Here is a 144179-nt window from a genome sequence, read left to right on the forward strand (position 1 = left end):
TAGGGGCAAATTTCTAATTTTAAATTTTGAACATTCCTTTCACTGCTTTAAATCTTATTTCAACTAGCAAAATGCACCATAAATTTAGAAATCTCTAAATATAATCAAACCCACTTATTTCACTGGTGTGAGTTATCTTTCCATCCTCCTTCACACCTCCAAAAATTAACTTGCACACAGAAGAATCACCTGTTTTATGGCTAGAGCACTAAACAGATTTGAAGAAGCATTTTCTTTAGCACTTTAATCGCCAAACAGAATTCAGGATCAGAGAAATCTCATGAGTTTAAAGTTGGGAATCAGCTAACCATATATTAAAACTGAATCCAAGTTTAGGGGTAAATTTGAGTGTGTAACTTCTGACAGTGACTGAAAACTAAATGATCTGCTGTTGTCAGCAAAAAATGTTTCCTTGCTTTTTAAAAGTTTGAAGAGAAGATGTTTTTTAAAATTTTTGTCAGATTAAAAAGCCATAGTTGTTTCAGAAAAGTGAATGCACCTTTTATATTTCAATCTAGATGTTTAAATATGGTTTTAGCTGCTTTGATTAATTTCAAAGAGAAATGTGTTTTATTAAGGTTGCTGCTTTAACCTATTTTAACCTTCCATAAGAAAAAAAATGTACCCTTCAGATATCTATTACTCCTTATTGAATAGAACACCGTCCTGGAAAGGAAATAAGAAGTAGATGTCCACATTTAGAGATGTCCAGAGTACTATAGAATCATCCCAATCAGATTACCTGAGAGAAATTTGAGTTGCATTTCCATTCATTTCAGGCATCAGGACACATTGTCATTCTGACAGGTTTTTTGAATCACTTCAGAGTAACCTCAGAAACCCTTAGAGGCTGACTATCACCATTTTCCAAAAGGTGCAAAATGATGCAAAGTAATATTTAAGTCATTATGTCAAGGATCAGAAATTTTGTTTTTCTTTTGTTCCCCAGCCCTGTCGTTAGAAATTAATCTAATTATCTGTTTTAGTGAACAACTGATAGTATATGAATAATTCTTTTGTTTGGTATCAAGAACTCGTTTATTGATTACTATCTTCCTCAATTTTATTTTACAATAGCTGTTATTTAAAAAGCTATGTAATTAGACACTGATTAGTTTTAGCAGGCTTACATCAATTTTTTTGTTGTTGTACTCTTCCTACTTTTAGTAATTTTGAACAGGTTGTTCAATTACTTTATTATTTCCTGCATTTCTGTGCAGATTTAACATATTACAGATTATTTAAAAAACAGCAATCGACTTTATCAGACACTGTATATGTGTGAGACATATCTGAAATGAAAGAGTCCAATCCATTTTTTTTTTCCTGCTATTGTAAAAAGAAGTGAAATATGTTATTTGGACTGGTTTGGAGGTCATAGCAGCTGGATACATAACTGCTAGGTATTTCTCCACAACTTAAGGCTTTTGTTTTTTTTTTTTTTTTTTTTTTTTTTTTTTTTTATTTTTTTATTTTTTTTTTCCTAGCAACTTTCACTTTAAGGTAGAGGTGAATGAGTAAAGTGGGAAATTGAGCCAAATTTCCCTTGTCACAATGGTTTTGACTAGGCTGAACTGCATTCTTGAGATTCCCAGACCATGGGTACTCTCAAACCTCAAGAGCACTTGTTCTCCAACTCTGCTCAATGCTTTGCCATCCACCTGCACTTTTAGAGAGTCTGTAAGAATATGGAAGGACAGAAATACTTGAGGTATATTTCTCTGAAATGTTGCCTTTTTTTTTTTTTTTTTTTAACAGAGTATACCAGAAAAACACCAGCAGCAGTTAAAATCCCTAAAGATATGCTTTGTTAGAATTAGAATGATTCTCCTCAGTTAGAGAAAACAAAGTTATAATTAAATCTGGCTCTTAAATATTTTATTCTATTACATTTAAAGATATTTGAAATATTCATCCACTCCCATTAATCTAGATTTTGCCTCAAATGAATGGTAAAACTGCTTCAATATTTCCATAGGAACAGACACCACTTTTCATCTACCATTTAGGCTTCTACCTCTATTAGGGAACACTAACTGGGTTTTGTCAGAGGAAGTTAATTTCTTTAATGCTTCCATCGACTTTCCATTTATTTACAGTTCATACCCTACAGAAAACTAGAAATACAAAAACAAAGCTTAGAGCTGACCACAATTAGTTGAAACAGCTTTCTATAAGTTCTGTGAGATAGGAGTTTTTTTGTGTATGCATCTTTTGCAACAATATGAAAAGAAACTCCTACTTCATTCAGTACAATTAACTGTTTTCTCTTACTATAATGAACAATTTTTGGAAGACCTGTTGCCACAGGCATGGAGATGCCTTGCCAAAATAAATGCTAGAAACAGATCAGTTATTCTTTTAAAGGCTTGTAATTCAATTGATAGATTTGCTGTGCCCCAGAGGAAATTCATGGGAGTTCTGATGTGCTGAAGTTCATCTGCATCCGTAGCAGCAGCCTGATCACAAGAGTTTGTAAATTCAAGATGGATTAACTGAATAGATTATTTTCTTCATTATGTCATAGGAAAAAGAAACCAGTGTTATATTGGCAACCTGCTGATTAAGCAAAAGAACTGACCAGAACATCATAAGCTGTTTACAGAGGCAGTAATTAAAATTAATGAAATGTTGAATGGACATGACAGAATAAAGCAACCAGAATGGAGATTTCACTTCTTTTGGCACTCTGGTATAATGGGATTCAAAGAAAACCCATTCCCATTAGAGCTAAGAACAGTGACTATTTTGAAGTGGATTCAGGTTTAATTCATGTTTGTTTAGTTTCATAATGCTACAGTTTTTGCCTCATTCAAGTGAATGTAGATGAGATGCCAGCAACATCAGTATATCTGTTTCTGGAAACACTGAAAAAATGCACTGACTAGGTTGACTTTGGAAAATAACCAAAGTGGTTTTCATTGTCCTCTAATCCTTTATGTAGTTAGTTTTCTAGCACATGCAGAATTGCATGTAGGTTACAGCAGAAAAACAGTCTTTAAGTGTTTCTATTTTCCAGCACCAAGTCTTTCAAGAACAATAGAAATAATAAATTATAAAAAGAAATTATAAATGGCTTGATAACAAGAAACAAATTCACCTCACCATCTACAAGTATTCTTTGTAATAACATAAATTTTGTCAAATTGCTTACAATCAGCTATTTTCATTGTATGGTAGATAGAAAGCACAACTTAAAAGCAAGTCTGCAATAAAATCTGGACGTAAGAAAAAAGAATACTTTTGTGTTTTCTTTTAATTAAGGAAACTGATGTCACTTCATGTTCCAAGTTGTCTGACACATTTTATAGAGAAAAGGGTGGGGAAATTGACAGAACAATTTTTTTGTGTCCAGGTTCTTGCTGGTCTGGTGCTGAATAGTCACTGAAGTCAAAAGGAGCTGAAGGTAATCATCATTTTATAAGATCTACTTTTTATCTTCTTCTCAGCTATGTGCAGCAGAAATGTTCTTTTATCCTGTCTATCTTCCTGAATAGCTGCCACAACAGGATTAGGTGCATCTTAGGTTTATATGCCCAATAAATATTCAGCAACTGCTGAGTTGAGGTTACATTGATACATACACAAAGTTTATGTCTTTTCTCCTTGCATTTGATCTTTATAATGGAAGCAGGCTAATATTATACAATTAATCTTATGCAACATACTCAGCACACAGAAGGCTTAGTTTTAATTTACTAGGTCATAAGTAGCTGTAGTCTCTGCTATGTGTAGCATTTTGCAGCCATAAATTATTTGATAGTAATTATCTCTTAAAATGTAATGAATGCTTGTTTTCAGTGACATGAATTCAGAGCAATTGCAAAGCTGAGAACAAAGGTGCTTGAATAGTTTAGTGCCATGTAGGTCTTTTCTCGTAGGGAAATTACATTTCAGCATTTTGATTAAATAATCTCAACAATAAATATATATTTAATGTATGAAAGTGGTCTGGCTAAAATATATAAAAGCTGCATATTTTTCCTCCCTAGGCTGTCCACAGATCCTGGTGAAATTTATTTAAATAGACTAGAAGATTAGGATTGATATTGTTATTATTATGGTTATTAATAGTGATGCTATTATTTTAAATTGTGGGCTCGAATGATTCCAAATAAGACAGCAATGGTGAAAAATGAACCAGGCAATGACTTCTCTTTTGAAAACAGGATACCTGGCATGAAAATACATTGAGAAAACAGATTTGGGAATGAAAGCATTCATGTTTTGGATATAATTTGCTTTTCATAGTTTTTACCACTTTTGATATATCTCTGAGACACTAAAAAAAAAGCTGAATTATCCTGCTTGAGAAAAGAATTTTTCAGAACATGACTATCACAAATGAATCCCAGATAATAGTTTATCATATTCCTTGTAATTTCGGGCTGAATGGACATACTTCAGCTTTAAAATGTCTCAAAAATCCAAACAAGGACCTGCCCAGAATGTACAATAGTTCTTTCCTGACCCTTAGGTCATGTCTCCACCACTCAGCAGATGGAGCATAGAATATATGGGGGTGTCATTTTGTCAGAGAATTAGAAAGTTCAAAGGCACATATATGATTCCTAAAGAGTGGAAGAGCTCTCAAATCCTGTTGCATAGACAAAATCAGAAGTAACTCCTTGGGTATTAAATACACTGCTTGAGCATGCATAGCTACAAAAAATAGTGTCTTAATAATTGGGATGTTTCTATACTTAGAGAGTACAGATAAATATTACTTGAGAATTCTGGACACAAACCTGAAACAGTCATTATCAGATTTGCACACTACAATTCATATTATGGTCTGCCATTCCAGAAACAATTACGGATCATTAGTTTTAATAAGGAAAAATTAGCTGGCACTGTGCACAAATGGCATCACCTACACAAATGGCTTTGGGGAGCTGGAAAGCATTCTTTTTTTACATCTGTGTTTAGAGTAAAAACCTGGTCCTCCCTGAAATTAATTGTAGTATGCAATTTTCTTCACTTGGGCTAGGATTTCATGCTTGATTTCCTATACTTTGCATTTCCAGTGTTTTCTGTTGCCTTGCAGGTATCCATGCACTAGCTCCATGATTTTTCAATCTTCGATTTGCATATGTTGCTTTAGGTGTACCTCAATAACTCACATCATTTATAGCATTTGGGTATATTCATACCTTTTGGGTATACCTTGGAACACATTTGACAGCAATGTTGATAATGTGTATTTATTACTAATTATTCACAAAACACAATTTCTCAGCATGAGCTATTCAAGGCACATTTAACAGCAACATACCAAGGCAAATACCTTTCCTATAGAGAGAAGACTTAGACATAATTAGAGGACACTAAGAATGAAAACTGTGCATAAAGCTGTGAATTTAGAGAAGAATTTCTGCCCACAAAAATCATGCATGACAGCAGAGAATAAAGGTAATTTGCAACTTATGTTTCTTGGCAATGTTTATTTATTTATTTTTAAAGCTTTCAAAACAATGAATACAATTATTTTTTAATTAAAATGGATATAAAAATGATTAAAATTGATTTAAAATGGATTTTAAAGTGGCTGCAAATTTTTTTCAGGGAATGCGCTATACTTCAAATTTAAGTGACACAAAGGAGAAGATTATGTGCCATGACACATCAACATGTAGCAAACTCAGTGTTACAGAATTTACAACTTTGTGCCTATCATCAGGACTAATTTTTTGACACTTTGAGTGAGAAACTCATGCAAGTAATCAAACCAGGTGGAAAACTCAGAGCAAAGACTGCTAAAGTAGAATTCAGAGTCTGAATATCAGATAAGACATACGGGCACTTCCTCTAATAAGGACTAAGAAATTATGTACTGAAAGCAGATTACACATGGTATACTGAGCTCAAGAATTGGATCCAAGGTTCTAAATCATGCTGCTGAGTAGAATCATGTTTTCCCACTTTTGCTTCCCTACTTATAGTATGAAAGTAAAAACCTGTGGTAGAAAAAAAAAAAAAAAAAAAAAAAAAAAAAAAAAAAAAAAAAAAAAAAAGCTTATTACAATTAACATAAACACTGATTTTATTTATATAACAATTCATATTTCTCTTCCAGTATGCCTAAGGGCTTCCTAAGGAATATTAACCACAGTCAGAATAAAAGAGAAATTTAAAAAGGCCATTTCCATAATCACTGAAGATCAGTAAACTTCAAAAACTGAACCTGAGTACTTAAATTTTACCTAGGGCATATCAACATCTACTGAAACAAAAACAAACAAACAAACAAACAAAAAAAACCCCCAACTAACCAAACAAGAAACCAAGGAAAAAAAGAATAAGATGGGCTTACTTTAGATTTCTAACATCTCCCATACAGGTCAGGCTGGATAGTATATGAAAGTAAGTATAGAGAAATCTACTTTTTTGGTGTCTATTAGCACTTGTCATTATAATCCAACCCAAAATTTCCAGGGCAGAAGCAGAAATTAAAAATAAAAGGCAAAAACTATACAAGAAGAAAAAACCTGGCAATAATAACTGACATGTTTTTTGATGTCTACCCAAAGGCATTTGGTGGAGAAATTAGAATCTGTATCCATTTCCAAGGGGAACAAAATCTCAGTCCTGGGCTTTGGAAATGCCCTCTCATAGTTACATTTAAGCTATTCTAGGCAGCTATTTTTGTTAAAAGCCTCAAATGATGGAGATTTTTAGCCTCTTCCCTGGTATTTCTTACTCCATCCAAAGTGAACAAGAAAAATTTTGTTTACTTTTACAGCAAACTTTTAACTTTTTAACCCTTCTGCTGTATCTTACTTCAGTATTTTAGTTCTTTCTTTCTCATTCAGTTTGATCACTCTTTCTTCCTATGTCCTGTGTATTTTGTAATGAGAGGGAAAAGATCCAGTTGGTGTGATTTCATTTTTTTTCTAATTTCATAGACCCAAACTGACTTAGTATATTAGCTAAGCTCTTTAACAGAGTTGAATGCCAAAAGGTACAGAACAGTAGAGGTATTAATGTACTTCATGTGCAATAGTGCTGTGTACAGTCTGAGTGGGTTGGCTTTCTATCCTTTTCTATTTTTTATTACTTAAGTGTGATCTCATTGACCCGTGTTTAGTGTTTGATAAGCATAGTCCTCAGAAAACTTTTCTGTATAATTGCTTCCTTGCCATTTGTTTCCACCTTACACTGTGAAATAAACCATACCTAGTGAAAATGGAACTGCAGGTCATCTTAAACACATCCTTTTTTTTTTCTTCCCAGATAATTTTACAAGGTTGATTTGAATTCCAAATCACATTCTAGTGTGTACTTTCAAACACTCACAGCTACATATCCTCTGGAAGTTTAATAAATGCATGCTCAAATCTCAATCCAGTTATTAATAGAAATATCGAGGAGCTGTGGACCTGCTATATCTTGAAGACTGTGACCTTCAAAATCAAGATTTAAAGTCTGTTGGCATCTGTCCTATTTCCTTAGTGAGTTTCAACTCCTGATTTAAAAGTCTTTCGACACAATGGGATTATAGAGTGTGGTAGAGATGTATGCAATGCATGAGAGGATACATGTACATGATACATTGAATAGTCCTCATATAGAAAGTATGAGGTAATTCTTTCACATTTCCCTATTATATCACTGCATACAAACTAATCATTATGTTTTACAGCAAGCCTAAATCAGGATAATCAGAATTGCAGTTTCTGGGTCTGGGCTTAATATATAAGCATAGAATTTCCGGTGATTCCATTACATGATGAAGCATATCCTAAATTGTCTCAAGAAATAAAGAAAGAAACAAAAAACAAACAAACAAACAGGAGTGAATTCTAGGTTCCAGATTAAAGGAAGTAAATAAGAACATTACTTGATCTTGATTCAGTGAGTTGCTAGCAGCCTTCTCTGAAATAAGCCTTAGACAATTGAACAAGTAATGCTATTGAAAACCACTGGAAGCACAAAACACAGAATACTCTAAGTCTCAAACTATTACTTTTCTGAGATAATGAACCTCTGATAATACAAACAAATTCTAGATGGCAAATAATTCCCTTTCATGTTAATGATGTTTTAAAGAAATCAAATAATGTAACCATAAAACAGTCAGCAGCCTTAAGTTGCAGGATTCCAGGTGTGAATTATAGGCAAAATTGCAGGATGCACAATACATGTGGGCTTGGGGAAGTGTATTAAGTCACACGGTTTTCAAGTTTTTAAAAAAATAAATCTGTGGGCTACTGCCATTTACATCCTACTCAGCCTGGGAATTAGATCTTGATGATGTATGGTAGCTATTAAATTGTGGAAAGTAGGGTTATGCTCTGATCCCTACAGAGCCACTAATTGAGTTGTTCCTATATTAATGGATAAATGTTGCATATAGCTATGGAGTCTAAAGATCTACAGGTCTATGTATGATGGCATAAGCACAGACTCAGAGCAAATTCAGCATTCATTCAGTCTCCTACGGTCCCCATCCTCAGCTAAAATTTCAGCTACTTTAGTAAATAATGACAAATGCTTGAAGCCAAGATATGTGAAGAATGAAATTATTTCTTCAAAGTTAATTCCTCCAAAGAATCATCACCTTAAAGGTTGCTGTCAAAAGCAGCTGGATTGAATTTTACTGCATACTGAGGAAGTAGGAGAGATGTGTGTGAGAGAAATACAGGATATATTTGCAAAGAGATTTTTCTTAATTTTTGGTTTGACATATTTGGAGCAGACAGTTTCTTGTTTTTCTAAGTAGGACTATGACTATAGTAACTTTAATTGTCTTTGCTACCATTGTTACATTGTTCTTACATATGCAATTGTTTTATGTTTATGTTTTAAGGATCGGGATTCAAATTAATTGTTACAGAATTATGGAAAATAATATGTTGGGAGTAAAATTTAAGAGTTCATCTAATTAAACTTCCTGCTCAAATTCTCTGATTAGAACGCAAACACTCAAACCAAACTGAAAAATTCTGTAACAGCAAAATCACCAAAGAAGAAGAAAAATCCAAACCCAAACCATTCTGCTTCCTAGGAAATGTTTCAAAACAAGAAGAAAGGAAGCTTTCCTTTCATGCCAATAGCCAATACAGCAACATTGTGCGGACACACTTGCTACATTTTCATGAAAGAAAGTAAATTAGGAATATCAACTTTAAGAATGAGATCTTGACAAACTGTTCTGAGAATGATAAAAATTAATTTTTTGTATAATCTTTTTGTTAATTTGTTTCCAGACATGATTAAGAGTCTAGAGATTGCTAAGAAAAAATGTTAAAACTTATTTTTAGATAATCTGTTACTAATTTTTGTTATTCATCTAAATTGAGCATCCCATCATATTCTTGATTTCATTATCTTCAGAAAGATAATATTATTTTATCTACTCTACAAAAAAAAAATTTCTATCAGTTCAGAATCTCCTGATGGAAATCCATGATCTTCCGGTGTGAGAGGGTTTGCTTTGGAATCAAGGCAAAATATTTAAACTCCAAATCTATCCCTTTATTTGGATACCTTTGTGAAAAGCAAAAGACTTAAAAGGAGCAACTCGGCTTTTAGAACAACTAACAAGTGTGCTAATAGAATTTATTCCTTCCTCTCTTTTGTATTTCTTCTGCAGAAAGAAAAGCTGATGTTACATACTGCTTCTTATCAGAAATACTTTGCAGATATGTGTCTTCCAAGACAGTTTAAAGTTATATCTACAGACCCACCATCAATTCTAGTCCTGGAGTGATTCTACAGATGTAATTACCCCAATGCTACTTTTTAGATCTACTGATGAACAAATCTCTAAAGGGCTCTGAAAGTGAAAAGGCAGATAATTCTAGAACATCTACAACTTAGCACCTTTAACATGAGGAAAACACTGATGAAGTTCCTGGCTTTAGCTAGTGACAAAATAATTAGCTGTCACATTTCAAACTTTAGAAAAATCTGAAAATTTTAAAAACTTCCAATAACAGATAGAAAATAACACAGCTGTCTACTCAAGATATTTCAGTTCTGACTCAGTGAAATAGATTGGAAAAATTAAAGCAAAATTACTGACAAAAAAGCTTCTGGATGAGAATTAACAATGTTATAACCTTCAGTCTTATTGCACATATTCCAGCACTACCATTTCCAACCCTATGGGTTTGGACAATGACTCAGGATCAGGCATCTGTGTGCAAAGAAGTGTAGATAGCCAGAAAGCCCAGTGCTAGTATTCATGCACAGTCATTTGTAAGTCTAGAACACATTAAACTCCTGTGGACACAACATAGAGACGTTTCAGCTTCTCTGACAGATAGATCACATTGCATCTGCCACCACTCTGACATGTGCTAGACAGATACAGTTCAACTTTGCTTTCACAAGTTTATGAAGCAGACCAGACAGGTACAAAGAGAGAGAAGGGTTGCACAAATCGATTCCTTCGGTCCACTTTCCCCATTTCTAAATCAATTCTTCCAAAGCAATTGTCTCCCTGCTGTGGTCAGTTCTTTTCAAGAGGTGATGTGGTTCAGAATTAGCCTCTCTGTATGGAAATGGCAGGTTAACATTCTTAGATCAGAGAGGCCAGGCTGCTCATTCCATGCAACAGAAGTCAAATCACTAAAAAGTATTAGCAATTCTAGGATTCCAATGGTTGTTAAAGGCCTGTTTCTGTTACAGGTATGCTTTCAGAATTTAAATTAAGCCTGAATCTATAGACAAGAAAACTTTTTTTCTCTCTCTTTGTACTTATTATCAAAATGGGATTAATTGAGATTCCCATTTGATACTTGTTCTCTGACAGAATTTGTCCAAGAAGTGCCAATCCATACAGGCTGTGGGAATTGTGAGATAGAAATGGGTCCTCTTTTGGACTGCTAGGAGAAGTGGGTCAAAGTGTGTTAAGGAACATTGATAGTATCCTGGGCTTCATTAGAAGAAGCATTGCCAGCAGGTTGAGGTAAGTGATGCCTCTTTGCTCTATACTGGTGGCTGTATCTAGTTTCACACCTGGAACTTTGTGTATAGTTCTGGGTTTCCAAGTACAAGAGAGACATGAAACTACTGAAAAGGGTCCAGTTCAGGGCCACTAAATTGCTGAAGGCACTTGAGCACCTCTTCCATGAGGAAAGACTGTGACAGATGGGAGTGTTTGGCCTGGAAAAGAGAAGGCTCAGGTTTGGGACCTTATCAATGTGTACAATTATTACTTGAAAGGAAGATTCAAATAAGTGGGAGCCAGTCTCTTTTCAGTGGTGCCCAGTGACAGAAAAAGAGGCAATGCACTCTAGCTGGAACAGTGGAGGTTTCTCTAAATACTGGAAAATGGTTTTTTACTCTGAAGGTAATAGGACATGGGCAAGTTTCCCAGAGATGTTGTAAAGTCTCCATGCAGACATGATCCTGAGCAACCTGGTCTAGGTGGCCCTGCATGAACAGGAATTGTCGGGCCAGATGACATCCAGAGGCCCCTTCCAACCTAAATTATTCTTAGGTTCTGTGACATGAGACTGTAAGAAAGCTGTCAATTCAGATCAAATTTATACCATATTTTTCACTATTCATATGAAGATGAAACACTCAAATATTCCCCATGATTCAAACATAACTTTTGCATTGAACTTTCAGAGAGACTTTCAGACTTTCAGTCTTGGTCAATACTATTATTAAAGATAAATTTTGATTTGTTTGCTTTTTACTATGTTAGATCAATGCAAAATTGCGCATTCATTTAAACTGAAAAAAATCCAGCCAAAGCAAAAATTTCAGGATAGGTTCCAACACACTGAGTTAAGATCTGCAGCATGGAATATCACCAATAAGCACATTGTCTGGAGTTACTCAGTAAATTGCAAATAATCTAGCCTAGCCTTGCCAAATGTTTATACCAGATAATGGAGCTTTCAAATTCAGAGAGTAGGTACTTTCACCAGCACTCATTTGTATTTGCAATATTTCTTTGATATTTTGGAGACAAAACATCTGAGCTAAAGAAATTGTAAACTCCATATAGCTGTTGGAAAACCTAGGAGCTTTTTGATCCCCTTTCCTAGAGATCCCCTTCTAAATCATGTTTCTTTGAGAGTGCATGTGGAGAACTAAAGTTTCTCCTGTATGTCTGGCATTATGAACAACCAGCATTATCTCATCTCTTACCTTCTGCAAGTGTCTCTGCTTTACCTGCTTTGCTTTCATCCATGAGATTTGGCTGGACACTGAAGATATGTAACATAGAATAAAGAAGCATTAGTTTAAATTGCCAATTTAAAAGTGTTCATAGATAAGCAGTCTTGAGATATTATCAAAATTATTGCAGTCAATGACACACTTTAAAAAGGGTCCTGAAAATGCTTCTTTATTCAACTAGATAAGAGTGAAACAGTAATTGCAGGAATTTCACAGTGAATCTAATATTTCAACCAAGTGCTAGCCACAGGAAAAAAAATTATATGCTTATGTAAGTCATGAAAATTTCAAAAGAAAATGGTTTATAAAGAGCAGAAAGCATCGTGGGTAACAATTCAAATTATGATGTTGGTAACCCTAATTAAATGTAGCTGAACTTACTGAATGGGATAGTGGCTAAGGGAAAAAAAAATTAATATGTTTTGCACATCTCTTACAAAGTGTGTCACATTCATGTTTTTCCCTTTTCTTGGATTGATTATTGGAGATCTGAAGGTGCCTTCCATGCTAAAGGGAAATCAAAACTGAGTAAAGCCATAGAATTACAGATTTGCAGACAAAATGCCTAAATTAGCACTGAGTTTTTTCAGTTCTATGATCTCAGAATGGAAGTCTCAAAACTACTGTGTTAATTCAACATCTTTCTCTTTTTATATGTGAGTCCAGGGACAGGATTACTAATCTGTCCTTAGCTTTCTAAGGGGGATAAGAAGAATGAAAAATTGTAATATGATTGGACCGTGTGTTGACCAAAAAAAAAGTAAAAAATAAATATAATTCTAATGGATTAGGAGTTTTCATTTGTATTTTATCTCCTGGATGTATCAGATCAGGGACTCAATGCAGTATTTTCATGCATCTGGTATGGAACAAGTACATTATTAGGTAAGATAGGTTGAGGGTTTTTGTTTTTTTTTTTTTACGTGATGTCCAAAAATCTTTTTTAATTTCTTCTAGGTAAAGCTGAAAAAATGCAAAAAATTAAAAATCTTAAAACTCAGCCTCTGAAAAATAAACAAACCAATAAAGCCCCAAAACCAAAAGAATTTCCCCAAGCCCTCCCCAAAAAACCCCAAACCCCCAACCCTCCCCCAAGGATTCTAGAATAACAAAGGATCAGGAGTAATGAGTACAACAACCCACAGTACTCCAGAGTAAGAGAAAAATTTGAATTCGTATTCTACAATCTCCAAAGAAGGGATTTAATCTGTATTTTCTCCAGCAGTATTCTTAAACCAGGTTTAGGAAAGGTGTGCCATGGAAGCTGTTCTACTTCTTAAAGAGATTAAGCATTCACCAGGCCAAACTGTCTTTAACTGCTAAAGACTGTCACCTCATGTGACTGTTACCTATAATTAGGTAACTAATTATTAGTTCCTAGTAAAAATCAGGTAACAGAGATGCTTGAACTTGTGGTCATGTGAGACAATTGATTCAAAATAGACTGTTCTCTGTCAACCACAGAGAGAATCATTCCATGTCACATCTGAAGCCCCTTTCTGATAATTTTAAAACCAGTTTTCTGCTTGCAGAATGTTTCAGTTTCAAGGAATCAGCATTTTCCTATGGAGAAAAAGAGAATGTCCTATGAAACATTTTCCAATCACATTTATTTTGATGTATTTCAAGTTGATGAAAAGTATAGTACATCTCTGGGAATTGCTTAAATGGAAGAAAAAAAAATCTAGTGAAACTTATTATAAAGGATAGATATTAATTCATTCTCATGGCCCAGCACTCCCTTCTGGGGAAATAAATTCTAATATTAACACAGTGGTGAGCATATTGTTCAGCACATTTTTATTTGTTACTGACCAAATAATATCCAGGCACTATTTCATAGTGTCATTGGATCTAAATTATGAGACTCTATTGTGAATGATGGAGGATATACAGAAAACTTGTTGTAACTTTCTGGAAAATGTCCACATTTTCTCCATTATAAACGAATTGTAAGGTGGCAATGAACTGGAAAATACTGATTGCAATTAAAGGAGACCTAATCAGCTGAAAAACTGAATGGATTCAATAGCAGGATCTTCCATGGTCTGTACTTACTCAAATGTGCTTCTGTTACTGTATCACTATATCACTTTCTGAAGTATGTTTCTCAGCATCCATCTCCCAGATGAATTCCTCTATTCATATTTGACTGCCCAATCAGTCCTTTACAAATTATAGTGGTACAACTATCCCACTTCAGGTAAAGAGAACTCTGCACAGGCCTTGGCAACTAACCCAGGCACAAAGCGACAGAGCACACACAGTCGAGCTGTGTGTGGAATTGAAACATCTATTCTTTTGCTCTCCAAAGGTAGAATTTGACAGTGTAAGTTTGCTGCTGAAATGTGTAATTTGTTTATAAAGGTTGGGCCACTTCACTCTCCTGAAATGGGAGTTTTTGTTGTGAAGTCCTTGCAATAGGAAAATGTTAACTTTCTCCTTAGGCTACTTTCCAGAAATGGCATTAAAAAGACCTAACATGGACAACTTCTACTTTTATTAATGACACCTTGAAAAGGAATGGAAAGCTTGTAGAAAGGTCAGTGATGAAAGAAAAATGTGAAATATAATTACAACAGAAAAATTTCTCTTAACCAAATGTGGCCATCCATCATCAGCTCTTACTTTTATGCATTCAAACACGCTGTTTTCTGCACTCTTAATACTATTCTACATATGTAAAATTTCTTCCAGGCACCATATGACCATAAAAAGAACAGTTTTTAATTTCTAAGATTATATAATGAAAAATTTATATTGGCTCAAGATCTTCCAGAGCCCTGGCCAGTCAGATTATGTGTTGCAGATGTTTTTGGTGAGCAATGTCTCTCCACTCATAAGTTAAGAGTTAAAAGATTTAAAAATAATATTATTGAGGAAATACAGTAAAACACCAACTTTATAAACTGAATAAATATCAGTAGGAGGCACAATTAGTGCAGCCAATGTAGTTTGCCAAAATTCCCAGACCTGGTCATTCAGGTGATCTACTTGTGAGGCTGATGGGATGCTAAGTCCTGCCTTTCTCCACTGTTTTTGGTCGGTTCTGTTTTGATTTTTTCTTTCTTCACTGTGCAGTCAAGTTTATCAGCAGCTTGCAGGCATGTTTGGGGAGGAGCTAGTCTACTGTGGTAGCTAGTTATACAATTATAACAGCTATGCTAGTTAGAAATAGTGTCTTGACAGAGTGAAGCTGCATGGCAGGGTGACATTCAGGCCTCCATTTTTGTCATCTTTACCCCAAGAATCAGCCCCCAAACTCAATCACATACATGCCTCAGTTTACAGTTCCCTCCAAGCTCTGCTAATTTTCTTCAGGGAGACTTGTCTTCATATCATTTCCAGAGATAAATTGGCATAATTCACAAATCGGAATCTCAGTATGGAACTCCATTGAATGTGGCCATGGTTCCTTTCTACACTGCCCTGACCTGCACTAAACTCCAGAGGGCTGATAAACTTCAGGACACGTTACCTATGGCACAAGCTGTACCAGATGCTGGCCTCTCACCATACCAGACATGAAAAACAGCAGCCTCCAAACCACTGAACTCCTGTGACCTGAGAAATGATGGATTCACCAGCTTCTCCACTGTGTGAAGAGACAGTTGACCCCTGCTGACCTGTCTGAGCACAGCTAAGCTAATAGTGTGTGAACTGTCTGTAGAGATTCTGGCTATGCTTATGTCACAGTTATTTTGGCCATTCTTCACAGGGCGTGCACTATCCACATAGTCAAATACCTGCTCCAACACTGGAACTTAAAAGTGTTTTAACAAGTTGTCATATTTTGGTAAAGATCTGCCCCACACAGAAATGCATTAACCCATAGATTCTTGAGATACCTTGTCTTCAGCGGGGATACTATCTCAGAAAATTAGGTAACTCGTCCTACTAAGCAGTGCTGAGATAATCTATTCACTGTGCTAAATTGTGAAAGTACTGATTGAAATTCAGCAAAGCCCAGTGCAAGGTCCTGAGCCTGGGTGGTAGTAATCCCAAGCACAAGTATATGCCAGACAGAGAGTGGCTGGCAGAAGCCTTGGGAAGAAAGCCTTGGGAGTGTGGGTTGATGCTCATTGTGACCTGGCAATGTGCACTCAGGGCCCAGAAAGCCAAACATGTCCTGGGCTGCAGCCAGAGCAGTGAGGGCAGCAGGCAGAGGGAGAGGATTCTGCCTCGCTGCTCTGACCTGGTGAAACCCACCTGGAGTGCTGCATCCACCCCTGGGGTCCCCAACATCATACAGACATTTTCCTGTTTGAACAGCTCCAGAGGAGAGTCACTAATTTGATTACAGAGCAGGAATACCTCTCCTAGTTGGAGCTTTCCAGCCTGGAGAAGACTGCAGGGACCCACTGTGGCACCCTTCCAGTGCATGAAGGGAGACTACAAGAAAAGTAGAGTTGAGCTTTTTACAAGGATGAATAGTGACTGGACTATGGGGAATGGCTTCTAACTGGAATAGAGCAGCTTTAGATTGGATATTAGGGGCCCATAAACGACAATTTAGTAAAGAAACACTTCATTGCAGTCCTTTCTGTAGCTCCCAGCACTACAGCAGTAGTCTTTATTTTGTCTGGTATTTTCTTTTTCAACAATTTTATTTTTTCTGGTATTATCAGTTTCAACACACCCTGCTTCTATTGTGGTAGTTCATGATCCCAGAAAGACTCACAATATGAAGAGATTTATGTTTTCCCTGTGGTGATAGGAAAGATGTTGCAAATTCCTGCCATGTGGCTGATCTCTGAGTCCTAGTCTCCTAGTGAAATATTTTTCATGTTTGTTACTGTGTAATATGTTTGTGCTTACAAAGCTATACTTAACAACTTTTTTTTAATGGCAAACAGCCCCAAATGAAAAATTATTTGAAAAATAACAATTTGTGATACTCTGAGCAATTTAATTCTTTCACCTTTCACCTGGTTATTTTCTTGCTTTTCTCTGCTTTACAAAGCTCTTATTTTTTTTTTTCTTATACTTGATGAAGTGATAAGAAGACAGCTTAGCTCTTACATATAACAGAAAACACATACCAGAATAATTTTTATAATTGAAGCTACATTAAAGCTGGAATTACTGTGGTACCATTGGTCTGTACGCTCTACAAAACCTTATAATGTCCAGAAGAAACCAGCCAAACCACTGTGAAAGTTATTAACTCAAGTACTCTTGACTAGTGTTTTAAGCTCAGTGTTTTCTAGGCTTATCTGTTCATTAGTTCTGGATAAACTCCCTTCTTAAAAGTGTTCTTTTATCTTTGGCTAAACAAAATGGGATCACAGAGAGAAATAGCATTTATAGCAAAATTATTATGCTAATTTTAGCTCTTGATGTTCCTTAAATTTTTATGTCACTATATTGCTGGCCTTAAAAATTCAGACATTTGTAAACAGATAAATTAACAAAAATAGAAGCAAACAAAAAATATCATCTGTTTACAGAGTTGTCTGAAAAATGTTTAGAAAAATGCAAATAAAATGCAACCGTACCTAAAGAAGGGTGATTTTCAAGCAGACCCAGTAAGGTTCTTTTCTATTACCCCACAATTCACAAAAGGATCCTTTTTTTCAAAAGTATGTACAGTGGGAATAGAGGCAATCATCTAGTAAAAGTCAGAGAACAAATCATGTTCCATTATATTTACAAAATGGATGGTGTGATGGTTTTTAATCATTTCTACAGAACCATGATATCCTATTTTTCTACAGCAGCAACAGTGATTTTTAGTAATACTGAACTCTTCAAACTAACATGGATAAAATCTGAAAGGGGCAAGAGGCAAATATTTCAGTAAAGAATTTCTCCACTTTTATCCAGAATTGATTGCTCTTTACCAGATCATCTAAAGCACAAGTTCTCTAAGTAGTGCAGCTGTGATACTGACTTGGCAAAAGCAGAATGTAAGTACACTGTTCCTATAGGTCTTTCATGTATATATTTTCATTCCATAGACTAAATAAAATTATAAGTCAGTGGAAATTCTGAAGGTTATTTTTCATTCTTACTGAACTTCTGCACAGTTCCTCATCCACTGCTTTTAAATTACGTTCCAAGCATGAAAGTCATCTCCACCTTTTGCAGAAGAAGATGCTAGTGCACAGAGAGGAACAATTAATCCCAAACTCTCCCAAAGGATCATCAGGACAGACCTTGTACAGCTTCCCCATGGGGGGATGTGGTCAGGTTCTGGTCTCTTCTCTCTGGTGATCAGTGACAGGATCTGAGAGAACAGCATGGAGCTGCATCAGAATAGGCTTAGACTGAACACTAGGAGAAGATTCTTCACCCAAAGGCTGGATGGGCACTGGAACAGCACCAAGCCTGTCAGAGTTCAAGTGTTTGGACAATGATCTCAGGCATGTGATGCAATTTGGGGGTTCAGTGCTTGAGGATCCTTGGGAGTCCTTTTCTATTCAGGAGATTCTATGAATTTATGGTTCTAGATGCCAGTGATGTTGCTGTTTGAAAAAAGATGGATAAACTCAGCTTTAAGGACAATTTATTTTTCATTGATACTTAAACTACACACACAAAATATGGAAGCTTACCTGAGTAAACTGACTTGCATGTCCAAAATTATCATCATTATCTTTAAGCACCTGTTAAGATACTCAATTCCACATACAATATTTTGAAAAGATAATTAGGAATGTAATGGTGAGCAATAAATGTTTCATGTGTCAGCATGAAAAAAATTATGAACCATGTTTACAAGTCTGAGAGGTAGGACACACACTGGTTATAAGTGTGGATATATTACTATTGCTAAACAGGTATTGCTCAGACATCTATTTCTTATACATGGTATTCTTCTAAACTATTGCCACAGAAATCACTTTTCATATGAGAAACAGACATATGCAATGTTCACTTTATGGCTGCATCATCAATCAAAACATCTCATTCCATATATAACTACCTTTGGAAATCACTATTATGCTTCATAGTTGGTCTAAATTGATAACCTTTAATTTCCCCGTATGGCTCAGGATACTCTTATTAATTTATACCATTCTTTGTTAGTGTTTTTCATAAATGCCTTGGAATTGCTTGATTAATGGAAAATGTAAGCCTTGAAATGTGACTTGAATAAGTTTCTTTTCTCTCTAGGTGTAGGTCGCTCACCTTTTGTTATTTTTTTCTCAATTGCATAAACACATGGGTGAACTTGGAAACAGTTAATACACTAGAAAAATTAATGCAAAATATTACTAGGCCTTCCCGTTACCCTCAAAATTGCATTTAGATTACATATAAATCAGCCAAAATTTGGATTTGCTATGACAGCCTCCTTCAAGGCTTTTTAAAATTTCAGATATTCAAGTCTGTAAGTTGCTCTAATGTTTTTGGAATGCAAATGAATTCTAATTTAAGGACAATGGTAGATTCAAATGTAAGAAAATGTCCACATATTTTTGATGATAGCTTACATTACATATCAGACTGCCAAAGATTTGAAGCCCTATGTTCCAGGGAGAAGAAAAACAAACAAAAAAAACAACAACAACAACAACAAAATGCAAACCAAAAATCACAACAAAAACATCCCCTCAGATATTGGCAGATTTTTGTAAGAAGGAAGAACAGAGGGTTCTAGGAAGGTGAGTGTTAAAAAAGCAAAAATGCTCTTTGATTGAGCCACTTTGCACTAACTGAAAGGATGTTGATGACCACGGATAGTGAAGGGCAATGAAACAATTGAACACTTCTATTTAAATAATTCATTTGCATTCTGAAAAATGATCAGTCATCAACTTTGCAAGCTGCATCTCAATCACTTCTGACACTGCTGCACTGTATTTTTCCATTTTCCCTTTTAGCTCAAGATGAAAGTCATGAGACAATTGTGATTTTATTCTGTGCTTTGCAAAATACTTTAGTGGTTACTGACGTGAGTACTGGGAGCTTTGTGTGGAGAGAGAGAGAAAAAAAAGATAAGTGATAGGAAAGAAGAGAAGTTCTGCCCAGGGAAGGGGAATAGAAGTAGTGCATTTTTTTCTGTGAGAGTAAATAGTTCTTTCTTTTTCAGGACAGAAGGAGAAGGATTAATTATTCAGTCAAAAATCAAGAATATCTGCTGGTTCACTATTTTGGAAACATCTAGCTACACTGAAAATTTTAATGGTTGGGTTTGGAGGTGTTTTCAAAGCTATTGCAATTACCAATAAATAAAGAGATAGGTAAAGCATATGGTTTGGAAATATTTATTACAGAACTTCCAAATCCTTGACCCTGATCTGAAAAGCACCAATGTGAAAAACAAATGGGGATACCCTTTACCCTCTGTGAGGAAAATGAGGTGTAGGAGTGAAGTGTGACATGCTTCAACAAGCACCCTCCAACCTAATGGCTCCTAGGAAAAGGAGTACATTAGGATAGAAACAGGGACCAAGTGGAGACCAGGAAATGGAAGGGGATTATAAAAACAGCTTAGACATAGTCTGAATCTGGATCATACAAAACTGTTGTCTTCTGCTTTTTTTTTTTTTTTTTTTTTTGCCTGTCTTTTGTTGCTATTTAAAGGGGGGTACTCCATGCACTGGCAAGTAGCTAAAATTCTAGGCTTACATAATCTGGGTTTCTTTTATTTACAGCTTGATGTGTCTGAATATTTGATAGTCCTGATCCTTTGGATCCTCAGCACAGCCACAGATCAGCTGGTGACTGATGACTGTGGCTGTAACTTCGGTAATTCTGAGAGGTCCGAAAAAAACTTATTGGGACATACATACAACTCCTTGTTCTTGCACTGCTGTTTGCTATTTTTACATAGGATAAATCAAGGATTAAATTGTATATTTTAGGGCATGCCAGCATAGTGTATTGATTGGGTTAATTATTCTTTATGTTCAACAAACTGAACCGATTGCATTTTTTTTATTTGATTTTTTCTCTGTAGTGAAATGTACAAGGGTAGCTTGTGAGTTTTTCCTATTTTTATTATTCAGGAGGATAATTGGTTTAAGCACCTGGAATGAACTACAATGAGTTCTTTGGAAACAGTGTTTTCTTGAACCATAGCAAATTTGAGGCAGTGGAAATGTAAGGACTTCATTCAAAAAAATCTGAACATTATCTTCTGACAGAAAATCCTGATGAAACTCAAAGAAGTTGCAGAAGGTCACCCTTTCCCAAAGTTGGAGTCTCTTGACGTAATCTCTTGACGTAATGCAGGAATGAGACTCCTGAAAATATTTAGAGGAAAACAATAGTTTACTTATTTACTTAGGATTTTATTTATTTTACTTTTTCTTTAATAGTTTTCAGTTTTCTCTTGAATCAGTCACTTATTAAGCAGGTGTAGATGTTGTGTAGAAGAATGATGAAACATGGCAGAATATTATGGTGCATGAAAAAAGGACATAAAACAGTTAAATATCGGTGAAGCCAGAAATACAATGCTGCAAATGATCTTGGGAAAAGGTGAACAAAGGAAAACTTCATAAGCTTGTATCAGACACAGTGCTAGCTAAAGAGTTTAACCTCTATTTTGGATCAGAGGTGTAAATAAAATAAGATGATGAAGGGACTGGAGCATCTCTCTCATGAGGAAAGGCTGAGGGACCTGAGCCTGTTAAGCCTTGAGAAGAGACAACTGAGAGGGGACTTCATCAATGTCTGTCAGTATCTGAAGGGAGAGTGCCAGAGGATAGATCCAGTCTCTTCACAGTGGTGCCAAGTAGTAAGACAAGAGACAGAAATTGATGTGCAGGAACTTCCATCTGAACTTCTTAATAGGTTGCCCAGAGAGGGTGTGAAGTCCCCTTCACTGGAGATTGTTGAGAACTGTCTGGATGCGCTCTGTGCAAGTGCTCTAGGATGATGCTGATTTGGGAGGTTGGACAGATGACCCCATTATGGTCCCTTCCAACCTTACCCATTCTGTGATTCTGTCTAATCTAATGCATTTTCTTAAATTTCCAAATTTTTCATATATGTAACCAGGAGCAGATATTTGGATCTACGTCACTTTTCTTTGACTACACTGATTACAATGATGGAAATGTGATAGCATTTACTCATATAGCTACTTCTGCTTTGGTTATTCTCTACAAACAGTATTACTATGAAGAGTAGCAAAATCCATATTTACTACTACACAGGGTGTTTTGTTTGTTCGTTCATTTGCTTGTTTTTTGTTGGTATCCTTTGAATGTTATTCAAGGTCTGAATATTTTTGTCTCTAAGTTACCTCAGAAAAGATATAAGTACACATGACTTTGGATACATTATTTCCAAAGTTCTGTCATATTTTATCATATACTTACTTTATTAGTGCTTTCTGAATTAGAGAGAATCTTGAATCATGAGTGTGAACATTCTGAAATATGATGGTCTGGAATTTGGCCAAATTTCTGCCCATTGCTTAATGCCAAGAGTCGATCTGTTTTTAATTTGCTGTGCTGAAATTTCTGGTCACAAAATCTTTCCCTGTTTGTCTGTCTAGAGTCTTCCCAGCATAATCTGAGTTCTGCAGAGGGATACAAGTGAAGGAAACAAACACAGGCCAACTAGGTCCAAAGAAGTTTTCTATTGCACTTAAAAATTAAGGCACTTAAATTGGGCTTTAATTTACATGTTAGATTTAATATCATGCTCATTGCATATTAATTAAATAGCAGTGGATCATTACCAGTCCATTTAATGGGGTGTAACAATGGCTGCATATGAAATATGCAGACACTACTATTACACTGTCCTTAAACCTCAGTAAATATGCTTGAATAATTGCTGGTGCTTCAGCAATACCCATTGCAAATGCACCTCTATATCAATTCATTGGCATAATTGATGAAAACAGGTACCAAGCAGCTCCAAGAGCCTGTGTTCCTGTCCTACATAACCATTGAAAGCATTATAAGGTTGCTTCTCTTACTATGTTTAAGTCTCTTTAAATAGCATGAACACTGGAAAATTACTAGGTTGTATTATTTCATGACTAGAGGTACCAGTCAAATGACTTCTCCCTTCCTTTGATTTCAACCAACTTATGTCTGGGCAGATGACTGACACACAGAAAATGACTTGTTGATTGCTGGCTGTTTCTCTCTGTTAGGCCAAGTGAATTTCATGTGGCAGTACTGGAAATGCTACTTCTGCCAAGTGAAGTTTGGTTTTAAATAGTCAGTCTTTTAACTGATGTTTTTGGCTTGATTTTGGGAGCTCTTACCTTGACACCATTTAGCAGGTTGAAATCTCGCTTACATAAACCTCCATCTACCATTACTGTTCCTGGTGATGCAGTATTTAAGCAATATCACCTTAGCCAAGTTACTTTTAGTCAAGAAACTCTAGTCAAGACTTTTCTTCATATATAGGCTGGAGCTCTAGAGATAAAGTAAGATGGAATGGATTTAAATAATAAATTGACCTTTCTTTTGTGAGTTTAGGTGCTGATATTTTTTTCTGCTCTTTTCAAATTGAACTAATTTATTTCTAGTAAATGGACATCTTTGCCTGCCTTACCTAGCTGGATGTGCTCCAGCTCATAATCTTTTTATTATTCAATGTTTCTAATACTTATGATCTTAATTATTTGTAAATTATTTCTTAATAATTCGAAAGAGGAAGCAATTTTCCTACCTCTGTTCTTACTTTGTGTGATCCCAAATAAAACCCCCCAAAAAAACCCCGAATAAAAAAAACAAAAACAAAAACAAAACAACAAACCAAAAAAAAACCAAACCCTCACATTTAGTTGGAAAGAAAATAAAACCAAAAAACCCTCACATTTACTTGGAAAGAAAATACAACTTGCCCCTATATCAGAAGCTTTGGAATGTTTTAACATTATTGATATTTAAGTATAATCCTTCTCTTTAATAGAGAAAGATATTTTTTGTATTTTGTAGAAGAGAAATGGGGAGTGGAGTGAAAAATTTTGGGGGAGGTTTGATGTGTTACAAAAGTCAATCAGTTACTTATGGCCAAACTTCTAAATATTTATTTGTATGTTACTTATTTTCATGCTCATAGTTGTATATCTGAATATAGTTTTCTGTGCAATACAATTACTATCAACCCAGTTGACTAAAACTTTGAGGCAAAATAAAAGAAGGGATTTCCTGCCAGGAACAAACCAAGGAAAAAAATGGCCAGGAGGCCAAATCCTTGCCTAATTTATATCCTGCACAACATCACAGAGTTCAGTGTTGCTGTATGATTAATGATTTCTATAGTTAATGGGGCTGTACTAGTGTAATGAAGAGAAAAAATATGGTTCATTGACTTTCATGGAGTGACACTGACCATATATTAGTGCAAGTCTGCAGCCTTATCTTGAGCAAACTGATCAGGGTTTTCAAGACTATTTGTTGATTTGTTATATTTCAGTATGAAATATGTCAAAACAAAGCTATATAAACCAATGTCTTACCTTCAATAGTAGCTAGTGCTAGACTTCCAGATAAAGAAGCAAAACAGAAAAACTAGCAAACTGTTCCAAACTATTACAGGTGAGAATGGTATTTCCCTCTAGTCTCAATTTTTATTCCCACATCTACATCTAAGTCCATGTCTCACACATTTTTAGCCAATCTAATGTAGCAGTTTTCACTCATACTGTTCCTCAGAGATTAATTACATGCTAGGTTGTTTTTTTTTTTTTTCACTGAGTCAAAACAAGATCTTCACATTGAAACGCATAAATGCTGAATAATTTGGAAGTAACAAGGAATTTTTATTAAGGATGGCTGACCTTCTCTCAGTCCTTGTGCCTCACCAGAAACGACCTTTCAGTTTACAACTTTCTGTTGGCCTTTTCAGTTTGACAAGATCTGCTCTCTCTCAGCTTCTCATGTAAACACTGTTTATATAAATTGTCTGTGGGAAGGTGGTATTTTGTCATTTTCTGATGGACTTTGACTCCCTAACCATGACATGGCATAGAAAACAGGCTGGTCAACACAAAATTACAGTCCCAAAGCCAAGTCTTAGTATGATAACATTGGAGGTCGCCTCTCAGTTATGTCCAAAAATCTGATAGCTGTTAGGCTGCAGGTAAATTTTAAGAGTTGCTGAGGAGGCTGATCAGCCTGGACTCACCTTTGAACTCTGTTGCCTGCCCAGACTTCTTACTTGTTTTGTAGGTTAATGGAAAACACTTGAGAGCAGGGACTGTCTAGATGCAGTATGCAGAATGATGGGTTTTAGCTCATGAGATGTACTCCCTAACCATATAAAAATGGAATATATTATTTATATATATTCATGTGTGGCTGACAGGGGTTTTGATGAAAAAAAATCCCCAAAAACATCAATCAGCCAAGCCAATCTAAGAGGGACTTTATTATTTAAAAGTTTTCCCAACTTTTTAAGGCTAACTTTTGAATCTTAACCTTGGGTCAGATGGTTGTAGAACAACTCCATTCAAAACATCCAGAGATCCATTCTCAGAGGAACTTGGTCATGAACTGAGTTTTAATCCCAACAGCAGCCTTTGGCTATTCTTGATTGCTCTTGGACAGTAGAACCATTACATATATGCAGGATAACTGAAAATATTAAATAAAACTGTATGAAGGAAATTTCCTGATTTTTAATTTACAGCAGCAAGTTTTTATTTTGCATTTTGATACTAAAGTTTGGGTAGTTTGCTGAGTCTCTATTGTATAGTTTCCAGGAGTATTATGTTTCATTCATTTTGTATAGGTAAGGAATGATTTGTGGTAATATTGTGTTGATGACTGTCATATATTGACATTTATAATTTAACATAATCTAATATAAATATGATCAAAATATAACCTAACATATATACGATGTGAATATGAGCTAATAATCTATATTCATACACACTTCAATAGTATATGAATCAGGATTTTCTCCAGCATTGTGATGGAAGAGATTCCATGTCCTGTTATCAGAATTGTTCTCCATTGAAGGAGGTGACTGGAACTTGAGTCATTACAACCCGAAATACAACAAGGTCTTGTATCATTCTGTGTTATCTCTTCAAAATATACTAACATCAGGTGTACTCTCAAAGTTTAAAAAAAATAATGGTAACTTTAAGTAATTGAACATGACCTGAAGATAAACTCAGTAAAGCCTGAGGGCTTTACTTTGTCTTCAATGTTTGGAGAAGAGTGAATGCCCTACATACTGTCTGTCCTGTGGAATATGAAAGTGATAGAAATATGAAGTAAAATTAGGGCTGGAACTTCCTTGGTACACAAAGGAGATGCTGTAAACGATGGCTCAGAATAAGTGCTTTTGTTAAAAATAGAGTCTAAAGTATATTTGCATAATCAAAGCAACAATAATTATTTTTGCACAACTATTTTGAAACTCCTTAGCTTCCAACATTTTCACATTGAGTCATAAGATGTATAGACTGGGCATAATGACACCTTACATTTACATGTAAATTTTCAAGATCTAGTATTGAAATTTTCAGGACATTCTCATGTTAAAGATGAGTGTTCTTTAAGCTGGTAGTTTTGTGTTCTAAAATGACTTGCTAAAAGGGAAGACACTTCTTGCATGCCAGCAATTCACCTGGTCTGCTACGAGGGCTCAGTTGTCAAGCATCAGCTGGGAAGGAGCAGGGCTGTCAGTGCATAAAATAGGTGTTGTACTGTATCTGGTAACCAGTTTTGTTGTATTCATGAAAAGTAACACTGTCTGGGGTCAGTCATTAACTGGGGAAAGGAGCTATTCCGGTCCCCCAAATTTTCTTTTGTGTTCCTATGCATCCTGAATTTTATCCTTTCATCTTTAAGGCATAGTTGTCACTGACTGTTGACATTTTTAATGATTATCTACCTCCAAAGCCTTGTGTTTTCCTGAATCTTAATACCTATTGTTTCTCTTCTTTTACTTGCATTTTCCCAATTATCTCTTTAGAACACAAAAACAAGAATTGCTTCAATTTTCTTTAAAAAATGAACCTGATCATATGAGTATTTGCATAGCTGAACAACCCAACACTTAAAAAAATTTAACGTACCACTTAAATAAACAAGGCAGCTCAAACTTAGACTTAAGCACATATTGAAATATATTGATAGAAAATTTTCAAATGTATACTGCAAGCCCCCTCATTCTTCTCTCATTTTGAATGTATATAATACTATTTGTAAAGAAAGAGGATAATTTTCAGGCAATATTTTCCAAATTCAATCAAATGCACTTGGACTTAAATAATACTGAAATTGCACCAAAATAAAAATTTCTACATATAATTGATCGAAGTTTTATTATTTTTTTAAATGAATGTTGGTAATTTGGAAGATATTACTTTTATTATTTTAGCTATGAAAAATTTTTTCTTATAAGTTCCTGGGTTTTCTTTCTTTTTTTTTTTTTTAACAGCTGTGACATCTGTATTCAACATATGCTTTAATGATGTGTATATCATAAAAGTTCAAATACACAATGAGTTAATTGGGACAGCTTTGACTTTTCCATATCCATATGTATGTGTAGAAATTTTATACATATTTCATAGTGGGAGAAACGTTTAAGTATTGTGATATGGGTACAGGAATCTCCAAAGGGTTTTTTTTTTTTTTTTTTTAAATAGATGTTGATTTGTCAGCATGAGTTTTTAAGTACAGGTGAATGAATAAAGGCAACTTTGTATACATGCATAAAGAAATGAGAAAAACCTGAAAAAGCCTCTTGCTTTCTTTATGCTCTTAAATGTGCTCTTGCAGCTAGCGGTGGCTGTGCAGGTGCTGAAAAAAATGAAATTGGTAGAAAATAAGAGAAGCAGAGGGAGGGAGAATGCAACTGAGAAAAGATTTCATAACAGAAATTCAGAAAATGGATGAAGTGTTAGTGAGGTAAGGAAACAGAGGAATGTAACTCCAGATGTTAGAAGTAGGAAGAGAGATGGTTCTTTCAATGACGGCAACCAGATCATGTCAGAGTTATGAGTGATGGAAGTCAGATTTGCTCTGGGGAAGAGCATACTAAACATAATTACTAAAATTTTTGCAAACTTGTTTCTTCTTTTTATGCAGTATCTGCATTACTTTGTCTGGAGGAGAACAGTACTGATGCAGTACTGGGGACATCAATTTGCAGAAGACTTCTAGATGCCTTTTTTTTACCTAATAAAATAGTGGTTGGATGCTTCACAGCTTAAACTCCTGTGATCTAGCCTTTCTGGGGGAATCTTGAATTATTCCTTAAGCCTAGATTCAATGGAAACTCTTTATAAGCTTTGAAGCCTAACTACAGAACTAGAATTTTCAAAACTCCTGGTCAGAGACTGTCTAACTGCAGTGCCACACAAGATTTGCACACTCATTGTCTGCTCCTGATGTAAAGAGTATGCACACTGGGTTTTCCTGTGATTTACAATGCAGAAGGAATGGAGGAAACTGGGTGGGTTTTCAGGTACTGAGAATTAGGTGATATTTTCTCAATTTCCATTAGACTTCTGCATCTTCACATATTTAATTTGCTGTTGTGACTCTCAGAGTGAGATTTTAAACTCTGGTTATTTATGCAGTTCTCATGCTGTTTAATGCACTCTACAAATGTCTATCATTCTATGGTGATGATTAAGCACCCAGATATTTCTGTGGATCTGGGTATTTGGCTTCCTGTGTCTCACTGCCAGTCTGTAGAATGGAGACAATTTTTTTACACTAGAAATAAATTAATTTCTGAAATAAATCAGATATTTTCCTAAAAGTATATTTATTCTTTTCTTGAGCTATTCAGACAATTGTAGAAAATTATTTTCTTTTCATTCTTAGATAATATGAAAGTATAAAATAATCAAGAAAATCAAACTTGGCAGACAAATAACCTGTGGAGTGCTACAGGCTGTCTTTTTTTACAATTATCACCACCACACTAAATAACTACTAGTATAAGTTTCAGCTGATGGATAAGTGGATTCCACTGGGGTATACTTATACAGAATAATAGGAATGATCAGAGGTGCTCTGGAAGGTCAATAGGGAATATCCACATTAGCAGAGAAACCTTTTTATTTAGGTTTTGAGACCATAATTGGAGTGGCATGCCTGAATTACTGTGGGACCCACTGCATTTGTTCTCTGTTTAAGCACAGTTCAACTTTCAGGCCTGGAAATTGGCAGGCTTTGCCAAAGTAAATGAGTTGATTAAGATCAAGGACATATAGTTATATATTTCAAAATAATTTCTCACTCTCTCTCTTGGTGTTCAGGGCCCTACAGTATGATTTACTGGGGGAGACAAGACCAGATGAATTAATACTAATGTCTCACAATGTTGTTCAGTTAGTTGTAAATTGAATCTGTGGCATTAAAACTGATGACAGTAAGCATGGCAAAAATTAATAGTAGTGCTAATTGCATTTCAATAAATTAACTTTATAGTCTTTCAAACAGCCTTTTACCAAGGCAAGTGAGCATCAGTCCCATTACCTGTTGGACAAGACCATTATAAATCAGAAAAGCAAAATGCCACATAGAAAGAAAGCTAGGGAGATTTCTCTAATGGTCTTTTCTCAAAACATATCATGACTCTAGATGAAGCTGCATTGGGTAGTCTTTAGTATCAGCAATGAGTGGGAGCACAAGAAATAAATTAGCCATAGATACAGACTGCCCATGGAAAACATAAAAATTACCTGCTGTTTTCAAAACTTTGCTTATCGTGCATCACAAATGCGCTGCTGGAACATTGAAGGAATGTTGTAAATATGTCAGGGGTTTTTATGTAAACTGTGCTGTGAGGATGACACAGTAAAAAGAGAAATGAGTAAGGATAGAATTCATAAAATATTGAGGTCATCTCTGATGCAAGCATGGACTGTAATTTTTAAGTTGGCCATATGCATTTCACCTTCAGTGAATTTTGGTCAACAGGATGTTTCTCAGGGGTGTAAACTTTATACATTTATTTCACAAACTTTTGGAAAGACTGAAATTCATAGCCTATGATTTGAATACAGCATATTAGCTGGAGTGTAACTTTATGCAATTAGACTGTAACTTTATTTAATTCATAAAAGTAACTTATGCCTCACTTATTCAGTCTAAGAATTATACAAAGACTGAAGCTTGTATATCAAAACAACAATGGACTGCATGACACAAAAGACACTTGAGAGGTAAAATACTAAGTAATCAGGAAAGCCATGAGTGCATCAATTGCCCTTAGTGCAATCAGTGCAATAGGAACAGTACAGGCCAGTCAATGTACCTCCACAAGCATCTAGATAAAGTGCCCACTGGCTGCATGAATATTTTACTCCATTGTGATTCCCCATCCCTTGCTAATTTACTACAAACAACTAAGCTGCTTGACACAGAGTTGTATTATTTTCCCTGCCTTTGTATTTCAAAATATCTTTAACATACGTGTTCCTGCTGGATTGAGCTGTAGGGTTCATATGAAGAACAGACAATTAAAGACCTTTTCACTTCCCCTTTATTGTATCATATGTATTTTGAGTTCAGCATATATTTAACCCTATTTATATTTGTTAAGGTAAGTACTTAGAGTTATTTTTCTTCATTTATCAAAATCTGTCAGCTGCTACACAGGCTGGAGTATTGATAAAATATGATGAGAGGAATATTTTCTAGTCTGTCTAGACTTTCTGATTCTAATACAACAGCCAAGTATAGGTGTGGGTAGCTTATTCCCTATTCTATTTTCAGTGTGCAGCCTTGAAAAAGTTTTCTATGCTGTTGAACAGATTTGCTGAAGCTGCAAGATCTGGTCAGAAAAGAGCATGCCGTGACTAAATCTCTGATTGCACTTTTGATGGGAGTCTGCAGACAGAACCCTAAGCAGACTCTCCTCACCAACCTGACTGCTTTCCTGCCTCGTATACTCTAATGTGCTATTTTGTAAAATTGCATAGTGACTCCTGCTTTCAACACACAACATAGAGAGATTTGATACGTGGTATCAAATGGTAAGGAGGGAATTCAGAAAGGATGAAGTTACTTTACTAGTCATCCTGGAATATTCTCCAGAGTAAATGGAGTCAATATTGTCCATAGCCAGCTATGTATGTAAGTTCAGGGGTGTTATAGACTTGATGATGCTAATGAGCTAAAAGAGACTTAAGTAACAAACATTGAATACTGAGACAATAGTACAATTTAAATAGGACTCCAGCTAATGTAACTCCAATATATAAACTGCATAAAAATAAGATTCAATGAAAACTAGATTATATTACATTCTTTCTAGAATAGGCTCTCTACATTTTCCAGATACATTTTAGTTCAAAAATTTATCTTAGTTGCCAACAGCACAAATAATGAATAATTGCACTAAAATGTACTTAGGAATCAGATACAGAAAAGAGATTGCATATATAAATATCATATAAATGCCAATATAAATATAAATAATAATTTATTTCCAAAAAGCTTAATTAAACAAACAGTATAATTTAAAATTACTGAATTATATATCTAAAAAGATAATTTGTGGATGTATACAATCATTGTTAATGTTGTCTTTGCTTGACAAAATAGCTTTATTTAAAATAAAACTGAAATAAGCCAGAGACGCAGGATTGCAAGGTTTCAGACACAAGTGGACAAGCAGAAGGGGAATTTTCCTGACTTTACTAATCTGAATTATTCATTCTGAGCTCTAGATTTCCTTTTCATTTAAATTCAAAATTTCCTTAACATAGTTCATTTTGATGTCTCATTTTTGATGACCTATTGATCTCTGGTGGAAGAAGTCCCTTTTTGTCTGTCAGCCTTTTTCATCCATTTGATCAGAGTAATTGTCACCCTCGCCAAGGTCAAGGGCCTGCTGCTAGATAAAATCAGCATTTATATAGAATCCTTGGGAGGTCAACCATCTTCATCTCCCAGCAAAGAGGAAATAAGTGGCAGAATTTATTTATAGTCCTTTTCTTTTTTCTTTTGTTAAACACTAAATGGGCCAGATTCTTTAAAGAATTTGGTAATGAAAAAGTAGAGCAGATGTCAAACACATGGTCTTGTAAGAGTTTGCAGATTTGCTATGCTGTTTCAGATTACCACAAAGATAGGAGCTGCTCATAGGAAAGGATTAGATGAGTTGTTTCTGTACAGTACTAAGGCTTTGGTGGGTTTGACAGATTTTAGCATCTGACATTCTCTTTGGTATATAAGGCATAATTGGGTAATCTGGACCTGGAAATGAATTTTTGCTTTGGATTTAGCCTAGCATTAGCACAGCAATTTTAAGGTTCTTAAGTGAAAAATGCTCTATAACTGTGAATTGCCTTATTTTAGCTCAGAAACATTTCTGCCTTATCTAGTGCATCTGTTCACCTTTGCTGCACAGAAGGAAGAAAAATTTAAATAACTCTGTATCAGCCTTGCTACAGGCCTATCTAGTCTTAGCCTTCAGTGTCTTGGATAGCCTTGTATTAGTGGAGACAAAAATAAAACTGAAAAGTTGCGCTAGGCTGGCAGCAAAGTGCTGACTGATATGTTCTTGGGAAGGTTCCTCAAACTCTGAGCAAATTGCTAGTTGGGCAGACATTTCACTTTCTTGGCATACCCCCTCTGATCTGCAGCACTGAACTTCTGTGTATTTAGGGAACAATTCCGTCTAAAGCAGGTATAGGTTACAGAAGGAGAAGATAGTTTTTATCTCAGTGAATTGCTGAACTATACAGAGATCCACTGATGAAATTTTTATCTGTTTATGTTCCAGGTAGTTTTCCAACATTTTTCCAGAGAGACAGCAGAACAGAGACAGAGCATATAATTAAATACTATTTGTTAAGTTCCAAACACACAACCCAGATTTCAAAAGTGGGGATTGAATATTTAAGAGGGTAAAGACAGTATCAATTTTTTATTTCCACTTAACATCGTCACATTAGTTTCACGTGTATGCCCATGTGTTTACAGACAGGTAGAGTATTCGATTAATCTTTTTATTAAAGATCTACAGTGAAATCTCACACAGTGTGAAGCTATTACATTAATTCTGATATATTTTTTTTCCCCCACAATAGATCTCCCCCTCTTGAGAATGACAACCTGCCTCCTTTTCCCTCTTAATAAAGTCTCTGCCTATATTTAGACAAATATTGCTAATTTTTGACTGTTTAAACATTCATACATTTGAGATAATCTAAAAGTCTTGGACAATCAAAAAACCTTAAAGAATTTTTTTTAAGTGCAACAATGCATGAAAGTACATGTAATTTGCATCAGTAGAACTAGGCTTTAAACATTGGATTACATTCAAGATACTCTATATCACTCAGAATAGTCCATATTTACAGTAGATTTTATCAGTCATGTCTTAGGTAACACACTTAAACATTAACTGTCATTGGTTAAAGACTTATCAGCAAGGGTCCTTTGTTACATTATAAAATATTTATTGGTTAAGAAAATGCAGTATTTTCAAGGTTTCACATTAACCCATTGCTGACATTAAAAAGCAAATTTGGACACTAATTTTGCATATAATATATATTTGTACAGCTACAATTAGGAAGAAGGAGTTTAGCTTATACTAGCTAGCAAGGGAGATATTTCAGTCACTGCAGATTTTGGAGCAGCAAAAGAAGTGGCAGATGTAATGAAAAATATCAATCAGAAAATTATTTTGAAGTATCCATTGGTGACTTCTCAGATGTTATTTATTTATTTCTGAGCATCTCTGTCCAGTAAATTTCATTTACCACTTTTTACGTTTTCACTTCTCTCTAATGATAACTGCCTGCTATTGATAATTAATCCAGATAACGACACTCCTGGATATGATGCCACATCACTGGACACTGAAGTGTGTCCAATAGGCCATTAAAATCCCATTAAATCTTTATTCACCAGTCCCAAATTAAAAATAAACACTGATGGTACATTGGAGAGAATACTGGTTTCACTGACCTTGCAATGCACCTTCCAAAAACTGTAGCAGAAAGGACTTTCATGTCACAAACTGAGATAATATTTTATTTATTTCTGTTCCAGTGCAAATAGGAGTTCTCTTTTAGTTATTGGACCTTGAGAGTCCAGTTTCTAATCTGCTGCCCAACAAAAGCTCAACATACTCTCATGCAGCATGGGGGACATCTGTTTTCCCGTGGAATTTTTTACATACTCCTTTGCATTTGTCCAGAAAACCAGTCCCTCCTTAGTGATCAGACTTCAATCTTCATAATTACAGTTTGCCTACATATATCTTAGTTCAGAATCAGCTCATTTATTTCTTTCCATTATTTGTTATTACAATGTTTTCTGCTTTTCCTTTCCCCAATATTTCATTTTCTTAAATTTTTCCTTTGTTTCAACCTTGCTGTTCCAGACAATTGCTTTGAAGATACACCTGGTTTCTCTTGGTTTATTCTTGTAAGTAAAGTTTTCCATTAAACAGGACCAACCCCTGTCCCTTTATTTGTCTTTTCCTGTCCCAATTCGTTTTCCCACTCTCCAGTTTGTTCATTTTTTTAATGATTTCTGGTATCATGTCACCATCTAACCATCTGTAAACCTAATATTTGACCTTTAGCATTTCTCATCTCTTAGAAGCTGCAAGGATTGGAGTGTTGCTTTATCTCAAGAGTTTGCTAAAGGAACATCCTGTAGCTAGAGAAACCTTTAACTAAGTACAAGTGTACATTCCTAATTAGCAGGTGTCATGTAGAGTTGTTTTAAAATGTGCTTGCAAATTTTGAGTGAAGGAGCCTGGTCTATTTGTGCTGATCTCACAGCACAAATGAAACACATTTATTTGTGCTGTGAAACTTGTCAGAGATTTTGCTTCAGTGAGAGAAAAAGTACTGAATAGCAAAGAATTATTCACAAGGATGATTATGTGTAAACAAACACATAATGCAGTGATAATCTTCCAGGGACACCAAGGAATCTCAGAGAGAAATATTTGAAGTAATGATTAGAGAACACACTAACTTTCTTTTTAGGTTCCTTTGCTAAATACATCTGTGAGCAAAAGTAGGGTACTAGCTAAAATTTTTTAATCTCCATGTTTTCCATTGTATGATTCAATTCACATATTGTGAAACATGGTTTACCTTTAAGTTCATATTAGCTTGAGTTGTCAAGCTATCAATTGTTCAAAGGTACAGTCTTTAATTCATGTAGTATTTTTATTTGGATGACAGGTACTTCAGATGTAGATGTGAAAATAAAATAGAAGGAGGGAGGGGATACTGGTCAGATTTTACTCAATGACTTTTTATTTTGTGGTTGGAATAACAACACTGCCCTGACCATGACTTGATGGAGCACTGTGGTCAAGATACACTTCTGTCATGAAGTTCCCCTCCTGCTTCCTCCTTACTATAAAATTTATGACTATACAATCTTTCTCATTCCAGCAGATAAGGACATTTAGCCAAAACTCTTCCCCTTCTTCAATTTAATGCACTTGTTTCAATTTGGAAGGTTCTGGGACTATAAAACTTGAAGATGGCAAGGAAACTGGAGGAAAAAAATGTTAATGAGTAATTTTTTTTGTATGAATACATAATCTTTATCAAAATGTAGGCTGTTAATTTCATGTTATGCACTTTGCAAGGATTGGGTTTTTTAAAGCATAATAAAGGAAAATTTTAATATTACTGAAAGGTAGAAAAGCAATTCTAATTTTTAGCAGGGAAAAGAAAGGAGAGCTGTAGGAGAGGAGAGCTGTACAACTGTAACTGTAAACTCAGAAATGTGTTCCTAGCTGCCTGTCTGGGTTGTAGACACTGTTTCTGTAGGTTTCAGGAGACTAAACAGAGTATCTTTACAAACTTCTTCCAAGGAGTTCCTATTGTACTGGTATACTTGTTGGTTTAAGAAAATCCACACATGTAAATGGCCTGATGTCATGGTGATTATTCTAAATGAAATAAACAACTTCATGAGTTTAGGTTAACTCATTTTAACTGCAGCTTCTTCTTGTACCTCAGAGCAGGAATACTGATCAAGAAACTAGTATCAGATCATAACTTTCTGGGGTTTTTTTAAGAGATATTTGATATCTTGCTTCAAAGTGTAAATAAAAGAGAAATGTCTTTGGTCTTGAAATATCTGGTAGAAAATGCTGTTGAGGAATGAATCAGTGCAGGTAGCTCTGTTTTCTGCTGCAGTGCAAGTTGCAGATTGAGCTCTGTATGGGGGGAGCCCAAGGCAAGAGGCTGTGAACTGGTTCTGACCCTTTGTTTAACAAAAGGCACAGGGTGACCAGCCAGGTGACCAGACACTCAGAGACATGGCAGGAGCCAGTGACCACAGCCTTTCATGTGCTAGACTGTGAGGGGATAATAGCCCAGGCAGCCCTTTGTTCAGGGTCCATCCTCAGAGCTAGCTCAAGCTGTTATTCTGTAGTTGCACCATGATTAAATAATTTAAGGATCCAGAGGTCTGAAGCTCTGCTGTGGAAACCTGGGGTTGAGGTGGCACAGAACTTTGTCTGTTTGAGTGGGGGGTGTGTAGGGGGTCAAGCAGAGCACCTGTTGGTCACTGGAGCCACACACTGAAGTGAATTTGGTCCCAGCAGTGAATAGTGCAGCAGGAAACAACATTCACAGTACAGATTTGAAGACTTTGGTGAAAAATACACCTTTTTATAGGCGAGCAAAAAGGTAATTTTTTGTAGATTGGGTTACACTACTGGGCTTTTCCCATACCCTGCTGGGGTGCAGGACACTACAGTTTGGATCAGGAGAGTCATGAGCAAAACTAGGAAGAACTAGATGTTTAGGAAACACACTACACAGGAAATGGAAGGAACCAGACTAGTCTGACCTAAGAATGAAAGATACAGGGGAAGATGGAAAAGTATTTGGACTAAGAATGGATGCCAGAGAAAAATAAATAAGAGGGTCTTTAAAATGACAATGATTAAGAAAATAAATTCCAGATAATACGATTGAAGTTCTGGAACATGTTATCTGTGGAGGATGTGGAACCTCCCTTGGAGACTTCTAAAAGGAGTTTGGGCAAATGACTCAGAAACAACTATGGTACAGTTGGCTTTGAATTTGTAATAGAAATTCATGACATTTTCTGAGTAAAAAAACCCCATAAAATCAAGCACCCCAAACACTACTGAAAACCCACAACTGTGTTTTTACTTACTGGGGAATGCAAGCCAGCCTAAACTTTGCAAGGCTTTTCTTCAAATTTGAGGGCAGTTTGCATAGTATGCTTTATCCAAATTGACACCTATAATGTCATGGTTAATTATCTTGAGTTTCAGATGCACTGCTGTCCTAGAATTAACAGTATATTGACTGAATATGTGAGAAAAACAAACTAATGCAATTCTTTTACCCAGTGTCAAGCCTATCCACCCTTATTCTTGGTAATTAATTTCTGCAATTTATTTTTACTGAGCACTTTTGCATTGGCATACCACAACTGGAGTAACAGCCTAGTGACATCCTTTCTTCCTCCATCTTTGCTTTTGAAGTTCATTGGAAGTCAGGCTGATGAAAAAATATGACAACAGCAACAATAATAATTTTAAAAGATGATGATAATAATAGTAATTTAAAAATCTCACAGAGTCAAACTCCAGGAGGGAACAATGTTTTAGACCATCTTTTCTGTGGACAGTAACTATCCTTCTGACTGTGATTTGCTATAAATTACCCTGTTGTTTTGCATTTAAAAGTGAATTTCCCTGCCCCTTACAGGTAAGTGAGAATTCGTTTATGTTAATGACTCAGATAACTATATTTCAAAGAAGGCAGTTTCAATAGGACTATTTCTACAGATGAGATTGTGAGCAATAGAAACTCTTTGGAATGAGAAAAGAAGCTATTAGAGAAAAAATAAGTTATTAAAGAAAAAAATGAAAAAGAAAAATGTGGTAGTACTCTTGCCAGTGGTCTTTTAAAAATAGCTTACTGTTTGTTCCTATTCATATATGCAACCTTTCGTCTTCTGCAGGTTGCCAGAATTATTTGAAATGAAAATCCTTTCAGATTCCTTACCTTCTCCTTGTCTTGTGCATTGCCCACAAAAATAATCAGAGGACCATGTATTCAATCATTCAAGTTATTGAAGATAAAATGTAGTTGCACAAAACTCAGAACAGAGGTGTCTGGGGCTCTAACTAATACCTCTTCTAATTTGATATTTCTTAACAACTGGTAGCTACCAGGTGACTGTGGTTTTGCAGCACATGTGGGATCTACCTGACACCTTCATATTGGTCTCTTGGCACACTTTTGGAAATACTGTCAGCAGCAATGACAGAGGGTTGTTGAAACTCAAGTTTAAAGCAACTAATATTTCTTTATTTACGATGGATTATGTAAGGAATTTTGATTGGTTTGCCACAATCTCTTCCTGATAAGCCCACACCAACTGCTACTAATCTCCTTTCCTTTTTAAGCTTACTAGAAATAATACGATGAATCTGTTCCAGTATTTTGAGAAAACTACTGGTCTGTACCACTTAAGCTCCTAATTTTCAACTTTTTCTCTGTTTTGTTTTTTTATTGATTGTTTTTAAATACAGTTACTATGGTTAGGAATCATACTAAACAGCTTTAAACCACTTACATCACATGGGAGTGTAGTTGCCATAAGTTAGAATAATACTGCATCTGTTTTAACCTGAATTTCTATTTGTCACTACCCTGGGTTATGTTAACAATTTCATTGCTGCTGGTATTCTTAGTGAAGGCTAATTCTAGGAGACATTAAACTCCTGGGATTTGTACTGTCTTTTACAAAATACCTTTCTGCAGAAGCTTCTCACCAGTGCAGAAAAGTCCTTTTCTCTCTCTTGAATGGAGGAAACACTTACACTTGGTGCTTGGTGCTTGGTGCTTGAAAAATGCATTCATATTTATTTTTATGACACTTAGAAGTCTTTTTACTTGTTTTAGAGGAAGAGCTAGGGTGACAAAGTACATGGAGGTGCTAATTATTTTGCCAGAACCTGTTTATTTCTTGTGCTCTGTCAGGTAAGGAGGTTCCCCTGCTCCTCAGTCTCCCAGATTTTGCTGTGTCCCTGTGGAGCTGAATGGTAACCTTGAGGAAATTTTATGTTTCTGGGGAACTTGAAGGAACCTGGGGAACACCTCTTCTTTAGGCAAGTGGACCAATTTTTTTTCCTGTTAAATAATCTTTGAAATATTCTCTGCTTTGCTGATGTGTGGAAAGAAAAAGTGCAAAGAGAGAAACAAAAAAGGAAAAAGAAAAAGCACTGCTGGTCTTTATAAGGTCAATCTAATAATACAACATTTTTAAGTGGCAGGGGTATGCTGTCAGGGATGTATGATACCACTATGATATTTCTACATACATTAACTGTCAGGTTCCTAGAATGATAGAAATAGAATGAAAGAAAATGTCAAACTCAAATCTTTTTCTGCAGGACCCATAATCTCTTTTGTTTTGCCATCATTCTTGCAAAATTGGAATAATTAGATGTCAATGACTGTGTAGGAGCTTTACAGATTAAATAATATACTTAAGAAGATAAATTTGTCTAAGAGCAAAACTGGGAATGGACTCTTCCACAGAGGAAAAAAAGTATATAATAAACAAAGCCTACAGAGGAATTTCCTGCCTGCCTTGCTCCAGTGCAAATCATAAACAACCTGACAGACATTGACTGATTTTTTTTTCAGGGCTTTTTGTCTTCTGTATATCCACAGGGGCTGGGCTGTAAACACCTAGGATTAGATCAGGATCTCTTTTTCAGCTAGTACAATGCCATATGTCTCATCCTGATGTTTATGTGGACCTCACTGTCCCTGAGCAGTTCTTTGGAAGTATTAATTTGTTTATGCCTACGCTTTCTATTTACTGTCTTAGAATCATACCAGCACTTAAAAAATCCAGTGGATGTACCACATATATTTTTTCGTAGTGTTATCTTATGTGCATAATTTTTGCATTCTCACTTTTTTATCTTTTCATTAAGCAGGATTCAACCAGGAACTTATTTTGCAGCATGAGTTCAACCATGAATTTCAGTAATCTTTAATGAGACATGGGTATTTATTCAACAGGATAAAGAGTAAATCCTTTTTTAAGGTCAACCTCGTATGAAGCACTTTTGATTTTGGCCTGGCTAGGTCAGTTGCTTAAAAGAAAATATTAATAAAAACCATTTTTAAGCTACTTTTCCGTAGCATGCTTTAGCAAAGTATGTTTGGATGCCAATGAAAGGCACGTTTGCAAATTCAGTTAGCCAAGAATCCATTTCTAGAGAAAAAAAAATATCAGTGGGCATCGTGGTAGAGTAAAAGTGTTGTGGAGGGAAACACTATGATTCAAAGTTTTTTGTTTATTTTTTTTTTCATTATTATCATTGTTATGCCAATATTTTACTTTTATGAGAAGAAACACAAAGTGTAATGGTTTCAGGAAAAGAAAACTAATACATGTCATAAAGGCCTCTGAACGTCTCATAGATAAAGCTTGTAAATCTGGGTTATGGTCCATGAATACCCTAGGATGAAATTAAACAGGGAATGAAAACATAGTTAGGGAAAAAAGTCAAGGAACAGCAAAGGAAACTTGATGTTCCTTTTAAAATTACTCCAGAACATGAAAGGTCTAGCTTACTCACAGGAAGTCCTTGTCTTTTCTGGATAAGGTTGCCAGAAGTCTAATTTAAGTAACAAAGTTAATTGCTTCAATTAGATGTGTGGCTTCACCTTGAATATTGTGAGCAGTTTTGGTCACTGCAATATGAGAAGGATATTGAGCTATTAGAGTGGCCAAAGGAGGGCAAAATGGCTGAGGTCACTTTGTTCAGCCTGGAGAAGGGGAGACTGAGGGGAGACCTCATTGCAGTTACATCTTTCTCAAGAGGGGAGGAGGAGGATCAGGCGCTGATCTCTTCTCTTTGGTGACTGAGGAAATGGCCTGAAGTTGTGTCAGGGAAGGTTTAGGCTGGATATGATGAAAAGGTTTTTCACCCAGAGGGTGGTTGGGCACTGGAACAGGCTCCTCAGGGAAGTGGTCACAGCACCAAACCTGTCACAATTCAAGAAACATTTGGATAATGCTCTTGTGTCATTGGTGATTCTTGGAGATGGTGCTGGGAGTTGGGCTTGTTGATCCTTGTTGGTCCCTTCCAACTCAACTTACTCTATGACTTCTCAAATTTAGTAGGCAGAACACAGTCTGTAAAATAGAGGATCTGGTGGAATATTTATTGTTAGCATTTTGATTCACAATAAAAAAGCAGTATTTCAAGTCTTTTCCCTAGTTTGGGATGGATGGGAAAGCAACCTGATCATTTTGAAGATTAGTAGACAAAAATTAGAAGCAATAAATACACACACAAGAAACCTTGAGGCAAACAAGCCAACAATAACTCTCCCCTGCCAAAACCCCCCAAACAATTAACCAACCCAAAAATGAGTAACCCTCGAGACCTTGGCTGTTAATGGATTCATGATGATCAGTCACAGAAGACTTCAAACCATTCAGGTTGTTCTGAAGAAAAAATTCGTGATTTCAGATTATTGAGCTATGACTTTTCAATTTTAATTGGCTTCTTTGAGAATTTTTCATCCAGTTTTCTAGTGTTGCTGAATTTCCACTTCAATGGTGTAAGCTCCCTCTGCTTAAAAGGAATTTATAGAGCTACAAGGTGTGAATGCTCTGAGTCTGAAAGACTGAAATAATTTTCCAGAAAAAAGATCAAGACAGGATTTTTACAGTGATCATGCAATGCACTGGCCTTTGAGGCAGAGAGGAAAAACAGTTGCATAAGATAATGAGAGCAGTATCTATGTCTTGAATCAGTGATATCTTTTCTGCTACTTGTGTGTGTCATGGTTTAACTCCAGCCAGAAATTGAGCTCCACAGAACCATTCACTCCTTTCTCTCTGCCCCCACCCTGCCTTGGGATGGAGGAGTGAATCGGAAAAGTGAAAAAACTCAGGTGTTGAGATAAAGACAGTTTGAAAAGTAAATCAAAGGCCACACATTCAAGCAAAGCAAACCAAGGAATTAATTCACCACTTCCCATAGCTGGGCAGGTGTTCAGCCATCCCCACCAAGGCAGGGCCTCATCCTGCTCACTGATGACTTGGGAAGATACACACCTTCATTCCAAATGTCCCCCACTTCTTGGTTCTTCTCTCAGCTTTATACACTACACATGATGTTATAAGATTTGGAATATCTCTTTGGTCAGTTGGGGTCAGTTGTCCTGGCTGTGTCCCCTCCCAACTCCTTGTGCACCCCCAGCCTACTCAATGGTGGGATGGTGCAGGGAGTAGAAAATGCCTTGACTCTCTGTAAGTGCTGCTCAGTGATGGTTAAAACACCCCTGAATTTTCAACACTGTTTCCAGCACAACTCCAAAGCATAACCTCATACCAACCACTATGAAGAATATTAACTCTACCCCAGTCAAAATCAACAACATGTTATACAGAATGAGAAGGTGAAACCATGTAAATGACATGTGAAACTAAGCATCTCTGTAACACAAAAAAGCAGTCAAGGCCATTTTCCAATCATGTTGTCTCTTTATTTTTACCCAGTTTTCCTGAGGTGGTAGAGGCAGGCTTAAGAATAAAACCCTAAAATATGAAGAACAAATCTGGTGGCAATCTAGTGTGATTAGAGTCTGGTCTTGTGAGCATGACATTGTAAGCCCAAAGAATGAGAGAAATTTTAAAACAAGTAGTTATATATCTGTCAATGTAAGGAAGTCGTTCTGTGGTAACAAACAGAAAGTTCTATCACATACCGCTCATTTGGGGTTTTAAATAAAAAGACTTTGCCTGTCCCATATTGGCTTGATGACAATTTTATGCCTTGTGGAAAGGTTTGTGGATTAAAAACCAAAGGCAGCAGTGGCTATGGAAGGCAGGACAATGCTAAGATTTTTATTTCTGGCTTGTTGCTAAGGTTGTTTTAAAGCTGTGAACGGGAAAATGGATAAAAATCTCCATTATCTCTCATGATCCATTAACAGCTGTATGCCAACATATCTTCAAGTATCAAGTTAAAAATTGACTATTTCTATCCTGTAATTATGATGAGCTATAACTATGCTAACCTTGTCATCACTATTTAAAAATTTCTGGGATATGAGTCCAGAAAAAAACCATGAAGCATTAGGAACAAGAGTGTCAGAATCCTGACAAATTAAATTGGTGAGGTAGGAACTGTTGTTACCACAGGAACAGCTTCATACAAAACAATGAAGTAAACCCAGGCACATCTGTATCTTACATTTACATGGAGATGTAAGAAAAAATGTAATTGTCAAAAGTTGTCCTTAATAAAGATTGCTATACAAATACAGAGGTAAGATTATCAGCATGGCACAGTGTAACACCATAATCATACTCTGACATTATAAAAGTGGTATATAATTCTTTTATTGACTTTGGTAATGGCAAACTGCACATCATGCTGGACACAGGCCAGGAATGTATTTACTTGATGAGCTCCTTCAGCAGTTGTACCTTCACTAATGTTACAAGGATAGTAGACACATTCCCATTTACACAATGCAACTATAGACATGTATCTTCATAGTATCCCATTTATTTCCCTCTGCTATTTAAATCTTGGTTCTATCCAGGTGTTTGGTGTTCTGAAAGTGTTTTTGCTTGCAGAGATGCAACTCCCATAGTCAAGTACATTTAAGAGTTGCATGAGAGAATAGCATCTGAAAAATTATGTGATTTTATAGTGATTACTGTGTAACTTTGGCTGTGAAAGCAGAAGCTATGATATTCTGACAAGGAGGGGTGCTACAATTTTACCCCATGTTCTCTGTAGAGATCTGAAAAATTGTTGATGATATCTGGCCCATCTTCTGGGATTCACCAAAAGAAGCATGACAAGCAGATCTAAGGAGATGATTCTGTCCCTTTATCCACACTCATGAAGCCCTATCTGTAGCTGCATCCAGCTCTGGAGGCTCCCAGCATAAAAAAGGACATGGACCTCCTTGCTGAAGCAAGTCAAGAGGAGGACCATGAAGATGATCAAAGCATGAACAAAGCATGTTTCCTATGAAGATGGGCTGAGAGAGTTGAGGTTGTTCAGGCTGAGAAAGAGAGGGAAGGCTCCAGGGACACCTTACAGCAACCTTCCAGTGCCTACACTGGCCTACAAAAAAGATGGGAAGAGACACTTCACAAGGGCATAGAGCAATAGGACAGGGCTTGAAACTGAAAGGAAGTAGATTTAAATCAAATATTAGAAGTTCTTTAGTGTTAGGGTAGTGTGGCACTGGAACAAGTTGCCCAGAAAAATTGTTGATGCCTCATTACTGGAAGTGTTCAAAGTCCAGTTTGGATTGGATTTTGAGAAGCCTGGTCTAGTAAAAAGTCCTCCTGTCAATGGCATGAGGGTAACTAGGTGATCTTTGAGGGCCCTTCCAACCCAAATCATTCTAGGATTCCACAGAACATATGGAACAACTATTGAAACCCCTGTGCCATAGGCAAGGAATTTTCCATGTGACCAGGTTACTCAGAGCCCTATCCAGTCTTATCTAGAGGGATGGGAATTCCCTGCATTTTGAGGGATGGAGAGCCCACAGCTTCTCTGGGCAAAGGTGGAGAAGAGAATTAATTTTCTTGTCTGTGATTGTGGACCAGAACATAAAAACTTCTAAATGTGTTATGCTTTTAAGGATTATGTGGAGAAGAGCTGGTGAAATAAGTTCCTCAAAACTTTCAAATGCAAAAGCATTGTCTATACTGTAGTATCCAAAATTTAACAGTAGTACATTTTTCAGGTGACAGCTGTAAAAAGGGATTCCTAAAATATTCTTTACTGTAACCTGGTGATTCTTTTTTCTTAAATATTTGATAAAATGTTTGTTTTACTAGGACTCTTATTACAGGCAGAAATGGGTTTTCTATGATAATTTATGTGAAACCAAGGAAATTTCTACTTAATTTACTTCTTCTAAATATATTTAATATGTCCCTAAGTTTATTCATAAAGCCACAAATGGTTGTTCTGAAACTTAGAGATTGTTCCTGGCTAAACACTTAAGTAACCAGGTATTATTGGAATACATAGCTGCTAAAATGTTTGCCTCTATAATGCTTTATAATAGATTTCATCTTGGTATGTGAATTCTTTGTCCACTTTAACTATTGTGCAGGTTCCTGTGTTCTTGTGTATGTTGATCTTTCTATATGTGGGGGAGGCAGTTGAGTTTTAAAAGTAAGTGTATACAGACCAATGACATTGTACTAAAGACTTTACTTTGCCCTCATATAGTAAAGAATACAGGTATCCTCTAATTTATACATGCTTCATTTCAGGTGGTTTTGAAGGACTGAATTTTTTAGGTTCTGGATTCTTTGGAATCATGCTTATTTAGTTTTGTAAAGACATGGACTGTATTTCTGCCAGCAACACGAATCAAATTGTTTCTCAGATTTGCCAGAAGGATTTGGTGAAGGCAAGTTATTTCAAACAAACTGTATATAATTTTTCTGTCAACATTAAATGCAGCAAACCATCAAATGATACTAAAGGTTTGATTTTAGTAATTTATAGCATTAAGTTTTTAAAAAAGGGCGTCATGCAGTCATATGTGCACTAGAGGGCAATGCAAGAATTACAGTTTTGATCGAATATTCGATATTTCTTTCCCTCTGTGCTCCCTTACAATTTTTTAGTAAACTTTTCTAGGACACTGAAAGCATGCATTAATTCACAATATGCCTGAGTGGGATTGTGTTAAAAGTACTTGGAATGTACCTCTTTGTTAATAGATACGAACTGCTGGCAGCTCAGATCCTGCTTCACAGCATAACTTGTGTAATGAATTTTGCAGATCAAAAAATACAAACAACACGCACTAAACTCTTTGATTTGCTTCGATACCTTAGGGAGGAAGGATAAATAATTCAGAGTCATTGTGAATAATCTGGTAGATAAGCATTATAGATATATCATTATTCATTCAAACGATAACACCTAATGTGCAAGAAATAAAGATTATTTCAAACTGTTGCAGATACCTACTCTAAAATGCCAAGTACAAGTTAGTATTTATGTTAATTAAGGTAAATAAGTTGTCTGGCCCTTTTGTTGGTGTTCACTTTTACAGTGCTCTCAGCACTTAGGAACCTGGAATTCTCAGCACAATGACTTGCAGGCTAGTTTATGGTTGGCACATGAGCCCTTTAGGATATGTATGACATCCTGCCCTGAAGGGCAGCTGGTCCCTTTTGACCTTAGGCAATCTACTAGGGAGATCAAGAGAACCTGGAGAAGCATCAGAATGTGATAACCTCCCCTGAGCACCCTAACCCCACAAATCTGCTTTCAAAACTTAATAAATTCATAAACATAAGGCACCAGAAATAAAAACATCCTTTCATTCTTTTTTTTTTTTTTTTCTGCAGTGACAAGAGATATATATTCTAGATTGTAGACAGACCTGCCTTGGAGATAAATTGTCTGATTTCAGCATCTCAGCAGTAGATAATAGATTCCCTTAGAACCACATAATTAAAAAATGACATTTCTGCTACTGTGTGCCAACTTGCCACTGCCATTGCCCTAGGATTCTGGGGATGTGGAAGCCTGTAAGGCACAACAAAACCAGTCTCATGTTCTTCAGGGGGACAATGTAAGTTGTATTAACAAAGATAAAGATCCTGAAGGGGGCAAAGGATATTTTTTCTACACTTCTTTCTTTCAAATGGGAAATGTCTGAGGGAAACCTGTTTATTATATAGTTCACCAGATGAGAGAAAACATATGCAGAGTGGCAGTAAAAATTAATGTCTTAATTTCCATTATAGTTAAGAGAACAAGGATCTGGCATGAATCAGAAATGTTCAAAAGTGAGGGACTCATGACTAGGGCCTTTTCTCAGTATGATGGTCTTTTGTTTGTGAATGACCTTTATCTCTCAACATAGCAAAACTTTTCTTGTAGCTAAGATTAATAGTTTTTAAGACTTATGGTGAGCAAAGCTCCCCATGTGCAGATTAATTGTGTGTTTATTTGTGCTGCCTGAAAAAAGCCAGTCTAGCAGCCTATTCTGGTAAGAGCAAGAGGGTGGGATCTGGTGTTTCAGGATATCTGGTGTCTGACTTCTCCAAATTCACACAGCTCATGTGCTTTTCAGGGGTTAAAAATCCACAATATGTTACCCTAACTTGGACAAGATGTTTAATCAGGAGATCCCCATGAACAATGAAAGCCTTTCTGTAGAGCAGGGCACACCCAGTGAGAGCTCCCAGAGAGTGAATGTCCCTTGTGCACAGTGTGCTGGGGATCTGGCTTGGGACCCTGAAGTGATAAACTGCAGAGTCATAAGGAACTGTATTGACTTCAGTGCTTGCTTGAGTAAGGTTAGAAATGACAAGCAAAATATCCTAAGAGAGCCACAGTTCTTTATACCTGCTTTGTATTCTTTAAAATATTTATTCTCCAACAAAACCCTTTTTTCATCTCTTGAATGGCATTTTTAATTTAAAGAAACAGAGAACAAGGCAATATCCTTTGGGACTTTGTCATTGTTAATTTAAATGCTGGTAATAATTGTCATTCACTACTTGAGCATACTTCTAGCATGACTAGCTAAATTGGCAACATAACTTTTATTTTTAATTCTGACATATGTCTAGAACATCTCACCTTGACAAATTACACTTGGTACATCTACTCCATTTCCTACCAAAAGTTCTGACTGCTCTCCCTTCTGTGTCCTAAGGACACCTCTTTTGAGAGTAGTTCCTCTGGGATTCTGTCTTGAATAAAGACAGCAGAAAGGAGACAATTGCAATCTAACAGTTTTATAACCTGTGGACTGAAAGCAACAATTCATTTCCCTATGAATTGTAGTCTCTGCTGAGTCTGAAATTAACCAGCACTGAGGAAAATACAGCAGCAATAAAATATTCCAGATTTTCTGTAGTGTTTTAAGTGAATAGCTATTTTATACTGGTTGATAAGGCCACTGTTCAGAACAATGGGTGGGGATTTCCTTTATCCACTGGAAATTCAAATGAATAATTTTCAGTAGTTGAGGAATAATTGCTCCAATTTGAGCAGAAGCCAGATCCTCTGTCATTATGACATTTAGAAATTGAAATTTTCAGTGGTAGAACACAGAAATGCTAGCTTGATTATGCAATGAAAACAGTAACTTTTTGGTGATACCTTGGGTAACTGGAATTGTATCACACCATTGCATTGACTCATGGCAGACCTGCAAACACTGTAATTGCAGAAATCAAAGGGAGCTGGTGAAAAGAAGACAATGAAGAGATGAAAATAAGTACTAAAATGTGTTTTCAATTCTAGTATAAATAACAGAACTTTATTGGGGTCCTAAGGACTAGATTGGTGAAGAAAGGAGGTGGAAAATAAGGCATAGAAAGCAAGTGTTTTAAAAGGCAAGGAGTTTAACACAGGTACAGAAAACCTTAAAAGTTCATAGAGGAAATTCTTTACTTCCACACCTGCCACTGGCAGTTTCGAACAGAGATAAGGGAAAAAAGTCTTTGCATGGAAGAAAGAAACAATTGTGAAAGAAAGTCACAACTAATGCCAGGGAGATATAGGAACATTAAAGCAACCTGGGAACCCTCTCAGCCAGAGAGCATCAGAAAAGAACTTCTATCCAGAGAACAATGAAAGAAAGCTTAGTGAAGACCTGTGAGCTGGATCATACTAAATCATAACTAGTGACATCTGGGAAGAATGTAGAAAAGTCTGCTGCAGATCATCTGTCTTGTGGATCAACATACATTAGAAATATAACAGTGCCAGACGACCACTTGTGTGTCCCATTGCCATTTTTAGACTCAATGAGGGATCCAAAACACCATTCAAAAACAAAATTAATTCATCAGTGAAATTTGGTGAGCCCTCCTATGAGCCTTTCTGTGAGTCTCTTTCCTCCCAGCACAATTCCTTACTCATACAGATGAAGGCTCTCTAATAACTGAACCTTGTGTGCTATTTTTGGAGGATGTAATCTAGGATGAAACCTATGGTTGTTTTGACAGATTCAGCAGGTATTCACTAAGAACTTCCCCAGTCTAAACAAACTTGGTATGTCAGGGGATGGAGAAACTGGTTCAGTGATATTTTAAGTGACAAATACTGAAAAAGAACACAATCCTATTTATTTATTTATTTATTTATTTATTTATTTATTTATTTATTTTCTGAAGAGTTGTTCCAGAGTTATCACTGTGTTATTCTTTTAAATTTTTAGGAGAAATTTTCAGAGGTAAGACATGAGTTTCACTGTCAAACAAATACAAGAGCTGTGCCATTGTGAATAGTTACTTGAGTTAGTCAAAGCAGCCATTCATGTATTTTAGGTATATTCACATGTAAATATAATATTGTAGGAGCTACTCTTGGACACAGCAGACCTTGTAATGGCAGCACTGATTTCAATTTACCTGTGTTATTGGACAACAAGTCAAACTTCTGAAAATTTTCTGGACAGTCTTTTAACCTCTTTCAGTTATACCAAAGCTGACTTGCAAAAATCCGTTTTGAAATCCGAAATTGTTTGGTGTTGAGAAAATTCAGATTGATCTTTGCTTATCTGCTATATATTTCTAACTTTATTTTGTTTAAAACAGTATCTATAGCTATCAGCTAAGAGGCATTTACCAATCACTAAATTCCACTGTCTCTTCGGCAATAAAGGAAAACAATAATAGCACAATCTGCCAAAAAGTAGTAATCCCACTTATAAAAAGTGGCCATGGCTACTGACTTCCAGTATTCGTAGAGAGAAGCATCGGTATTCCCTAAACCACAATTTTATTTGAGATTGAGCAATATTTCTCTAAATAAATCACTGTCAACTGTGAATACCTGCTAAATTAACAGTCACTTTCCTACTCACCTTCATTGCACAATCAAATACTAACCATGATGTCAAATCAAATTCCTTTCTGTCTCATTTATATGGACAGCTTCTCCTCTGATGACAACAAAATTTGAAGTCTCTAGCATATTATGCCTGCTCTACGCTTGGCTGAGCCTTGCTAAAAACCCTTCTGTCTTTTCATAAAACTGCAGGGCCACAGTTCTTGTTTTCCTTATAGTCTCTGTCACAGAAAAAAACACCTAATCACAGTCCATAACCATAGCTCACTTCAATTATATCAGTGATGGTAACACCTGCATTTTCAGATGAGAAACTATCTAGTAATTGCAGATGTTCTGCCAAGAGCACATGGTGCACTTGATGACATATAAACAGATGATCAGGAACAAGGAATAGCAACAGTACGTGTGAGACTGATAAAAGCTGTATCACAAGGCATATAAATTTAGCAGGGAAAAACATAAACCAGAAAATAAAAAGTAGTCCAAGATAAAGCTGAAAGAGAGATTAAAAAATTCTTCCCACATGCATGGTCCCAAGGGAGGAAAAAAAAGAAAATTGGGGAAAAGGAAAGGAGAAAGCAGGTAGAAATTTAGTGAAATGGATAATAAAATTTTAAAGCAAGTTCCATTAAAAGGGTAAAAAGAGTGACAAATTTGAATGTCAAACAAGAAGGTAGTGAAGTAACCTAGATTTCTCACACAGCATGATATACTGAATAGACAAGAAACTGGTCTGTGCTTCTTTCTGCATATTTCTGTTTGAGATCAAGCATCTTAACTGTACAACATTGTACAGGTAAAAAGGATTTTCTTTCATGTACTCCTAGGTGTTCTTATGACTGCTGTCACTATGCTTGCAGCACAAAATTCCTGTTACTTATTCAAATTACAAGGTGATTAATTCTCTAAACCACCTTGTACATACCTGTCCTACGGTCCCCTGCATTACCTAAAGCTATGTGAACCTCAGTGGGTAGGAGACAACATGTTTATGGAGATGACATTGAATCTACTTGATATTTGGCATTGTTGGATTATAATTTCCCATCACTGAGTGAATAGAAAATGTTTCAGAATATCACCATATATTAGGATGCTAGGGAATAGAATATTAAAGACATGCAAGTAGTCTCAAACACTCAGCCCTGGACAAGGCCTGTATTTTCCTTTAAAAACCAAAAACACAAACAAAAAAATTAAAGACCCTAGTGAGTTCATTTGTGGTGAGAAAAGAAAAATACCTGAAGCCCTAAGGCTAATTGCTAGTTGTAAAGTGCAGTCTGCTTCCCTCACCATATTGAGAGTGCTTCAAATTTATTACTTGTTGTGTTGCTTTAGGGGCAGATTTGTGAAAGGGGCAAGAGCTTGAAATAATTCACTTAATGGACCCTCAGTGATTTAACCAGCTATTTCAGATGGAAACAGTTCTCTGATTAAAGGGAAGCTGCTGATACAATGAATGACTGCCATGAAAGTCAAATGGAAATGGCTTGAGGAGGGAGGGAAAGGGTAGAAGAGGAAAGATGAAGGTAGGAAGAAAGATCACTGCAGTGCAGACTAGCAAATGTGACAGACCAATCTATCATGGTCTGCAGAGGTACAGGGACTTTCCAAAGACAATGAAGAAGTATGACGTGGCTAACAAGACTGTAACCATTCACACATTCATTGATTGAGCTATATCCACAGGTAACATTACTGAGAACTCTCTCAAAAAATGATGTTTTCTGCATCAAAAACAAGTGCTGTATTTCTTTTCATGGACTACAGAGGTACTTTTCTCATAAATTTGAAATATTCACACACATTTGGAATACAAATCCAAAACATGAGAAAGCACCAGCTTTCTTGTTTTGTAGTCTCATCTTTCCCCTCTTTTTCTGGTATGATTTGCAAAGGTCAACGAGAAGTCAGGGAAAGGGCACCTGAGTGAAGTTCAGTGAAGTGTGGGTGGTTCTGAGTCTCTAATCCTGTTCCTCAGATTGCCACAGTTATTTGGAATCACATGCAGCAAAGAAGGTAGGACTGACACCTTTCTGCTGCAGAAGCCTACCTGACCACTGGGATCATCTGTGCTGTCAGAACTGGGACTCAAGAAGAATTTAGGCTTTCATTTATCCAGGAACAGCAACACACAGTTGCAAGCCCCCTTCCTCTACTCTTCTTCCTTCCTGACAAATACACATACCTAAATACTTTTGTATGTTTGGTTATTTCCACATATGCACAGATTTTTATATATATGTCTCCTGTGTGTGTTCATTTAATCAAGAGATTTATATGTGACTACTTTTCAAATATTTAAGACAGATTATAAAGGTGCACCATGTCTTTGCTATTATAATTTTGGCTCTTTATGTGTTTCACTGAGCATACGCAATAAAATTTATCACCAACATTTCTCTTGTTACTGATTCAGTAACATTTGAGTTTTCAATTTTGTCTTGTAGTCTGTCAGAGTTAAAACTACTAGCACTTGTTTCATTTAGTTTTAATAAATACTTGTTTTTCTTTGGGAGTCTTAATATGCCTTCAGAAATAAAAGGAATGAAGCAGAATTTGGACCTATGGAAGCTATTTTTTCCTAAAATAAAAACCTTTTTGAGTTCCAAGCAGGGTGACCTTTGGAAAAAAAAAGTCATTCAGGCAAATAACATAATTTAAAAAATGTGATATTTCTCTGCCTTATGATTTTGTTTGGTTTACATTTTTAGTGAGTATAAAAACTGAAAATTTGATTTTTTTGTGAACTGAATCCATTTGAAGAGTCTGACTTACAACTTGATCAGTCCTATATTCACTCTTACTAACAGAAAACAGGGGGAGAAGACAGCTCATTTGTGAGCATCCTGCCTGCATAATTTTCTTGATATTACATAACATGCATGTACTTTTTACAGTATTCTCTATATAATCTTGGAAATTTATCATTAACTAAAGTGAGCTTCTGTGTTTAACTCTGTCAGGTCACAAATCTCCTCCATTCAGTTTATTTAGTAATTTAGCACAGACAGAGCACAAGTATGTCTCAGTGTTTGTATCTTGAGGGTGAGTTACTGAGAGGTGTAAATTTCTGCTGTAGTCAAGCTTAGAGTAAAATCCCACCACTAAATAAAATAACCATGAGCTTTTAATATCATAAAATCATAGAATATTCTGAGTGAAGGACAATATTCACTAGACCAGGTTGCTCCAAATCCCATCCAACCCAGCCTCAAACACTTCCATGGATGGGCCATTGACAGCTTCTCTGGAAAACATGTTCCAATGCTTCATCACCCTCACAATAAAGATTTTTTCCTAATATCTAATCTAAATGTACTGTCTTTCAATTTTAAACCAGTCCTTCTTGACCTATTACTATATAAAAAAGATCATTAAAAAAATCTCTTAATCTTTTTTTCGTAGGCTTCCTTCAGGTACTGGAAGGCCACAGCTAGGTCACCCTGGATTCTTCTCTTTTCCAGGCTGAAAAATCCCAATTCTCATCATTCTGGTTATTGTTTCTATATTTAATTATGTGAGGCATGGAAATCAATCTTTCTGAAGGAAAAAAAAAAACAAAACAAAACACAACCCCAAATAAGTTATGTAGAATCTAGACAGAAGGGATTGTTTCAGATTTTGTCACACTGGTGGCAAGTTAAATCCATCTCTGGGTTTTTAGATTTTGTGCTGTAACCCTCTGCTAACTGCATTCTCAATGGGAGGTGATAGAGTGGCTCCCATTCACTTACACACTTCTGTCATTCATCCACATTCCAGCTGCGTTTAGACTCAGTTGAATTTAATAAGCAACTCTATTTAATCATCTTCTTCACCTATTTTTACTGCAGTAAGTGATTTAACAGTTTAGGGCCTTTCTTCTCTAGGCACCTGGATGCTACTTCAAATATACTTGAATGGATCACAGAGGGCTGTTAAGAACTTGATAAGGTTGCCATTCTTAATGCAAATGAGCCTTTTTCTATTACTGATATGCTATTTTTCATCTGTATTTGCAGAAAAAATGTTTAAGATATTGAGATGACAAGGTTACAAATGAGGAGTCCACACACACACACACACACACACACATACACACACAGAGCCCACCCTGTCCAAAAAAAATGGCTTGGTGGAATAGCAATTTTATCTTTCCTGCCCACAAGGATATCTCTGTTAGCTAGGGATGATATGTTATTTTAGCTATCTTTTGATACATCACCCCAAAGGCAATGTGGGGATATCAGTTATGTGAATGGAAATGGGGAGAAAATTAATTGAACTTGGCAGTTGCACACACACTGTAAAATCTGCCAAAATGAGAATAGAATGAGGGAGTAAGGATTCATTGTGATTTTGCTATAACCCTACAGATTTCACTGGGGACTCATGGCTTATCCCAACATTAATAAGAGGAGGACTAGACTCTAGATATATCAAACAGATTTGGAGAGATATGTCTCATAGGTAAAAATGGGCATTCACAAAGCTGATCCTTTTCATTTGCTGGATGAGTAAATGTTGCTGTTTGTCTCTCTGATTTACTGGGTAAGAATGCAGAGGTCCTGACATTGACTTGGATGCAAAGCAAACTGTCACTAGTAAGTCTGTGTTCAGATGCACTGAGACTTATAAAGGCCAAGTTGTGAAGTTAGATAATTAAGACAATCTTCCAGTCATCATTACAAGTATCTCTGTTTATGTCATGATTAAATATAAAATATACTTAATACAGTTGTAAGTCATTCTAACGATTGTGCTGCAAAATCATTAGTACACAGAACATATAAAATGCTAAGAATGCTTATTTTTACACAAATGAAAAGCAATATGTGATAAAAGATGCACCATAAATCCTGCAACTGTAATATATTAAAAATGGAACACTGATGAGTTTAAGGGTGTATATGTCCTTGTGCCCTGGTGTCAACTAAATGTCTCTTCATACAGCAGTTTCTCTTGATAGATTCTGAGGGTATCAAATTTCAGAATGAGTGTTGGCTAACCCATCTATAAAAGGTGACAAGTGAAAAAAAGATATCAGAAACTGTTGGCATCTGGCAGCAGTGTTGTGTGACTCTCATTGAAGTGGTCTGAAATAGAAGCTGGACCAGCCACTGGTCCCCTTCCTTACAACAGGGCTGCAAGGTGGTTCCAGTTCACTGTCCATCCCTGCTGAGTCAGGTACTGCTGGTATTGGTCTATTAGCACTGAAAAAACTAATTTTGTTCCGTTATCAACTATAAAATATATTTAAATCAATCAGAATATGGAAAAAAAAAAACCCTGAAAAACAATGAAATACAAAGATTTAATACACCAGGGCTCTCAAAATAGGTTAAGAGCACAGCTATAGAGAAAAAAGCAAGCTGGCACCTTTTACGTTTTCTGGGTCGCTTCACAGAACAGACAGTTGCAAAAAGATTGGCATGCCCAGGAGAGATGTTTCTTTTTAGGTTGTAGAGAACCTGGGTTATTGTTTACACAATGAGAGGCTAGATTGCTATGGCATCAAAGGTAAAAACCAGCATACAATAGCTACAGATGAGTCATTTTCCTGAGGAGGTTTTAAGGTGTTTAAGCAAGGTAACTTTACTGCTGCTGTTCTTACCAATTCAAAATAATGGCTTGTTGCACCAGAGGAGTAAGAGAACTCCACTGAGGTTCTAGTGTGCCCAGTGTTTTACAAAATCACAGCACAGATATAGCTCCTCTCCTGGGATCTTGCAGCAGAAATGGTCAACTACATTCACACACATATATGCACACACAAAGAATGCAAAACCCCAAAACCACTCAAATAGGTGTGTTGGGTACAAAAGCAGAAAAGCAAAGAACATCCACAAACTGCTCCAGCAAGACTGTGGGCAACTTTGAGCTGAACTTCTGTGTGCACTTTGTGATGGGAGGTAATGCTTCCTGACCTTTGCTAACAGATGTTGAACTTGCTGTGCACAAAGGTAGACACTGTCATTTCTGTCTTGCCTAGTATAAATGGAGACTCTTCTTTTGGCTGCAGACGTCTCTTCCAGTTTGAAAGGCAGATAACCCTCTGCCCTGGTCAAGGGCCAATCGATTGACAAAAAATACAGCACTCTGACATGAAAATGTTCCCTGCTGAGCAGATTTCATACTAGACTATTGAGATAATAGAGTAGTGGAAAGGACAAACTTTTCTTTAGGACAAAAAAAAAATCATTTCAGCTCATGCTAGTTTCAAGATGTTTCATAGCCACATGAAATGCTGTTATTTCTCATTTTCCTCTCATTTACCTCAATGTTTATGTTTTGTCTTGAATGAAGACTATGTCACATTAGATTCTTTACTCTTCAATTGATACAGCACATCATTTTTCCTTTTCTCTCTCTGCTGAGATTTTAACACAATATTAAAAAAGAGTCAACATATTTGAGAGAGTAAAACTATTTCAAGGAAGGTATATTGAAGCACTAAATCAGGAGAAAACAGTGGATGAAAAGACTTTCTATAAAATGTTGAAAGATGTAGAGAAGAAAGCATTTGTGGAATTAACCTGTCATGCTATGGGTGATCCCAGACTCTACAGCTTTTCACACTCTGGTATGTGTCTATTCCACAATTAGGGTGGGAAGGAGAAAGATTGCTCCTTATGAACAATTAAAATAAAAGCAATTATTAAGCTGTGCATATTTTCTTCTCATTATGAATTAAATGAGCAAACACCAGTTTATTTCCAGCTCATTTTTATTCTCTTCTCTTGCTAAAAGGCATTAAAAATCTTTTATACTACGTGGAGAGATTGGAAGCTTAATTACAGTGCTTCTAAAGGGCTTTGAGATCCTGAAATGAAAGATGTTATTGTACCATGAAAAAAAAAAAAAAAAAAGATCTTTTTCCTTCTTTTTATGCTAACTACTTTACAAAGCCTCTTTTGTGTTTGTGACTTCGTTTCATCACCTGCCTGAACAGAGGGTGGGCTTCCTATCATACTAGCCCCTGAAGTAGGATATAACTTACTGCAGAAGACTATCACAAGACATAGCTTTGTAACATATAGCCAGAATAAGACCTTTGTTCCTCAGTGTTTAATAATGCCACACTGTACATAATCTTCTCAATATAAAATTCTGACACTTCTGGAACTCTGATAACCTGAATTTTTTTTTTTTTTTTTTTTTTTTTTTTGGGGGGGGGGGGGGGGATGGGCATTTGAAATATCCACAGATATGGGATACTCACTCTGATCAAAACATTTGCTCTATATGATGTCTTCTGGTATATTCCACCAGTTCTAGACAGGAAAACTATGAGAAATAAAGCCAAGTCTTTGTATCTTAATGTGATCCTTCACCTCTGAAATAAGTATTCAAAGATTTTTTGTGAACAAGCACAAGGAAGGTCAGTGTCATCAGCTAAGCAGAAAGTTTAGTTTCTCTTCACAAAACCACAGTACGCAGTTTTGTATACCTATTGACCTTCAAGAGAACTTTTCCTGTTTAGAGCACAGGTGGTTCAGAGCTCTGATACAATTTTTTTTTCACTTATAAGCGGCGCAAATGGAGCCCAAGTCTTTACTGTTATTTCTGTCTCTTCAAAACGGGGTAAATAATTTTCCCAAAGTATGTGAAATTCCTGTACCCAAACATCCCCACATCATACATGTTTGAATGTTTATAGAATAATCTTTCCTTTTCTCTTCAAAATGAAAGATGCTTCCCTAGCTAGTTAGACAGGACAGATGTAGAGTTCTTGTAATAAGTTTTTTTCCGTATCTGTCATGTTGGGGAACCTATTATTGACCTTGGATTTTTAAAGAGAAATGCATGAACTTTTCCAGCTGAAAGAAAACTGTGTACTGTTAAAACGCTTCTGACCTCCCATCCCATCTACAAACCTGTAACACATCTGTACTGGGTGTTGTACCATCCTTCAAAATGGACAGGGAGAGAATAAAGCAACTGCCATATGATCTTAGACCAGTCTATCACTAGTGGAAAATGTGTATTCATCATGCATTTGCAATAAGCCCAGCTGCCTCCAAGTGTGAGCAGTATGTAGTTGGCTCCTACAATACTTCTCTTCCTTTACACAGCTCCCTTCTATCTTGTTAAGTCATCCTTGACTTCTTCACAGTCCCTCAACACATGACAGTCCAGCTGTGATTAGGGCTCTTTGGTGCATCATCCTTAGTCATTCTTGTAGGTTTCAACAGCTCTTAAGTTGAAGACACAGGTGAACCCTGCAGTTGGCCAGAATATGAGTAATAGGTTGCATGTTAGCACAGAAATGATTGCAACAAAGCATATCCATCTGTATGGAGAAGATAAAGGAGACTGGCAAAGTGGGACAGCTTGGTTCTTTCACATGTTTGCATACACAGAGACACAGCCAGCACCACAGTCCTGTGTGCTGAACATCTCAACCAAGGATGAGTTTTTAGTCCAAAATAAACAGTGAACGTAAGAATAAATTTTCTTTATCCTCTTCGGCACTTTTAATTTCTTTGCCATTCCCCAAAGAGCAGATGCACTTTGTCATAATCCTGTATTGACTTAAGAGTTCTTGAGAAAAAAAGAACCATTGTGCTATGCAGTGTTACAGCCCTACTCCAGACTCCTTCCAGTGCAGGACCAGGACAAGTCAGTGACACATCCTTTACAGGGAATAGTGTCCATCTGCTCACCACCTAGGTAGCACATTTTGATTACAAGTGAGCATATGCAATGTATATTGTATATATGTAATGTATGACTTGGCTTGGCCAGAACATATGAAAACTACAGGATGATTTTTGGAAATAGTAGAGTTTTCCAGAAAATATGCGAACTTAAAAGTCTTTAAGAGAAGTTTTAAATCAACAAAAAGAAAATAAATTGCATTTTTTTCATGGGCTGAATGCATTTTAAAAGTTATTCAGACTCATTCTCTAACTAACATTCTACTACAGCCTTTGAGTCCTTTTCACACGTGATATTTTAACATGGAATGTTTGTCCTTTTGTATTTTAAGAGATACAGAACAAAGATCTTACATGAGAAGATTCATGTCTTCATGAGAACAGCCAAAACTCAATTTGTTCATACAAATAAATAAATTTCACCTGGTTTCCTAGAATCCTTTTTTGTTTCCCCCTTTCACAGGGCAGTTGTGTTTCTGACCTTCATGAAGAGAACCAGAATAGATGCTATGTCTGTTTTTAAGCAAAGTGCCCTGAACCTGTGCTGCTTTTAGGCCCTGAAGGACATATTGGCAGCCTGCAAACAAGTTGCTGACAGAAATTATGTGTACAATTGGCATTTAGTAAAGCAGCCTTTTCAGGATCATAGCAGAATTTAAATTGCCTGAAAGATTATGAGACCAGAACAGCAGACTTCCTGCAACAACACTGCAGAATGCTTGAAGTATTTTTGATATCAAGGGAAATTATTTTCTTTTGGGCACCTGTCGTGGTTTAGTCACCCTAGGACAGTACCCTTTGTGAATCACATTATACTAATTCCAGTTTCAATCCTAAGTAGCAATAATGCAGGGTCAAGAGTCATATTTAAAATACAGAGAAGGTAGCAAAAGAAAGTGTAATGGCATCCAAATGTATGTGACAATCATGTCTCATTTCTGCATTTCTGTTTTAAAAAGGATGCTGCCTGTGAGCCATTCTACCATCACTTCTTTCTCTTCTCTTTGAAAGAAAAGACAGTAAATATTAACTCATTAAATAATGCAAATTTGATTGGGATTTACAACAGGAGGAACAGTGAGCTACAGTCAAGAAAAAGATCCTTATAAATCCAGAGTTATCACAAAGTGATTTTAAAGAAGTGGGATTTATTTATTTTGCAAGCAGAGAAGTCTTTGATGTCATTTGCAGAACTGGCATCCTATTAGTTGGGAACCTGTCCTAATTTACTCTTGTCAAAATCCTAGACAATGGTTTGATTTGCTTTAAATAAGATACAGATGGTTGTAGAATCAGGTTTGAATTTAATAAATATTAGCTGCTGTTTTTCCATTTCTTTCACTGATACATTTACAGTACTACAGTTATTACCCCACCATTCTTGATATGTCTGCTATGAGTTTGGTCTGTGTGAAGAAATTCATGGCAAAAGAGTAACTGACATGTAAAATTGGGGGTTATTTTATTGTAATGTACTTTAAAGACTGAAAACTGATTTGGAAATAACTGATTTCAAAATTAATTGCTTATTATATTTGAGGCTTTTGGCTGATTATTTTTAAACATAATTTGGTGCAGAACACATTCTCTCACATTGTGTTTATATCTTTCTGATTTAATATTTCAAAGAGGTTTGGAAGTAATTTTTGTCAACAGTAAAGGTAAAAGCAGGCAAGACCTGGAGTGGTATAAAAAATATCTTGTAACAAGAGTGGAAAATTAAAGAATGTTTAGTCTCTCAAACTGCAATTTGATTAATACACAAAGACAGCCTTCAGACTCTTCATACACACAGACAGTAAAATGACAATATCTCTAATGTCAGTGATGACTCATATGTCAATAGCACTACTGAGAAAAGTATATTGAAATGCACTGATGTTTTTAAAACAGATGAGATTTTCAAAACTAAAATTAATTTTCCTTTGAAACTGATGCACATATTCGTGTGTTTGTATCTTCTGAAAAGTCACTAGTATTCAAATTCATTTAAATAATTCATATTGCATGCATCAGAAGAGAATTGCTAAACCAGTGAGTTTGTTTCCATATAGTTCAAAGACAATGTGGAAATAGATCAGATATGCACAACTGATCAAATAAAAAGTGTAAGCATACCTGTTTTTATAAATTTTTAATACCTAGAAGGCAGTAATAAATTAAATCCATATAGCAATAATTAATAATATTTTAGGGGACTTTGCTTAAAATAAAAGAATAATTGTAGACAAATCATAATTTATCTATATGCATTTCTAGAAAAAAAGGAATGAGACAGAGGTGAAAACATAATTTATCAGCACTTATTTTCACAGTTCCTTCTAGAACATTTGTACAGTCTTCCCTTACTCAGAATTACCAAACAACACTTCCTTTTGACAGCCCAATATTAGAACTGTCTTGTTCCTTCTCTATTGACTGCCGATTTTCTCATAATTATCACTTGTCTACTTCTGCTGGTTTTGACTGGGATAGAGTTAATTTTTTTCCATAATTGCTAATAGGAGCTATGTTTTCACTTTGTGCTGGAAACAGTATTGAAAATCCAGGGACATTTTGTAACAGTAAGTTGTCTGTGAGGCAGCAGTGTGCCCTGGGGGCCAGGAAGGTCAGTGGTGTCCTGGGGGGCATCAGGAAGAGCATTGCCAGCAGGTCCAGGGAGATGATCCTGCCCCTCTGGAGAGGCCACAGCTGGAGTGCTGTGTCCAGTTCTGGGCTCCTCAGGACAAGAGGGATGTGGAACTCCTGGAGTGGGTCCAGTGAGGGCAGCAAAGATGACTGAGGGACTAGAGCATCTCTCTCATGAGGAAAGGCTGGGGGAGGGAACGGGGACTGCTCAGCCTTGAGAGGAGACAGCTGAGAGGGAACATTATCAATGTCTGTCAGTATGTGACAGGAGGGTGCCAGAGGAAGGTTCCAGGTTCTTCTCAGTGGTGCTCAGCAATAGGATGAAAGGCAGCAGGCAGAAACACAGGAAATTGCCCCTAGACATGAAGAAGATCATCTTCTCTTCTTTGTGGGTGACTGCCCAGGGAGGCTGTGGAATCCTTTACTGTGGAAACACTCAAGAGCTGTCTGGATGCAATCCTGTGCAATGTGCTCCAGGGTGACACTGTGTAAATGAGCAGGTTGCACCCCATAATCCCTTCCAATGTTACCCATTTTGTGATTCTGTTATCACCAAGCAGTGCTTATGAAGAGCCAAGGCCTTTTCTGCTCCTCACACACCCCACCAGTGAGTGGGTGTGAGAGGCTGGGAGGAGACAGATCCAGGACAGCTGACACGAGCTGACCAGAGGGATGTTCCATATCATATGGTATCACAGTCTGCATATAGAGCTGGGAGAAGAAGGAGGAGGCAGGTGAACATTGAGAGTAAATATATTTGTCTTCCCAAGTAATCATTGTGATGGACCCTAGTTTTCCTGGGGATGGCTGAACACCAGCCTCAGGATGAGAAGCAGGGAGTGAATTCTTCATTTGGCTTTGCTTGTGATCATGGCTTTTGCATTTGCCTCAACCCACAAATTTTCTCACTTTTACCCTTCAGACTATCCCCATCATGCCACCTAGGAGGGGGAGTAAGTAAGCAGCTCTGTGTTCCTTAGTAGCCAGCTGGTGTAAAACCAGTAAAATACACCAAAATATCAGACATGGATATATTCACCTGCATAATTTTTATTGCAGACTAAGGAAAAATATTAAATGCACTATAAATATAACCAACAATGACTCTTCATGGGCAAATGAAAACAGGCAGCCAATTTCTCAGTAACATTTGACATGTTGCACGAATCTTAACACAGACAGTGGAGCTTCTGATATTATGCAATATCTGTGCAAACTTTCTGTGTGAAGAGAGGATGAAAAATATATTTTTTTCAGGTATGGATGCAGTTACTGGTACCATCTTACACCACAGAGAAAGCATAATAAGTTGTGAAGCTCTGAAATCTAATGAGCATAGTCCAGGATGTTTTATTCAAAGGCACAGCAAGAGCTACCACAAGCCAAGGTGGCTCCTCTGTACTGTAGAAAGTGCTACTTCTCTTCCATGAACTAAATAGGACCAAAAGTTTCATTTAGAAGTACATCTGAAAGTTTTATTCTTAAGAACAGGAGATGTGTTCTGGCTTTATATCTCATATGATATTAACATCTCACTGACTTTGTCCAGGAATGTGTGGATGTTTCTAGCAGCCTTGAGTAGATACCTTTTTATCCTAAGGGCTGGGTTAGACCAAGGAATCTGGTAAATCATGTAGTATCAGCACATTTATCATGTCAAGCTCTGCACTGGGTCTGTATGCTCCACATCAGGGATTAGACTTTTTTTTCTGCAACAGTAATTTTGTTTCTGATTGAAACCTGCATCTTCAGGGAATCTTCTTCACCTTTAAGTTTTAAATAACACCAGGGTTTTAATTTCTCTTCCTCACCCTAATCTTGGATTAGGAAGGAAGTTCAGTAAATGTGAGAGTGTCTGGTGCTTTCACAGAAAGAACACTATGTAAAAAAGTATACAGAAATGTCAGGAAGCAGAACAGCTTATTTGCATCCTCTTTGTAACTATTAGCATGTGATTAAATGAAGACTTAAAGAGCCAGAGTTTCACTACATATTTGCTAGATTGCCTTTGGTGTGGCATGATGCTTCCACCTCACCTTAGCCTGACATCAGCTGAAATCAAGTCTAAGATGTTGCTCAGAAACTTAAGTGTTAGTAGTTCAGCTATACAAAATGTAGGATATAGCAGTCCCAGATAATAAATAAAATAGAAAGAACAGATGGTTCTTAGATTGTGCATGGTTCTGTACACAGTCCTGGCTGGGCTTTATTGGCATAGAACCAGAGATGGGATTGATAATTTCTGATTTCCTGTGTAGTATATGTATGAAAGAATAAGCAATATTGATTAAGTTTATTGGAATTATGGGAAATATTTTTACCCAAGTAGAGGAGATAATTATTTACCCCTATCATAGAAAAGGAGCACTTAGATTTCAACACAGGGAATTAGTGCTCTCAGTCAGAAGGAGTATTTTCTTCATGGAGATCCAGGCAGATCTGAAACAGTTTAGTTTAGTGAATATTAGGAATGAGAAGGATCTTGGTTTGGTACAGGTGGCTGTGTATGGTAATACCAAAGGGAGCTACTTAAAGCTCTGCAAGGTGTTTTCATAGAGTCTTCTACAAGGGCTTTCATCTCAGCAATTTGAAGTCTTAGATTTACATATTTGCAGGTGAAATGGTTGATTCTCCAAGAAAATCTGACCTAATGCAAGCAAATTAGGTGCAAACTGATATATATAAATGGTTTTATTTTTCTTGTTTTTCTTACAATTAGAATATTTCTAAATAAAACTATATTTAAATATAACAATTCTTGAGATCTTTTAAGGTCTTTTTTGACTTTAGCTGATCCTTATTCTGTGATAGTAGCACTCTCATTATTGTGTGACCATAGTCAGTCACATTCACAAATTGAATAGTAAAATATGAAGACAATTAATGTGAACATAAGGTTCAATAGCAAGTCTGAAGCCTTTTTAGAAATTTTCATATGGATGAGTGTCTCCTTAGGAAGAAAACAAAACCTATCCATTAATGGATGAAGCAGTTCCATTGGCATTCTGCTGCACCCAGCTGTTAGAAAAGCTTTCTTCTTACTGAGCAAATGCTTTCTTTTACTTTCAGCTCCCAACAGTTGCTTTCAGAGCTTTGGGCTTTCATTAACGTGCCTAAGAGGGACTGAAATGTTTAAACTATATGCTTGACATTAACAAAGAACTTCTCCAGTTCAGTTTTCTAGTGTGTTCCCAGCAGCTGGAATGAAGCAATGACTGTATTCTGAGGTACCCTTCTCCATCAAAAGTGAACTGGAAGAGAAACTAAATCAGTGGTGGTAACTGAGTTCAGCTCTAGTTCCTATCCAATTGAACTTCATCATAAATATCTCAGCACAGAAAGGCTTATAACATAAGTGTAAAGGCTACAAAAGAGGTAAAGAAGAATGTGTGGAAAAACATTTTTAAATTGGCCTGGGGAAACCCAAATTGTGACTGTAGCTAACCTTTGGAAAAAATTCCTAAAAATTTTAGAGAATTCAAAACTAAGTATTTTAATGATAAAACAGGCAATGAGCTAATAAATAGTTTAATGAAAAAGCATGTAAAAATGTAGAGCTAAAAGCTGGTATGAAATCACTCTTTCAATAAATGTATAGAAGAATTAGTGACAACTTTATATTATGAAGCCAGTAGTTAGGCTGAAATACACAATCCTATAGTCAGTGTGGATGGTATTTTTGCTATATTCAGGCATGAAAACTAGTACTGTGCTACTGTAAGTCTGATATTTAATTCATTTATCAATATTTTATTTTGCCCATGATTTTCTTGTCCAAGCCTTAGACTCCCAATGGTGATTACTTCATGCACCTATAAAAAAGATTGGACTTTTAGCTTGTTTTCTTGTTTAAGTTTGTACATAGAAGTATAGAATAAAATAACAAATCCATAGATGAAGTCTATGTGCATCCATAAGGATGATTTAGTCAGTAATTCAATGACTATCTTCAGGAGAACACTGTTCTTGCTCTGGCTCCATTGACTATATTGAGTAGGTATCCATTGACAATAGTGGTCCAAGATAGCTACATTGCATGAAAAAATAGGCATTTGATTATGTAGATGTTTAGTTTAGCCTTTAACTTCATCCTAACACAGATGAGTAAACGACAGTAGATGCAAACTGAAACTACCAGTTCAGTTTGTGGAAGTATCAGACAGATTTACCTTTCTATTGACATGGTAGGAAGAAGATAACTTTATCTGCCAAACTCCTCCTGAGAGTTCAATCCTCAGTTGTTTTATCAGATCCCTACAGTATATTAAGGTCAATAAATGAGAGGCCTGCAGTCAGCTCCTGTGAGGTGATGGGGTAATTGATTTTACAGATAGATTTCAAGACCAAAAGGTGCCTTGAATAGATATTTCGCACAAAGGAGTGTAATATAGAGTTTATGAATTAAAGATATACCTAAGAGGTTTGACCTATCATTTATTCTGACTGCCTTTTTGAGTGTAATGTCTTTTCTTGTAATCACTGAATTTAATCATTGCTGGGTTTTATAAGACAGATAATATCCCTTCTGTAAACTTTTGAATAGGACTGAATATAGCACATGTTTAATTTATTACAGCTACAGTAGTGAAAAAGCAGAATGTTGGTCTTGGTTAAACTGTAAGTCAAAGCATATCTGAGATATGCATCCATAAATAGAAATACAGTTACACCTGCCATGACCTCTTCCATTGCTGTTAAACAGGGGAAAAACTGAGAGTTTCAGGAGTTGAGTTAACCTGCAACTACAATGAATCACTGCAGAGCATATCAATAGCATAGCATATTATAGCATATTGCTATCTAATATCAGAAAAAATTCCACCTGAGAGAAACTGTTGAAGACATCTGACACAAACCTGGCCTTGCAAATATAATTGACTTTTTTAGGAAGTTCATCTAACTGGAATTTGCAAATCCTTTTTTGATGTTAAATATTGTTATCAATAACCATGTTGCTTTAATCAACTACACTGCTAATGCATAGAGAGTAGCATTGTCTCAGGTTCATCAGGAAACAGACTAAACAGGAAATATTTGGATGACTTAAGGAGCTCTTTGGGAGAAAATATAAATATACATCTTATTTATCTTTTTATCTTTGACTCGTCCTGCTTCTGATTTCTCCTAATACAAAGATACAGGATTCTGTAGTGCTTAATAAGGAAAAAAAAAGTCATCTCTGAAAAGAATTAAGTTTTCAATTAGAGGTAGTCTGTAGCTTGTTGTTATTCAAAGTTCAAATTTCCTCACCTCTTTTTGTCACATAGAGAATGACGTTTGGACTAGTTCATGGTAGCTGAGCTTTTGTTGACTCCTGGAAGAGGAAACATACAGAAAACAAAGATGGTCTCTCAGCTTTCAAAGAATTCTGACATCTCCTGGGGCTCAAGCCTCAGAGCAAACTTGACCAAACACCAGATTTAATCAATGTGCTTGAATAATTTTCCCCTTATTTCATAAAATGTGTTAATTTGATGTTTCTGAAGTAGGAAATTGGTGACAGTAGCAAGGAGCCACCTCTGCTCAATTTTGTTTTCATTTTTCATAGATGCTTTTCCTGTGATGGAGACTGCACACATATCTCTTGGTGCTGCATATGATACCTCTGGCTGTACCACTTACCCCACCAGCAAAGCCAGTCTGCAGCAACAGCTCTTTCAAAGCCTTCTCTCCAGACTCTCCATTGGAATTCCCAGGCAATCTTCATGCAAAGAATTGGTTATCTATTGGTTCTGTCTGCAGATGGTGAGATATAAGTAACTGTATGCTGGAGGGTGGAGTGAAAGTCATAGTCAGCCATAAGGTAGAGAGAGAAAAACCCAGTGTAGTGGGTCTGTAACCAGTAAACATTGAAGCTCCATGATTTTTCTTTGAATAGATAAGATTTAGGACTTTCTGCATGCTACAGTAACATAAATTTAGCATTTGTACACTACAGTCTTTAACTGTCTTGTGCTTTGTAATCAGTAACTGTTTATTTACCAGATTTATGCAATTTGGGGACTTAAAAATACACATCCATGCTCACACATATGTCTCTCTACTTTTCTGTATACTTTGCTTCTCATTTCTAATGTTGATTTCCTACAATGAAAATATTGCTAGAGAAAGACATGGTAGAACATTACTAAATTTTCTTCTAGAGGAAGAAGCACAAGTTCTAGAGTGTAAATATTGTGTTATTTAATTGGATTTCCACACAGGAAACTGTCTTAAAATCTCTTTTTCAAGAAAAGCCAAAAAACCTCCACCCAACCCTATGGAACCCTTACCTTGGGCTCTACTCTCCTTCTTGTGCTCAAAATATAATCTTTTCAGTTACTTTTTCAAGTGTTTTTTCCTCACACGTAACCACTCAGAAAGTCTTGGCTATATGTAACCCCATTATTCAGGAAAAGAAGATAAAGAAAGGAATGAGGGGGACACAATCCAATGGAGTGAAATAATGTTCATATTTTCGTACCATAAAAAGCAGGCAAAATGCAGATGCTGGCCATCTCTTAAAACCAATCACAAAATATCTGTCTTCCCCAGGTATCATGTCTTAGTTGCAAAAAATAATTTTCTAAAGATCATGCAAACTGGACCACATCAGTTTGACAACAAGGAATCTGTGGAATTTTGGTTTTTGCTGCTCTGAACCAGTAAGACCTGTTATACCAGGACTGACTTTGCAGCTAAACCTGCAAATACCTCTCTGTTGATATGAGCAATTCAGTTAGGCTCAATATGAATTCCTCTCTCATTGGATCATCCTGTGCCAAGTTCTGGCACTTCAGGGGGAAAGTCAGACCAAAACATGCCATTAGTTAGTACCCATGCTCCTGACAACAGAGCTGCTGCTTAGGGCACAGAGGTATTCCACCTGTCTTGGTGGATTTGGGCTTGACAGCCAAACAGGAATTCACACCTGACCAAAAAGATACCTTTACTGCACAACAGGTTTCAAGGCTTTCCTGCTTAGTTCATCCATGGCCATTTATCAGTCACATGGGGAGGTCATGCACAAACCCCTGCTGAAGAGAACTGCTGGGCATGGAATTGCAGCTGGACAAAGTCTCACAAACAAGAATAAATAGAGCTGACTTCTTCCCCCAGAAGGCAGGAGAGGACTGCATTCCCTTTATATCTTTTAACAGTAGCCCATTCATAGACCTAGTTAATTTTGCATCTTCTGTTACTTGGCCAATTACTGTTGAGTATGCTTCTTACTGGGGGAATCTGCCATTTTATTATCAAGGCCCTTTTCTTAGGCCATCTGACATTCTTTCAAGAAAAAATGAAATTTCACATAAATTCTTAAATTTCTGTATTTTTGGCTCATTGTTATGAGAAAACAAAGCAAACATTCCATTTTTGTTTAATTATTTTTTCCTCCATTTCTGCCTTAAAGTCACAGGATGAGTCATCGGAGCAAGGAGGAACCAAGTTAACTTTTTCTTCATATGTTGTCAGCACTAAAATTTCATTATGCAAACACAACACCCGACTTCAGAAATTCTATTTACCAAATATTTGTCATTTTATATTCATTACTAGAACTTACATTTAGCAAGAAATTAATTTTTTCTGGTGGATAAATGAGTATACAATTAGTCAGGTTAGGAAAAAAATACAAGACCTCTCAGAAGGACTATTGCGGCTCCAAATGTTCCTGACTTGTTTTTCTTATTTAAGGCCCTGATGATTTCAACCTTGTTCTAGTGGATGGTACAATTAGGATGGTAAATAAAGTGGTAGTTCAAAGGACCACATATTTTAAGAGCAGAAACTTCAATGTTGTTAAATAGTTGGCCATATGAATTTTTAGTTGAGTTAATTTGGTGACTTGCTCAGCAGTATTTAGGTATAGTTATTTACCTACTAATGTATTTGAAGCTTGAGATTGTAGATATTTGCCTCCTGAACTTCCTATATAACATTCCTGGTTTCTTGAGTAAAATCCACTGGACCAATTAATGCACGTTGGAAAAAACAAGATTTGAGGTAGAGGAAGAATGACTGATTTTAGGCTGCTTTCAAATGTTCATGGATGGTTGAAGCATAATCTCTGTTTAAGCACCATTTTCTGTCTCTCCTCAGTTGCGAAATTCACATGCATTTCCATTAAAGACTATAAATATTTTAGATTTATACTATTTTTTTTTTTTTCAGTTCCAGGAGTTACATACTCCTGTTTGGTCTTTCATGCAACCCATTTTTTCTTTTGTTCAGTATAAAATATTTCACATAGCTACATTTTGTGTGGACAATTGCACATTTTTGCGAAATCAAAAAATATATAATCATCTGATATCACATTATATTAATGACATTGAAATTGCTGGAGTCACCATACACCAAAAATAAATACAGAAAAGTCTGTGTTCAAAGACAAAAATATGTTTGGGGACCATTTGACATTTCAGAAATAAGATGTAAGTCTTCATTTGAGCCAGATATATCCTAAACTTCTAGAAAGAATAATAACAAAAGAAAAACTGTTTACTATGAATATAATTCAAGATGGTAGGAAAAATATATTTTTAATCCTGGATTTGGCTGTACTGTTGTCTAAAAGGGTATTTAGAATTGGTTCTTGCACCCTATAATCAATGATGAATGTATGTATTACAGAATCAAGAAATACTTAAAGGGATATTTATATGTTTTGGATTTTTTTTTCCTCCCTCTTTAGTTTTCCCAGTTGTGAGTGTGCACTTCAGTGACATATCGAATCTTCCATCTTCTTGTGTCAAGTAAAAAAACAGAATATCTTTTCTGTAAAACCTTTCAATATACATTGTCTATCCAACACATTTGTCTAGTGTAGAAAATCCACCAGAATCTTGTGGTTGGTACTTTAGGTGCCTCTGTCTTATAGATGAAATCACAAGAATTTGTGGGGTATTCTGAAAACTGACTTACAAGAAACCTGAATTCTTAACTAGAATTCTTAAGAAGTTTTGTCCTTGGTTTGGATTAGTGTTGCAGACATCACTGTACAGTGCTAACAATCCTTAAATTTAGACAGTCCTAGGATTATATTTAGTCCCCAGTTGCATCATCATGTATAAACTGAAGGCCCAGTAATGACTGCATGCAGTTAATAAGTCTGTAATTATATGGACATCATAAATGATATTGATGCTTCATGCAGTGAAGTAATGTAATTAAAACTTTTGAATTTCTGCTTTCTGAATTGGAAGCTAGGATAATTAATGAAGCTTTGTTTGGGGGTCAGATCTCTCCAATCAATAAGATCATCTGGATTTAATTTTTCATCTTGCTCACTTGACCAGCCAGTATTCAAATTAAATTGATAGGAAAAAATTGTGGTGACTAAAAAAAAATTATTTCTATGTTAAATATGTAATGAATGACCACTCGGGTGACAGTGGGAAGCATTGCTTTAAGACTCTGTTAAATACAATTTGAGAGATGGATTTAATTATGAGCATTGCTAATGGTTGATGTAGAAATCACGCTGCACATAACTCATTTTAGAAAGCTCAAACTGGGGATCCAAAGAATGAAAAAAAGAATGAATTACATAGGAAACACTTGAGTTTCTGGGGGAATGAGAGGAATGTGTGACCCCTCCCAAGGCAAAGTGATGTAGATTTCCAAGTGATGTTTAGAATAACACACAAAGAGCTCCCTAATCAGTGCATTTTGAATGTGTTTGTTCCTATGCCAGATAAGTGTGTGCTGAAAACTGGAAAAAAATTTGATTAGCTAGAAATCTACAGCAGATTTGCCATTTGAGTCCATGTTCCTTAAGTCTTCTTCTGTCTTTTCCTTCAACTGCTGGCAATACTCTTCCTAATACACCCCAGGATTCCATTGCCCTTCTAGCCCCTGGGGCACACTGCTGGCTCATGGAAAGTTTGTCGTCCACCAGGAGCCAACCCCAGGTCCTTCTCCACAGAGCTGCTTCCTAGCAGGTCAACCCCCAGCTGGCATTGGGCAGGGGGTTATTCTTCCCTCACGTGCAGGACCCTGCATTTGCATTTGTGGAATTTCAGACAGTTCTGTGGTGTGAAAAACCACAGAAGATGGAGGAAGCCTGAGAGAAAATGGCATAAAGTTGTTAGGGGGAAAATCAGGATGTCTGTGAAGGTAGAAAAATGAGAGATTTAGCAGAGACTGAAAAGATTTATCAAGCAGAATGAACATATATAAGACAATCAATTAAAAATAACCAAAAAAATTGTAAATGAGGTAATGCCTGTGCTACATAATGCCTGTTAGGATACTGCAGCATTTGAGTCATTATGCTGCCAAAGCCACAAACACAGAGTGCATGCCTGGTTTTTCTGAAGTATTAATATCTTCTCAGGTCCAGTGGATCTTTATTGCAAACATTTTGAACAGCTCTGATTGCAGATAATTAGAGCTGGGTTTTTTTGGGTTACAAATAATCAAAATAATCATGTTAGAAAGACAATTCTCTGAAGTAGCAGTGCCTGACCTGGTTTTCTTTGCTGCTTTTTTGTAAGCAAAAGAATGACATTTATTCTTCTGCAATAAAACTTTCCATTTTAGAAATGTTACTGGCTTGACCACTTATGAATAAAAATAGTCTTGATAGAAATTATCACAAGACCATATATGCAGCACTGAAAACCACAATTAAAGACATTTTCATTTATATGGCATAACATTTTCACTGATATGAGGTTTTGATTGTGCTCAGTATAATGGGCCCTGATTTTAATTGAGTTCTGGGCAATATCAAAACATGAATACATAATGAAAATAATGACATAACTTCTATGCTATTTTTCTTTTTGAATGCTCCTAAAAAGAATGTCTCATAAAGTACTTCTTAGGTCAGACCTCTTCAACAGGCATTGCATTATCCTAGTCAAAATCATATCTTCCCTATGTTTAAAATTTGGGAGAGATCATATCTGCACTTCTTAAGGACTTTAAAGGTAAATTAATATAAAAGTATATACAGAGAATCTAGGTTTTTCTACATGGTTTCAGGGCAGGGTTTTCATGGACTGAGGCTGTTGTCAAGACTAGATTCAGAGGCTTCAGCAAACATTGAATAGGGCTCTGGAAGGAGCAAAGTGGATGTGCTAACAGATCTTTGTGCACAAGTCTAGGCAGAAAATCCAACATCTTTAGTTTCCTCCCTAAGATGGTCTTCAAATTATTGTTACCACTCCATGCTTTGAGAAAAAGCATTGTCAATCTAACCATCTCTATTAATTTGGTTTATTTAGGGCAATTTCACACTGCTAATAAAGAACATTATCCTGTTGAAACATTTCTTTTCAGCATGCATACAACTCAAGACACACTATTGTTCAAAGGCTGCCATGTACTCTAGGCCTGTGTTGGTGCACACACATTCCACTGGATGCAAATAATTATCTTAAATTTGCAAGTTTCTTAGTATGTATGCATCCACCCATATCAAAAATAAGCAAAAAATATAGTACACCTTTTATGCAAAGTCAACAACTCCTCATATTAATTAAAATCCTAACAATCTAATTAAAATCAAGAAACAGCTATTACCAACGTAGATGCGGTCATAGTACAAATTAATACAGAAAAATCTTCCTTGATAGTAGTGTTTTAAAAACAATTGTGAAAAGAACCTTACTAATAACTACATCTTTTCTAAAATCTGTCTGGATTCTAGGCTGACAATACCAGTGTTCCTGGAGTGCAGCCGAGGTGGGATACCACACTGAGTTGTCCATATCTTGGCTGAACTTCAGGGCTATTGTTCATCATGCAGTGCCTACATACATTTGCAAAAGCTAAAAAGCTAAAACGTCAAGGCAAGCTCAGACAAATCATAAGACCTTACACCATCAGCAGATAAGAGCAAGGCCTACAGCCTTTATTAGAATGTGCAAAAGACATGTTTGATAAGCTGCACTAATGCACAGCAAACATATAACTTCTATCCCAGTGTGTCCAACAAGCTTTTAGGTATAATGACTTTTATAAATATGTCACCAAATGATTGTTCTGAAAAGTAACGAGCACATTTACAATTGGATAGCAGACTGATAAACACGTTAGTTAAAGGCATGAAATTCCCTGAATTGTATCTCAAGAACTAACTGAAATTGTGCAGTGAATGCTCTTTTAACCTGGAAAAGTTATAAGGATGTAAGTTTATGGTTCCCCCATATTCTCATTGTTTTGACAGAGATTCCAGAAGTATATATTTACAAATCTTTGCTTAATGCAGTGCATATTGCAATTTAGAGTGGTTTATCTGTCATAATGAATTTATTTTATTAGAAAACAATATAAGATATTGTGTCCTGGGCATTCTTGCTTATTATTTGTGATGAACCGAACATCTTTTGCAAGATTTCCAAGACAAGACTGGAGATACATTATCCAAAGCCACAAAGGGAAATGGAGGAAGTCGACATTGCAACTGCTTGGAGGAGGTATTGTTCTTTTTGTAACATCAGGGATTTTCCTTAATCATTTGCAATATTGGAAGTTCTAAAAACACAGCAGACAGTCACCAAGATCAATACAAGTAGCTCAGTGCTGACAGAAAGTGAACAATGAGGTATTTTCCACCTTCTGAAAAAGAAGTCCATGCACTTCAGCACTTATTTTCTCTTACATGCTTTCTATGCACTCAACGTGATATCATTTTACTGCTAATCCTGAATCTTGTAGTCTTATGTTCGTACCAATTGATAAGAAAACTCAGACTCTAAATACTGCTGGAATTATTTTAAAATTACTTATTTGCTATTCTTAGAGTATCCAGGTTGATGAACAGGATAAGAACAAAATACTTTTATATTAAAAAAAATAATAATGTCATGGAAAAAATATTTCATCCTGATTATGTAATGAATTTCCCCCAAAGTACAGGCTACTGCAACACTTCTTATGCTGAAGGATATTAGTATTTTCTTGAGTATTTTCTTTTCTGAAGCCTTTAGAGTTTTCATTTGGGCTTATTCAGTTGAAAATTCCAAATGTTACTATGAGTTGAAAAAAATGCCATGTCAGTGCTTACCAGGACTTGATATTGGTATACCTAGAAGAAGGCTTGGATGCATAAAATCTCTCTTTGTGAATGCCAACCTGAAATCTGAAGAGTTATGTTAAGATTGGGAGTACTATCCCTTCAAAGCCAACTATTTTCTGTTAAAATAGTGGCTACATAAAATATCAGTTTTGTCTCTGTCAGTGTGATCTTGCAATATGCTGTCTAGCTTTGAGAGGTGGTTCCAAAAGAATTCAAAAGCTGGACATCTGTCAAAGTCCCAAGTTAATCAAAACGTGTAATTTTCTTCTACTTACTTCATGGAGACCAGGTTACTACAAATAATTATTACTTGTTATTATAGTCTTCTGTTTGCACCACCAGAAAAGTCTTTAAAGAAGTTCTTGAAGAGGTGCATTAGGAAAGACACTCCTTTTATTTCTTTGCTGATTACATTGACTCTAGTAAATTTCTGCTAGTATTGTAAATTTCTTAGCAAGAAATGTGATGGCATTTGGGCTAAACTTGATATTTCTCCTTGAAATGTCTTCCCAGAATATGTTATCATAAGAATCCATTCCTTATCTGGTACAATCAGCACTAAAATAAATAAATACAGAACATACTATAAACAACATATCATATACAATTAAATATACACAACAAAAACAATAAAATGTGACATTTTCTACCATCATAGAGGAAATACAGCTTTATATTGAGCTTTCATAAGAATCATGCAAGAAACAAAAAGCAGCAAAGAGCAGAAAGTACTTTCTGAATGTACAGAATCACTTGTTTAGCTGAACAGAAACACTCTTAAAGTTTGAATTTTACTAGAGCAAGTACATTTCTTAGAATTCCATAAATAAATTAAAGGTGAGGAATCACTGTATAATGAAAGTAATTTCATTAACAAGTCTCACTAGAAAAATGGGACATCATCTTACATTCATGTATTTTTAGTATGGCTAGATAACAGATGCAATGAAAGAAACAAGTGAAAAACCAAACATACAGAGGAAATCAGAACCCTGCTAATGAATTTTTCATGATAAAGAAGTGAGTTAGCTATTAAGGTTCTAGACCCCACTTCTGAGATTAATAAACATGAAAAAGAGTGGATTATAATATGTATTCTATTAATATTTTTGAAAGATATATCTATGAGTAGTGGCACACATAAAAATGAGGAAAAGGAATAGGCTGGACAACACCTTGAACTTTCTTCTGGATTTGCTTTGCAGCAAAATGAATGCCAATTGAGATTTGACTAGGATATAAGAAAAAAGTCTAAAGAAAATTTAAAGTTCCTGAGATATTTGCAGGGAACAGTCATACTGTTCTTTTGACTTTATTCAAGTGAAAGAGCTGGTACTGATTTACTGGATCTGAATTTTGCTAAATAGTCATAGAACCATAGAATCATTTAGGATGGAAGGGATGTTAAAGATCATCTATTTCCAATCTTGTCATGGACAGAGACACCTTCCACTAGACTAGGTTCCTCAAAGTTCTGTCCAATGTGGCCCTGAACACTTCCAGGGATGGAGCAGCCACAGCTTCTCTGGGAAACCTGTTCCAGTGCCTAACCACCCTCACAGTAAAGAATTTCCTCCTAATATCCAATTTAAACCTACTCTCTTTTAGTTTAAAGCGTTGCTCTTTATCCCATCACTCCATGCCTTTATAAAATGTCTGCCTCTAGTTCTCTAGTAATCCACTTTAGGTCTTTTTCTAAGGTTTCCCCAAAGCCTTCTCTTCTTCAGTCTGTACAACCCCAACTTGTACAACCTTTCCTTAAAATGGAGGTGCTCCAGCCCTTTGATCTTCTTCATGTCCTTCACTCCAGCAGGTCCATATTCTTCCTGTGTCTGAGACTCAGGATCTGGACACTCCAGGTGGCATAGCAGTGGAGTAGAGTAGGGGTGGGGGAAGACAGCAATCCCTATAATTTCTTTTTCTTAAAAAACAGGTAGTGGCTTTCAACCTTCTCACATTGCTACTTCATTGTAATGAGAATGCAGACCCAAATGCAATTCCAGACAAATTGGGATGTTGATGGGGTTAAAAAGGATGTGCTCGCATTCTGCTGTCATCAGGTGTTAGGGAAACAGTGAACACTCTTTGCAAGTGCAGCTAGTAATGTAGATAAATAATGGATACTGCTAGTGGCCTGAATACATTTAGAGAATCCCAGCTGCTCCACTCAGTGTTTAATAGTCTGGAGGTGCAATTTCTTGCTACATAAATATTCAGGATATTCCTACAGCCTTGCCACATAGGTGTAAACAACAATCAGCATAAAGAGGGACATAAATGTTTATTATAGGCTTCATTTTAGCTAACAGATGCTCAGTAAAAAGGCTGAAAGTTAAGGTAAAAAAAAAGTGACTCGGGAAAACTTATCAATGACAAAAAAATTGCTGTGAAAGAAACTTCATATATACAAGGACTTTATTTGCAGGAGATTTGTTCCAGTTATTTAAAGAAGGAGCTAGTTAGCAGTATCCTTACATCAAGGCAAGTGTCTTGTGAGGGGTAGAATTTTAAAGCTTGGGGTGATATAGCTTTGATTCTCTACACTTACAGTTGGCCTTTTTTTCTGTAATTTTCCAAAACTCTTCTTTGGTATGCAGTTTTGCAAGAACCTTTGTTTATGCTTATCTATGTAGGATGTAATAAGAATATTTCCACAAATCATAAATTTAGTGTAATGTCAAATTTGCCTTAAGAAGCACACATTCAAGCAAAGCAGACTGAGCAATCACTTTTGTTCCTGTTCAGCAGTTCCCAGTTCAGTTAAAGCACTAGGAGAATGAAATACAACTTAGCTGTATATTCTCTCTCTTGATAGCTGCCTACTAAGGGTGACCTTTATTAATTTTATTAGAAGTAGAGATAGACAAGTGCAGCCTATGTTAACTCTTTGATAACTGTCTTTGTTTTTATCTATCAGCAAAATCTCTTAAAGTGTCCAGCGACACAACTAATTTGCTTGCTTTCTGCTATAAGGAAACACTTTACAACTTCACTACTCAAACTTGTGTTGATACGGCAGATTCAGAATTGATGTTGGGGAATATTCTCCCATCAAAGAGAAATTAATTTTTCAGAAATAGTAGGTAAATTTTGATGGTCATCTTTTAGAATAAATAAATAATTTTTGCAGAATAATGCATAAATAATTTTAAATAATTTTAATAGATTATTTTAAATATTATGGAGCAAATAACAAAGCTCCACTTTCTATTAACAACTCTTTGGCTCAATTTGAATGTTTTGTTTATTTCTTCCTTTTTCTTCCATAGCACTTTTATTCCAATTCCATTATTCCTTACACTAAGTGTTGGCATCTTGTTACTTCAATGCATAGCATTAGTATGTGTAGCAACACCCACGCTCACTATGGAAAACTTGGTTATGCTAATCCTAGAGAGAACAGACCTAAATACTTCTAATTTCAACTGCTGAGTAGAAGGGCTGTGTCTAGAAGAACTGTGTCAAGAAGTTTGGTACGCAGTAGTGGCCAGGCACTGTCAGGAGCAGCACTGACAGGCTGTAGTCCCCCTAAAGAAGGGCAGTGATACCTGGGTTTATGTGTGCACATTGGCCCTATCCAGTCTAGGGTTGATCAGCACTGATCACAACTTCATGCTGATCTGCCCTGGTTTCCTCCTTTGGCAGTTTCCTTTCATGCTCTGTCCTGCCTTATTAGTATGTATACAACTCTTCCTATGATATATAGCAATACCAGGTCACCTAGCCATTCTTCAATCTTGTTTCCCAATATACTCCATTCCTTCACAAAGAATGGCATAAAAAGTTTAATTCTTATTGAAGAGAATTCAGCTCAAAAAGCTGGAATTTTGTATATAGAGCTATAAACCAATTTTAGAAATTTATACTGCTGGAGTTTCTGAATTCCTTAAAATTACTGTCAAGAAACAAGGTTGAAATATGGCAGCCATGGTGTGCCACAGCAACACTAAACCTTAGATCTTTAAACATGGAAAATGTAAAAGCTTTTCTTCCATTTAAATATCATTCCATATAAATTATACCTTAGATGAAGTTTTTCTTGGCATATATGTTTCTCATATTTTTTCTTAGGATAACCCTTAAAAATTAGAGAGTAGGTCAAGATAATGGAGACACAATTCCAATATAGAATTCCCCAAAGGTTTCAAAATATTCAGATTATGCCTTTGTTTGAAGTTGCTACAGAGATTCTTTTAAGCCAAGGAGCCTGGTCTGTGTCTGAGTTTTCATTAGGCCAGCCTGTACAGCACCTTGCTTTATTTTGGAGTCAGATCTATCCAAAATCCAAATAAGTTTAAAACATACCTTAAAGCTCTACTTCAAGAATTGGAAGGATTTGGAGGGCGGTTGTTGTAGCATCTTCAGAATTTTATTGAGTATAAAAGGCTTCTGAGAAGAAAAGGTTATTGCTTATTTTTTTGAAATCAAAATACATTTTTACTTACTTTACTAAGATCTGAGAAAATTTTTTGCCAATTTCCCAAACCAGGGAGAATAATATTTTAGAGGTAATTCACTTATTTACTATGATGTAATTTCTAAAAACATGCACATCTTGTTTAAATAATAAAGAATAGTCTGTTTAGTTGTGATTTTGCCGGATAAATAAATTCTTGTGTATCAAACATGAGATCAGCTTCAGTGCAGAGAGCTGATACAGCCAGTAATAATTGTTTGGTTGGTGTAGCATTACCCAGTGTATATAGCTGTAATAAATCATATGCATTATCATTACCTCCTCATGTCATCTTCAGCTAATGTTAATACATAATCAATTATACAAGGCATCAATCTACTCCCCCAATTCTTTGTAAAAACAGAATAAGTGATTCTGAGGAATCCTGATACAAATGTTCATTTTTTCAGTCCCAGAAATATATTGATGTTCCTACACTTTGATGTGGTGTTACATTTATTTTGTAGCAAGCATTTTCTAATCAATACATATAAAGTCTCATGTTTTTACAGCTAACTTTTTTGTTTTCTTTTGTCTTCCAGTTAGCTTAATGGTAATTGTTCATTCTGTACAACATTGCCAATCTGAATAAGGTCTGTGAGTGCTAATGGATTTTAAAAGCATTAAGTGCAAACATGGTCGAATAACAGCCAAGCATTTTGTGTTGAGTAGATACTTAATTTCACTGCAAAGTGAGTGGTGATATGTTGAATGCAACTGAGAGATCTCATTCTCAAGATTCAATAACTCAACAAGTTGAATAAGAATTTATCAGTAATTTTTCATGTATGGAAACTCTGTCTGTATTACAAGTATTTCTGATCATTACAGGTTTTCCTGCATTAAAATTCAGATACATTAATTAAAATTTTATTACGCATAAAACATGTTTATACAAGAGAATTTACTGAGTAAATTCATGTGATAGTGTGACTTTTAATATGTAATGATTGAGAAGAAAAGCATATCAATCCTTTACACAGACACAACTATTTTAACAGGAACTGTTATAATTAACTTGCAATATGGCATGGATAAGGACATACCAGCAGTGTCGCTATTCCAAGAAAAAACCTGATTGCATTTAGATGGAGTTACTTCTCACCTTTCATTCCATAAGCTTACTTTTTTACTCTTCTAAAACTAAAACTAAAACAAAGCAAGCAATAATTAGTTTTCAAATTTGGTAAAAAAATCAAGTCACATGCTGTTAATAGCAACTGTTTTTTCAGTTCTTGATGCAAATACCAAGATAGCTGTAAAAATTCTGACCATGTTGCTCACACAGTGGACAAATTTATGAGATTTTACTATAACTCTGTTGCCCACAGGAGTACCTACAGGCAGAGATGTGCTGTTTGTCTGATAGTTTGGGACCAGAGACCAGGGAGCAGGCATTAGTGCCTCTCATAACCCTGTAGACAGTCTCTGTGCACATCTCAGGGACCAGAGGGAAATTCTGAGGTGGCTCCTTCCCTCTGTCACACTTCATCCTCAGTCTTGCATGGAGAAGGCCTCAGCTCTGCAGTCTCCTGGAGAAACAGTGACAAGGTATTGTTCAATAAGCAAACTAGGCAGTTATTCCTTATTGTAGATATCTTTGGGTGACCAAATACTGCATAAAGGCAGAGTAACTTACTTTATGTATGCAAATGCTTTTGCAATAGATCCAAGTTATAGTTTTTCCTTTGTAGTTTTTCCTTTCCCTGGATCTCTTGCATCCAGTATTTAAAATCCAAGAGTGGTTGGCTCCAGTGACATGACTGAGTGCTTATTCTTCTGGATTTGATTATAATTAGACTTATTTGGATCTGACTACCTCAGGAACAACCTGGAAAACAATGATGCTAAGGAATGAACAACCAGTATGAATAGTATTTTACTATTTTGATCTAAAAAATCAGTAGAATGTCCTGGATTGAGCAGACATTAAGACTATATGTCCCTAAATTGTTTTATGTTAAAACCTTGAAGGAATGGGTCCAGAAATGTCAAACCTTTACCCTCCCTCTCTTTCTATGTGTCTTTGGGTTTTTTTTCTCCTATATACAGTCCTATTTATGGCCTAATTTAAATATGGCAAAAATCAGCTGTATCTGATTTTTATATGTAGATAAATAGATATAAAAATATATAGATCTTTGGCCATTAAGCTGGATCCACATCCACTACTTAATCTACCTCCCATAAAATTAGAAGAGAAAAACAAAAATATTTCTCTATCATCCTCTCTTTCTGTAATATCAGACAACTGTAAAGATTGGTGTTTGATGGATTTATATTTTTTTCTTCTAATGGAACATCCACAAAACAAAATGCATTAGTATATGCATTGTGGCACAGTCTATTCTATATTTCAAGTAAAAAAAAAATTTGTATGATACAGTTTTCCAATCTTCATCGTATTGCTGCAAAAGACTAAATATCCTTTTCAAAATTCCTCATTCATCCCTGGCCCCAGAAGTGAGCATGGCAATGTGTTACTGACACAGCACCTGCTCTGTTCCTCAACCCAGTTTTCCTGTGCTGACTATGGTAGATGCACTCTGCGATACAAGTTGACAGCAATGCCCAAAGTAACCTCACTATCTATTAGAGTACTTCTAAAACATGCTGTAATCGGGCACAGAAAGTGTATTCTGTAGCACTCAATAGATCCACTAAGGCTTAAGTGCTTCTGCTTCAAAGTGTAGCCTTTTTACAGCAAGAAAAAAAAAAAAAACCCTCTTTACAACTGAAAAGCCACTGTAAACACTCCAGTGGTTAATGTGTTTCACACTTTAAACTGCGTGCTGGTTTTCTCTGGGATAGAATTATTTTCCATCCTGGTGCTTAGTATGGGCAATGTTTTGTATTTGTGCTGAAAACAGTGTTGCTAACACAGGGATGTTTTCATTATTGCTGAGCAGAGCTCACAGAGAATCAAGGTCTTTTGTGTGTTCCACACTACCATGAGAAGCTGCAATTAAATTAAATTCATCTTTGAATTCATATAAAGGATAGGAATGGTATATTATGGATTCAGTTATTTAAATATAATGGCAAAGACAGATGAAATAGAAGTCCTAAACCCATACTACATGATTACATAAAGGAAATTTAAGATGTATTGAGCTTGGCCACTATTATGGGATCAGAAGGGTGGCAAATTAATTAATGGAATGGTGATAGCAATAGAACTGGTATTCTAAAAAATACTTATTGGGAGTTTCTGGTTTTATCAGTGTCCTTACTTGTGGGAGTACAATTGTCTAGAATAGACCAAAACTCAGCCCAGGTTCCCTACACAGAGGGCATAAATCTGAGACCTTGGAAAGCAGGCTGTTGGGAAGAAAGGCCTTAGACATAAGGTCAGGCCCCTGCCTTTAAGATGTGGAGGCTTTGGCTCCAATCTGTGGGACTTGTGGGGACGTGTGAGGATGTGCCCAGATGTGCTCCTAGTTCTAGCTCATGAGTGGAGCTTTGCCCTCAGGTATCCTGATGTATTGTTAACCCAACACCTCCCCGGTCTTTGGAGGCTGCCTCTCAGACCGTGTGGTCTTGCATGGATTAAAGGATTTATCAGGCACACCATTGTACCCATCCTGCTCATTTCAGCCACTCTGACCCAGCCAGCCACACAAAATACTGCCAAGGGGAACAAACCCCCCTACTGTGACACATACTATGGTGAAATACATAAGAAAAATTGAGGAGAATACTGCATACACATAGTTGTGTGTTTCAAACTTAATACAAATATGCCTTCAAATTATTGGTGAGAGAGTATTTTCAGGTGTGCTAAGTTAGGTTGACTTAAAATGTAGCTTTATGCTCAGAGAGATAGCTGTCAGGCCTAAATCTTCCTAACCAACAGGCTGATTTGGAATAGCATATAGATGTGCACACAGAAATGTAAATAATTTTGAACCAAGAAGAAGATGCCCAGTTTTTTCTTGAACAAGTCTCCATCAGCCTGGGCAGCCTGTTCCAATGCTTAAGAATCCCTTCCATAAAGAAATTCTTCCTGATGTTCAACTTGAACCTCCCCTGGTGCAGCGTGATGCTGTTTTCTCTCATCCTGTCATTAGTTGCCTGGGAGAAAAGGCAACACCCACCTTGCTACATCCTATTTTTTTTTTTTTCTCTGCAGAAGAAATGACATTCTAAAACCCTAATTTTTCTTATATAAAAATAATTCTAGTATTTTTATAAAAAATGTTTTTGTCTCATTTTGACAATGGAACTGTTTATAAATCTGTTTGTGTTTATTAATAATTTAGGTAACTAAATCGTGCAAATCTGGACTGCAGACAAGAAATATTTAACACTTCAATCTCATTGATTTCAGCTGATGTTTGGAACCTTTCTGTGTTTGTGGATCTAAATACCAGTATTTTCTTCTATCTATAATAAAGCCAGATTTCCATTTAAGATCAGCCACTCACAACTTTAACAGAACAAAATAGGGACCTAAAAGAGGCACTAACAGTACTTCTCAGAAAATATCATCTATATTTGTCCTATTCTATTCATTTAAATGAAGAGTGTTTGTTCAGCTTCTTGACATTGACAGCAAGTGGCAGATCAAGAACAGGTATTAAAACTGTTTAGTGTTTTTTGTTTTCTTTCTCTCAGTCTCACTGAAATCATTGAACAAAATCCATTTGCTGAGTGAATTGCAGATGACATAGAGTCAGCTGTGTTATAATTATTTTATTGCAAATGGAGGCATGTAACACTGAGTCAAATTTTAAACTGCATCATTGAATTAACTATATTCCTAAAAACTCCTCAGCATATTAGTTTTATGCTATTACTTATTAGAGCTTTGGTCAGGGATTTCCCCAGCTTTTTATCCAAACAGCAGGACTAAGGGGGAACTTGGAGCTCTTTTATTCTTTTAACTTAGAAGATATTAATCTTCTGAAAATACAGTGCCTCAGATATGGTAGCAATTCCAGACCAAGGATACAATCACATTATTGTAACTAATAAGGAAAAAGTTATTTGCATCCAAGGTTTCTGGAGAAGTATATTTACATAGCCTTTAATATGAAAGCTGGCTTGACATTTTTCAACAAAATGAATTACCTGTTAACACAGCTCTACAACAGAAATTACTCATACTACCAAGCAGCCTGATATAAAGTGAGGTGTAACTACCCCCAATCAAATATTTTCTATTTTTGCAATCTGCTGGGCAGGACTTCAATGCAAGTTTTCTGAAAAGTTTCCTCCCACTAGGAGACTTCAACCAGTTTTCAAAATGTCACAGTACATGATGGAGGAAACTGAATGTGTAGTGCTCTGGATATTCTGACTTGTATGGAGATATAGAGCTAGAAGAGCAATTTACAGGTGGATTTGAGGAGAACCAAACTCTTAAACCACCCATTTGCACAAGGAGGCTTTCTTTGCCTGCTGAGTGTCGTTCAATTCTTAAGTAGTATTTTCTGCAACACACACAAAAAAAAAAAAAAAAAAAAAAAAAAAAAAAAAAAAAAAAGTTGAAGGTTTTAAAGCAAAAATGGACTTGTGATGGAAAAACAATGAATGGATTTAAAATCTCTCTCTAAAAATTATCCAGGTTAGGAAATAAAGGAATTACTCTTGTCCAAATGAAATGCATTTAACCTGAAGTACAGAGAAACTTTGAGAAAATGTGAGTTGGAATTTTTCATTTTTTTTCCACCTCATTGCTTTCACTCTTAAAATCTGTGGTGAAGACTATTGTTAGTTCTGTGGGTAACACTTCATAGTATTGTAAAAAACTTGGAAAGGCAAGTGCAGAAATTTAATATGTGATTTTTACATGTCTGAGACTAATTTTTCACTGTTTTTTTATCCCTAAGATATGTGCAATCTATTTAATTGCATCTGATAGGAGGGATTTGAAAGAGAAAAGAACATTCTGTGTCAAGGCATGTGTTTCAGGTTTAAGAAGAAGAATGGCAGAAAGCTTAGATACAGGAATAAGAGAAAGAAGTGATAATGGCTTTAGCAAACAGGCTTTCCACTAGCCAGACATGATTCCTGTTATATGTCAAATACACCCCACTCACAAACACTCTCCCTCCTCTGCTTGCGTTTTGCTTGGCCTGAAATACAACTGCATCAACGAGTCTAAATGGATATTTGCATCTCCTTTGTTCTGGGCCAGCTTTAGTCCTTTTAGACTCACTGCACACTTTTTAAAGGCTGTGCCAGTGCGGCATAACACGTTCAACCCAGCTTGATATTTGTAATATGAACTCCTCAAACTGTAAAATTGTAGGACTAGCTTCTATTTCTAGGTTGAAAACAAATTTTCTGAGTTGATCCTTCTTAATTCCAGGACAGCTTAGGACAAATTCTACCTGAGCATATTGTGGAAGTTGCTATTAACTACTGTTTTTCCCCCTCACTAAATCCTGGGATTTGCAAGTAGAGAAAGATCAACTCCACATGCCCATGCAGCTCCTCTCACCATTCTGAGAAACATTTGTTCAAATTCTGCTGGTATGCCCAAACTGAAATTCAAACACTGTTTTTGTCTCAAACATGGAGTTTTGACCGACTTCAATTCAGTTTCTCCTGAAAGAAAAACTGTGCTCTTGTCTCTATACTCAAAGCATTGGGTAACTTCTCCAACAGTGCATCTGATGCACTATATTTCTTTGTATTTTTTCAGAGCAATTGCTCTATTTAATTGCTTCATCAATTCCTGACTTTTCTCGTTTTAGTCAACTGTACTTCATTAGAATAGCAGCTAAGGTGATTCTGATCTAGCCAAACTTAATTTTGTGTCACTCTTCTACTAATTGTTTAGGAAACTGTACATAATACAAAACAGATCTCATGATTTTTGTATGATTTTCCATCAGTACAGGCGGTGAATGTGTAAAGTCTTCTAGAGCTGTGCTCCATCTTCTCCATGTCTTATAACAATCATTTAAGGTAATCATGACAAATAACTGATTGCACACTCTTAGTGGAAACTGGGTCCTTTGTTCAGACTGTGAGCCATTCCATTATTTCCAGGTTAAAACCTTTAAGAAAAAACATAAAGAAAAAATGTTTTTTTATGTATTTGAAAAAAGCTCTTGCTGATTTCAATAAGCATTAGTATGATATACATTCAAGTTGAGACATGAGATAGATAATGACAGCATATAATTTAAACTCAATATTTTAAAATAAAATGTTTGGTAAGCTATATCTTCATGAATTTAGGTTGTGCATACACTGTACATATCTACATTTTAAGTATGTATCTACATTTTACATAAATAGCTGGAGCTTATACATATGCATATATATGTACACATATATATATATGTATATATCTCATGCAGTTTTTGGAAAATCAGGACAGTTCTGTCATGCCTTGGGAGATAGGACTGACCTACAAGAATATGTGTCTTAGTGGAAAGGTGTTAGGTGTTCTCCTGACTGAGTGAAATGTTCCCTTCCTCTTTCTTAAACTTGCCCTGGTTCTACCTGTCTTAAATTCCAGTCAACAGAAGTTCCAGACAGTACATTAGTCTGTGATTTAGAATCTAGTTTCTAGATTTATCATGAGAAATTACATAGAATTTGAATTTGTATTGTGAATAAGGAAGTTGTTGTTGCAAATTTTAATGTTCATAGAGCATTATGTGGGTATTATGTAAAGGGAGACGGCATCTTCAAAGAGAAAAGAATTTTTTTTCATTTTGATTCTAATCAAAATAGAGACATTTGCATGAACAACTCAGTGATTCTTCTGTCTAAAAAAATAATATTCCTTTTCCTGTTCAAGTGGTAGAGTTTCAGATAATGATAATACAACAATTCAAAATTCTCTGCAATGCATGATATGAGTGTTCTTAGCTGGCATACATTTGTAGCTCCTGAGCTAAAAAATAGCATTCTTTTAGTTTTGTAGGGGAATAAAACTTGACATGGAATTAAATCATCTCAATTACACAGAGACACTAAAATTACGAAAAACTGTGGCAGACTAGTAAAAACACTCTTGGCAAATTCCAGAATGAAGTCAGCACCAACCTGCTCCACAGTTTCTAAGCTTTCTTTCCCTGAAGGTTTCCCTTTAGGGGAGGACCACAAGGCATTGTTCTTTATTTGTGTTTCGGTCTCTTTAATCAAGTTTCTGTGGCAGCATGAAATTACTTTCTTAAAGCAGTCAAGTCTGGTCACAGTGGAAGGATTTACATACGAATCAGCAACAAGCTTGGATGGTTTCTACTCTGTATTGGGGCAGCATGTTAATTCTTCATCCATCCACTTATTTGTATAACTTTCCAAATATCACATTTTGATTCTCCTTTGCCATTTCTCCTGCTCTCTGAATACTTTTCATGTGTCTAAATTTTCACTCCAGGTTCATCTTGCACAGGAATATTTTTCTCAAATCTATTTGTATAAAGAAAGCAATAGGTAAAGCTAATGCCAAAATTTATCTTCTAACTCTTATGTTGGAAAAATTTGAAAAGCTAAACTAATTTAAAATTGTAGAATTAATAATATATATATGAACAAAATTTGATAGTTGCCTGGATTCAATTGGGTGTTTTATTTGGTGACTCATAATCAAGTATCTTCAGTCCTACTGAAAACAGATGATTCCACTATGGAGAAGGACACTTAATAACCTGGGACTGATGAATCTTGATGATAATATATAAATTTCAGGGAAATGAGATAGAGCCTTAGATTGGAAATTAGGTTGTTATCAGCAGAGGTATGGGTTGAAGAGTTTTCATTTGTCATTAGGACAATTCAGGATATAAATTATTAGTTTTATGAGCGACCCATGATTGTTCTTAGTCTTCTGTAGGAGCAAAATTGTACTTGTAATTACATTTACTTTTGTAATGGAATTTTATTTCATTAATCTAATTGTATTTTCTGAAAACAAATATCACTATTATTAGGAAAAGAAAAAATAGTCCTTGAGCCACTTAAAAATAAAAGCAATTCTAAAAATCACTTTGACAGAATTAGCCCAAAAACTTCATGTACTTGATTGCTGTTCAGAGTAATTTTTTTTTTTTCCCTGTGGCACTTTCATACCTCATTTTGTTGAGGAACTGTGAAAAGCATGGAAATTTTATCTATGTCCTATGCAATCTGAAGATGACTGAGTTCTCCCCAGGTCTTACCCTGGTTGTGTAGATTAAAAAATTGAGCTTGTATACACCTTTTTTGCTCTACATGCTTTCTTTTCTTTTCAAGTGTTGACCTTTTTGTCCATCTTTCAGCAGTCCACATTAACACTTTTCTTTGTCCCTCACACCACCCCACAAGTTTAAGGTGTTCTTTGAGTCAAAGGATCTACCTTATCTCTTTATCTTCAAATCAATATTTGAACAAAAACTTCCCCAAACTTGGAACATAAAATGTGAATTTGAGTAAGTCAAATTGAGAGGTATCAGTTTTAGATTATCATATTTTGGCAATTGCTGAGGAAGTTTTGATCTTTTTTAAAAAATATGATAAATGAACTTTTGAACAAGAGTGTTATGCTTTTTTCAATTTCATATTACATTTTATGACATTGAGTACACTAATACTCTTTTCCTCTCTTTTTGCTTAAATGTTATGTCTAGCTGAAGAATTAGCAGAAGAAATTGCCATGAATCCAGTTTTCAGTTCTGTTATTTCATCTCTAAGAGGAATATAAAAACTCATATACTTGAGACTTTCTGTTCAAATGTGTCAATTTCTTTTGTAGTGGTTTTTATTTTTAGCTTAGTGCATTTATAACTGTCACTCAGAACCTGATTCAGAAAACACTTTTACATGTGAGAAACAGTTAATAGCAATTTTATTATGGTTATTTCTGTCTACAGCAAAGAAATTTTCTGCCCATCTTTTGAACTTCTCTTGACCAGTTTGTCAGTCACATTGATATCTGTAGTTCATTCTCCCTAAGAATCACTAAAATATTCTGTTTCATCCCAGTGAGTTGCTTTTGACTTGTATTCACTTTTCTTCAAGAACCTAAAGGGAAGCTGCAGTTAAACTATCTTCCTTCTTAATTGCACAGAGACCATCACTCTGATCTTCATATTTTTTCACAGAATTCCTTTCCCCAGAATGTGAAACACAAGCTTTAAAGGTCTCTTTGTGCCTTCCAGCATCATCCACCACCCTTTCTTCATGTCTTTCTCCCGTTTTAGTATCTTCCTCATAGAATTAACATGCCACACTTGGACACCATCCTCTTACCACAGAATGAGCTAGGTTGGAAGGGACCTTCTGAGGTTGTCAAGTCCAACCTATCACCTACCAGCTTCTCCTCATCAACTAAACCATGACACTGAGTGCCATGTCCAGTCCTTTTTTAAACATGTCCAGGGATGGTAAGAGTAACTCCACCACCTCCATAGGCAGACAATTTCATTGCCCAATCTCTCTCCCAGTGAAGAATTTTTTCCTAATGTCTAGTCAAAGCTTCTTCTGGTGCAGCTTAAGACTTTGTCCTCTCCTTCTGGCAGTAGTTGCCTGTGAGAAGAGACTGACCCCCACCTGACTACACCCACCCAGGTAGCTGTAGAGAGTGATAAGGTCTCTCCTGAGCCTTCTTTTTTCCAGTCTAAACAACCCAAGCTCCCTCAGCCATTCTTCATAATAGGCTCATGTTCAAAGCCCTTTTCCAGCCTGCCCTCCTACCCTCCAACAGATGGACACATGGTCCCAGCTTGCTGTCACCTGCAAATTTACTGATTGTAGATTCAATCCTCTCATCCAAATCATCAATGCATATACCAAACAGGACTGGCCCCAGCCATTCCTGCAGCCTGGATGCAGCACTGCTCACCACCACTCTCTGGGCCAGGCCATCCAGCCAGTTCCTAACCCAGCAAAGAGTGCTCCTGTCCAACTTTTCCAAGAGTTTACTATGAGACACAGTGTCAAAGGCTTTGCTGAAGTCTAGATAGAAAACATCACCAGCTTTTCTTGCTTTCACCAGGTGGGTAACCTTAGGAATCTTATGGAAAGATATCTGTGAACCATCAGTTTTTCATACTCCCAAAACCATATACTAATTTTGCTTTCATTTAAAATTCTCCCTATTTCAGTGAGCTGAAAGAGTTTCCTAAGTGCAGAATTTGAAGTATTTATCAGACGTGACTGGTCTTGGAATTATCCTACTGGATGTTTAGCAGAAGGCTTGTCCTGTTCCGTGTTTATTGTGTTTAAATTGTAAATTGTGTTTATTTAAAATTGGGGGGAAATGCATCTATTAATAAACTGGAAAAAAAACCCCTGTTGTTTACATGAATTTATGAAAGACATACTTGCAGAATTAACATGAAAGGTCAAAGATATATAAAGAATAATTTGCAAAGGCTTATTCTTTGTTTTCACAGATAAATGATCACTACTGGAGCGGGGTGTAAGTCTGGGGTTTGCTGAGAATAAGGGAGAAATTACTGGCAAAAGAAAAAAAGGAAAGAAAAGTGAAAAGAAAAAGTTCATGTTCAGTAATAGAAGACAGAAACAGCTGGTCTTTCTAATGAAACAGGTTATATAATTATTCTTGTTTTTACATCAAAGTAATGACACAAGTTTGGCAACATTGTCATCTTACACCAACATATTGGTCTACCAGAAAATGAAAATATTCTAATGCTACTGGAAGCTCTTTTCACACTGTAATCATCTGGCTTGGCAGCATGTGCAATATAAAGCCTGTTCATGTGGAGATTTTAAAGTTCTGAGGATTTTGGATGTGTGCAAAATTCTACATATTTCTGTGAAAAACCTTCTTAGCCAGTTCTTGCTTTCACTAGCACTTAATATTTCCTTATGGCACCAGGTTTCCTTGAAATAAAACTAAGAAAGTTCATGCAACTTTGTTTCTGTCTTTATAGAGAAGTTGTAAAAGGTTTTGTTTCTGAATGTCTTCTTAAGGGTTTAATAATAATATTTGATAATTCAAAATATATTAAACAGAAGTTACGTGAGCCCAGCTGTAAAGAATAAGCCAGAACAACTGAGTTTGGAATTCAAGATACTGAGCTTTTCAGCATATGTTTCAACATTTCATAACTTATTACTTACAGAACATTCACTTCACTCTGTTCCCATCATAAAGAGGGTTATAAAATGAAAATATATAAATCATTTATCTTTCAAGTTGTCACAGAGTTAAACCTTCAAACATCTGTGCGTTTTTGGTTTGACTAGCAGTTTCAAAGCAAATCTCTTCATGAAACTCACTCAGCATTGGAGTTCTTTTATTCTCATGTGCACAAGTAAATATAAAGTTTTTGCAAAATTTCTTTTTTTTTTTTTGCAATAAACTATTCTTCTCTAAGCAGAGCTGCAATGGTGCTTTCCATTGATTGTCTAAATCATGAACCAGAAAAAAAAAAAGAGATATCTAAATAAGGAATATAATCCTACCCATTACTCAGCAAGCACATTGACTCGTTAAGTTTGACTTTTTAGCACACATATCTTCCCTATTTTCATAACTGACAATACTTTTGACAGCACACCAAAAAATAAAGACAATACCCAGCAGTAATAGCTATTGGAGAAAAACTGCTGGAAGCAATTTGCAAAGAAATGTGAAGTAGCTCAAAGGAAAAAATGGAGTCTTGAGTATTTGCATTCTATTAGGGAAAAGAAGAGTATATCTGTAACTGCAAGCAGCGTGACTTAAATTTTACTTGCTCTCATGAGATACTTGAGAAAATGTTTAAAGTTGAAATTGCCTGTAGAAATTATTCTGTATATCCTTTAAAGAATGCAAGTTTAATAATAGTACTATGTAAAATCTTTTTTAGTCTTCATTTTGGAAATTCTTCAGATTTTTTTCTCTTATGCCACTAGTAAGACAATCCTAAATCTCTTGTATAATACTGAAACAATGAAGATAAAAAACAGAAAAGAATCATCACTGAATTTTTCAGCTTTTACTAAATATTTATTTTGGACTTCTGTGTAACAGAGGGGATGAAAATGATACACCTTAAAAAATCATAATAAATATGTATTTTATAACAAAAAAGGAAGCTATAAAATTTCTGAGCATTTCTACTGAATTTTCAGATAACAGTGTAACCACAAACAACTCAGGAAATAAGATGGTCACTCTACTATTGGATACTTTCCCTATTTTGAAATATTTATTATATGTTTCCTTTTCTCTTTTATACATTCACTTCTCTTAACATTTGCCCATTCTTGGGGTGTTCCAAAATTTAATCACTTTTCAGGTGGTCAGCCTTTTTAACTCTGAGCCACCTGTGGTCAAAGATAACAGTAAAGAGGAAAGAATATGGAAATTGGGATTTCTGCTCTTTTGAAAGTCAGGCAGAATCTGTGCTCACACATTCTAAAAATCTTACTGTCACTCAGTAAGTGACATGCTCCTGGATTGCTGATGCTTGTGATTGTCTGGAGTACATTTCTCATGTTCTCCTGTCCAAGCCCATACTGTTTTTCCTTGAGGCAGCCTATACCTCTATATAGAAAACATGGTGAAGTGTTCCTTGAGCTACCTTTCTGATAATATTTCTTTCTATTTTAATCTCAGATAAACTATGTAGGATATATGTAGATATTAGCATATTAGCCCATGACATATTGATCTAGCACATTAACTCCTCAAAAGCACCATCAGCAAAGGTGACTCCCATATCACCTAGAACCAGGCATTTCTCTTTGAAGCTGTTATGTTGAAGGGTATCTCTGCTGCACATCATGCAAGTCTCATATCCATATAATAGTATTGCGAGCTCATGTATTTAATGCATTTAGAAAGGTGTATAAATAAAGGTGACATTCATCATTAGCCTTATTCTTGGCTCCTAAACTGGAAAAAAACCCCTATCTTTACTTGCACTTATAATATTCTTTATTATAAAATCCCACATCACCTAGCTCATTATTTCTCTGATTCATGTTAGAGTAGTTGAATGCAAAGCAAATCACTGCTTGAAATACTCCATCTGTTTTGTGGTCTAAGATTGTGCACCAATCTCTTCATTCTGGTGATATAATATCTTTTTTTTTTTGGTGGTGGATAAAAACTAACATAGTAATAAAGACAATATATTATCATTATTACATAATTTGTAATGAGGAAATCTATACTCTCTTCCAATTGAATGTGTCCTTGCTTTATGGAGGTGAATGACTCTAGTCTTTGTATTTGTAGCAAAAAGTTCAATTTTGTCTTTGATAGAACACTGTCATATATATTGTACAGCTTACACAAGTAGGTCATTAACTTAATGCGCAGCAAATTTTTGCTGGCAGCTATTGATTTTTAAAGCACACTATTGAAGCTTATACCAGCAAAAGATAATTTTGGGCTGATAATAATCTGAGAGTGATGAACTTCCAGTGCATACTGAAGTTTCACATTGGTGATAGCTGGGAAGCAGAAATGAAGATGAGATTTTTTTGTAACAAAAAAAAAGGACAGTTGTTTATATTTCCATTTCTTACAGCAACTTTATCTGAAGTGCAAAAATTGTGATTCTTTGAATTTGCAGTGAATATCTAATGTGAAGTTTTTCTTGCATAATTGGTTGGGGTTTGTCAGTAGATTTTTTTCTCAATTTCTAGCAAAATTATGTGATGCTTTAATATCTTACTTTTTTCTTTTGTCATAGACTGGATTTCTCCAAAGAGTATGCTTCCTAAAAATTTGTATAATCCAACTTTAAATCATGCAAACAAGAGGACATTTTAACAATTTTCAAGTAAGGAATGTTTCCTAATGTTCCTCCAAATCTTGCCATTGATCTTAAGCCATATGAATAATATATATTGTGTGAGCTCATAGTTTTATTAAGTTTATCTTTTCAATGTTCAGGCAAAAATATATTTAGTATTAATTTTTTTCCTTAAGAATTCACTTTGTATCAAGCCCAATGTTAATATCACCAAAGATTCTGGTAATGGGTAGATATCCAAACTTTTGCTAGCAAAGATTCAAATTTAAAAACTTGCTTTGTCATAACTCTCATAGGTTGTCATGTTAAAAATCACTGGAACTAAAGTGAGCTAAAGTCAGTTTCCAAAAGGGATGAAGCTGCCTCCAATGACTGCGAGGTAGACCGACTTCAATTATAGTGTCTGTTGAAGGATAAATATTTAATTCCAGTAACTGTGTCAGATAGGAGTTCGTATAAGGTCTCTGAACTTAACTGGAAGGATTTATGACTCAAACCCCCAAACAAACATAAAACCCTGAACAGGCAAACAACCTAAGAAGACCACTTTGACTTCCAGTTATTTTTCTTCAGTTATGTAATTCAGTCTCAAGCAGGTCACACAGGAAGTTACGTTTTCCAAAGGCTTACTTCTATCTTTGTCATTTGGATGTCCTCACTTGTTAAAATTAAGAGAACTAAGGAATTCTGCTTGTTTCAGAATGCTTTGTCTATTCACGAGTCATACAGCCTCACAGTTGTTATTTAAAACTTTTAAGACCAAAGAAATAAATTGGACTACAAGACAAAAAGTTGCAAAATCTATCAATGAGTAAACAATGCAAGAGTGGTATTATTAGTACAGCTTGTTCTGCCTCAGCTGTAGGCATTTGTAACAGCTGCACTTTTGCAAAAGAAGGAAATGTTTTGACAATTAGGGTAAACAAATTGCAAAAGGAAATATGGTACCAAGTTACCAACGCAGTCTCTAAATAAAACATGCCATTTCTAATGCAGTCCTAATGCTGTTCAGCCTTCCATTAGCAGAGATCTCTGGATAGCCATAGGCAAGCATCAAATATACAGTAGTTTATAATGGTAATTCATACAGTGATAAAGCAAAAACAAAACTGTGCACCGAAAAAAGACACAAACTGAAATTTGCCTCTAGGCAAATCCTTGTTTTCCATAAACAAATTAACGCCAACTTTACTTCATTGACGTATGGAGCATTTAGTTACATATTTCTTCTTTTCTTGCCTTTTCTATATGATTTAGAATCAGATACTGATCTATCTTGAGCAAATAGTCAGGAATGTGAGTAATGGACTTTAATATATGCTGAAGTATTAATGACTTTTGCAGTGCAAGAAATGTTTCTCATGTTCAGAAGGAAAACAAACGGATGTGAGTATACCAAATACACTGCAGGATCCTGGTAATAATGGCCTATGTAAGCTATACAACATTTAAAGATGTTCCCTTGCACTAAAGGAAACTAGTTTAAATGCATGTTTTTATTTCTGGTTTTCTTGTTATTTGGGTGAGTGGGGTTTATTGGTTCATAGGTCGATTTATTTATTTATTTTTTTAATAGTTTATGACCAAACTAGTCAAAAGGGTTTGGAGATTCTGGTTGTTTTTTGAATAACTCCTAGAGTAGCTATTTGTTAATTTCTAAATAAAGACATTCAAGTTTTGTCCTGGATTTCCCAGTTCACTATCTGTGATGCCAATATTTGTCATAGGCTTTAAAAATACGAGCCTGTTATACAGTGTCTTATGAATAACCCTCCAACATGAATAAGCAGTTTAAAAGAGAAGACTGTTAGTCTGCTGACAATTAAATTTCAGACCATTCTCTGAGATTGCAAACTGCCTTACAATTGTAAGGGGGGAAGTAAACAAAACTTGTCTGAAATAAGTTCTAGGCCTATGAGTCACCAAATAGCTACATTACAACTGATACCATATTGTGGAAATTTTGCAACCATGGTATGAAACATCAATAGTACAACAGTCTTTTAAGTTAATCAGTTACAAAGTTACAAAACTTAAGGTTTTAAAGCCTTCAGAACCTGAATGAAAAGTTCTGTACTCATAGTTAACCTATTCATCTCATATTTAACATTTCACAAAATTTAATTATTTTTATTCTAGGAATACACTTGTCACAATATACACCTGTTTTAAAAAAAGATAAATCATACTCTGTCAATCTGAACATTTTTCCATTCTTTGCCTCAGCAGTAAGTGCCTACAGTCTTGTGAATGAACAGCTTTTTGTGACACTCTCGAATTATTGGCATGTTTTCTTGATCAGTATGTCAAAGTTTCAAGTGGTGGGACACATCTTTTATGGAAAGGCTAACCATGTTTTTTTCTGAAGATATGCTTTATATGTACAGTGTAAAAATACCTCGTTCAGCTTCTCAATCACAGAAGAGCAACTTTATATTATCACAATGAATTTGAGAGGCTTGTAGAGGACCAATAAATAAAAGGAGTCAAACCCGAGAAATGCTTTAAAATTAAAAAATACATCATCAGCAATCAGGGAATAGCACTTTCCAGTTGACTTCATTTACAGAAGTCTTCAACTGATGAATAAGCATGCATACATCTAATTTTTTTGGTAAGCTTGTTGTTAGTCAACTTTCTATGAATTTTATTCAGGTTTATGGCTGAATTTTCTATCAAAGTGATGAATTAAATCTGGGAATTTATTTTGTAGAACTGAGTCTTCCATGGGTAGAGATCAAAGAAAGGAAGGTTGCAGCTGGCAGAAAGAAAAGATGCACTGACAAATGCATTAAAGCTGCTTGCTCTGAGATGAATGAGAATGCATGATGAGTGCTCTTTGATATAGTTGTGGCTATGCTAGTCAATGACTTTTAACTTCCTATCCTGCTCTGCACCACTCCTTAAACTGAAATTTCTGCCATGGACAATCTCACCTCTCTGATCACACCTTTCTGTTGGGGCAGTTGTAGTGCTCATTATCTTGAAACTTGTAAGATTACTACAGAGACAAAATGATTATAATTTCATGTCTATTTCCTGCTCACACCAACAATGATTGAATTCTAGGGGCTAGAAAAGATACAGGATGGATGTGCATAAGATATATTGAATTAAGTGGTAAAAACTATTGAGTTTTTATGATTTAAGATTACTTGAATCTGAATATTTTATGGGCAAATTATACTTGGCAGAAGGTAGTACAACTATAGGACTCATAGATATTGAATCTTTGGGAAAGAAAACATGTCACAAAAAATTATATTTTTAAAAACTTTTGTATTTATCAAATAACAGGAATAGGAAGGACTTCCTGATTTGGAATTGCTCTATGGATCACAGCTGGGAATTTCAGCTGAGCTTGAATAAACCCTTTTTCAGCAACAAGAGTCTGAATACTAGAAATAAAAGCTTGCATTTCCAGAGAGCTGTTTTGTCAATCACACTGGAAAAGTAATTGACAAACATAAGGAAGAAAATTGTGCTAATAACAGAACTTTGAAAAAAGCCTCATGCTACAAACATATTACAAAAATATGCTTTGTTGGGCCATTTGTATGAACAGAGAGTGATTAATAGCTTCAATGGAACTGCAATGAAACTACTTGAAGTATTGAATCCTTCTCCTGTAAAGAGCTTTCTTCTTGCTTTCTGAGCAGTTTCTGGGCAGCATTCATCTGAGATCAGCATTTCAATGCTCTTTGATGCATTATCTTCTATTTCCTCTAGTACAATCTAGTTCGGCAGCATTTACTGATTATTATCTAGTTACCTATTTAATTGTAAATGAATCAGTATTTTTACCTCAACATTTACCTGGACATAAATTTATTAAATGCAGTTAATGAATATGAGATATGTTTCTACCTGCATGATGTCTAGGGCTCTCTGTTCTTCAGGAGTACTGTTTGTGACCTTAACATACTCCCAAGTAAGAATTATCAGGTATTATGGACTAAAGAAGTCAGCAGGTTTTTTAAATCCCCATGTATCATGACATTTGGGTAGTATCAAAGTCTCCCTAGAAAATTATGATCCAGATTAATCAATGAAAATATGTTAATAATTATAGCTGTATTTTGTTTATTTTTAAAATAAGATATTAAGATAGGGTATGGAATTACATATTTTTCTAATGACTTGAGATCTCAACTTGAATCTTCATGTGGAATTCATCAAACAGGCTTTAGCAGCACTTACACATTTCCCCTTTTAGTAACTGTTTCATATTAAGCCGAGGATGATTTTTCCTGTAATTTATGATATTTGTGTCTATTTGCAACAGTTGTAAAAATACTGTATAAACAGAAACATCATAAAACACTCCTTTAAAAAGTCTTCTAAAGCCAGAAAAAGAACAGATTTCCCATGGCTGTAAATGATACCAACATGAATTTCCCCCCAGATATGATGGCATTCAGCTTTGTTGCCTTTTTAATACCATTTTATAAAGTATTTATGATATCAAAATAAAAAGAAAATAAAAGAAGGAAAATTGATGTCATAATATTTCCCGGTTATGGGGAAGAGAGGTTTAAAATTAAAGGAGCTAATCTGTGATGGAGGCTATGCAAACTCCTTTAGAAGGGATGATTTCACCACCCATGCTACTTCTCACAACTGAGGAGTGATTCTGTTACAAGCAGACAGTAACCTTCTAAAAAAAAGCAGATACTGTTTCCAAGGAATCTCTGAAAAACCATTTATCAAAACTATTTATAAAAAAATATTTATCAATAGTTCTTTTTCCATAGGTCTAAGTATTTTGCTGTTAATTTTTTCTTCACTGTTGAAAAACTTCACTGAGTCCTAGGTTTTATTTATTTCTTTTCTTTCTTCCACTGCCATAGTCAAAAACTTCCATTTATAAACTAGAACAGGCTATTAGGAAGTAATAGTCTGAGAATTAAGCTTTATCTATTTGTACTCTTTTTAAAGGATGACCTTTTTGTATTCTACCAGAAGGACAAGAGCAGAGTTTAATTCAACAAGGACTAATAAAATGTAACCAAATTATCTGACTAGAAAAAGAGTAAGAGCAAAGGAGCAAAAAAGAAGAAAAAAAGAAAAAAAAAAACCCTGCCTAAGATATTGCAGATGATAAAAAAGAACATGATGGAACAGGTAGGAGAGACTGAGAAATAAACACCCCTTGATTTAAATGAAAAATAAGAGTTTTTGGAAACTCCAGGAAGTGTACAATGAGTCACCTACTGAGCTAGTTACAAACATATTTTTGGGTTTCTTGAATTACTCTGAATATTTGGTGTCTTATTTGCATCCAAGTGAATGTTAAGGTTATTTCTATTTGTTTACTTAGCCATTCTTGGAATCTTTATTTTATTGAAAAACTCCTTCTCTTCCTATGTGAAACTGCAGATCAGAGCCCCTGATAAAATCAAATCTCTGGATTGACCTGATGATGGTTTCTCAACAAAGGGACCTGAACAAGGTTTTGGAGAAGCTCCAGTATAAAGATGTTGAAAACAGAAATTACTGTTTTCTTCACCTAAACAGTAAGGTTTCTAAACCTTACTGTTTATAAATGAGTTTTATTCCATTATTCAGCTTTGGCAGATGTACTATAGCTATGTTGACAGAGTTCAGGTTTGTATGTTCAGACATATTTCTATTTTCTAAGTAATTTTGGTCACTGCTGACCTATTCAACCCCTGTACTCATGTACAAGTTGGACTTCCATCACATGAATGTATGTTATTTTTCTGTGTTTGAGTTGTTCTCATTGTAATGTTGGTTGTCTCCTGCCATCTCCTTTCTCTTGTTCTATTAGAATGAATGTCATATTTTTGTTGAATGACCTTTTCTTAATTTATTCCTACATCACTGGTGAAATTTAACATTCAGTGACTATTTTGTGTTTGAAGGATAGACTTGAAATTTACGCTAAGATGCTAAGGAGAAATTTTTTTTTTTCCTTTTTCTTAAGCAACATTCCAAATAAAGCTGCCCTGTACATAGAGGACAGAATAAAATATATAAAGTAGTTGTATAGTTCTTATTTTTTCAATAAAGAGACATATTTCAATGAAGTAAAGTGTATTTTTAGAAAATACTGTAGCAAGTTGAGAAAAAAAGTGTCATTTTATAAGTGACAATACCTATACCAGAGCCAATCTGTAGTTTTTGCAGATAGTTATAACCTTTATTTTTTAATATCCATTTGAATCACTGAAATTACTTATGTTGTTTAGAATCAGTGTTTCGTGGTCTTGCAAAATGCAAGATAATTTAAAGTTCCAGAGTTAGAATCAGGGTTTGAAAGACCTGGAATTAGTTTCCATATTTCTAAAGGCAGAATGTTTCAAGAGTTTAGAACATTGGATCATTACAGTGAAGGAAAAAATAGATTTGCATGAGCTTTGTCAGAGCAGAATAGCTTTCCTTCATTAATGTTACATTATTCAAATGTCAAATTTCCTTGTTTTATCTTTAAATATTAGACATGGAAACACAGATTACTTGAAGACCTTTCACACAGATGTGCCTGAGAATTGCTCAGAAAAAAGCCATTCCTTTCCAGTACTTCTATATAACCAAAGTTGAAAAAGTCTTATGACCCTCTTTCAAACTCCTACAAAACATGCACAAGACACAGGAATTTTCAGGCTACCAAACTGAAAAGAAATTTAGTGTAGACATCAAAAAAATAATTCAGCAGCCTCTGTCATAACCAGAAATTTTCTCTGGTTGCACATTTGTTGCTGTTGAACATTGGTACCATATTTGTAAGTCTGCTAGACTGCTTTTTTTTAATACTGTGTCAATGCTTACAAGCCTGTCACCCTTTGAGGTGTAAATTTATAAGACTAAATCTCAAGAGAAGTATAACAAAAGTATTTCACACCAGAAATGTATCTAGCTGGAGTCTCTACCAGTTCTCTACTCTCTCTCATCTGAAAAAAAACATTCCAAAACCCTCAGAGTGAGCAATTTTAGACACGTCCTTCTAACACCTATTAAATAGCATTTGAATGATGAACAGAACTGTCAGTATACTTTTTTCCCTTTTTTTTACATTATGCAATTATGCTATTTTTCTGTAATGGTTTTCATTATCCCATGCAATATCTAAACCTTCTTAGAATCCTAGTTATTTAAAGAATTATTTTCTGACCTTTTGACTTCATTCTGTGCTACTTATGAACATACATTCACAGAAAACATTTACATATACAATATTTTATTTTTTAATTATGCAAATTATAAAGATAAACTTGGTAGGATTTAATCAAAATTAGTTTTCAAGGCTTGTACTTAAAAATGATAAAAATAATTATAAATTTTATTCATCTGCAGAAAGGGATAGGAACTTTTCAGGGAGAGTGAGAAACTTGAATTAGAAAAAAGAAAATATATACATATGAAATATATTTATATATTATATATTTTATATATACATGCAAGAAATTATTCTGGACTTACTCATCAAAACAAAACCAAGTAATTGGAAAGCACGCTGGATTTGGTCCAGATTCTCATTTGCAGTCATGATTTCTTTGTTCAGACATCAGTTGTGCTGAGTATTTACATTGTACAATATAAACTAATTTATGGCACTTACATCATTACCTAACATGCTGTTAATCATGTTGCATGCTGTGAAGTGTTCTAATGCATAACAGCCTTCCCCTGCTTTGAAATATCATTGATTCATTGCTTACACTTTTCCTTTAAGAAATTGAGATAGATGCTCACAGGATTCTGTCCATACATCTATAACATCCCTTATAATGGGACTCTAACTCACAGAAGAACCCAAACATACTGTACACAGATGCTTCACACTCTTTTTTGCATTGACTTCGCTTTTGGGTCATTTTATTTTTCTTTGTAAAATAATTGCTATAACAAATTGAGGGGAACTTTTTTTTCGCACTGATTATAAATGCAATGAAGACAACATGAAATTTGTTGGTTGAATGGTGCAAAAAACATTGTTTCAGGAAATAACACAGCGAAAATCTTCTCAGCTATATTAAATGGTATAAATAATAGCTGGAAGCAAAGATTTCTGTCCTGTGATATTTTATTAGCTATGAGTGTTGTTTATGCTGATTTTCCCTGAAAACCTATTCAGCCTTCATTGTTCCTTCTAATATGCAGTTTTTGGAGAAATTACCAGAGAATCATTTAGTGGTTTGAGTTGGGTTTATAAAAGATCTAGTTGCAATACCTCTGTCATGGACAAGGCCACCAATGGACCAGGTTGCTCAGAGCCCCATCTAACCTGTTCTTGAACAGCTCCAGGGATGAGGTATTGGGGCATCCACAGCTTCTCTGGGACCTGCTCCAGTGCCTCACCACCCTCACCTCAAAGAATTTATTTCTAGTATCTAAAACTGCCCTCTTTCAGTTTGAAGCCATTTCTGCTTCACCTGCCAGTCCATAAAGCTCTTCTTCACTTTTCATGTTGCCCTATTCAGGTACAAGGTCTTCCTGGAGCATCCTATTCTCTGAAGAACTCCAGATTTCTCTGCCTGTCTTTAAAGCAGAGGTGGCCTCTGATTATTTTTGTGGCCTTTCTCTGGACTTGCTCCAACAGGTCCTTATCTCATCCTTAAGTTGAGCACCCTAGAGTTGGGCACAGCACTCTAGGTGGGGTCTCAGAAGACCAGAACCACATCCATCCATCTGCTGGCCAGCTGCTTTGGATGCAGTCCAGGGTGTGGCTAGCTTTAGGTGAGATGACTGGAGTCTTGAACTGTGAAGTATGATTAGATTCAGTGGCTTAGTCAATGATATTTGTGCTCTTTTTGCTTTCACTATAGTTGCATGCACGTCTTTTCTTGATTTTTTATACTTCTGCACAGATTTCAAACTTCTGATTCAGGGGCACTAGATAGATAATAGCACAAAATCATTTTAAAAAATGGAATAAATATTTTTAATATTAAAGATAATTTGCTTATTTATTGGAATTAAAATTATAATATTAATAGTTTAAACAAGGATATGTCTTTGTGTATATTAATATATTCATCTGACCCACCTTACAACACTGATGCCAATGCAATCTTCCTCTAAATTTATTGTTAATCTTATGAATTACCAAAATTTCAGGTTTAAAAAGTAAAAACCTATGATTGTATAAAAATTTCACCTAGTGGTAAAACTATTTCTGGAAAGCTAAAATTTTGAGATCCTATAATGAAAAATGCAATATTCGGCTACAGGGAAGAGATGAAGCAGAGAATAGCAGTAGGAAGTAAGGAAACAGTGCAGAAAGGTACAACAACCACTGCATGCACAGCAAACAAGCAAGGAAAGCCAGATGCTGCTTTTTGATTCAGACATAGCTAACAGTATTTATGGATCAATAAATATCACAAGTCAATTTCTGAGAGTGTGGTATGCTCGTAGGACTTTCCCTTCATTTCAGTTTATGATAAGTTGCTCTGGTTATGTTAATTTTCCTATTTCTCATCTAGAAACTGCATTAAAGTGATAGTTCTGCCATATGCCATACAATGTATCCAAAAATTTGATGAATTTCATTAATAAATTAAGTAATTATCTAATTTAATAATAATTTATAGGCTTCTACCATCCCCTTAAAAATCTCATCTGGGACTTTTAGTTATCAAAGAATAATGAATTAACATCTCAGATGCCATAAGTCATACACAGTTGCATTGATTGAAATTAAGTCCTTACTGAGTGAAATGAAAAGTATTTTCACACTAACTAGCTCGGTTTAGTTGTCTCAATAGAGGGATGGAGTGTCTCTCCTATGAGGAAAGGCTAACAGAATTGGGTTTATTCAGCTTGGAGAAGGCTGACCTAATTGTGTCCTTCCAGTACTCAAAGAAAGCCAGCCAAAAGGAATTAGCTGAGTTGGATGGGACCCACAAGGATCATTGTGTCTAGCTCCTGGCCCTGCACCATCCCCAAGTGCATTGTCCAGGTATTTCTGGAACTCTGGAAGATTTGGTGCTGTGACTTCCCTGGTGAGCCTATTCCAGTGTGCAACCACCTTCTGGGTGAAAAACCTTTTTCTAATGTCCAACCCAAACCTTTCCTGACTCAGGCTGATGCCATTCTCTTGGGTCATGCCACTAATCACCAGAGATCAGTTCCTGTCCCTCCTCCTCCACTGGTGAGGCCATTAAAGGTGTCAGTGAGGTCTCCCTCAGGCTCCTCTTCCCCAGGCTGAACAGATCAACTGACCTCAGCCACTCCTTGTACGGCTTCCCCTCAAGGCCCTTCACCATCTTTGTTGCCTTTCTCCAGATGTTCTCTAACAGCTTTGCATCTTTCTCAAATTGCAGTGACCAAAACTGCACAAACATTCAAGGTGAGTCTGCAACATCGTAGACAGAGAGAGACATTTTACAGCATATAGTGATAGAACAGGGTGAATGTTCCAAACTGAAAAAGAGAAGGTTTAGATTAAATATTAGAAAGGAATTATATATGATGAGGGTGGTGCAGCACAGGATCAGGTTCCCCAGTGTGGTTGTCAGTGCCCCATCCCTGGAAGAGTTCAAGGCCAGGCTGGATGGGGCTCCGAGCAACCTGGTCTAGTGAAAACTGCACTTGGCAATGGGGATGGAACCAGATGATCTTTAAGGTCCTTTCTAACCCAGGCCATTCTGTGATTCAAAGTTTTAAAAGACACAAAAGAGATAATTTTATCTGAGAACAATAATTTTTATATGTATAAGCATTTGACACGTGGTTTTTTTGACAAAGATAATTACTGTCTTTCAGGTGTGTTAAGCTACATATCTTAGAACTAACAAAAATGCATTTCTGTTTTTAATTTGAAGCAACCTGACACTATTCTTTTTTTTTTTTCTTTTCTCTTGAGAAGAGTATATGATCTTGCTCTTATTAATTACAAGGAATGAGAAGAGGGTGGCAAATGTCAAAATAATTATATTCAGAAAGTAGGAAGTTCTAATCTTCAAAATTTAATAGTTTTTTTCTTAAAAAGCAAAAAAAAAAAAGTCTTTTTAGAAGTGGACTACGGTTAGTAAACTTAATTAAACACCTTTGGACACCTATTTACTTAGTCAATCTGCTTGCTGCCTGTCAAGGCAAATATAGGAGCTAGTGAACTCAGAGCTTAATGGCCTCAGAAAAAAAAAAAAAAAAGAAAGGAAGTAATGTAATATGAAATATTTTAAATAACAATTATGATGTCACTTCAGATTTACATTTGCTCTTCTAAATATTAAATACCATTAGACCTAGGCAGTTTCCCAGTAACTGGAGCCATCATTCTTAGAAATACATTTTAAAAAATAAATACCTTGAACAAGCACCAACATCCTCCTCAAAATACAGGTCATGCTAACGAACTTCATTTAGCTTCTGTACAAAAAGAAAAATCAGCCCTTTCTGAAACAATTCTATGAAGCCATAGATATAACCATGTTAACAATAATTGAGGATTAATAACTTCAAGAATAAACAAAGACTTTAGTAATTGTGTCCATTACATATTGTGGGGTGGTAAATGGAGAAAATGAAGTGGAGGAAGAAAACAAAAACAACACTGGAAACACGCCTCATAATCTCTATTATTCTCAGATATATCTAAGCCTACTCTAGTAATTCTTCTGCCATAAAACTTAATAGTATTTTAAAGCATAATGAATGAAAAATACTTCCTTTATTACTTATGATTGCTGCTGACAAATCACTGGGTACCCATGCACTATTAGCAAAGCAAAATCTTTGTAAGGAATTATTTTAACAGAATGCATCTTTCATGATCACTGCATTTGGGTCAAAGTCTTATTTACAATAAACACAGAAGGTCTATTCTTTTTGTTTTGCCTTGAAACTATAGTTTTGTTGTCTTTATAGAGCTCTAGTAATAGCACATCTATTATGCCTTACATTAAATGCATACATTATTTAGATATTCCTTTGGTCTTCTTACTGGATTTATTTACTAGATGCTTACATTCTAAATTTATACCCATTTTTAAGGGTTTGAATAACACACATAGACTTTAACTATGTTAGAACTCTCTTTTCTGTTTCAACTTGCAGAGAGTTTCCTTACACTTTCTTTTCATTTCATTTTCTTTGCTCTTCTAGACACCACTCAAGGCAAAAATTACTAAAGTTCCACTTGAAAACCTCACTTATAATTTTTGTTTCTGAAGCTAAACAGTAGTTCTGTCTATAATAACCTAAAATAAACTGTAGGCAATTCTGAAGTTACAGTCATATAAAATCATTAAAATTTTGGTAATTTTTGTGGCCCTACACAAATCTGAAAGATATTCAAATCTCTTAGATTTTGTATCAAATTCATGAAGCAAAAGGGAAAAAAAAGGAGGACTATGAAGAAACTCAAAAGAATATGCACCCTCCCACATGTTCAAAGATGGTTTAGGATTGCCTAAGGTAGGTACTTATCAACAAGCACTTGAAACCATAAAGGAAATTCTTCAACTCTCCTTGGTTCATTTCCATTCTTTGCCCTTTTAGGCAAGAGGTTTTGTTGTATCTTAAATTTTATCTAAAAAATAAAAACTAAAAAAAAATCTTATCTACTTGGGCAGAGAGTACAGGGAATTATTATTTTTCTACAACAGCTTCTAAAGGTTTAAAAATTGTTTTTATGTTTTTCTTCATGTTTTATGCTTGTAGCGTAACAATATTTGGGGAGTTTCATATTTGATTTCCAGGCATTCCTAATGGCAAAAATTAAAGGAAAGAATCAGCAAGTATACTAATTATTCATGCACAGTGGAATTCAAAAAAGATAATCTATCTGGAAAGAGAGAAAGAGCTTATTTTGCAAACCCTATATGATTTCTGTGTGTTCATGAGGAAATATCTTAGAATAGTCTCTGCCATACATGGCTGCAATACCCTGACAGAGGTCTTCACACTACTGAGTAGAACAGGACAATTTCTCTCCTTATTCTTTATCCTTCTAAAACATTCCAAAAAAGATTATTTTCCTATTACACTGCTGTTTTCTGCTTGGCCCTTCTCCACTGAAATATACATATTTTTGACTCTTTCTCCAAGTATTCTGTTTTGTATTTATTAATCTGATTCTCCTGGGTGTAGTTCAATATATTTCTATTTATTGAAGTTCTTTTGGTTCATTTTTGTTCACTTCCCCAATTATCAGAATCCATTTGAGTTCTAATCCCATTGCTCAGCATGTTTGCAAAAGTTTTTTGCAATAATTTAAAAACCACGTAGATTAATTTTCAGTTTCACATTCCAAGTTGTTGCAATAACTCTATTAATATTAATTAGTTAAATACATTAATCAAAACTTAATGTATCATATCTTAGCTTATGTGCTTTTATCTCTTAAAAAAAAGCTATATGAATTTCTAAATAAAAACTGGATAGCTCAGAATGCTACATGTAAATGAAAAGAAGGAAAAAAAGTCCCTTTCTTACAAAGAAATGTTAGTTTTTTTAGCACTTAGTACTTATTTCATAGTTTTCAGCTATATCTTGAATTTTGGAGTATACTTTTAACTCTACTGTAATTTTACTTTTTCATTTTTTATAAGTCCCAATAAACATAATTGTGACCACTGACATGCAAACACAGCACCTATTCATAGATATGAATCCACCACCTTGTCTATTACCTGCAACAGAAACATTTGAAAAACTATGATTTTTCAATCATAATGATTATTTTAAGAAATCTCCAATCAGTGCAGAATGTTATGCTTTATTTTCAGGTTATTCTCATATGGAAAAATGCATACAATTCATTTAATATAAAGCTAATATTTTTTTTCTATTTCTTTATGCATTGTGCTTATCAACCTAAATCTCAAATCTTTTGACTGTTGACACAGCTGCCTCTGAAAATTGATGTATGAGCAAGCCATAAATCATTGCAGAGGAATATTTAGTAAATACCTTTCAAGGCCTTTATTGCATCTTCGTCCTAAGAATTGCACAAGTAAATTGCTATGAGAGTTTAAGTGTGAGAAAAATCCTCATGAAGTATTTAGAAATACACAAACAGTTTTTCACCCAAGCAAACATTTCCACTGGAGGGACTGACTTTTAAAGAAACATCCACTGCTCTCTTACAACCTGTATACCACATATATTTGCTATTTTCTACATCATTTTTATTTCAGCTATGAAACCATAAAAAATTCCTAACCTGGTACCTCTTGGTACCTTGGGATATTTTGAGATATATCAAGGTAGCTGTTTGAATAAGTCACTGCACTGTGTACCCAGTAAAAGAGACTGAAGGCCTTAAGAAACACCAGTAAGTTCATCAGTTCCCTTACATCCACAAGGCAGTCTCAGAGCTCTTGAACCTTTACATTATTAGTAGTAGCAGTATTTTAGGAAAAGTATGGCCAAAATATTAGATTCGGTGACCATTTCTTCTGTAGATACCATTGTTCTAGAACACACATAAGAAGAAAGAAATCTATTGCTTCTCTATATATTTCTCCACATAAACCTTGGGTACCAAAGTGAATGGAATCTGTAGAAGAGAAAACAATGGTCATGAAAGAGGGATTGAGGAAAACCGAACAGTCTAATAGGAATGCCAGTAATCCAGCTAGAAATCCCACTAAACAAAAAAAAAAAAAACAAAAAAACAAAAAAGCAAAACAAAACAAAACAAAAAATCCAATTTCACAGTTCCTCTTTGATTTTTCAACTCAGTTAGTCCACACAAATTAAGATCTTAAAAAGTTTGTGTAGGAGATCCTTAGTTCTCAATTACTAAGATTGGCTGTGCTGTCTTACAAGCCTTACCATTAAAATGCAGGGTAGTTTAGCACGGATGCAAATTAGAAGTCAAGTCCTTGATACAAGGGGGAATTGGACACCTGGAAGTAGGAGCTGTTTGATGATAAGACATAGATGCATTTTAGCATCCTGGACTGTAGGGTGTCACAGGTGTGCTGAATATATTCTGCAACTGTTAGCTAAGTGGAGACACCCACAGTTTGGGTGGGTAGTGACAGCAGAACAGACATGATGAATGCTACAGAGACATTTTATCCTAAAAGAGATTTAGACACCTACATTATTAAAAAAAAAAAAAAAAAAAAAAAAAAAAAAAGAAACCAAAAAAACCCCAAAACAAAACAACAAACCTGTCTTTTTCTTTCTTTACTGCAATGAGCTTGTCTTTTCACATTTTCGCTGCATTTCCATTAACAGTCCAGCACATCTATTTTCTGTGAGAAGGTTCTGTAAAATTTAAGGTAGACATCTTCTGCACACAATTTGAAGAACTAAAGAAAAAAAGTGCTGCTCTCAATTTTGTAAATAGTATGTAAGTTTCATGATCTTCCTATGGACAGTTTCTTTAAGATACATAATTCTTACAAGAGATTTGGTTCTGTGCTTTGTCTACATTCTTGTGGTGGATGATTACTATTTAGCAAGCCAAATGTTCTTGCTTTTTTTTATGTGCATTTGGAATACAGAAGAAATACAGAGTCATGGCAAAGATTTTGAAAAAGATTAATAACATGCAAAGTATGTCAGATTTCATACAAGGAGTGAATAGTAGTGAGTAGGGCTAATAAAGTAAACAGTTGGGGAAAAGTATTATTTAGCAATTATTCTATGTCTCTCTCAACAATCATGAATCCTAGTATCTCTGTACCTATATATAGCAAATAGATACATAAAAATTGAAAGTATAGGGTAAAGTTTTGATTGTTTAACAAGGAACTCAGGTGTTCTGGCAATTGTAATAAATGCTAACTCTGAACAGTGATTAAGTGCCTTGCTGGGCATTGCTTCAGATTTTATTTTTCTCTTAAAATTTTAACTTAATGCCTTTTTTTCTTTAAAAAATTAATTTAGTGCCTTTTTATGACCCCAAAATTCAATCTGTAAATGCTCTTCCCCCTAAAATTTGTTTCTGCCACATAAAATGTTGAAACAAATTACTCTAAATTCTTTCAGGGGTTGTCAGAGAAAATTGCTAGTGCTTTAGTGGAGGGATTGTTTTTGGACTGCATTTCTACAGCACCAAGGAGATCTTTGAAAGATTTAGTTTAAATGAAACACCAGAAATTAACATGATACTGCTTTCTATTCTAAGTTTTGGGGGTTTACATAATTTTCTTTCAAGGCAAAATATGATATGTTAATTGACGTGTGAAAAATATCTTTATGTTTCTGTAGAGGGGGGTCCCCTAAACTGGAGTATGGTGGGGATACTGCCAGAAAGACCTTGGAATCAAATGGAGGTAATGGATATTATATATACAAATGCCTACAGGAAAGGCCACAGCAAGATTCCTGCAGCTAGATTTATTCTACAGTTATCAACAACAAAACTATTATAAGAGTATTGGTTTGACAGATTTTTTTTTAAGTAATTAGATCAATTATGCAAATGAATGTCTTACTAACCATAGAGCATAACTGGATTTGGGAATACAAAAAAATGCAAATATGGAACTAAATCTTATCACATGGTTTAAAGGGAAGGTTTGGCCAAGACATAAAGCTCCAAGGTACAAAAAGAGAGCCAGGTCATGGTCAGATTTCCATATGGAGTTCTATTTAATCTGGACAGACAGAGCCCTTGGAAGTGAAAACAATATATGAGCATGAAAGAGGAAATAGGGTAATTCAAGAAGCAAAACACTTTAATTTTCATATAACTTCAAAAGACAGTATCTGAGTCAAAAGCTGTCTTTGTGAATATTTATAGGATGGCCTAAGGATATTTCCACTTAGTTTCTGCAAGAAATGAAAAACTCAAACACATCATAACACTTTGAGATTATAGCTGTTTACAGCATATCATTATTTGCTGTATTTTACCTAATTTCCTAATGCTCCTCCATTCACTTCTGTGCCCCTTGTATATATGTTTATTTCCATTCTCTCTTGTACTGTAGGCTGTGAGGTTCTAGCCTCCTGTCTTTGATTGTAAAAGACATTTGTGATCTACTTCAAACAATTACCTGTGCTTTTCTTTCACATCCTTTCTGATGTTCTACATTTTCAGTCTGCCTACTTCTCTCACCACATTATTAACTCTCCAGTAACTACTTTCTCTAGCACTGTTGTCTAGTCTCTAGAGTTTGGAGTAGGGATTTCAGTTAATGCTTTGTAAAGCCCTGATTGCACTATTGTGGATGTACAGCTGAACTACAGAGATTTATACCAGCCCAGAGAGCAGTCATTGTGTATCTGAAATAACTGAGGTTTATTGAATTAAACCTATTTATAAAGGAAAGCATTACTCCAATCCTGGTTTGAAACCTGCAAATCTTTGTAGAATCACTTGACATGAATTATAGATGTATTTGAAAGTTCATGCCTGTGGATCACAGTACAGCGTTCAAACGACACATCAAATTTTAAGTATTGTAGAAGTAAGAATTTTAAAATAAAGAGTAATAGAGTAAGAAGCCTTTTTCAGAGAGAAAAAAGAGCATTTTTTCTTCTCAACCTATGCACGTCTCTTCATATCTTTAGGCAATGATCCCCATTGCAATTTATGATCCAAATTAAATTTTTTTATAAAATTTGACTAGCTGACTCCAGTCAGGTTTTTCAGTTGTTAAACATTATCTCTTATTAATAGATCATGATCTTGATTAAAAGATAAAATAAATAATTTCATACCTAATCAGCAAAAAAGATATAATTTTGTTTGTCCAGTACATGAACAGAGAGATTCACAAATACCTAAATTGCTGATAAGACATTTATATTAAATATGTTTATTATTTAAGAATTCTTTCTTTACTTCTGTTTACTTTTTTCTTAACATTTCCTTGGTACAGGAATAAATATTTTTTTCTGTTTTAGTGCTCTTTAACAGATGTAAAACCAGCTATTACAATATAAGACTATTTTTTCAAATTAGAAAGATAAATACACAGCATCTATCAATCTCAGGGTATGACATTTTCAGAGCACAATGGCAGCATTCATGGAAAAGTATAGCATAGTGTTCCCAAAGCTTGCTCTTCCCATGTGTGGTTTATACAGCTGCAGATTACAGATATCTAGAGAAGTATTCACATAGTAGGGTGAGATCAAGATGAAAAGAGGCAGCTGTTAGAGAAAGACACAAAACTTCTATCAGATCTCCAGTGGACAGGATCATGGTGACACAGTTTAATCAAGTGCTCACCTCCAGTCTACCTGTGGTGTCTAGTAACTGCTTACCAGACATGGAGAAACTTGGACACCTGTGCAACTAAACCAGTTTCTGGTAACTATGAAAATTAGCATGGAAATCCATTGGAAGGGGACATGAGATAGATCTAATCACTGGCAGCTCTTGGACTCCCAGTTTTTTTTTATGTGATTTGCACAGGTAGGCTGGTATATCTGTAACATCATTAGCTTTTTGTAAGCATTCTCAAGGACAAGGAGAAAGGATGAAATTAAGCAGCTTTATCTATACTGTAACTGTACAATCCTCACTGAGAGCTATAGTACAGAATCCACAATGCTTTATGAGTGGCAGTCTTTTCACCACAGGTGACAATAAGTAATATTTTTTTAAAATTTCATTTAAGACATTTTTGGGAAAAAATAAAAATTGAAATGGAAGAGAAAAAGTCCTGAAGAAAAATTGTGACAGAGTGGAAGAAGTTTTAGTTCTCATGGCTGGAGTTGTCAAGTAAAGATGCAATGACAAAAATAGGTTTAAGGCTTTTATGTTTTTTACACTGATAAACTACTAACCTAGTTGAATATTTTAAAACCCCCAAACATGCAATCATTTGCAGATCCACATAAGCAATGTTTCCACATGTATTCATTTAAATATTATGCAGCCATAATTTTTAAAACCTGTTTACATTGTAGCTTATCTCTCCACTGACAATAGGATAGGTGCAGAAATTCTCAGGTATAATAAGCAAAACTTCAAAGTAGAGAATTCAGACAGAGAACAGACCCCTTACCTTTGTTACTGCTCTCTACTTTTAAAAGTACTTCTACATCCTTATAATTCAAGAAAGGCAAATATATCAGAGAGAAGTCTGCAGAAGAATCACTCTTTCATTTAAAAACTATCTCATTTTTTAATATAATTATTAATTTAAAAAAATTATCAGGGTAGAAACGGCCCTAGTACTTAGCAGGTGTGCAGCCTGTTTCCCTGTACAGGAAATAGAAAAAAAAAATTGTTGTTTCCAACAGGGTAAAACTGCCCCTTGAAAGAGAAAGATTCTATTTAAACAATAAAGCATCATTAGCAACATATTAAACTTAAGCTTTTTTTCAGATTATATATCTGCTTTTAAAATTTTCTTTCCATGTAATCCTACTAGAATTTTTGAAACCAAGTAGAATTTGGAAAGAAAGCATCTTTTCTGATTGATTCTTGTAGTCATTTGTAAAAAGCTAGTGACCTATAGTTAAACAATTGATAAAATGAATATTATTATAATTTTAGGAATATATTTACCTGAAGCAGTCAGAGACACAGTAAATAATAAATAATAAACAGCATGCAAATCAAAAGCCACCAGTAATTTCTGGCTGTCGTGGCATATGTGTATGGAGAGCTTACATGCAAGAGGGGAGAGAGTTGAAAGCATACTCTTTTTTCTGATCTTCACACCTTACTCAAGTAACTAATGTCACCCTCAGCTTAATCTAGTCTTCTGTGAATATAAGACCTGATATTATCTCTCTGCGTATAGAATTTATATCCTTACTTTCCTGTCTGATATTGCAGCCAGTAATAAAGATGTTCCTTTAATAAGCAGAGTAAAAGGTCGTGAGTTCATTCCTCTTGAGCGTCGTGATGCCTGTAAAGAGGTTATTACATGCCTAACAAAATTGCCTAGCTCTTCTTGTTCCCACATATTTTTTCACTTTGGTGTTAAACTGGGGATGAGGGAAGAGAGATGGAAAGGTACCCTCAATTATGCTTAAAGTGTTTAACAGTGGGATTCAAAATAGCATAATTAGACCAAGAATAAAATAAAAGAAGTTATTGTAACAACTATTTGGATGATTGATAGAAAGTCGGTGGGGGATTAGCAAATGAAAATTTTTATAATTTTACATAAAGAAAAATGTTCATTGCTTGTAGTGTGGGAGGCGTCGTGCAAAATCCTCTCTTGTCAAAATGGCACCAAACAATACCTATTTGTCAGTTTCACCAGGTTATTGTGGGCATTTCCTTACACATTGCACTTTGTGCCAATCCATGTGCACAGATATGTATCAGGAATGACAGTAAAAATGTCTGGATCATAAATAAACATAATAGTCCTAAGTAAGGATCCCTAATTTTTTGCAGCCTGCTCTATTTACTCGAGCTCTACCACTGAGCTGAGAAATGGAGAAGATGAGGGCCCAGTTTAACAGAGAATACTGCAAGATGTTGTTTTAGAGGTGTCACAAGAGATTGTAGAAGGCATCTGGAACCAATACTGACCATATGTATAAAAAAATGAAGTTTTATTCAGTATGAGTTTTATTTAGTCTGGCATGGTTATGACTTAGAAATGCCCAGACTTCTGTTGATTTCTAAATCCCAAGGTCTTCAGCTGTTTTGCCAATTGAATTTCTTACTTCTGAGAGCATCTGAAAAGGGACGAAAGTGTTACCAGCAATTAATTTAGAAAGCAAAGGAATCCCAGTGACACAGATTGTTCCTCTGGATGCAGCAAAATCAACATGTCAGAGAACTACAGACACTGACTTGTATAAGAAAGAGTGGTAGACACTGGTGCAGGATGCACATGGTACCACATATAGGGGGAAGCAGCAGGAGATGTGAGAGAAGACACAGGAAGATACAAGAGCAGGACATGTGAGAAGTGTGAAGAGGCAGAAATGAAATGGAAGAAGAATGTGTAAGGAGACCTTGATGGAGACCTGCTGTAAATGCACTCTTGAAAGGAGTTGTGGTTGTGAATTTGGAGAATTTTTGGTAAATCTTTTGTAATATCTGGGAAAACACCATTTTATACTTTGATTAAACATATAGAAAGATTCTTCTAAGAAAGAGTACTGTGTTCAATGCTGTTGTTTTTGTAAGGCAAGTTTGAGGAAAGCAGGACATCTGCCCCTCTGGAACAGCATGTTTTGCATTTATCCCAAAGTGCCTGCTCTGAAAGTGTTTAGTAAAAGAATTGGCATTATAATAAAAACAGTTTTCAGAAAAAAGGAACAAAGTTACACTCCTATTCATTTCTATTGTAGTACATGAACTTCAAGGCATATTTTCCTGTGCATGAAGAGAGTGTAGAATTTTGGGAAATTATTGTCAGTGGTTAAACTATATTTATGTGAACCATGTAACTTTTTTTTTTTAATACTGCCTAAAGAAGGTATTATTTCTTATTCAAGAACATAAATAAGCACCAGAGGTTACTGAAACATAGTTAAAAATAATAAAGATTAAAAAAAATATTCTTCAAGCAGACTGATTTAAGATTTTGGCATGGCTTTATAAGTGGAAAGTCAAAGACTTTCATAGACTCTTTTCCAGGATAGCATGGGTAAACCCATGGAAAAGTTTATCAGCAACCAGTGATTGCAGAGGTTATATTATCACAGTCAGAATAAGTATCTCACTCCAAGATAATAAAAAATGAAATAAAGTGAAACCCACTTTCACTTGCTGCATTTTCTAAAGCCCAAAAGAAACTTGGAATTTCCTCCACTGTTGCTCAAAGTGCAACTTGCTTGCAAAAGAAAACAAGGAATGAGAAACTGTTTACACTTGCTCGACAAGTTTTACTGAAAGTCTGCAAAACTTCATCTGCATTACAAAATCCTGAATACCTCATTGACTGAAAGGCTAGGTTTGCCTGAATAGTAGCTTTTAGAGTTGAAGTGTGAGTTGAAGAGCCTATTATCTAAAGTCTCATATCAGATTAAGTATTCTTATCTTTATGGAATGTCATATTATTGTGCCATACTTGGAGAATTAACATCCCGTTTAAAGGCAGCAAACGATTTTTCTCCAATAAAAACCAAATACTTTTTTTTTTTTTTGTATTAAATTTTGATAGCTTGGTTTTTAAACAGTACGGAATAGAAGTAGAAACCATCATTATACTATTGTCCATATGGAATCTAAAAGGTTCACTCCACACTATGAGAATGACAATTATAAAACCTTGTAGGATGGTGGATTTGGCCATGATGTTCATTCAGGTTCTTCACATGGCTGCTATTTCATTACGTCACTCATAAATATATTATCTGAGACAGTATTAAAACTGCCTACTGTCCTTTGATCCACATAATTTCTACACAAAAGAAAGACAAACAGAATAGAAATAAATATCTTTATGCAGAAATCCCAAAGTGACTAAAAATTACTGAAAATACATCTTTGGAGGCATTGAAATCTTATAATCTACGAGTAACAGAAGCTGATATGTAATATTCCTGATTGGTAAATGGCTCTGATTTATCAGTGCTATGAAGTCATATAAAGGAATGAGTATCTTCAGCCTGTGCTACCCATCACCAGCTTTGATATCTCTGGAAACATCTTCATATGGAGCTGATATTACCCTGTATTAACTAAATCTTCTTTCTGTTGACAATTAAAAAAAAAAAAAAATTAATTCATGAAGGAAACTCTCTTTTCTTCCCATGGTTTACTGTGGAAAAATTCTTCCTTTCCTAAAGGAAGGGAATGTAAATGTACTATTAAAAATATAACCTCTAGCAAATTAACAGAGGAAAATTACAATAGAAAGATACAGGTGGAAAGATAATCATGAACTTTAAACATTTTTGTCTGACTATCCACTAACAAACTCATTGCAGAGAATCTCAGCTTGGTCAGATACAGTGAAACTTTCTAGAATAGTATTTGGCAGATACAGTGAGAAAATACATAAAAATTAATTGTTTTTTCCCTGTTGCATGTAATACAATTGTTTGGCAAAGTAAAAATTATGATGCATAATATGGCAAGATTGTTAAATCACCTTTATGAACTGTCTGGAGGATAAGAATTAATAATGCATGTCACTTTAAGATGAGTAAACTGAAGTACCTATGTATTTCTTACACAGCACACTACAGCAGACCTACTCATGTTATTAAAACTCTCAGTACTAATTTTATCACCGAGATGTTCTCCCCATTTATCTATGAAATTCCCAGAAGGACATTGCATTGTAACCTTTTATGGACTTCAAAAAGTGCTAACAGTATCTTTATATATTTATGTACTGCTTCAGTATAAGTGATCTCAAACATATATTTGTCACTCTAAATATCTTCAGATAGTTATCTCAATGATTGTGAGGTACATATTTTGTCTGGAGATCTAGAATCAGCAATTTCATTAAGACAGTTGACATCAAAGATATATTTATATGATCTTGAAAAGGGTATTTTGTTTTGCTTTGCATTTTGTTGCTTTTTGTTTTGTCTTTCATCACTTTTTTGTAACCTTTTTTTTTGTTTTGTTTTTTTTGTTTGTTTTGAGTGTGTGTGGATTGTAGGATTCTGGTTGGTTGGTTGGTTCAATTTGTGTGAATTCAACATGTGTGAATTCAGCTTAATTTGGCTATGTCAAACTTACACATGTAGTCATTATTCCCATGACCTAAGTGATTTTAATAATTTTACAGTTGATGCAACTTTTCAGATTTTATTTAGAGTTCTCTTTTAAAACATACTTTAGGCAAATTGCAAACGGTTTACCCCCTGGTTATCCCACCTCAAAGAAGCCTGATTTAACAAATTAGTTTCTCAAACTATTAGTTTGAGAAGTATAGTTTCAAAACTATAAGTTTATATATACACAATAGCCAAAATGAAATATTTTGTAAAAAAAGAACAGGTGGATTAAGAGTTAGACGTGGAAAATAATTCAGTTGCATGGCAGTTTGCTTTAAACTCGAAAAATATATTTTTTACCTATTTACATTCAAATATTTAAAAGCACATACATCTTCTAAACCATTTTATATTTGAAATATTTGGATTTTAATAGCATTTTATTGGATATGTTGATGAGATTTTAGATTCAAATACTTTCATTACTTGGAGCCTAAATAAAATACTAAATCATGAGATACAATTAAAGATCCTGGCAAAAATAAGCAAAAAGCAAAAGCTCCCAGAGTTGAAGTTAAAATTCCAGCCTTTTCATTTTAGTTTTACTGAGACAAGTCTCACTTGGTGGGAATTCTTTTGAAGTCTCTCAGCATTGCATTTAAAACCCTTACAATATACTTTCTTTAGAGATGTAAAATCTTTCTTATGGTCTTCGAATCTCACTCATGTAAATAATTAGAGTTGGAGATCCCTGAGGGCATCTGAAGCATTGCAGCACCTTTGTCTGGGAAAAACTCTGGAAGGGATAAAAATGACTTAAATGTAAACAATGTTTTCCTAGCAGAAAGATCTCCAAGTGACAGAACAGCACAGCAAAGCTGCACAGCCTTTCAGAACAGAAACTGAAGAAAGAATTTGCTTAGTTCAGTAAAAAGCTTCTGAACTCACCCCTCTCATACGTTCAATCCAGATTCTAATATGTCTGCCTGTGGGCATTTCTGTACTGCAAAAGGCAGAATAGACAGAATAGACACCATTCAAATAGCTTGGAAGGAGCTGTAGTTCTTGCTAGTGTAGCATCAGTTAAAATTACAATAGATGTATGTGGGTGATTTAGGCAGCACTAATTAGTGCCATGCTGAGAGTGCTCTATAACTCTTAATTCAGGCATTAGCTAATTTGGCTTTGAGAAGCTTTTTACTATGCTGCTTGGCTTATTCTGGAATGGCTAATATGTTTCCAAATGAGATGAATACTAAAAAACCCCTTGATATTTGAAACAGATAAAACTCCATTGGGAATAGCTATTCCAGCATCTCATTCTAGACTGTTTTGTGAAATGATTTATATTTTGCTGAAGGCAGGCAGAAAAGAGTATATCACTGTATATCACTGTACCAATACCTCAAGTGCACAGAGAGCACAAAGTCAGATCTAATGTAATAAGTTTCTTAGAAAGAAATATCTGTTAAAAAAAAAAAAAAAAAGTGGATAATGGGAAAAGGATTCTTCTTACCTAGCATTAACCATTGAAAGTAAAACATCTCATCTAAGTTACTTTGCTTATTTGCTTTCCTCTGTAATCACAGGAAAGACATAAACACATAAGTCATGACCTAAGCTGTTATCTGCCCATACCTCTGTTATTAGGGAGTTTAGGAAACTGCTTCAAGCAAAATGCCTGAGTAATGTTAGTGTGAAACAAGGTCCAGCTGTTACACATTTTGGCTGATATTTTAATGATAACTGGCTGGTTTATCTGGAACTTTGTAATGCTAAAAGTATTAAAATAAGGGGTTTTGTTTCTCCTTGGCTGTTTGAACTAATTGGCTTGTGACTGGTTTAAGTTTTAGTTTGAGTAATTTACGGCATTTTCAGTAATTTCATGTTCTTTAAAATGAAATTTTTCCTGTAAAAGAACTGATTTGGTATATTCATGAAACAGACCCAGTGATGTTTCTTGACTGTCATGTAAACTGTTAGCCACACATATAAAGTGGGCTTGATTCTGTGACTAAAGTTTTGTACAAGTCCACATAGAAAGAACAGAACAATACCTATAAAAATGAGAATTGAAAAGATAGACCAAATTATGGTAGTTTGAGGTACACTAAAATACAGACAGGAGAGTTAACATAAATATTTTTCAAAACTCACAAAAAACCCCTTGAAGTGAAAAAGAAAAGTGTAGTGGAAAATATAAATACAATACTTGCAATACTTGTAGGTTTGGGTATGGAAGTGTAGCATATCGAGTGAAGAGGGTTCTGGGTTATTTCAAACTTGGCATTTAAAAAAAGTAATAATTTCACTGGACTCCACTGTTTTGCACATTAGAAACATAGCTGGGAATCACAAACATTTGGAAACCAGCAGAACAGCTTGAAGATAACTAATAGCAGCATCCAGGACTTTAAGTAGCTATTTGGCACAAAGAGAAGAATTCACAGTAAGCCTTTTGAGCCCTATGCAATTAATTATATTCATTTCAGCCTGTTTTTTTACTGTCCATTTTTATGTGAGCTTTGCCATAAGTATCAGCATGTTACTGCGAAGGTTTCATTTTAATTATCACTGGCTGGTCCTTTGTGTACAGGTACAAGCTCTTTAAGCAACTCTTTCTGACAGAATCACAATCAAGTGAGAGAAGTTTAGGTATTTAGAAGATTTACAATATTGCTGATAAATGAAGCTCTACAGTGATTCTTAAATCCAAATTTTCACACAAAAAGATAACACAATATGATTTTTTTGAGATTCCAGTTCAACACTTTAGGGAATTCATTGTTGCAAGAGCTTCACTACAGCAAAAAAAAAGACAATTTCTTTATTTTGAACAATAAAAAGTATTGAACGGGTATGTTTATGCCATTTGGCACACATTGGATTGAAACAGTAAATAAAAAAATATCTGCTGAAAATAATTTCTAGGAACATGGAGGGAAAATCAATTACCTTGCCTCTGCTAATTGGTTTTTGCTGAAAAAACACCATAAAGAAGAAAGAAAACCACCATTATTTAAAACCACCAATCATTTAAAGAGTATTCAAATAGTGGGATGTTGCTTGTTTCCACGTGACCCAGAAAACTGAACTCTTACTCTGAAGCACAATGGATAATATCAGGCAGTTTTAGCAGATATCAACATTCATAACATGTTTTGAAGTGTTTGGGTCTGTGTTACACTTATTGTTACTTCACACGAGTAACTTCCTCTACTCTATTTTAGACATTACATTTCTAAATGATGCATCAAGAAAGCTTGCAGTTTTAGAGCTAGAAGGGTTTCCCATTCAGGCTCATTGAGAATTTCCTCTCTGAAGCCATCATGGACTTCATTCTTTATGGAGAAAATTCTAGTCTTTTAGGATAAACTAGAAGACATTAAAGCATCTTTCTTGTTCTTCATTCCTTCAAAAATAGACTACATTCTACAATAGAGAGAAAGGCAAAGCAGAAAATATAAAAACACATAATTTTTTCTTAATAACTTGAACTGCATAAAATTTATTCCTTAATGTCTTTCTGATATTCTCATTTACTAAATTAAAAACATTCCTAAATAACAACAGAACTGTAATTCTGGAATCATTAATGTGGTTTCTTCTGGGTTTAGCAGCAGAAAACTCTAATACTTCAAAATAATTTTCCTCTTCTTATTTTCCCCATTTTAGATTTAGGTGGGAAGGTGTTGGTACTCAGGAAGGAAAATTTTTGTTTTACCTGATTTGGGAGACCCTGAAGCATATGTTTTGAGATAGAATTGTAATATAAAAAATAATGATATAAATCCATAATTCAACTCTTTCTTCATTATGCCCTCAAAATTAAGAAAAGTCAATCACCCATTACACCCCGAATATTGTATCTGCAGTATCACTTTTGCATTGACAAATAATCCATTTCATAAATTTTGGGGAACAAACTTTAAAAGTTTTAGCTTCTTGTCCTATCCCTTACATAGAAAACTATTATGGACTTGAGTGTTACAGCTTGAAATATTTTCCCAGTTTGCTCCTTAATATTATTCCTGAGCCATTTGCATCTCTTTTGTCATACATCAATATTAACAAAAAAAATCAAGGAAGAAACTAAAATTGAGTACTGGACATCCTCTTGCCTTTTTTCTCTTTCTTGGGAAGGAGGGCAGGGTGACATGGGGAGAAGATAGTGAGCATTCAGAAATGTTAACCATTTACCAGTCCCAAGCACTTAACCCTGAAACAGGTTAAACTCAGAATTTTGTAATGAGCAAAGAGAGAATATCTTTAACATTTTAACCTTTTTGTGCAGATTGGAGCCATGGGAGCTGATTATGGAGGTGTAATGTAATGCAAGTAAACAGTCAATCATTAATGGGGAAACAATGCAAAAAAAGACAAAGCAAGCATTAAATTAAAAAAAAAAGATACAGAAAAGAAAAAGTAAATTCAAATACACAAAAAGGTTAATGCACATAGAAGCAAACCCTGCAAGCTGTGGGAACTGCTTCTTTGTCCAAACACAGGGAGTTCAGCTGTGATAACTCCTGTGCTGGGGAAAGGCACACAGGACTCACAGGAGCCTGAAGGTGCTCATCTCTGCTGATGGGTCATCACAGACCATGATGGGTTCAACTGCACTGACTTATCAGGCAGCTGTAATGACTTAGAGAGTGCCAATGAATCTCTAAATGAATTTCAACCATTTTTTGTTTTGTTTTGTTTTGTTTTGTTTTGTTGTGGTATTTTTTTTTTTTTTTTGGTTTGTTTTTTTTTTTTTAAATATAGGTGAAACAATAATTTGACAAAATTTATGTAGGAATTTCAGATGCCTGAAAATAACTTTTCAGTTGAACTCTGGCTATGCAACTTGTCAATACTTTCCAGGTTTTCCTTTTTTGTATGCCTGGCACAGGCATATTTTTGGAGTATTCAACAGTCACTTACTGTGAATCAGTGTTTTTCCTTAATTCTTGAAATAGAATTAGAGGAGAGCTCTACAACCTTTCAAAATTAAGCTGATCATAGTTAATTCACTTGGACACTACTGTTTTCTGACTCTACTTCAGAGGATGAATCAGAAAGATAAAGTCATCAATAATTTAGCTGTATTGGATTAACAGAGAAAAGTTAGTTAAAAAAAAAAAAAGAAACAAAAGCTTTAGACAAAATCACTTCAAATAAAGTGGAAGTAAACATCACAAAAGAATAAGAAATAAAGTTTCTCTCTTGCTGGACATGCCCTAAATGTGGAAGAAAGTGCACTCCTACTGGAGGGCATATAATGAATGATGTATCATTATACATCTCCTGTACCAGGTATAGAAAATGAAAGAGATCCTCAGGCTGCAGGCAGTAAAGCTTGTGTTGGTACCCAGGAATCATAAGGGGTATCAGAGCAGTTCTCCATGAAATGAACACTTCTTTGCGTCCTCTATGTAAGATTTCAACTGAAAAAAACCCAAAAAACTCACCTGTAACACTCGTGTTCACCTGTATGTAGCTAATCTTTTTAATCTGCGATTAGTTATAGTGATAAAACAGCAAGAAAAATGTATTAATATGGAAAATTTCTACTTTAAATTATCTGTCAAAAATATCTTGAAGGAAATATCCATATCAACCTTAGCTGGAACTGCAATCAGGCTGTTTTGCAGAAAGAGCATTTGACAAAGTTAGCAAAAATTAAAATATCTTGAAAGCATCTCTAAAATACAGCTAATTGGCCCTTCATTTGGAACTATACTGAGAGGCCATTTGTGTTTTATTTGCAAAAAATCAACCTCAAAGATATTTTGTAAGATTGTATCCCCACCTCTATGGGAAGCATTATTATATTTAGAGGCACACAAGCAGTGTTCTGATTGCACTTTTGCATATTCATTCATGGTATGAAAATAAACTTTGAGTTGATTTTTTTTTCAAATGAATATCTGTCATTTCTGTAAGCAACCAAGTCACTAATAAAGAAACTGATATTACTTTTAAAACGCTGGTATGCTTATTATTTTTTAACTTTTAATTTAATTTATTTCGGTATTATGGAGCATGGGAGAAACATTCTAGATTATAGTCCATATACGTTTGGACTGATAAAACTAAGGTACACAACTGCAGATATTAATCAGCTGCTTGACAGAGTGGGTAAGAAGGCAGGTGTTCATAATTTTTTTGCATTATAATTCTGTATACATCTATGATGGTCCAGTGCACTGAGTGATAAATGAATTTGCTAGTGGAAAAGAAAAAAGAAAAAAGGAGAAAAAAAGAAAAATGAGGAAAAAGAAAAAAAAAAAGAAGAAAAAAATAAGAAAAGAAGAAAAAAGAAAAAAGAACAAAAGAAAAAAGAAAAAAAAGAAAAAATAAAGCTAGCAACATAGCTTCACATATTAGGCATGAATTTGTAAACTCAAGGTCCGTAAGAAGGAAATGGTAAGAAATATGGAAACTAATTTTTTAGTCTATTTAGTTTGCAAAAATCATTACAAGTTAAGAATAGCAATCCATGTTCCTCTCCATAGTAATTTCTACTTTGGAAATTTCTACTTTTTTCTAATTTTCTACCTTGGAGAAAATGGATCCCCCAAGAATTAATGAAGTTACTCATGAACTGAGACCATCCTGTGAGCCTCTAGTGCCTCCCTAAGCCCTCGATGTGGTCAGGAGTTAAAACTGTTACATATCTAAGTATTTTTATGAACAATTGAATCTAACAGGGGTCAACTAAAATAGAGTCTTTCATACATATGGAATTTTGTCTACAACTCAGTAGCTCATAAATACTTCTATTTTTAATTTCTGGTTGCATTAAGCTTTACTAAGTTTTCTTTTTTCCTTTGTTTCTTCCTCAGTAGGGATGACAGCTGCTCAGTACATGAGCTCTGTAGTTGCACCTGCAGTGTGTAGCATTGCAGAGAAACACTCTTGAGACAAACTCTTATACAGATCCTTTTTTTTTCTGAAAGGATTCTTCACTGCTCTGCTGGTTTGGTTAAGGCTTATCAGGACCTCAGAGATCATTGAGCAGGCCTGAGGAGGGGGAGGAGGCAGAAAATTCCTTGAGTAGTCTGCTCTCACTGGAAAAGTTTCTTTCAGGCACACACAGTCAGGCAGAGTGGCTGTCTCATGATCTCTCAGCTCCTTTTCTTGTGCTAATTACAATGCAAGTGGTTGATCTTGTATACAGAGATAAAGTTTGCACAGACAATTTTATCAATCAGTGTAAGCGTGCCATTACAAAGACTATGCTAAAATCACCAAATTGCTTTACTAGTGTTGCTGCAAAACCTCTTTTCTGCATTTTCATTCTAGCTTTGTGCTTATAGCCTTGAAAAAAGAAAGTACTACTCTCATAGAGAAGAAAGCAGTGGTAATGAACTAAAAAGAAACACTCCAAAGTGAGAATCATCTTCTCTGGGATTCAGATTTGACATATTTCAACTATTACCTGGAACAAACTATTTATCTAACAGAATTCTAGTGCAAAATATCTCCAGGCACACTGTTAACTTCAGCCTTAATTAAAATCCATGGACTAAAAAGGATTTTCAAAAGTATTCATATAAGTATCCATAGAGAACTTGCTTAATTTATTCTTTTTAAGACTGTGAACTCATGGCCTCAAAATATAAGGAATTTTAAAATTTTTAAAATTTTTAATTAATTTTGGGATATATGTTTATCTTCTGTTTTTCAACTGTTAGTGACAATTACATTTGCTTGAAATATGAACCAGTTTTTTCCTTTGGCTGCTCTTTATTGCTGTCATGTTCAGGTTTACTGCTATGGATCAAGAGTAACAGGACCCTAGTAAATCTAGTGTCCAATAACATATCAAATAGGAAAAAATCAGCAGTGGTATTAGTATTCAATTTGAACATTAAAAACTCCAAATCAAATAAAACCAATCAACCAAACCCATACATTTAAAACATAAATATTTATAATAGTTCTCACAATCATGTTTCATTTAAAATCCTTTTATGCCTCTAACAGAAACTGAAGTGAGAATAAGGTAGCAGTCAGTTCCTGTCAAAATGCACACAATATTAAAGGTCTTTTTGAAACTAACAATTCATTTATAAGGCAGGCAGTTTTATTAGCTCTGATATTTGTAACGGGACTCCTTCAGCTATTCTTCTTTGAAGTGAAAATTAAGCTTTAGAGGAATCATGTAATTATAGAATCACAGAATATCCTGAGCTGGAAGGGACCCAAAAAGATCATTGAGTCCAGCTCCTGGCTCTGCACAGCATCAAGCACCCCATGTGCCTGAGAGCATTGTCCAAATGCTTCCTGAGCTGTGTCAGGCTGGTGCTGTGACCATTTCCCTGGGGACTCTTTTCCAGTGCCCAAACACCCTCTGCGTTAAGAAGTTCATATGGTTGGTGGTTGCCCAGACCTCTAATTTATCAAGAATCATACACTGGACTAGTCTAAGGCAAATAAAAGAGGAGCAAAGAAACCAGTTAACTCAGGGAAGAGTACTTGAGTCCCAAAATGCAGCATGTGGCATTTCTTTGGAAGTTAAAACTGAGTAAGCCTAGGAGGCATTGCTAACCTTGCTTCACAATGTCCTCAAGAAGTTTGGTTGTTTGTTTTTCCTAGATTATTTCCAGGTCCACTGGAATTTTTTGTCTAGTGAAATACTTTACCCTCACCCACTTTAGTGAAACTTGCATTCCATTATATATTTCTGTTATTCTAATCAGGATATAAGCACTTTCAGCATAATTTCAAGTTTCCATGATTTATTAATTTTTGTTACAAAAATGATTTTGTAACATAATTTTGTATAATAATATAACACATCATTATTATAAAATATTATATAACTATATGTAAATAATATGCATTTTATGCATATTGTGTATATATATTGCAATAATATGCACATTATGCACACATATATGTAATTATTAAACAATTAAAATAATACATTTTATATATTATTATAATTTTATGATGCAATTATATTTTAGCTATAGTAACTTGTAAATGTATTTTATTTAATTTGTTTTTTTTTTTTATTTTTTTAAATTTATTTTAATATTGTCAGTAAAACTTCAGGGACACATTTCACTTCATTTATTTTTGAGCAGTTGCAGTCTAGGGAGAGATATCCCCATGGGCTTGACAGAATAAAAGACTTGTCTGTGTTTCCTGTGTGTCTGGATCAATCTTTTATTATTGCACTGAATTTTCATTTGCTATAGACATTCCCAATATATGGAACTAGTTCTAGCACAATAAACCAACTAGTGGGCAGACATATCTCCTATTGCAATGAATCAGAACCCATTTTCACTGTCCTTTCCTTCTTTCAAGGATAATACTTCTGGAATATTTTTTCAGGATCAAGGATGTCTTGTTATCAATGTTTCACTCACATACATTAGCTCGTTTTTTCAACATTCTCTCTGTGAACATTTTAGCACACTTCGATTACTGAGTTTACCCTCTGCATCACTGAAAATTTTGACTTTATTTCCTCTACTGCATGACAAAAATAATGTAGACAATTGAGTGTCAAGAGTTTTCCTTCAGCTGACCTTTGAGAACTGTATGCCCAGTGAGAAAACTTTTGCCATACTTCATTTTTAGAGTGTCACAAGATTTCAGTGTTTCAAATCTATCAAATCTAAATCCCCCTCAGAGTTAAAACATTTATTGTTTTCATTCTTTTCACCAGCCCTCAAAGCACATCATTCTTCTGTATCCTCAAGAGGAGCATTTAACTTGGATTTCTGTTCTTTTTCCTTGACTCCAGGAAAGTTGTCTGATTTTATTTGGTCTCTTGAGCCTGAGTCCATATTTTGGGAGTGGCTGGGGAGGTCCTCACTTTGCTTCTTCCACTATGTTAGGAAAAATTTGGGGATGACAAGCCAGTATGCCTCTGGAAAAGCAGAGCTGTAGCAAAACACCCAAAGAAAAATAATTGCTTTTTTTACTATGCATAGCTTTTCATAATCTGCAACCTAACTTTTAGGAAGAAATTTACCCTCCAAACACTCCCAATTCCAGTTCTTTGTGTATTGACTGAGATTAGTCCTTAAGAATTGGTAGTTCAGAAGAGCTGTAATGTTAATTTGACAGTGATGTTACGAAACTGTAGCAATCAAAGAATAACTCTACATCTTATTGCCAACTGTTCCTGACATTTAGGAAGCCAAACCAAATAGCAGATTGTAAAACCTGTCATATTTTCCTTGAGTTACTAACCTTCAATCTAACAAAACACACATTCAGTTGATTGAAATTTTAGACATGTTTTCTCTAAGGAAGATCATTCTAACTGATCAAGTTATCAGCTGATTAATTTGTTAATCTAGTGATCCAGTTCTATCCTCATCAATTTTAAAATGCAGAAGTTTCAGATAAATAAAAATATTATTATGTTCTGAGATTCACTTAATACTTTGAAATGTGTTTTAACTGTGCATTTGGAAGAAAACCCATTATAAAGACAGTGATTACCACATATTGATTTATTAATTTGCAAAGTTATTTAATGATGAACAAGGTGCTTTGGTATTACTTAAAACTTAATTTCAAAAGAGAATTTTTTGAGAGAAAAGAACCAGAACAGCACTGCAAAGGCAAATATAATATTGTAGAAATTAACTTGGCAAAATTGGGCATCAAATTGCCAATAATAATTTGTGATACATTATTAGTCAGCTACTCATCCAAGTGAAATACAGAAAGGTAATAAAGTACCTCTTTGGGTTTTTTTCCTGAATATGCCAATCTTATTGTAAAATAAATAATATTGTACTGTCTCCTATGTTGGCAGCATTTGCTGCAGCAGGCAGCATCTATTCCTACAAAAAGGACAAATCACTATGCTTAACAATCTCTTAGAAAGAGGGGTAGCTTGTTGTCTTAGTGTCTGGCTGCCAATGAAACAAAGAATATGAATTGGTTATGAAAATGCTGCACTGTGGGAAGCATGCATGCTAAATTGGTAATTTGTTCTGCATGCTTCTCCTTCAGCATCAAAAAGACAACTGTGAAAAAACTTTCTGGAGTTTTGGGGTAAGCAGATTCGTCTGACTTTTTATTGTCCCAAAGAATCTGCTGACCAAATTACCTCTTCATTTTGTGTAGATGCATAGAAAAGGGAAGTAAATTACATACAAACCACTTCCAAGTGAAAAAATTTTTTAACTATCAGAAATATGAGATTTTGAAGCAGTCTTCTAACAGGGAAACCAGCTTAAATATGTATCTTGATGAGTTTGCAAAAAGGATACCATAGTATGTGCTCCTTAAAGAAGGGCAAAGAACATTGTAACAAAGGAATTTATCTCCTGGCTTCCTAAGTTAAAACTGTATTTCTGTATTATCTGTTATAAAACACTGCATTTGAATTCCTGCTGGTTCTGCAGATATTTTGAGGTAGATTATGATTTAAACACTGCCATTAAAGTTTACATTTAAGTAGGATACCAAATTTGTTTAAAAACATTTTTATCATTAACAAGTTGTATCCATCCCTATGATTCAACAGGGGTCCAAATTTTATTACAGAATGTTTTCCCCTTAAAAATAACTAAGCACTGTATAAAATGAAGATAAAAATTAGCAGAAATTGAATAAATATGTTTATGAAAAAAGAATAAATTTGATGTTCTGTATGGAGAAGTTTTGGATGTCTGCTAATCTTTGATCAATTGGTTGATCTGTAGATCTGGAGTTTAAATACCTTATAGAAAAGTTGAGAGTTTTTCTCCTCTCTTCTGATGTCTGGAATTGATCACGTTTGCTTAAAATTGCCTTTTGGAGGCAATAATTTCTATCCCAATGTACAATGTCCAGGTAACTCATTTGCATATCTGAATGCATCATGCTATTTTAAATTGCATTATGTATTTTTCCGAGATGGACTAAACTTAAAAGCAGTGTTTCAAGAGCTGATTAATGGCCTTATAAACTGTGAGGAAAGAAAGAGCTTTAGCACATAAAGAAAATCTTTACAGTGAGTCACGATCGACATGTTCTCATAATTATTAAAATGTCACAATTTTTTAGGATAAAATGAAACATTGTCTGTTCTGCCTCAAGTTTAACTTCTGAATAAAAAAAACCCAAACCCCCACAAAATTACTTTCATTTAAATCTATTCCTCTTGAGTTTTCCAGAGATTTCAAATAAGTACATTTTTTCTTGGTTGTTTTTCCCTTTTACCTAAAATTAATTAAAGAATTATCCATTTTATTGCATGAATAGTTAGTTTTGGTTAACCTGTAAAGAGCCATAAAATTAATCTAAAATCAGACCTTGCAAAAGCCTTGCATTGTGATGAGCTTCAGATCCAAATCTGAAATTTTTGTTAAAGAGCTATAACAAACAATAAAGTGTATTGTATGCAGTAAATTTCTAGAGTTTTTTTAATTATTTTCCGAAAATGCATTGGTGATTGACACCATTCTCTCCACACAGCCTCAGAAATATCTGTAGTCTAATTTTGAACTGATATACCTACAATATGTGCCTATAATGGATTTTTCAGATTTATTGTGAAAAATGGAGATATTCTTGCATAAAGATTACTATGGTAATGATCCATTCCTAAAACTATTTGGACAATGGTCAGGTGTGCTGTGTCATAGAATAATCATAATCAGCAACCACATGAGCTCTAATTGGATCTAGCTATAATGTGATTCATCTTAAAAAAGATATCTCACATAGTATTTATTGAATTAATCCTGAAAAGCTTTATTCACTCCATTAAATTTAATAGAAAACAAGATAAACTAAACTCGATGTTGGAATTTGCATTCCAGGCATGTTAAATTTATATTAAGTTATACTCATTTTCTATGTCTAAAATATAAATGACCTATGTGATTTTTTTTCAGCCCTTGTATTAATTTTTCTTCAAATAATATTATGTTGTTATCGTCCAGCTGAATCTTTGGGCTTTGTTCTGTATTTCTGTAAAAACTTTCATGTATTCTCATATGAGGGAAGGGCAGCAAAGTCTGTGAAGGTTTTTGATTTCTCCTCGTGTCTTGTGAGAAAAAATCAAATGAATTTGGGTTGTTTAGCTGTGGAAAAGGATGCTCAAATGGGACCACTCTGGTCTGAACAGTTACCAGAAATAATAGCAATTTATTTTCCATATTATGTACTCATTTCTATACTTTGAAAGAGGAGTTGAACTTTAATATTTATTAAAAAGTCATCAGATATCAGTTTAGCTTTGTTGTTTGTTTGAATTTTTTTTAATTTTTCCTTTCAAGATCTTCTCCATCACATGCCATTCCATACGATCCCAATATCTGGCCTTCCAGATATGAATGAAAAAAACTATATGAAAGAGAATTAGATTAGTCTGGATATATGTTTGAATCTTAGGGAGCTTAATGAGAATTTATTTAGATCAGAACAGTTTGTTTCATCACTTATAATTGATCTGTCCTGGCTTTCAGTTTTTCCTAATTCTTAGAAAATTTTCTGTTGGAATTATATATTATCATGTTCTACTTTATAACTAATGCACTGATCAATTTGGTCCAAGGAAGCAAAAATGATATATGAGATAGCAGTTAAATTCAAATTTGGAACAATCAGAAATTCTATCTGATCCTTTTAAAACTATCACAGATTTTGGCTTCAGCTATGAGATTTCCCAGGACAGAAATACCTGAAATTTGCCTTCTTACTTTATTGTAAATTTTACTGTATTGTGATTTTTCTTTTCCAGAAATGCAAAAAAATGAACCCCTCAGGAATCAAAATAACTTTAACTATGCTAATTTCATGGAAACTTTGTAATTGGATTTACACCTTCAGGATATTGTCTTTCTCAAAAGCACTTTGATGAATGCTGTGAAATTTTAATTTTTCAGTAAACCTGCAAGCCTTTTATGAAGACAAAACTTGATGATTGAAAGACATTTTGGCAATGGTTTATAACATAAATGGTATTTTAATTCTGAAATGTCTGGTAATGATTTACTTTCTGAAAGCACAAGTAGTAACCATAAAACAAGGAAAGATTGATGTGCTATGCACGAAAAGAAAATTCTTGGATATATTGTCTTTTTTTCTCACATATGAGACAATACTCCTGAACACAAAAGTCATCCCTATAAACATAGAATTTAGAGGAAAAAGCATTAGAGCTTTAATATTGTAAGGGAGGGAGACAGCTGCAACTGAATTAATAATAGGAGGTAAAAAAAAAAATCCTTTAGAAATCATTTTAGCATGTTATTAGACAACTCATCAAATACAGGCTTCCTTTGAGTAATTAATTCTTCCCCAAAATTCTAAAAATTTAGATAGGGGCTTGAATGTCTATTATTTGCAATAGTTAGAAATCTATTTCAGTTTTTGGTTTTTGGGTTTTTTTTTGGTTGGGTTTTTTTTTTTGGCCTTGGCCTTTTAGATGTTTTAAAAATATCTTCCTATTGAAATTTCTTGCTTTTTTGTCTTCTGACACTTCTAGCTTCCAAATAACTCTATTCACAAGCACAGCAGCTGGTGCCTGCACAAAATTAGGATAAATAATATAAACAAGGTTGCATTTTGTTTATAATGCATTCTTTTTGCAAACTCTTATAAAACTCATGCTAGTGAGAAGTAAGTGCCATCCAAAGTGAGTTACAGGATTTTGCAGATTATCAAAAGACTTGTAAGAAAAAAAAAAAAAAGAAAGGAAGGATGACTAGCTAAAATGAATAAATGACAATAGCAGTGGTGTTGATAATACTGTGATAATAGATATGGAAAAGTGAATCAGTGTCACAATAAGCAAAAAAAAAAAAAAAGAAAAGAAAAAGAAATGGAAAAATTTTAAGGGGAATGGAAATATGAGAATAGTATTAAAGGAATTATGAGATGTAGTGTGACAGGAAAGAATCCAGGGATTTTGAAATTTTTATGTGGGAAGAAATCATGCAAGTGACAGAAGAGACTCTATTGCTGAACAGGTGCTCAGTAAGCAAAAACTAACCTTTTTGTGAAGGACCACAAAATGATAAAAAGGGACAATAAAGTTTATTCAAAAATATGATTAGGTGTCTCAAAAGCAATTCAGACACTATCAAAAAAAGCCCAAAGGAAATAGAATAAAAACATAATGTGGTATTGTGTGTTGTATCAAGAAAAAACTTCAGGGCTTTGGAAAAACAGTTATTAAAAAAATCTGAGGCCCTAAACTGGGAATAAAGGTGAAGGTAGAAATGGTAGAAATGGTCATACAAGCTGATGGATTTAATGCACAGCATTTCAGACTTCAGAAGAAATAAAAGTCCTTCCAACTTTTATCTAAAGATAGCGCCAATTATTTTTTTTTTTGAAAAATCATTATGGTGTCAAAATTATGTGACCTAAGAAGTTCAAGGTCAGAATCATACCAGACTTCTTTGAAACACATTGTGTTTAAAAAACAGGGGTGTTGTTCAATAGTGTGAATTTAGGTGACAGCAGGCACCCATCCTGGTTTGTGTGAGCAGCACAGCAGGACCAGGGCAGGGGCACTGCAGAGGACTCACTCTGAATGCTGTGCTCAGCTCTGGGCCCCTCACTGCCAGGACACTGAGGTGCTGTGATGTGTCCAGAGAGGGCAAGGAAGCTGCTGGAGGGTCTGGGGCACGAGTCTGGTTATGAACAGCTGAGGGAGCTGGGGAAATTTGCAGAAAAGGAGGCTCAGGGGAGACCTTGTCACTCTCTACAACTACCTGAAAGGAGGCTGGCAGATCTCTTTATCCAAGGAACAATACACAGGAAAAGAGGAATTGGGCTCAAGTTGCACCAAGGGAGGTTTAGATTGAATATTAGGAAAATTTTCTTCACTGAAAGGGGCGTAAGGCATTGCTACATGCTGCCCAGGGAAGTGATTGAGTCACAATCCATGCAGGTATTTAAAAGACAAATAGATGTGGTGCTTAGACACATGGTTGGGTGGTGGGCTTGGCAGTGTTAAGTGTATGTTTGGACACAATGAGCTTGGAGGTCTTTTCCAACATAAATAATTTTATGTTTCTAAATTCTTGGTGGAGCCAGAAATGTCTGTATCATGTTTTGCCTATGAAAACAATAAGGGTGTAGAAAGAACATGCAATATTAACATAATCATGTAAATGTGCAGCAAGAGGTAGTCTACAGACCATCACAGTCCAATGCCAAATTCAGGCAGAATCCAGACATTTAGAAGATTACATTATTCTAGAGCTTTATGCAAATTGTAGGCTTCAGGAATTTTTTAATTTTTTTTTTATTTCATATTTTTTTATATTCATTAAATGTATAGGGCGATTATAGAAGAACTGCTATAATAATGAGAAAATAACATTGTTACATCTTTCCATCCTTTCTTTCTCTACTGATCAAAAATAGCTCTCTCATTTAAAAATCTGGAACTTGAGTTTTGTTTTCTCTGAAGGTGTTTGGAGACCTTCTTTCTGTGGAGGAATAGAGAAGGCAACAATCCCAAATTTCTTAGCTACACTGACTTTGGGAAATTTGCTGGCATGGACGGTCACTTTTCTTACATCGAGTTTGCTTAGCCCTCAGAATGGCTATAGAGCTGTCCAGTTTGATTTTATTCAGACGTAAGTTGTTGTTGTGAAAAGAGACTTTGAAACAAAAAGATCTATTCCAGATCAATGCCACATCAAAGAAAAGAAAAGAATAAAGGAAGGATGGAAGGAAGGAAAAAAGAGAAGGAGGGAGTATAACTAAATAAAATAATTAATAAGCCAGTATTCAAGCTGCAACTCTCAGATAAACTTTCATTTTAAATAACTTAAACATTTGAGTCCTTTAAGGCTTTCAAGTTCTTTCATTTTCTTCCACCCTCTCCCCTCTGTTGAGTGGTGCCATGCAGATGCTTCACTGTGTTTGTTCAGTTAAATGTATTTCTCCCACTCCAACTCTTCAGTTTTCCTTCATTGTAGCCTGAAAGGTTTCTTTTGAGTATTTTTAAGCCACATTTTTTCATTCTTACTAGGTCTTGAGATGTACCTTATTATGTTTTCCTGGGTTATTCCATGCACTATTGAAAATCAGCTTTTATATTTGGACTTCTGTTTAATGTTCCTATTGAATGACTTCCACACAGAAGAAAGGTTGAAATTACTATTATTGTTATTTAATATTTCAGAGGCCATTAAAAAGGAATAACATCTACAGGTATTCATGAGGGATTTTCAAGGGTTTGTTTGTGTTTATAAGGCCAGGAAGTACTATGAATAAATAGTTCAAAATAAATAGAATTTCAGGTTTCCATTTGTACTATAGTTTTAAAGTAAGAAAAAACAATTTGATGGAAAGCCCTGATAAGATTTATGATGTTTTATTTTGCCCATAAAATAAATTTTGGATTTCAAATTTCCACTTATATTTTGTCTTTTTCTTTTGTTTGTGTCTCAAGAGATATTTCCAGTGTTTTGAAATGGTTGTAAATAATCTGTTTATTAGTAAGTATTTATTTTTTGTGTGTTTATTACTTTTTTTCAGGCCATTTAATGAAAACTATACAGTTCATTTCTCTAGCAGTCTTGGAATAAATTACAATGTCATTAAAACTAGAGTGGCAGAATGCACAATTAATGACTTGCAAAAGTATGCCAATAAACCATGCTGGAAACATTGAGAAATTAATAAAGCTGTAATGCAATTAGAGTCGAGATTTGTATTCTGGGAGAAAATCTATGTCAAACTTAGTGGTTGTGCTGAGCTAATGTATTTCAAGTTGCTTTTAAGGGATACCACACTTCCTACACAGAAGGACTTCTTATTACGGGAAAACATTCCAATCTAGAGTGAAAAATGTCAACTCTGTAACCTCCTAAAACCATTTTACACTATTCATGTAGTAGGCCAGGTTACCAGCCACTGTATATTAGCACACATGACACAACAAAATTTTACACCAGTGAAATAACTGGCAAAAGAGATGAAAAAAACCTTTGTGTTTATTCAGTATGTTATTGGCAAAGAAGTGCTTGAACCTGAATGATAAGCCTTCCTGCTCTCCCCTCTCAAATTTGGAATATATAAAAACACCAAGTATTTTGGCCATATTGAATCTGTGTCTGGAGCACTGACACAGAAACAAACTTTGCTGAGCATTAGTAGAAACAACACATGGTGTAATTATCTCTGTGCAGAGACAGGGACTAGGTGGTGCTGAAATGCTCAGTCACAAATTATGGGGGGTGGTGTCATTATCACTGTACATTTTATTGATAATGCAGGAAGAGTTGAAGAAACAGCAAAATGGAGGATTACTCTAAAAAATTTTTGGAAATTTAATAGTTAGTCTAAGGCCATTCTATATTCAGTGAAAAAAAATAGACACTTTAAAAGATGTTTTTTGCTATCCAGATCGTGAGGATAGATGAATGAGTCATCCTGTAGAGAAGCTTATCAATTTCTGTGGAATATAAAATAATGTTGAACAATTCAACTAGTTCTGGAACCTAACTTTCAGTGGTTTCAATGACAAGGAAGGAAATTACACCTGTAATTTTATAGATTTTTTATAACTCAGCTGAAACTCTAGCAGTGATTCCCTACTACTTTTACCTCAAAAAAATCAACAGCCTTTACATTCAAATTAAATATATGAACACTCATTTGAAGCATGTAGTTATTGGCTATAAATAGTGACTAAGATTTCACTGTATCATGTACTCTACAGTATGGTACATAAGTAAAAGAGGATTATTTCAGAAACAGTTTCAGACAAGAATAATTTTTAGTTACACTTCTAGAGCACACGAGTTTTTTGTCCAGCAGATAAACAGACCTGTCTCTGACTAATCCCTTTAAAATATCCCAAATTCTTTAGATTTTAGGGAAGGGTGGATATTTCTTCCCAACTGATAATAACAAACATGGTGGTAGGAAAACAAGGTAACAGCAAGGAGAGAGAAGAGAGAAAGAGAGAGAGAAAGAGAGAGAGAGAGAGAGAGGGAGGGAGGAAGGGAGGGAGGGAGGGAGGGAGGGAGGGAGGGAGGGAGGGAGGGAGGGAGGGAGGGAGGGAGGGAGGGAGGGAGGGAGGGAGGGAGGGAGGAAGGAAGGAAGGAAGGAAGGAAGGAAGGAAGGAAGGAAGGAAGGAAGGAAGGAAGGAAGGAAGGAAGGAAGGAAGGAAGGAAGGAAGGAAGGAGGAAGGAAGGAAGGAAGGAAGGAAGGAAGGAAGGAAGGAAGGAAGGAAGGAAGGAAGGAAGGAAGGAAGGAAGGAGGAAGGAGGAAGGAAGGAAGGAAGGAAGGAAGGAAGGGAAGGAAGGAATGAGAAGGAAGGAAGGAAGGAAGGAAGGAAGGAGAAGGAAGGAAGGAAGGAAGGAAGGAAGGAAGGAAGGAAGGAAGGAAGGAAGGAAGGAAGGAAGGAAGGAAGGAAGGAAGGAAGGAAAGGAAGGAAGGAAGGAAGGAAGGAAGGAAGGAAAGGAAGGAAGGAAGGAAGGAAGAGGAAAGGAAGGAAGGAAGGAAGGAAGGAAGGAAGGAAGGAAGAGGAAGGAAGGAAGGAGGAAAGGAATGAAGGAAGGAAGGAAGGAAGGAAGGAAGGAAGGAAGGAAGGGAAGGAAGGAAGGAAAGGAAGGAAGGAAGGAAGGAAGGAAGGAAGGAAGGAAGGAAGGAAGGAAGGAAGAAGGAAGGAAGGGAAGGAAGGAAGGAAGGAAGGAAGGAAGGAAGAGAAGGAAGGAAGAAGGAAGGAAGGAAGGAAGGAAGGAAGGGAAAGGAAGGAAAGAAGGAAGGAAGGAAGGAAGGAAGGAAGGGAAGGAAGGAAGGAAGGAAGGAAGGAAGGAAGGAAGGAAGGAAGGAAGGAAGGAAGGAAGGACGGAAGGAAGGAAGAAGGAAGAAGAAATGAAAGAGGACATTTGAGAAAACGATTAGTCATTGAATAAATTTTTTCTTTTTTCCTCTTTGTACTAAAAAATCATGCTAGAAATGGAATAATCAGTGTTAATATTTTGCATAGTAGAGCTACAGATGACACAGGATAAATAAAAGTTTCATGCCAGCTATACTTTAGTTTGAGCTGAATGATTGAAATGCCAAAGAGCTTTTTACCTTGATCCAAGAATAAGCATAAATTCTTTAGGTGGCTGTTAGCAGCACACATTTATCAATTATGACAAATCATTAGCTTTCACGGAAAATAACAGCAGAATGAAAATGGTCCTTGTCTATAGCTGGGAATAAGAAATAGCCCAAAGCTATCCTGAGCTTTTCATATATTGACATTAGATTGAAATTATCTTTTATTGTGAGACATTATTTGGATCTATCATTCAGATTTTCATAACATCAGATATAGTTATTATTGTTCATAATGCTGTGGGAAAATAATGTGCTCACCTGGATCTTGATTACAGTTTTGGATGATGATATTGGAAAGATGGTCATGGTTATCTGGAGTAGGTAGGAATGCAACACCTATGCAAATACTGCTTTTTCATCAAAAACAGTAAATAAAAGCAACAAAGACAGTCCATGCCCTGCAGCTACTGCACTTGCAGCCATTCTTAAGTATGCCTGTATTTTCTGTCAAAAAGACTGAGTTTGGTTTTGTTTGCCCAGATTTACTGTGTGATGAACTCCTAGGTAACAGAGCCACAAGCCACTTGGAAAAGCACTAAACAAAGCACAAGAAAGAAGTGAAAAACTAGCTACCAGACTAAGGTTTTTCAAGTGTTCCAACTGTGGCCTCACATCCTGCATTGGAAGAAAGATTACAAGTAGGAACTGAACTAAAAATCAGTCTGTACCAGCTTGTAAGAATCATTCTTCAAGAAAGTTAGACCCACAAACTTGTAATGTAAAGGAGGAAGAGTAGGTAGGAATGGAAGAAGAAAATGTGTGTGATTTATAAGCCCTTCACTGTTCTATACAATTTGATTTCAGGGAGGAAAGAAAAAAGTCTGCTGGCTAAGAGAAGAAAAAAGAAAGCTTGGGTCAATAAAAAGGAAAGTATTCTGGACCAGAAAATTTCAATTTTCCATAACAGTTTATTTTCTGGTTTCAAATCTTGCCATGCTTTAAAGTATACTGTCCTTTAATGAGTCATGTACTTTGGCTCTTTAGTGTCATGCCAGTCATTTAAAGGAGTGCTAAATTTACAGATACTCTAGCTCAGAAGTTTACACAGTGTTGTACCCTGCTCCTTGCACAACAAGATATATCTAACTTTCATGATATCTGGAAGTGAGAAAAGTCTTTGCTGGGATGTCACCAGCCTTTAACAGGCTTTCCAAACCTCTAGGCAATGAAGTCATCCATATTTCACCTAAAATAGTAGAATGTTTGCAGTCACTTTAGTCACTTAGAAATTGTATGGTATATTTCATAGTTTATTATTTGTATTTTATTTTGAAGGTTCCGGAATTTTTTTCCTTATTCTCTGTTTCTCCTGAAAAAAGATCTTACTCTGTGAGAATGGATGCAATTCCAGGCTCATCAGAAAATGAACTGGAATATCTTCAAAACGATATTTCCTTGACATTGAGAGTAAGATTTTTGTTTTCATATTTTATAGACAAGTAACCTATTAATAAAACAGAAAAAAATACTATTTATGTTATATATGAACAACTATTTGAACAAAACATTATCCCTTAAGTAATGAAAATTCAATGAATTTACATAAAACATAAATTTAAGAACATTATTTTTTCATTTTTTAAGAAAAAACTGAGGACCTGATAAGTGAGGACCTAACAATTGACCAAATAGCTGTGGTGCTTAAATAGCAAAAGAGGATTGTGAAATTCTGGAAAATATTAAACAATGTTTTAAGCAGAGCCAGGTTAATACTAATTTCATTTTACAAGACACTGATTAAGACCTTGTTCAGAATGCAACATACAATTCTGGTCACCTATTTTCAAGAAAGATTAACATAATAAAGGAGCATGTAGAAAAGAGCTATTATAGTAATTAGGAGAATGCAATATTTATCTGAGCAAGAGAGGTTTAGAACTTGGCTTGCACAGCCTCAGCTAGAAAAAAAAAATATAATGAATTTGGAGTTGACTAATTCGTTCAGATGTGGAGGAGTAGATGTGAAGGAAGGATTAGTGCTACTTAAACCTAAAGGTCAGTACAGATACCTGACCAAAGCAAAGTACATGAGTGGCTCAGGTATAAAGTTAGAATTGGAAATTAGAAGATCTCTGACCAAGTGGAACTGTAAAGGTCTTTCAAACTTGACAGCGGATAAAACATGTTTTAAGATTCAAGTGATGCAGGAGTAAATTTTGAAATTGATTTTTTGTTCATTATCTCTGAATAGGTGATATTAGTAGCTACATCAGCTGTTATGGAGGTTCATGTTTAAGACAAAAGGACTGGATCAATGTTTGTGATTTGCCCTGTATTAATCTAATCCAAATGAGGGGGGAGGGGGGCAGCTGTTCTGGTTTAGCAAATTTTCAGCTACTACGGACATGGGAATGATGACCTTGAAAAATTTTGCAGTCTTTCTGTGGGGCAGCATAACTATCACAATTGGTGTTTTACAGTGTTTTCATTTGTAAGATTTACTTTAGTAAGCTTACTGAAAAATGTTGATTATGAGTCCTATGAGGATGCAGATATTCTCGGACAACCTATAACTACTCAAAGGCTGGCTGCAATTATGGGGAGACTGGAAAAAAAACCAATTGAACCTATCCAATACTATTTCCTATCATCATTCCCACTTCTAACCTTCATAGGAGAAATTGATGCTCTGTCTTACAGTCCCCAAGTAGTAATTTATTAAATTTTCACATCTTGGCCAATAGTTGATTCAACAATACAACAACGCCATTAAAAATATTAAACAAATTTTATATCAAGTGATTTGCTACACAAATGGGGATTTTCCTGTGATATTTTCTGCTACTTGATTGTTTGCACAAAGTCAGTTTACTTGTAGTACATTTTACATTCATAGTAATTTGAAACAACAGTTTCAAAACTATTGTATTAAGCACTGCTTTATTATGTGATGCTTTTTTGATATTGGTAGACTTGATGTTGAAAAATTTTGTAGATATATTTTTTATGCATGCAAATATTAGAATTTAGTTGCCCCATTAATTTTCATAAAATTTGTGATTGAACTCTGCAATTTGAATAAATGGTTTCCTAATATTGGGGTGTTTTTCTGAAAGGGTGGTGGCAGAAAGGTTTTCTCTATATTCAGACAGAGTAACATTTGAATGCCTGAGGAACACATTTGATTTCATTATTTCACTGTTTAGCAATTGTGTTGAAAATATGTATTTTTAAAGCTGATAATGTGGTTATCAGGTGGTGATACTGTGGCATTTTAAATGATAAATATAAATACTTTAATTAAAAGTTAATGTCACAGAACTTCTCACAGATTTAGAAGTATCATTCTGAAACAAGGTCTTAAAATGTAGATTTTATGATTCATAAAAAATAATTGTAACTATGAAAAAACTTAGATATTTAAGACACTCATGGTTTAACCCCATTCTGCAACTGAGAACCACACAGATGCTTCCTCACTTAATCCAAGGAATTCCACACTCCTTGGCATGTGGCGGGACCCTCGCCACCAAAGAGAACAGATGGAGGGGACAACGAGGCATTGCTGGGACCCTCAGATGGGTGATGTGCTTCCACCTACCCCCTGTCACCCACTCCCTGTCCCCGACCCCGTCTCACACCTTTTTCTATCTTTCTCTCCTTTTTCTTTCTGCCTTTATAACTATTAAATACAACAATTTTTTGGCACCAACATCTAACCTTGTTTGGTTTTAATCTCATTTTTGGGTATATTCTAAACCTTCAAAGCTCTTTCTGGTTTATACACAGAGATTTGGCTTTCTTTTCTTTCTGTGTTTAAATCAGATGGTAACAATGTGGAAGACATGCAGAAGAGTAAAAGTGGGAAAAGTCATGGGTTAAGATAAGGATGGTTTAATAGATAAAGGAAAAGTCATGCATGCAAACAAAGCAATACAAGGATTTCATTCACTACTTCCCAAATTCTGCCCTAATAAGAGAAATGAACTGAACAAATGTGTCTCTGAGCTATTTTACTGCTTGGCACTTAAAGCTGGCTCTATAAAGCTGTTTGTTCAGACCTTATTATCATTTTGGTAACTGTTCCAGATTCTTATGCCATCCTCAGATTCTTTTTTTTTGTTTATTTTTATTTTTTTCTTTTCACCTCTGTGGTTCTTAGCAATTACTGAAACTGAACTATTCACCTTGTCTGGAAGGAGATGTAAGAAAGAAGAACAAAAGATGAAGTTGTGCTTGTTGGATGCTCTCCTCTAGTATTGGATTTGCCAAGAGTAGCTTCCTCACAAGACACAAACCATGGGTGTTTTTCTCTACTAGGTTTTTCATTTCTAAGATGTCCTCACTTGCCACTGAATAGCAGTGATGAGATTGTTATATCAAAACCTATATTGAAACCATTATGAATGAACACTGAAGAAAAGCTGTTCAATGCTTTTAGCTTCTCATACCTTCATTGAAGTCTTGTACAAAGAAGTTTTTGCATCCCCAGAGGAGCCAGGGAAGTACCCTGGACTCCCACATTGATATTTTGAAATTTATCTTCTTAATATTACTTTCATATGAAATACTTAAGCTGATTTTAGCGAGGAATATAATGTAAAAGACTGTTGTATGTTTCCTAGGAGAAAAAAGAGCCAGGCTTGTTTTTCTGTAGTGAGATAGAACATTTGAATCTTTCCACACGTGCAGAATATTGTCCTGTTTATCTGTCTGCATCATACTGTTGTTATTGATCCTAGAAATCTATTTGGCTCTGGATAAGCAGATTTTCATCAAGCTATATTAAATTTTTGGGCTGGGAGAGAAATACAAATGTTAAGCTTAATTAGCAAAACATGTTACTAATGCACCTGTAATAACTGCAGCAGTCCTGAGCCATTACGTATTAATTTCTTATATTAAGTTCAGCCACAGAAAAAAATCTGTAATGTTCCCTACATTGTCACTACTTGAAGTGTATTTTCTTAAATTTAAAAATAACCATCCTTGATACAGCATCCATTCAGTTCTTTACCTTTTGCTTTTAAACCTACATCTAAAACCCTAAGTAGACAAAAGTGCTTATTAGGGGGTTTTTGACCCTGCAGTGTCATAACTTTTTTTTTAGAATTATGAAGCAGGAGTGTTTTGTTTGAAATTTTGACAGTTAATGATAGAGACAACAGTTTGATCAGTAATTTTCAAACTATATTTAAACAAACTCTTTTCAATACTGATTGCATTGTGACTGTGGGAGTACAGAACGCTGGGCTGCTAAAACCATACAGGTCCTTGTGAAAATAATTAAACAACTGGTTTGTGATGAATTCTTTGTTTCAGTGGCTTTAAGAATAGCAGCTTCTTAGCCACCAGTTTAAATCACTTACCTTCAAAAGTGTGCAGTGAAATACTGGCTGGCAGAGGCCAGCAGTTTTGGTTTTGGAAACAAAATCAATAGCTAGCTAAACAGTTTCACAGGCCAGCCTGATACCATAAAGTTATGAAGAAAATACAATATGGTGTAATTTTTCTGAGATGAATGTCAGCAAGCAGTTGTGATTGCCAATTATAACCATTTGTCAAAATTATGAAACACAGCCATACAGAGAAAGTAATACAAATTAATTCCTCTGTTTGGAAGAGGTACCACACCTGGTGCTCTCCTCTGTGTCTCTGGAGGTACCAGACATCATAACAAATTACAGACATCTGTGTGCACGTGAGGTGTCATAAGCAGTGGTATGACACAAAGCAGAGGATCCCTCAATAAGGGTTGATTAATGCTGTGGCTTCAGAAAGGGATAGGGGACATGGGGGCACATTTCCCTTGGTTACATGGCAGTGCTTCTTTCTTCTTTCTACACACTTAGTTTATGCCAGCTGAAGATTCAGAGATGCCTTTTTAGCCACTCTGATAACTGCTTTAAATTTTCCCTTTCTAAAAGGGAAAATGATGCTGAAAAGAGAGTAATATCCTTCAGCAACAGATCTGACAGACAGTCAATATTCAAAAGTCGAAATGTTATTCAGCTAGTAACCCATTAATCTTGATCCATATCCCATAGTGCAAACTGAAGTTGCAACTACCTTCAGTGTCTGGCACCTAGGTAATAAAATTAAAGGTTTTCCTGGGGGAACCCTGAGTTAAGAGTATTTGTTCTGGCAAAAGAATGATAGTTCATAAAGTTATGTAAAATTAGCAAATGGGAAGAATATCCTAAGAAAAAATTATCCCAGTCTTACCCAGGAATGTGAAATACCTAGATCTGCCCATTAAAATAAAACACATCAGTCATAGTAATAGATCATTGAAAATAGGCATTTAAAAATAAGTTCAATAAATAAATAGATAAAATAGCAAACCCCCAACCGTGCATGGTGCATTTCATAGACTATGCTAGACTGCAGGTCTGGAGGGGAATAGATGTTTCAGAGTATCCATTAGAGGACATCTACACCTTTTGTCTCTATTTTTTTTTTTTTTCTATTGCAGATGTTGTTCACCTGCTTCCTTTCTCCTAGTCATTTTGATTCCTCTATCTCATTTGTACTCCTGGTGGTCTAATCTCTAAGGCAGAGCTCCATTCCTCTAGCTGGTGTTAGCAGCATCAGGTCACGTGCAGCAATTCCAATTACTTTAGAGTTATCTCCAGGGAGGAAAGGACTATTACACTGCACTCTGTAAAATTCAAAGTGCACATGTCACCAATAGTATGAAAAGTTCAGAAGGAGAAGTTACAAACCCTCAGCCCAGACAATTTCAGTTACAATTTGCAATCTTGAATCACAGGCTGCTATTGGATTTATTATCAGAGCGAGAAGAAATGAATGGATGTTATCCCTTGGAACAAGTTTCTTTCTGATATATATTGCTTTAGAAAGAGAAAAGTATCATGAAAATGTAAAAGGATAAATGTTTTTTTTTTTCCTTTCTATTTTCTTTTTAATATTTAAATTGTTTCAAATAAACTAGTCAATAATTTAAATTTATGAAATATTCAATTTTCTAGTTCACTCAGCTGTACAACTAAATGTGCAGAACACCACAATTAGTCTCATATTAAGATAATTTTTTAAAATTTCCATAGTATAAATCTTCCAGTAAGAAAATTTTACTTTTTATATATGGTTTTATTCCTCCCTCTCTCCCTTTCTTATTGCCTTCCCTACCCAGTCCCTTACTCTTTCTCCTTCCCTCTCTCATGAAGAAAGCATCTGAGGAAGTTGTGACTCAGAACCTTTTTAGAAATCCAATTTTTGACTCTGTTAAAGGTCCCTATTGTTGTTGTTGAACTCCTTAATTGCCTGGCTGCTTATGAAATCATTGACTGTGCTTTTGTGAATAATGCATATATAACTGAATTCCTTAAAGCTTTACTTTCTTGGTGATTAAGCCTTTTTCTCCCCATGAATGTCACTGCAAGGGAGTAAACTTTCAAGTGAGAACATGGGGTTTTTTCTTTTCTTAA

Source organism: Erithacus rubecula, assembly GCF_903797595.1.
Source record: "Erithacus rubecula genome assembly, chromosome: 6".
NCBI lineage: Eukaryota > Metazoa > Chordata > Aves > Passeriformes > Muscicapidae > Erithacus > Erithacus rubecula.